Source organism: Setaria viridis, chromosome 8, assembly GCF_005286985.2.
Source record: "Setaria viridis chromosome 8, Setaria_viridis_v4.0, whole genome shotgun sequence".
NCBI classification, from domain to species: domain Eukaryota; kingdom Viridiplantae; phylum Streptophyta; class Magnoliopsida; order Poales; family Poaceae; genus Setaria; species Setaria viridis.
This window is the reverse complement of record NC_048270.2, coordinates 6,465,461-6,609,639: the sequence shown is the minus strand read 5'-3', so window position 1 is coordinate 6,609,639 and position 144,179 is coordinate 6,465,461. Positions and strand designations below refer to the sequence as shown.

Here is a 144,179-nt window from a genome sequence, read left to right as displayed (position 1 = left end):
TGAAATCGGTACTAATGCTAATATTAGTACTGAGAACAAAAACAACCGGTACTAAGGCTAGGGATGAGAGGTCAATTTTCTTGTAGTGATTTTTAAAATCCTATTTAGACCAATTGGAAATTTCTTTTCGAAGAGTACATTTATATGATAGGTCAAAGTTGCCAAGACCTAAGATTAATTGATATTTCACACTTTCACAATTGGTGATTCGAAAATACTCAATTTATTGTTTAAATATTTTCTAACTTGCATTGTTTCATATCTTTTCTTGCCTTTGCTATTTTCTTGCCTTGGCTATCAGTGGAATGTAGCAGGGTTCTCATGGACGAACTTTTGATATGAGGTGTCGCCGGATGGAGTGAAGTAGCGGGTTTGGCCCAAGGGTTCTAATTCTACTAATAAGCTACGCATGGATGCTCTTGGTAAAGTTTCTGCTTCTATCATTTCATTTTTCTTAATGTCACTAGAAAAAAAACTGTTCACATTTTCCTTATGGATAGTTTTGTCGTAGTAGTAGTTGCAACCGAAGGATGTACCTAGGAAAATTGACAGTTTGGTTCTTATTCTTTCACTGCACAAGACTATAAATTCCGGATGGCTTTATTTCTTTTAAACTATTTCGATGTACAACTAAGCATGTGTGACAGTTGATTATTTCTGCTAACTGTGAAATACACATGCTGTTTATTCTTAATTACGCAAAGCTCATTCAAAATATGACATCTTATTATATTATATAATACTTACAGTTTGCATACAAAATGTCTAGAAAAACTTTAAATTTGAGTGGATGTACAAAGCAATAATGATATTGTTAGATATTCACCTTTACATTGTTATTCAGACTACCTTTGCTGAATAATGGGAATCAGTAGTCACTCTAGGTATACCTTCTAAGAATTTGCTTGGTGAATTTACTAATTGTGCAATTGTGTTTCGTTTAGTTTCAGATGAATCAAACCTGAAGCCTGCAGAGGGAACCGGCGATGAAGCGTGCTGCCTATTCATCGACAAAAGAGAAGGAAGGAAACCATGGATACTGTTGGGAGGTGAGTGTTTTTAATCATTTGAACATATATTTTTTTATAGAACAGATTCGGTACTTCCCCTGAATTACTAATTGTTATATAGGAGTAAATGATTTCTTGTAGATATGGTGATCCCAGGAGCACATGACCATGCATAGGAGCTAAAAACACAATTTTGGTATGATTTGTGGCTTTGAAGGCATGCATACAACTTATTCTCACTCAATTTGTAATCTTGTTTCTCGAATTTGCTTACAGGAGCTTGCTGTTTTTTTTCAGGACTATTTTCATGGTTTGGTTACTTGTAATAACTTATTTACATAATAATAAGAATGTACTCTTCTTTGGCAATGTGAGAGTTTCGTCAGTTAAATATCTACCTTTTTATACAAGGGGTTAAAGTGAAGGCAACATGGTTATTCTGGCAATCATTCTGATCAATCAATTCAATCCCCGTATGATTCTCAGTATTTGACTTATTCTCATTCTGTGTGATCTAATTCAGATGCCCATTATATACTCTGAACTGTTTAAACCTGCTTTTTAAAGGTAAGTTTAACTAATGCTTTTTGCCTTTTCTTTCAGTAGCTCTATCTCTGTTCGTATTTGATATTTTCAGGTATTTTCTCTAGCAATTCTCCATTTGGTGACATGCTCTTGCTGCTTGCTTTCTTTTGATTTCTACTATATCTAAGATTTCTTTTGGTTGTTGGTTGGTTTCTTCCACCTGTTTATTTGTTGTACTATAGAAAATTAAAAATGATCCTCTTTTTGTTTCAAGAATGGGGGATCATTAAGGATACATCAATCAGGTGAAGAGCCATTTGTATTTTTTGATTTGCTTTATTGTCACTGATTTATTTCTCTATGTTCAGATAATCTTGTGCGATGGACCAGATGCCAAGGCCATCCTGATTTATTTCTCTCTATAATTGCCGTCCCTATCGCTGTGTTCTGCATCCTTGTGGCCAAACATATCATATACATCTTCCTGCCAGGCATCTCACATTCCTGTCACCACAGGCCTTACCGTTATTGTGAGTACTCATTTTTTGCCTGTTTACTTCTTATTCTTTGTAAGGTGCTTCATAGGGTTTCCAATTATGCACCCAATACTTTCAGTTGGAGACAATTTTATATTGGCCACATTATTGCATCCTAATAATTCAATAATTTATCTGTATAGCTTGACAAGACATATATTTCTATGCCAAGCTGTCTGCCTTCTCCTTTCAAAGTAGCACAAACCTCTAAGAATTACCCTACTACTGAGATGATGATACTTACTGCCAAATAAATTGCTCTTTGCAGGTTTGTGCAAATAATTTTCAGAGGGAAAACATGTTTTTGTGTGTGTAGATTACTGGGAAAGGCATCATCTTGGATGAGGTTATCAATTATGTGCATCCCTTCAGGACCAATCTGAGATAATTAGTAAACATTAAAAAAATAAAAAATAAAATGTTTATACTAGATAACCAAGTTGACATAATTAATGAACATTACAAAAAAATATTTATACTAGATAGTGGTATCTTTTAGGGCTGTAGATTTTAATTTGTTAGTGCAGTTCCTTTTATTGAGGATTGCTTCTCTTAGCCCTATGCCCTGTGTATGGCTTCTCTTAGTTTAAATCTAAGCTTGGTTTAGAACAGCATAACTATTGCTATCAGATGGACCGCAGTACATGTTTTTTTCCTTGTTGTCATATTCTTTGTTACAGTCAATTAGCTTGTGTCAGCTAGAAGATAAGAAGAAGCATTTCCCTGGAACGGAACGGAGGGGAGTCAAATAGTGATCCCTCTTTTTCTGCACGTGAAGAGCAAGGCTACCTTTGGTAACTAGCCACTTAAGGTTTAAACTAATCTTTTGGTTTCACGTCATTGTTCACCATTCAAAGTGGGTTAGCTTAGTTTAGGTCTGTTCATTTGACATCTCTTTTGAAATTTTAAAATATAACGACAGTTGGGCCTTATTCCACGTTTTGGATTTTCTATGGGCGTGAATATGCAAGTGGACGAAAATATTTTGGTATGGTTAACCGGCATTTTTATTGTGGTTAAATGCATGAATATGCAAGTTGAATCATTATGGACGGAAATATTTTGAGTTGACCAGCATTTTTCCCTTTTCTTTCGTATAAAAGGAATTTATATATCTTGCAATTTATCTTGCTCGTAGCAATCCATGAGCACGATCCCAATCTCTTAGTAAAACTAAAACACAAACACAACGATGGCCGCATGCGCGCTGTTTGTTACTGCTCCTGTAATTTTATAAAACAAAAAAAACAGCATCACGTACCTGTCCTGTAATCCACCAATGCAAGTTACTTACCTCGCTGACAGCATGCGGAACCCGCTAGGTGTGTCAGTTGATCTGATGGATGAGCCCGACGCGGAGCAGAGCGTACGCAACCGCCCCGTCGCGCGCGCACGTCGGGTGTGACGTCACTCGCCTCCCCACCCGCGTCGTGAACCGGGACCAGGGGCGCACAAAGGCAGCGTAGCCGCCCACGCGAAACGAGCGCGTGGATGGCCCTAGAAAAATACAGTACCCTGTTTTTAACCGTCTTATTTTTATTTTTCCCGTTGTTTTTTTGTTGCGAGTGGTGATGGCAACACGCCCGAGGGGAAACGGAACCTGACCAGATGCATATGTTGTAAAAAAAACTGACCAGATGTCCCGGTGCATCGCATGGGGTCACTCACCCAAACGTGCTATACACGTGCAGCCATCTCGCGAGAAAAAACAGGTTTCAGTCACTGCGGAAGTCTCTAAAAGAGCTGACTTACCGGTTACTCCATCCGTCGCAAATTACACGTTGTTTTAACTCTTCTAGATCCATAGATATTATTATACACCTAAACATACACTATATCTAGATACTTCGGCACATACTTTGTGGAGTTAAGATCTTATTCTCAGCTCCTAAGAAACGAGTCAGTTTACCACCAGTCACAGTATCTATTTACGTACATACCGTTCGCCTTGTTATGGGCGGGGTTCGGTCCGACACTAGTGGTGGATAGTGCTTAGCCTGTAGACGGATTGAGGGATCATTGTAATGAGATCTAGGCGATGACCTGCTCTGACCAGATTGCACCCCAGCGTGGGTAGATTTCACAGCTTTGAGGTCTTCAACTGGTGACGGCGTGCCCTGCAGTTAAGGACGGTTCCAGACTTGAGGAAACAAGAGAGTGCTATCCACCTACTAGGGCTCCGGCTGTTAGGTGGGGTTTGGACGTCTTGTGTGCGGTTACAGATGTACAACCTCTACAGAGTGTATAAACCTATAACTATAGTCCGTGTTCACTAGTTATGGTACTGTTGACTACCGCTACTTCTAACTAAACTTATACTATTCTTCTACCTCCCTTTTTGAGATAGGCTGGCGTTTGCCGTTGAGAGGTGAGGGGAGGGATCTCTCACATCGCCTAGAGTGTTTGGGTGCTAGATTATTGGGTAAAGGATCCGGTGATTTGTGATGACTTCCATGTTGTAAGGTATTGGCCTTAGAGATGGTATTGCTTTGATGCAACCTTAATTGTTGCTGCTGCATAAACCTCTATAGCCATATATAACTTTATCCATGCATATAGTAATATACCCGACAACCTACGGAGGGGTATCCCGAAATAGTAAATTGGTTGGTGGGGAATCGTCGGACCTAGAACTCAAAGGTAAAAGCGAGGACACAAGACACAGATTTATACAGATTCGGGCAGCTAGAGTAGCTTAATACCCTACATCCTATTTGGGGTGTTGTATATTGCGCCCTACGCTTGGGTGTTGTTTGGTGTTGAGGATTTGATCCTCTGTTGTGGTTCTATGAGGTCTTCGCCTACCGATTTGGGGACCCCTGCCCCCCTTTATATACTCAAGGGTGGGATTACTAGTCGGTTACAAAGTAGGAGTCCTAGTAGGATTACATGGTATGAGTCTTAGTAGGATTATAGAGGAATCCTAGTAGGAGTCCATCTTCTTCCTTCATTGCGAGTATTGGGGATCCCCAATAATTAGGAGTTGACATGGCCTACCCGCTTCTTGGGTAGATGGGGCTTTTCAGGGTCGGAGCCCAACTACGACTTTGATAACGACGAACGGGAAGACTAGGGATGGTCCCTCGCTCAAGTCACCTCTAGAGATGGTGTTTGCCATAGTTCACGTTTCCGCTGCGTAGATGTTTTACCTTTGATAATTTAGTCCTGATGAACTTGTACCGGCTTGTGCTGAAGTGATGTACTCAATATTTATGATATTATTACTGTTGGAATTAGAGGCATTTTGCAGTTCATTTTAATCCAAAATATAGAATAAAACATGACAATAAAGATAGCATAAACAGGAACATGATCTATTGTATTTGCAGTGAACATAAAGCATGCAATAGATACTATGAAACGTAAGAACTGAACCAGAAAGTTCATAAGGAAGTACCCTGTGCTGGAGCCAGTTTCGAAGGAACAAGATGCGCTATTACCCAACATTATTAGTTGAGCTTGTTCGATGTAGTCGATCAGAAGTTGATGCCGTGCAGGTGATCGCAGTGCAGTTGCGCCTTCAGGAAGTGGATGTGCAAAGTAAGCAGTCACGCAAACGCACTTCCCAAAAACTTGATTGCCCTTCTATTCCTCAGGTGCAGAGTCTCTGGCAAAGGGTGCAACTTCGGAGGCCTGCTCTTCCAGCGAAATCCGTGCACACAAATCGCCGGAACGAAGATAGCAAATCAACAGTGGAGAAGAGCTCTGGTGGTGTGTTTTGCGCACGCGAACGAATGAGAGGGAGCACCTCTCTAATAGCACCAAAAGACCCTTGTATGCCTAGGTTAATGCAACAATCAAATGGTCAGTTTCTGGTAACTGTCAGCCATTAGCAGTCGTCAGTTACTGCTCGTTTGTATCGTCAGTTACTAGTCACTAAATGAGTGTTCAGTTATTAGTCATCAACTGTGATAAAAAAACTGCAAAACCTGACCAAGCCCAGCTCACACGTTGCGGCTGGGCGAGACGAGCGAGCGCGCACGCGTGTGGCATCCTGCTATCTCTCTTTCAACTTCTCAACAGGTGCAGCCCAGCTCCACTTTATAAATTGGTTAGAGATGCTCTCAACTTCCAAGTTGGTTTTATTCTATTTGTAACTACCACCACTCATGGGCCTTGGGATTTATTTGATCAATTAAATAATGGGCCAACAACCCAATTATTCTAACAATTACTATGTTGCTATTTTTTATTTTTGTGTTGGTATGGATTTGTACTATCTGAGATAGGGATTCGCATGTGATAGCCTTTATAAGACTACCACGGAGGTGTGTAGGCTTGAATTCTCAGAAATGGGAATTCGGATCGTTTCATCGCCCACAAGCAGAAGAGATTCTGAGCGCACTCCTGTTCGTTAGGTGCAAGGCCTCAGAATTTTAGTGCCACACTACTTGAAATTCAGGCACGATCGGCAAGTATTGCACGCACAGAGAAAAAGAGGCACAGAGTGGACTTTGTGACCTGTCTAGCCATTCATCAAAGAGGGGGAAATAGCTCTTCTTTGCTCTGTGCTAGGGAAATCCATATTCTTGAATTTAAATCATGCTGCCAAAATGGTTGTTGTCTGAGTTCATGATCCTTTTCCTTGAGTGTGATTTTATTCTTATGCGAGATCTGCCAATGTTCTTTTGTGCAGAAGAAGAAATCTTTTTCCTTTGACAATTGAACTAACAGGATAATATATCTGTTGGGAAATGGATTCCAGCAAAGCTGGAGTGTAGCGAAGTTAACTCGACTCTTGCAAATTAATCTTAAGAGAATGAACAACCCTTTACATCGGGGTAGGACTCCCCTTTTATAGTGACTCGAGAGGCACTTTACATTCCACAATTACCCTTATCTACCTACTACATTCCCAGCATATGCTTTACATAGAGGTCATTCCAGGCGGTAACTTGTATGACTTGGTCTCCTTCTAGAGTCACACTTCCCACGCCTCCATTCAGCTCCATGATTTGCACTCTCACATGGCTCCGCAAATCACGCGCCCACATTTCCGACGCCTCCATTCTTTCTAACCTCGCGTCCTAAGCTAGCCTAGCTTCGGGAGTCTGGATCGCCTTAGCTTTGTGTCCAGGAAACGCACAACCTCACGCTTTGCTCCCTGGTCTGAAATTGCGATCCTACACAAGATAGCGGACAACTCGGTACTCGTGATTAGATTCGAGTGCTCGAGGTCAGACTTAGTCAGTTAAAAGATCGGTGAATGTCTCCTGGCTTCGGGCTAGAGTTTAGGATCAGCAAGGCTAAGAGTGCTTCTTCATATCATGTTTTCCGTCCGAGGTTAAGGAGTTCTACCCGAGGTTGAACACTTTAGGTTCTACCCGAGGTTGAACACTTTGCAGAGCTGCGCCAAAAATATCGATTTGAACAGTCACGAGGGAGAATATCTTTTTGGGCGATCCCCATTAGTAGCCCCTCCTGGGTGAGGTTAGACACCAACGACCAAACCCACGACTTAAGGATCTCTTCCCAAAAAGCATCACCCACGAGCATCAGTTCGAAAAGAGCCAATGATTACCTTTTTTGATCTCACCTATCGTCTTCTCATTGGGTGACCTTTCGCATCCGGCTCGTGGTTACAGGCACCATTTCACGCCCTTTTACCGCACCTATAAAAGTGGGGTTGCGGATCACTTTCACTTTCACCCTCACGGTTGAAACTTCTGTGCCCTTACTTCCTGCTCGCTGCTTGCATGCTTTTGAGCACTGTGGGTTGCACATGCTGGTGTCCTTGCTTCGAGGATCTCAAAGGTAGTGAGGTTACCAATGCCTCTTTTTAGTTGCGGATCTTCATTTTCTTCTTTTTTTTAAGATGCTATTTTGATGTTTTGGTAGCTGGCTCGCATTATTCAGACTGCTAGGCCTATGTCGTCAGAAGAATTCGCTGCACAAGCTGGGCTTCGCAACGAAGCTAAGCAGTCCGAGCAAGTTGAGCAGGCTGAGCCTCTTAATGAAGCTCCGCAATCTGAGCAAGCTTCAGAGGATCAGAACATAGAGAAGGCCGTCACCAAAGCCTCGAGGCTAACCTTTGGTAACGAGGGCTCTTCGAGCCGTGGTGATTCTGAAACAAGCTCTAAGGCTTACGAGGGCGTCACGGGCAACGAGGCTGAGGAGGACAGCGGTGAGGACATTACTGAAGAGGTGGAAAGGCATGTTGTCGATATCATTGGTCCGATTACTGAGACCGAGCAGAAGTCACTCAAGAAGATTGTTGCTCATGAACTTCGGGTGAACCGAGTGTTTGATGAACTTGGAATTGAAGTGGTGCCGCGCCCCAAAGCCCGCAGAGCCTCCAAGAGGTCTCAAGAGGCTGGCGGCGGTGGTGGAGGAAAAAGAAGGAAGACTGAGAGCACCATTTCCAGGGAGGTGGCCTCAAAGAAGGAAGCTGCCCAGCCTAGCGTGGTGCTCGAGACTACGAGAGCGAAGCTAAAGACCTCCAGCCTTGAGTCTCAGAAAAAGAAAGAAAAGCTTGGGCAAAGCTCTTCGAGCGAGGTTGCAAAATTGTCTGCTCGATCTATCCCCAAAGTCGCCTCAGGTGCGATTAAGCCTGAACTTGAGGCTGCCGGCGCTTTGGCCGGCATGAAGTTAGAAAAGTCTGTGAAGAAATCTCACTTTGCCAAGGTTGTTGAAGATGAAGAAGATGTTGAAGTAGATGTGGGCTTGCCAGTGATTCCTTACATTGCCCCCGAGGCTAGCGTTCCTCCACCGGAGGCTAAGACCAAGGCTATTGCACCCGTTCAGCGTCCCGAGGTCAAGTCTTCGAAGGAGAAGATCGACGCTATCGCTAAGGAGCTTAAGGCGTCTGCCTCAAAGATGGCACAGCCAAGTAAACATGCCCTTGTGCGTCTGCCTAGGCTAAGATTCTTTGATTGTGGTAATGCATCGCTGAGGTTTTTGACGGAACTGGAAAGAACTATCGATGGTCTTGGAGAGCTATATAGGGAACCTCGCCTAAAACTCAAAGTGAAATATTATGCTGCAGATTCTGAACTGTCGCCATCCCTGACGAGCTACAACAAGGCTTTTGGCACTGATCTTAGAGATGAACTTATTGTTGTTCATGTGCCGGGGTCAGGTGAGGATTATAATCCCTACAACTTACCCTTGTTGTGGGGAGCTAAAGCTCAAGAGGGAATGCGTGCTATAGAGAAAGCGGCGAAAGAGGTTATCAAAGTGCCTGCAGTGGTCGCCAACAAAGCTAGCCAGGCAGACAAAAAAGAGAAAGGTGAGGCTGGCTCTTCTCAACATCTTGAGAAATCTAAGGTGCTAGCCGAGGTTGGCTGTTTTTGTTTGCGCTTGGATTCTATTTTACTATGCTCTAACATGCCTTTTCTTTTGACAGAGTACAAGGAGTCGATCAGCCGCTTCGAGGAAGAGGATCTTGCGAGGATGACCGCTACCCTCGGCTATAAGGTATCTGCTATTTTTGTACTTTACTACTTTGTTATGTTGTTATTATACTTTAGAAGGCTTTTATATTCGCATTGCGATTTCGCAGGCCATCATTCTTGGGAGGGTTGCTAAGGAAAAGGCCAAGGCTAGAGGGAAAAGTATGCTGGCTCGGAGTACAGAGATAGCGCAGCTCGAGGCTAGAGTTGCCGAGTTCGAGGAGGAAAACAAGATTTTGTATGGATTAAAGAGCGAGCTCACCGAGATCAACTCTGGACTTAAGAAGAAAAATACCCTGTTGACGAATACTTGCAGTGAGCTCGTGGAGAAAAATGAGAAACTTAGCAAGGAGAATGAAAAACTGGAGCAATGTTTTGATGACAATCTCGAAGTTATAGAGAAACTCCGGACCACCATAGAAAGGGATACGCAAACCATTGCAGAGAAAGAGAAGGCGATTCAACTTTTTGGTAACAAACTTAAGGAGAAGAAGGATTTTGTTGATGAAGTAGAACGCGCTCTTAAAGGGAAGTTCGCCGAGCTTTATGAGGAATACAAGGCTACTCTTGCACAGTTCGGCACAGAGCCTCTCCCATTCCCAGGTGACGAAAAAGTAATGGAGATATTTGAGTGGATGAGAGATGAGTTTGAAGGTTTGCCCAAAGTTATCATAGGCATCAGTGACTTCGCTGCAGCCTTCTGCCTTGACAGCACGCTCCAACTCCTTGAAAAGCACAGCTGCACCCACTTCTTACTGCTTGCGGATCGGAGTTATGATTTTCCTTCAGCCTTAGAGCTAGGCGCGGAGGAGAAGTCAAAGAATGTGAGGGCCATGAAGTTAAACATCTTTAAGTGACTCTAGATTGCCTTCGGACAAGAGTATACGCGGCAGTTTGCTCAGGAAAAGCTTGCAAAGGTTAGACTTCAGGTTTTTTTTATAGAACACTTCTTGACATTGTTCTATTTGTTTTCACGGACCAGGGAGGAGGAAGCGAAGCGCGAAGCCAAAAGCAAGGGTGATGATGGTGCCGGAGAAGAATAGTGAATTCTAGAGTCACGCGAGAATTATTTTGTGGGAAGAAAGACTTTGTTGTAAATATTGGCTGCCTTTGTTGGCCAGGTTGTAAATATTCAAAGCTCGGTTGGAACTTACCCTCCCAAAGATACCTAGCTTTTGACGTTCGCAACTTGGTTTAATCATTTTGGTGTTTGGCTAATTCCGCTTGAAAGACAACAAAGTTGTAGCATGAAGAAACGATGAATATTTTGTTTCCTTAAAAACTTCACCCCTCCCCCCTTAGTTTCTTTGTGCGATAGCTTTGTTTGTCCTTTGTCCCCATTATCCCAAGCTAGGAGTTGAAACTTCTGAAGAAACATCACCCCTGTCTTCTCTTCGTCTTTGTTACGCGAGCCTCGCCCGAGGCTGGACTCTTGTGGGGGGGGGGGAATGGAGATAGATGTGTTTTGCAAGAAAACGTTACCCCTCCTTTAAATTCCTTCTTTCAAGGGAACATTAGTCCCAGTTTCTTTTGAACAAGGCCAGGTGTGTTTCAACAGTTCACAAGATAAGTGAACTAAAAACTTGTTTTCGAGTTTTGTTGACCTAGAAAAATAACGGGAGTTTAGTTGATATCGACACTCTCAGTTGCTTCAACCTGAAAACGAAGAAAAGAGGCATTGTTGAGAAAAAAAGGGTTGTTTTTTTTGGAAAAAGACACTATTCTTTTCGTGCTGCTAGAACCTCACTCTCCGAGGGTAAAGCCTTCGCGTGAAAGGACAAGGTGAGTTTTTATTTTTGAAAAACATCACCCCTCCCCCCTTTGTCCTTTAGCGCGAAGGTGATTTAGCCCGAGGTTGACTTGCTCCAAGTGCTGACTCCACTTGCTGTAGCCCTTCTACTCTCTAAGCTACAAGCTTGAAGTTAATCGCCGTTTTCCTTTAAGCTAAGAAATGTGTTTCTGCGCATATAGTGCGCTCTTCAACGTTAGACTATGCATCTTGCCACTTCTTTAAAATATCTTGCGTAGAAACGCAAGTTTTCAACATGCAAAAATGCGAGGTTAAGAAACTTGTTGTTCCATTGAGACTTGCGCAGAAACGCAAGCTTTTTCAACACGTAGAAACACGAGGTTAAGCAACTTGTTGTTGCACTAAGACAAAGATCATAGGGGGAACTTCATTTCATTGAATGATGAAAATTTTACATGGGTCTGCCATGTTAAAAACCTTGCCTCCAAAAAGGAGCCCCCCCTAGCAAGGAAAAGAGTACAGTCCAAACTCGATAGTGTAAAGTACCAAGAAATAAGATCATCACCTTCATCATTGTTTATAATCTCACAAGCCGAGGGTAACGTCGATCAACATGCTAAGGATAATACTTGTGTAAGCTGTCTATGTTCCAAGAATGTGGTAGCTTCGTGCCAAGCTAGTTCGCAAGATGGAAAGACCCTAGCCTGCTGCTTCTTGTGATGATGTATGGCCCCTCCCAAGCTTCCTGCATTCTAGGGTTTTCCTAGTTTTTCTTCCTCTTGGTGACAAGGTCTGCCACTTTGATTTCCTTGTGCACCTCCTTTTTGTTTCTCCACTTTCTTGTTTCTTGTTGGTACTTGTCAATGTTTTCTGTGGCTTGCAGTGTTTCAAGCTCTATCATCTCCTTTTCAATTCTTACGTCGTCTTAGTTAACCTCAGAGCGCAACACTCTTAGGCTATTATTCTTGATTTCCTCCAGTGTCACAACCTCGGAGCCGAAAAGCAACCTAAATGGGGTGAAGCCCGTCGCTCGAGACTTGGTAGTGTTGTGACACCAGATTACCCTAGGGAGCTTGTCGACCCACTTCCCCCTTTTCTGATCAAAGAGACATTTCTTGATTGTTGAGGAGATCAAGAAATTTGCTCTTTTCACTGCACCATTTGACTGAGGGTGATACACTAAGGCGAACTTTACTTTTGTGCCGAGGCTGGCACAAAATTCTTTGAAGTCATAACAATCGAATTGCCATTGTCCATAGTTAGTTCCCTAGGTGCCTCGAAACTGTAGACAATGTTCTGCTAGAATTTTTTTTGAACCGAACCTGAGGTTATCATTGCCAGTGGCTTGGCTTCAATCCACTTTGCAAAGTAATCAACTACTACTACAGCAAACTTGCAATTTCCTTGAGCTATTGGGAGTAGGCCTACCAGATCCATTCCCCATCTTTGCAAGGGCCAGGTTGGTGGGATAAGTTGTATTGGCAATGATGGCACATGCGCCTAGTTTGCCATTCTTGGCAGGCTTCGCAGTTTCGCACGAGGCTTTGTGCATCGTGAACAGCTGTGGGCCAGTAGAGCCTTGCTCACCAGTGCCCTGGATCCTATATGCGACCCACAAAGGCCCTTGTGAATTTCAGCTAGGAGTTCTTTTCCACTTTCTGTGTCAATGCAGCGAAGCCAAGGTGTTGATATTCCTGCCTTGTACAGTTCCCCATCAATTATTGAGTAGCCCCTTGCCTTTTTCTTTAGCCTGGCTAGTTCAACTTCGTTGTGAGGCTCGAAGTATCCTCTCATGTAGGCCATGTTTGAGCTCTCCAGTCAAAACTTTCAATTGCATTGACTGTCTTCGAGGCTGGCTCTTTTGTTGATGGATTACGAATGACCTCGAAGAACACATATGGGGGCATAGGCTGATTCTGACCTGCTGCTTTTGCTAGTGCATCTGCCTCATCATTTCTGGGGGCATAGGCTGATTCTGAGCTGCTGCTTTTGCTAGTGCATCTACCTCATCATTTTCTACCCTCGAGATATGCTATACAGTGAAACCACTAAAATGCTTTTCCATCGCTCTCACCGTAGTAAGGTACTTGACTGGCTCCGGCTCTCTGGCCTCGTTGTCCTTCTCTATGTGCTCTTTGATTACCTACTTGACTGGCTCCGGCTCTCTGGCCTCGTTGTCCTTCTCTATGTGCTCTTTGATTACCTTAGAATCCGTCTTTTCTATGAACACTTGTTGACCTAGAGCCTTCATTTTTCTTAGCCCCAGGAGCAGCGTCTTGTACTCTGTGGTGTTATTTGTAGACCTCGCATCGTTTGCGAAGTCTAGGCTCGTGGCATATCTTATGTTTACTCCTGATGGAGAGGTTACAATGGTTGAGATTCCAGCCCCCCTGTCACACCAAGCACCATCACAATGTATGACCCATGGAGTTTCAACCTCGTCTTGGCTTGCACATGGGGAAGTCCAATCAATGATGAAATCCGTTAGGACCTATGATGTTATGGCACTTCTCCTCTCGAAGTCCACAACAAACTCTGACAATTTCGATGCCCATTTGGTGATCCCCCCCCAAAGCTTCCCTATTTGAGAAGAGATCTTGGAGAGGTTGTCTTGTTACTACCATGATTCTGCGGCCTTCAAAATAATGACACGGCTTGCGTGCTGCCATGACCACTACATACGCGATTTTTTCTAGCTCTAAATAAAATAGCTTCGACCCAGTGAGTGCCTCTGATGCAAAATAAACTGGGATCTGTTTCAGCTTGCCATCAATTTATTTTCCTTGAATCAGGGCAGCACTGACAGCCATTCTCGAAGCTGAGACATAAAGCAATAGAGGTGATTTTGGTTCCGGAGGGCACAACTTGGTCATATTCCCCAGGTAATCTTTTAGCTGTTGAAAAGCCTCACTTTGCTTCTCGCCCCATTCAAACTTTTTGAAGCTTCTCAAGACCTGAAAGAACGGTAAGCTTCACTCCATGGCTCATGGGATGAACCTGTTAAGGGCAACCACTCTTCTAGTTAGCCTCTGGACATCCTTCACCGAGGTTGTCTCCCTCATGTAATGAAGTGCTTGGATTTTATTCGGGTTGGCTTGGATGCCCTTTGTGGTGACTAGGCATCCTAACACCTTGCCTTGCTGAACTCCAAATACACATTTCTTAGGTTTGAGCTTCAGGTTAGCTGCTCTTAAGTTAGCAAAATTTTCCGCGAGGTCAAGGATATGGTCTCTCCTCTTGTCACTTTTTACAACTATGTCACCCACATAGGCAAGAATGTTTCTGTGAAGCTGCTTGGAGAGGATGATTGCAATCATTCTTGAGAAGTTTTGGCCTACATTCTTTAGCCCCTCTGGAGATCATTCTTGATGGTAGATTGAGAATAGATCCAACAATGACAACATTTCACTATTGGCGGCGTCATCTACTACCTTGTCCACTCTTTCCAATGGATAATCATCTGTCGGGCAAGCCTTGTTTAAGTCAGTGAACTCTATGCACATTCTCCATCTTCTGTACCTCTTTTTGACTGGAACAGTGTTAGCCAGCCATTCTGGATAAATGATGGGCCATATCACGTTGGCCTCGAGGAGCCTTTCAACCTCAGCCTTCACCACTTGGGCTTTCTCATTGGACATCTTTCTGAGCTTCTACTTCTTTGGCTTCACGCCAGGCTTGATATCGAGACTGTTCTCTATTATCTCTCTATCAACCCCTTGGAGATCGCTTGCGGGCCAGGCAAAAACATCTTTGTTCGTGTTCAAGAAATCGATTAACTCTTTTTTGATCTTCTGGCTCGAGGTTGGCCCCTATGATGACGTGTTTGTCCACAACATAATCATCCAAGAGGACTTTTTTTGGTTTCACCATCCGATGATATGCTTGATGAATTGAGTGGTGCTGTCGTGTTTTTCAAAGTTGATTTGCGTAGTGGGTACCACCAGATTCAAATGAAATTGGGAGAGGAATGGAAAACTGCTTTCAAAACTAAATTTAGTTTATATGAGTGGTTAGTCATGCCTTTTGGGTTAACTAATGCACCTAGTACTTTCATGAGATTAATGAATGAGGTTATGCGTGCTTTCATTGGAAAATTTGTTGTAGTCTACTTTGATGATATATTGATATACAACAAATCTATGGATGAACATCTTGATCACTTACGTGTTGTTTTTAATGCTTTACGAGATGCACGTTTATTTGGTAACCTTGAGAAGTGCACCTTTTGCACCGGTCGAGTGTCTTTTCTTGGCTATTTTGTGACTCCATAGGGAATTGAGGTTGATCAAGCCAAGGTAGAAGCTATACAGGGATGGCCTATACCAAAGACTATTATATAGGTGCGGAGTTTCCTAGGACTTGTTGGTTTCTATCGCCGTTTTGTGAAGGGCTTCAGTACCATTACTGCACCATTGAATGAGCTTACGAAGAAGGGAGTGCCTTTTAGTTGGGGCAAAGTACAAGAGAACTCCTTCAACATGTTGAAAGATAAGTTGACACATGCCCCCCTCCTCCAACTTCCTGATGCTAGGGGAATTGGATTGGGTGGTGTTTTGTTACAAGAGGGCAAACCTGTTGCATACTTTAGTGAAAAGTTGAGCGGGCCAGTTCTAAATTATTCTACTTATGACAAGGAATTGTATGCTCTTGTTCGGACATTAGAAACATGGCAGCATTACTTGTGGCCCAAAGAATTTGTTATTCATTCTGATCATGAATCTTTAAAGCATGTACATAGTCAAGGAAAATTTAACCGTTGGCATGCTAAGTGGGTTGGAATTTATTGAATCTTTTCCTTATGTTAATAAGCACAAGAAAGGAAAAGAGAATATTATTGCTGATGCTTTGTCTAGGAGATATACCTTGCTGAATCAACTTGACTACAAAATCTTTGGATTAGAAACAATTAAAGGCCAATATGTTCACGATGTTGATTTTAAAGATGTGTTGCTGCATTGTAAAGATGGGAAAGGATGGAACAAATTCATCGTTAGTGATGGGTTTGTGTTTAGAGCTAACAAGCTATGCATTCCAGCTAGCTCCGTTCGTTTGTTGTTGCTGCTGGAAGTACATGGAGGTGGCTTGATGGGGCATTTTGGAGCTAAGAAAATGGAGGACATACTTGCTGGTCATTTCTTTTGGCTAAAGATGAGAAGAGATGTGGAGAGGTTTGTTGCTCGTTGCACGACATGTCAAAAGGCTAAGTCATGATTAAATCAACACGGTTTGTATTTGCTTCTACCTATTCCTAGTGCTCCTTGGGAAGATATTTCTATGGATTTTGTGTCGGGATTGCCTAGGACTAGGAAGGGATGTGATAGTGTGTTTGTGGTTGTAGGTAGTTTTTCTAAGATGGTACATTTCATACCATGTCATAAAACTGATGATGCTACTCATATTGCTGATTTGTTCTTTCGAGACATTGTTTGTTTGCATTGTGTGCCCAACACAATTGTTTCTGATCGTGATGCTAAATTTCTTAATCATTTTTGGAAGACTTTGTGGGGAAAATTGGGAACTAAGTTTATGTTTTCTCCTACATGTCATCCCCAAACTGATGGCCAAACTGAAGTTGTAAATAGAACTTTGTCCACTATGTTAAGGGTTGTTTTAAAGAAGAATATTAAGATTTGGGAAGAATGTTTGCCTCATATTGAATTTGCTTATAATCGTTCGCTGCATTCTACTACAAAGATGTGACCATTTCAGATTGTTTGTGATTTCTTGCCTCATGCTCCTATTGATTTGATGCCTTTACCATCTTTTGAAAAACTAAATTTTGATGCTACTAAGCATGCTGAATTGATGTTAAAACTGCATGAGACAACTAAAGAAAACATAGAGTGTATAAATGCTAAATATAAGTTTGCTGGTGATAAAGGTAGAAAGGAACTAATTTTTGAACCTAGAGATTATGTTTGGCTGCACTTGAGAAAGGATAGGGTTCCTGAATTGAGAAAATCTAAATTGATGCCTAGAGTTGATGGACCATTTAAAGTGTTAGAGAAAATCAATGATAATGCATATAAGTTAGATTTGCCTGCAGATCTTTGGGTTAGTCCCACATTTAACATTGCAGATTTGAAGCCATATTTGGGAGAAGAAGAAGAGCTTGAGTCGAGGATGCCTCAAATGCAAGAAGGGGAGGATGATGAGGACATCAATACCAACGATACATCTGCGCCGACACGAGTACCAGTTTCTACGCCGACACAAGTACCAGTTTCCGGTCCTATTACTCGCGCCCATGCTCGTCAACTTAATCATCAAGTAAGTTCACTCTTGAGTTTGTCCATCATATTTAGACTATGGAGACACATGCACTCTTGTTTCGGTTAGGAACTAGGGAGAAGACCGAAAGGGAAAAGGATTCGCGCAGGTTGGATTCGGACTCCAGGATAGCACCAACTTGTGATGGTCACCACAGTCGCATACAGACTCAGATTGGGGTGTTCAAGTACTTCATAGAATCTTACAAAGTCTATTTTCATATGGATCCAGAATCAAGTCCATATCTATTATGAGGCCGACGCAATGACCAAATTAGTACCAAGAGGTTTTCTGCCTAAAGGTGTTGCGTCGCCTTAATTCGGCCCAATGAGTTGTGTATCAAGTCAGGTCCATTAGGGACGCGTCCTAGGGTTGGAGCACGACCCCAACACCCTGGTGGTCATCCTCCCACCTTCATGTACCCCTTAGCCGCCACCAAGAACAGTTGGGTTTTGTTTAGATTAAGTTTAGCTTTTGCTACTTGCTTGTAAGCGCGCGTGCTGGATCAGCCGCTCGTCTTCTTATCTTTAGAACCCCACCATTATTGAGATTGTGTTTGAAACTTTCATCTTTGTCTAGTAAAATCAGTACTTGTTATACTTGTTCTTGCTAGTTCTTCGATTGCTTGCAGAACGAGAGCCCTAGTGGTCGTGTGACGCACTCCATAAGATCGCGGTAGCCATTGGAGGTGGTGTATCGGTTGCTAAGGCGCAGCTTGAAAGGCTGTAGTCGGGCCGTGAACGTCGTCTCCATCCACCAATCGAGTTATCCCATGCCCTCTCATCAAAAGATCGGGATTCAACCCTAGCGGGTTCCTATCAGTTTATTTTTATCTTCTCTTTGTCCCACTTGGGCTCTACATATGGCTTCTTCTTTTCTTGCTCTTTAGCCTCGCTAGGGGTTGCGAGGTGGTGGACATTTTTTTGTCCCAGGGTTACACCCTTTTCTATGTTCCATGCGGTTTGTTGATCACCATAAATTGTGATGACTCCCTTTAAGGCTGGAATTTTCATGCTCAAAAACAGTTGCCTGATGGTTGCATCAAACTTGTTAATGAACCCTCACCTGAGAATGGCCTTTGCTATCTGGTTTGGCTGTTTGGCCTCAGAGGGCCATTGCCTCGGCCTCTTCCTCTTGCTGCATGGCCACCTCATTGGCCGCTGCCGAAGTTGGGTTGATGTTGGTGGTATTGATTTTGGTTTTGGTTTTGGTGTGAGGGTTGATTGCCTTCAATCGCTAGTACTTGCTGGGTTGGGTGCGGGTTATGATGCTGCTGGTGGTTGTAAGGCGGAGGTTGTCGGTTTCTGCCCTTTTTAGATTGCCTTTGGCCATTTCTTTCCGCCACCCTTCTTCTGTGGTCATCATCTGACCTGCGGTACTAATCTAGCTCCGCAAATAAGGCTTCCATCATTTTTGGCTTTTTTCTTGTTAGCTTCGAGATCGTTGGACCTAGATTGAGTCCCAAAATGCAGGCTTATATAGCAACACTGTCCACAACATCTGGTGTTTGCGACTTGAGCTGGACGAATCTTTTCACATAACTTGCTAAGGGCTCCTTGTCCCTTTGCACATAGTTAAAAAGATCTTCGTCGGACACAGCTTGATGAAAGCCTAGGAAGTTTTGAGTTAACATGGTTTTTAAGTCGATCCAACTGTATACCGATTGAGGTGGGAGCAAAGAATACCAATTCAACACTGCACCTTCGCATGCGATGATGAATGATTTTGCCAATACGACATCGTCTCCCCCAGCCGAGGCTATGGCGACTTCGTAGCTCATAAGGAACTAGCGAGGGTCTGTTTGACCATTGAACTTGGGTAATGCGACCGCCTTGTAGGTTGCGGGCCATGGGGCTGTTTCCAAGCCAACAGACAGTGGAGAGTTCCTCTCAACAGTTGCGTACACATTGATTGTTGCTGGAGAGTTGTGCCCACCGAGGCTAGGGTTTGTATATATCAGAGGTGTAGTGTTGATGTTGCAAGTTTGAAGTGGTCGCAATTGCTGCTGCTGCGGTGTGCTGCGTAGGTACTCTAGCTCATTCAGCTCTTGTTGTAACTCTGCTAGTTGCCTCTTAGCTTCGTTTAGTCTTGCGAGTTTGTTGGCTGCCTGCCTCTGAGCTTGTAACTCTTGAGTAAATCTCTCTTTCTCCCTTTTTAGTGCCTCTAGTTGTTTCAGTGCTGAGGCTAGTTCTTCTTCAGTTTCACTGAGTGGCTCATCTTGTGTGCCTGTTTGTTGTGAGACTTGGTTTGAGGTCCCCTCTTCAACTCTCACCTTCTGCGATCTTGTTCTTAAGCTAGCCTCAACTCTTTTGAGCCTTTCTACCTTCTTGGTATTAGTTGGCTCAATTGGGACAAGCTGCCTTTCTTCCCCAGCCTCGTCTTCAGTGGTTTTCTTCTTCTGTGGTGGCATCGTGGGCTACTTAGCGGCTCAGAACATGGTGGGGGCCAATGTTGGGAAATGGATTCCAGCGAAGCTGGAGTGTAGCGAAGTTAACTCGATTCTTGTAAATTAATCTCAAGAGAATGAACAACCCTTTACATTGGGGTAGGGCTCCCCTTTTATAGTGGCTCGAGAGGCACTTTACATTCCATAATTACCCTTATCTACTACTACATTCCCAACATATGCTTTACATAGAGGTCATTCCAGGCAGTAACTTGTATGACTTGGTCTCCTTCCAGGGTCACGCTTCACATGCCTCCATTCAACTCCGTGATTTGCGCTCTTACATGGCTCTGCAAATCACGCACCCACGTTTGCAATGCCTCCATTCTTCCTGACCTCGCGTCCGAAGCCAGTCCAGCTTCGGGAGTCTGGATCCCCTTAGCTTCGCGTCTGGGAAATGCACAACCATGCGCTACTCTCCCTGGTCCAAAACAGCGATCCTGCACAAGATAGCGCACAACTCGGTACTCATGATTAGCTTCGAGTGCTTGAGGTCAGACTTAGTCAGTTAGAATGTCTCCTGGCTTCGGGCCAGAGTTTAGGATCAGCGAGGCTAAGAGTTCTTATCTGTATCATGTTTTCCGTCCGAGGTTCAGGAGTTCTACCCGAGGTTGAACACTTTACAGAGTTGCCCCAAAAATATCGATTCAAACGGCATCGAGGGTGACTATCTTTTTGGGCGATCCCTAACAATATCTACTCCCTCCGTTTCAAATTGTGGGTCGTTTTAACTTTTTAAGGTTCATAGATATTATTATGCATCTAGATATAGTGTATATCTAGGTGCATAATAACATTTATTACCTATAAAAATCAAAATAACCTACAATTTGGAACGGAGGGAGTAAAATGTAATGTCATGCTGCTTTTGTTGCAGGCCATTGTTTAAATATGGGCGTTATATTTTTCTTACGCCTCCTCACTCTATGTACCTTAGGTCCAAGGCACGGTATGGACCGAAAGCAGTCAGCAAATGCTCCTCTTTTTTTTGGGGGGGGGGGGGGTGTTTGAAAATTATGCTACTCATGTCTCTATAGTTAGGACTACGGGACCGTTTGGTTCCCTTTGCTTATTTTTAAGCAAGTGTCACATCAATGTTTAGATACTAATTAGGAGTATTAAACGTAGACTATTTACAAAACTCATTACATAAGTGGAGGCTAAACAGCGAGACGAATCTATTAAGCCTAATTAATCCATCATTAGCAAATGTTTACTGTAGCAACACATTGTCAAATCATGAACTAATTAGGCTTAATAGATTCGTCTCGCCGTTTAGCCTCCACTTATGTAATCGGTTTTGTAAATAGTCCACGTTTAATACTCCTAATTAGTATCTAAACATTCGATGTGACGGGTGCTTAAATTTAAGCAAGTGAACCAAACCAGGCCTACGTATAGGCTATGTTTTTCTTTACAAAAAGTGAAGACCAAAAGGCTAGAGATGGCGATAGTGTGTCGTGTTTCTTCCTGTACAGCATAGGCTATACCCACTATGATTGAAGAGAACAGCAAAACTACACCACAAGTGGAGAGCTGCTGAAATTTCAACGGATTCAAATACTTGCACATGTGGGTCGTCGTTGTCTTCGTTCAAGCGACAATGAAGCCTAGGCCTAGCAGGGCCCACGGCCAGTACCAGCCTCCATGAGCAAAGATGACTCCTGGTTACTTAACCTCAGCTCATTTTCTCCCAAAAAAAAAACTCAGCACTCAGCTCAAACAGCACTAGAAAAACAAACTACTAGCACTCAAGAACACAGCTTTAATTTGTGTTTACTCTTGACTATTCTACACACAGTTAAGTGATGAGACAACTTATCGTTTTGTGCCCTAACCCTAGGACACCATACATGAGCCGGTCTTGGTCCTGGTCCAAGTCCATGTCAAGTTCAAGTCTTCGTGGTTTGAATATTATGTCCACGCATTTATATGCTGTGGACTCATTCTATGAGTTCCCTGCTACTAAGGTAATTCCAGGATTGAGGCAGCTGCTGGGAAGGAAACATCATCAGCAGCTAATAGCATTCCTTTACCTGAGATTAATTAAGAACCGAGTCCATACAATACCTAGATGATGATGTGGCTTGCCTTAAATTTAGGCCTGCCACGGGGTATCCATACCCTCTCCCTAAATCCACACCCACTTCAAATGTGGAGAGTATGGGTAGAAAATTATATACCCATTAGAAATGGGGAGTGTAGGGTATGGGGAGGGTACAATTAATCAATTGGATTTGTATATATATGTAGTACAAAGTTAATTATCCATTGGATATGGGTGGGATTGGGAAGGGTAAGGAGTGGATAATAATTATATGGATTGGGTGTGAACAAGAGTGGATTTTCCCGTACCCTCCCTAATGGCAGGCTTGAAGGAAAGGAGGAAACATGGTTACCTATCTTGACCAGGCACGATTGCGTGTTTATATGTGGTGAAAAACACCAAAAGATTTACAATGGTACAATTGTGATCATTTAGAACTCATTTGCCTTATAGCTTGAATTACAATCACACAAACCTATCTCTAAGCAAACAGTCCGAAGCAACCTAGGACCACAACCGACCGAACCATATTGAAAACAAACAAATCTTCAACATCCTCCCTCAATCTAAACTTCTATTCCTTTTGAGATTTAGATTGTTCTTGAAATCTTCTAGTTTTCCAACCAGCAAGGCTTTAGTGAATCCATCTGTGACTTGATCATGAGTAGATACTAACCTGACTTGAAGTTGCTTCTTGGTTAATCTCTCTCGGAAAAAATGAAAATCAATTTCAATATGTTTTGCCCGAGCATGAAAAACTGGATTTGCTGAAAGATACGTAACTCCCAAATTGTCACACCACAAAATAGGAGGCTGCATCAACCGTACTCCAAGTTCCAACAACAATGATTCTAACCAAATTAATTCTACAGTAGCATTAGCCATAGACTTATATTCTGCTTTTGTACTAGACCTTGAGACTGTAGCCTGCTTTCTAGCATCCAGGACACAAGGTTAGGATCAAAGAATATTGCAAATCCTCCGGTACATTTTCTATCATCAACACTTCTTACCCAATCAGCATTAGAGAAAGCACTCAAAGTTATTGAACTTGACTTCTTAATATTTAATCCAACATTCAATGTATATTGAACATAACGAAAAAATCGTTTAACAGTAGTCCAATGAATAGATGTTGGTGCCTGCAAAAATTGACATACCTTGTTAATTGAAAAGGCTAAATCTGGCCGAGTGAGAGTTAGATATTGCAATGCCCCAACTATACTTCTATACCATGTGCTATCCTGTAGACCAAGCGGCTCACCTTCAAAACTTGAGAGTTTTTCCGAACTAGACAACGGTGTTGGAGATCCTTTACATTTTATCATACCAACCCGTGTCAAAATTTCTTGCGCATATTTTTCTTGAGAGAGTAACAATCCTTCCTTATTTCTTTGAACCTCAATACCCAAGAAGTAATTCAAGTCATTGAGATCCTTCAGAGCAAATTCTTTGCACAGATCTAATAACAAGGATGAAACTGCTTCACTAGAGGAGCTAGTGACAATAATTTCATCAACATATATAACCATATAGATAACAACTCGTGACTTTTGACAAATAAATAGAGAATTATCTGACTTTGAAGCTATAAACCCAATCTCAATTAATTTAGAACTCAACTTTGCATACTAGGCGCATGGAGCTTGCTTTAGACCATAAATTGCTTTATCAAGTTTACACACTAAATGTGGCACATCAATCTTCTCAAAACCTGGAGGTTGCTTCATATATACCTCCTCTTCTAGAACACCATGCAAAAACGCATTCTAAATATCCAACTGTATTAAACACCAACCTTTGGACATTGCTAAAGACAAAACAAGCCTCACAGTAGCAATCGTGACAACCGGACTAAATGTGTCCTCATAATCAATCCCATATCTTTGCCGAAAACCCTTTGCTACCAAGCGTGCCTTGTATCTATCGACTGTCCCATCAGCCTTCTTTTTGACCTTGAATACCCATTTGCAGTCAATTAGGTTGCAGCCCTTCTTAGGTTCAACTAGATGCCAAGTGTTATTTCTAAGCAATGATGTGTACTCGTTTTGCATAGCTTGCTTCCATCTAGAATTATCAAGTGCTTCCTGTAGACTCTCTGGTTCTCTAGTAGCACAAAAAATTGCCATATCAAATAGTCCATCTGTAAACCTTTTAGATTTAACAACACCATGTTGAAGACGTGTGCCTCGTTGATCAAGTGCTGAGGACTGCGGCTGCTGCGTCGGCACAGCTAATCAAGAAGACGGCGCAGACAATCCCGCGGGCAGAACCGCAGGCGTTGACGCGGTCGATGGACCTGTTGGGTGCAGCGCGGTCGGTGGAGCTATCCCAGTGCCACGCGGTGAGAGGCGAGTGGCGGACGTGGGAGATTGCACGGGTGGCGTGGCCGGTGAAATCCCTACCCCTCCCCCCCCCCGCCCCACGTCGCAACCGGAGTCGCCCCACACTCCTAGGCGAGCACCGGCGGATCCACGCGGGGACTCGTGCCCGATCCAGTTTCTGGCACAGCAGGCGGATCGATTTGGGATTCGTGGCCACGATCGTCGACGGCTATAATTTCACCATCTGCTGCAGCATGATCGGATGCTGCATTTTCTTGATGATTTTGCTCCAAACTTGCTGAGACCGGTTCCTGTATAACATCAACATCTTCAATAGGCGCATTAGTAACATTGGTGTCACAACTTACATTCCCATAGTTAAGCAAGTGTGTAGGTAGAAGGATAATTTGTTTACACAATTGAGCACCAGCATTAGGATGGAGATGGGCAAAGGGGAAGAATTAATTCTTCATCAAAGACAACATCTCTAGAGATATATATGCGACCAGTAGAGATGTCAAGGCATTTGAAACCTTTTTGCATAGCACTATATCATTGGAAGGTGCAACAGATAGAGCGAAAAGCAAGCTTGCGGGAATTGTATGATTGCAAGTTGGGCCGACAAGCACAACCAAAGACTCCTAAAGATGCATAATCTGGAGTTTTTGCAGAAGGCGAGTAATAGGGACATCATAATTAATAACTTTGTTGGGAAGAAGATTAATGAGATAGGTAGCTGTAAGAAAGGCATGGTCCCAACATTTCAAAGGCATCGATGCATTTGTCAGGAGAGCAAGACCTACCTCAACTATATGCCTATGCTTCCTTTTGGCTGCACCGTTTTGTTGGTGAGCATGAGGGCAAGAGACATGATGTGTGATTCCTACTCGTTGGAAAAAAGAATTCAATTTCTCATATTCTCCTCCCCATTTCAACTGAATAGACTTGATATTTCAGTTGAATTTTCTTTCTACAAGCTGTTGAAAGTCTTGAAAGACTTGAAAGACATTGGGTTTTTTTTTCTTTAGCAGATAAATCCAAGTGTATTTGCTAAAATGATCAATGAAGCTAACATAGTAGCTGTGGGGCCCAATAGACATGGGGACCGGCCCCCACACATTAGAAAACATTAAATCAAGAGGAGACTCAGATGAACTATTTGATATAGAATATGGAAGCTAATGACTCTTAGCCATCTGACATGAATTACAAATAGATTCTGAATTGTTATCACTAACACACAGAAGTTTATTGGAACTAAATTTTTTTTCTACAATAGGAAAAGCTGGATGACCAAGTCTACTATACCATCATGTAGTTGAAGGCTTATTAACTGCAAAAGCTTGTTTTCTGGAATCCTCTTGAGACAGATGAGATCCTAAGGGATAAAGGCCACCTCGAGATCTACCTTGATGGATGACTTTCTTCGTTCCCTGATCCTTTATACAAAAGAAATTCGGATGAAATTCTATAAAGGCATCATTATTTCAGGCTAGTTTATGAACTAAAACTAGATTCTTGCTAGCACTAGGAACATGAAGAATATTTCTCAGAAGATATCTTTACTAGAGGTATGTAAAGTTGTATGACCAATGTTACTAATTTTCATACCTGTTCCATTGGCTGCGTGTACTTGATCTCGTCCATTATACTTGTCATGAACTGTCATCTTCTCAAGTGCACTAGTAACATGATCAGATGCTCCACTATCTACATACCAATTTGTGTCATAGCCATAGCTGGTAGTAGTTGCGCTTGCAGTCTTTTGATTTTGTTGATCTTCGTCATCTTCATATCTATACCAGCAGCGATCCGCTTCATGTCCAACCTTCTTGCAAATCTGACAAGTTGTCTTGTTGTTGCATCCACCTTGCTACTTGGTTGCGTTGGAGTTGCTGGTACCGAAATTATTTCCACGGTACTATCCACCGCGACCACCACCACCGCGGCCACGTCCACGGTTGTTGCTGCCATGGCCACAACCACTATACCCGCATCCTCTCCCAACCAAGTTAGCTGACGACTAGAATTGATTCCCATCTTGATACATCTCCATGCGTTGATCATATGTGAGTAGCTGAGAGTATAGTTATGTCGGTGCGGAATCTGGCCAACTAGTAAATGTTAGTAGTTTTGTCGTGCATTAGATCGGATGTGGCCTGACACTCAATGACACAGGATGTATACTGGTTAGGGCAATGGGTCCTACATCTAGTTCACGATCGGTCGGTCGACTATATTCCTGAGCCCAGGTGCTCAAAGTTTGCAGTGGGGGTACAAACGAGTGAGGGATGAGAGGGGGTGTCCGAGACCCGATCGTGCTCTGGTCCGAGTGGAAGAGAGTGACAGGGGGCTCAGACGTGCACTATGTGTTTGAGAAGGTGTTCGTGTATGGAATGTGTGGAATGTCTGGAGTGTGTCTGGAGAGTGTGGAGGGTCTGTCCCCTTTTATAGTACAAGGGGACGGCCTTACAAGTCAGAGAAAGAGAGAGAGTATGTGGGCACTGCCTAGTCTTGTTGAAACCCACGTCGTCGGGTACGGTATAGCCGCCGTCTTCCGTCCCTATTCATGCCATCAGGCCATTCCGTTGTAGCGGGTAGGTAGCGGTGGCACTGTGCGGGGCGTGCGAAGGTCGTGTCATGGTACAGTCTTTGTACGGTAGTTGACCTGAGCGTTTTCCCTTATCTACTTTACCTGCTCCCTAGGCCCACACCGAGCGGGTGTCCCCGGTCGGTTGTCCTGGTCGGTCCCGACTGTGTTGGTCGGGAGGAGTAGTGTGTGTTGGTACGGCGCATCCCTGGTCGGGGGAACTCAGTCAAAGTCGGACTGTGGTCCTGGCCCCGACCGGGCCTTCTGGTCAAGGCGCTAACAAGGCCTCCTGGTCGGGGGCACTGGTCGGTGGCCGGATCTTAGTCTCAGCCTGATGTTACGTTGTCGGGCCGGCCCAGTCGTGCGTTATCACTGCGCCTCTTGTTGGGCTGAGCATTGTGGGAAGGTGGTCCCTTTGGGGATCCCAGTTCTATGGACCCATCAAGTTCACTCAAGGAAAGAAAGCCAACACGACCAAGCATTGATGGCATAAAAGGATTGTAGTCAAAATCAAGACCGCTTAGAATGAGTGAACCATCTCATCATCATATATAAATTTTCCAACTGCGGCTAATTCATCCTTGAAGGAACACATCTTGGTAAAATATGGTTAGGAGGACATGTTACCCTTCTTTGTCATGGAGAGTAGGACGCGTAGATTTGCAAGCCGCGCCTTGGAGTGCGCCGAGAACATCCTCTCAAGCGCCTCCCATGCTTCTGCTGCTGTGGTTGCTGTTGCCACCGATGCCAATGCATCCTTGGTGAGAGAATTCAGCACATAGCTCAACACTTGCTGATCTCTCGCAACCCAGGAGTCGTACTCAACATTATGGACAATCTCCTTCTTGCTGTCCGCCTTGACCACCTTCAAAATCTTGGGCGGCTCAGGGATAGATCGATCTAGGATCTCCATGAGTTGAGCTCCTCGTATGGCAGGAAGGAATTGAGCATTGGCTTCCATCGGAGGTAGTTGTCTCGAGTTAATTTCTCGGAGACAACCCCTAGTAGTGGCGGTGCAGGGGTAGATGATGACGCCATGATCTTAATTTAGGAGGTTGTGGATGTTTGTGGAAGAGGATGCTCTGATTACCATGAAAGAAAGTAGATGTTTGTGGAAGAGGATGCTTTGATTACCATGAAAGAAAGTAGGAAACGTGGTTGCCTATCTTGACCAGCCACAGTTGCGTGTTTATATGTGGTGAAAAATACCAAAAGATTTACAACGTACAATTGTGATCATCCAGGATTCGTTTGCTTTATAGCTTGAATTACAATCGCACAAACCTATCTCTAAGCCAACAGTCCGAATCAACCTAGGATCACAACCGACCGAACCATATTGAAAACAAACGTATCTTTAACAAGGCTTACTTAAATTCTCTGCTCGCATTATCATGAGTAGTCATGAATTTCATGATGCTGAAAGGGTGGCCTGGCGTTCCTCAAAGGCTGCAACGAGGAGAACGAAGCCGCCCACGCGAAACAAGCCAGATAATGGATTTCCAAGGCCCAATCGTTTTCCCACGTGTAAGGTGGTTACGTTCCCTCTTGTGGCAGCATGCACAGCATCGATTCCCACATAGTGGTAGCTTTTCTTTACATTGTTAAAATTTTGTGAACCTTAGGATAAAGTACACCAATATACTTTCCTGTTGATACGGAAAGCTTGATCACTGTGGTGCTTGTTTTTCTACTGTTGTCCACGACCTTTTTGCTTGTGCATGTGTGCGCGCGCTAATAGCTAGCTTTCATAGTGGAAATCTAAGTGCCATCACATCTTACAGAGCAATATAAAATATGAGAAAAATTAAGCAACCTTTGCAATTCCGATGCACTTGAGTAATAATGGATTTTTTTATGCACCAATGAAGAGTGAGAGGGGTAGCCTGCAGTATCCACTTTTGGGCATCTTTCGTGAAAACTATCAAGTCGTGAAAGCTCATTTGGGAAAACTATCTATTTCATCTCTTTTATTCCTGCTTGGTCAAATCACCAGTACACTACGTACATATGCTGCATGTGTACGAAATATTCTATCTCCATCGAGAATTATCTTTTACTTTACCATATAATGAAATAAATCGTGACATTTTCAATATGTTATACTCCATCCGTCCAAATTATTATTTGTTTTCACTATGGTAATAAATCCTAAATTACCATGTGTATTAAACTTTGTTTATTAATGTGTCACTGGCCAGTTACTGCGTTGGACCCTACTTCATCTGCGTAGCAACTTGCACTTTTTTATTTACTTTTTTGTCTAATCTTTCCTGCTTTGTTGCGTTTTTCTTTCGGATGGTGAACGAGTAAAGGTGGCCCACTTTACGTCCTGTCATTGTTATTATCATCATTTTTCTGAGCGCTCCGTTCAGCTAGAGACGAAATCGGTTCTACTACCCAACGAGTATATGATCGAGTTTGACACGACAAAAGTATTATTATTATATCTAATCTCGCACCCTGCACGTGGTTAAATTGAGAGTGCCGGCCTACACGGCTCTACTACCCAACTTTATCCCTTTTATTTGTGAAAAGTGGGAAATTTGTTTCATAGTAATGTAGTGCTAGTTATTGTTTATATATGGGCTCTACGTGATTTCAAGATTAAGTTGTTGAGAAAATAAATCTAGCGAATAATGTTCGAGGAGGAGCCGAGATTGGACGGATTGGACCTTGGACAGCTGCAGACGCGGTCGTGGTATCATCTCAGCGGGGGGACGATGACTGACGGCTCCTGTGGCGCGCGACGACTTCGCAGCTGGTCTCCCCAAAGCTTGAAGGCGCGCACTGGAGGAGCCAGATCGAGCGCAAGAGCCATCTGGTCAGGTTCACTACTCACATCGCAGTCGTCGCAGTCGACCACCCACGACTTGGGTCAAGTCTTGGCCGTCTAGGGTGTCTGATGAACGTAAGTACAGCACCACGCATGCATGTGTGGATGCCACGGGTTCCCTGGCAGCAAGGTAATCTGCACCGAGGTAGGAGGGATGCAAATGCCCTGTTGGTGTACGTACTACCGTTGGGTCATGAAGCTGCTGCTGCAGCAGCAGCAGCAGTGTCGTTGGTGGACCGAGAGCTACTGTTGGGTCATGATCTAACCGACGTGTCGGTCCGTCTGGGTCGCCCGACGACGGGAGGTAGCACAACGGAAGAGGCCAAAGCAGAGCGCACGCAACCGCCCCGTCCCGCGCGCACGTCGGGCGTGACGTCACTCGCCTCCCCACCCGCGTCGGGACCGCCGCGACAGCGATCGATCGATGGCTGCCCGCCTGATGACGAAAGCAAAGCGTAGCTAGCGCGGCGCGGTGTGGCCGGTCAGCCGGTGGGTACCTGAACTGAACTGGGACCAGGGACGCAGCACAGAAGCCTAGCCGCCCACGCGACACAAGCGCGTACGTGCTGGCCTAGTAGAAAAATACCCTGCTGCCTGCTACTAGTAGCACCTATTTTAACTGACTGAATCTTTTTTAAACCTTGACTGTGTCCGGTGATCTGGTCTGTGTGCGTTGTGATGGCAACAGGTACCACAAGGCCCCAAGAGGAAACGACAGCCCCGACCTCCGAACCTGACCAGATTGTACGTTCACCAAAAAAAAAAGGAAAAAAAAGAGAGAGAAAACACCCTGTCCGGAAGTTCCGGTGCATCGCATGGGGTCACTCGAGTTTGCTATACACGTGCAGCGTCCCAGTTATTCGCGGGGGTTCGATCCTTTTCGAACGTGCAAATCTTTCTCTCTCATGGCAGCAGCGGCAGTGACCAGTGAGTGGGTGTCACTTGAGCGATCACGCACAAAGGAGCTCAGTATTGCAGCAGTAGCAGGTCAACGCTACCGTGGCACACCACGTTTCAGGCTCTCTGGATCACTAGCATTGGAAAAAAGAAAACAGGGGCAGCGGCACAAAACTATCTACTCTGGCCACAAATTTCACGAAAATATCCGATTCAGAACGCAGCCATTTCAATACTGCCATCCTGCATTTCATCATCACAGAAAAGCAGCAGCGTATCAGATGTCAAAGCATCTGCATCGCCCACTAGCACCTGCACCGGGAGTTCCTCGCCCACAAGCAAAGAGACTGTTCGCCATTCGACACCAGATGACTTGGTGCCACAAGAGCTGAAATTCAGGCACGATCAGCAAGTATTGCACGCGCAGAAAAAGAGAGGTACAGAGTGGACTTTGTGACAGAGCAATCATGATGATAAGCTGAGGACCACGGTACCATGGTGGATGAGATGAACCCAGTTGCAAAGTTGTAGCGTGCAAACAAGCTCCAAGCTTTGCGGTGTTGCAATCTTAATATCGTCATGCTGATTCGGTGGAATGCAGTGGTGTGCGGTTCATTCTCTTGTGTGCGTTAAGATGCAAGGGTTTGGTACATGATGGCGATGTCAGTGCCGGCGTACTAACTAGTGATCTTAAGGGTTCACACTACCCACCCTCTGAGTTCCTATGTATCCTTGTACTCTGGCTAAACATGTTTAGCCAGAGCACAAACATGTTAATGCCTAAACTATCTGGAATCTCCTGTGTTAGGGCACCCATACGTGAGAGCCCAACTCAGGAGCTGGAGGAGCCCACTGCGATGCTGATTCTTCAACAAAGGAGAGGAGGCGAATCGGGGCTCGGGAGTGTACAAATGTGCACTACTAGATCTCTTGCTCTACTGCTCCCTTGAAACTTTACTCTGCATTAGACTGGTGTTCTCAGCTATTGATCCTCTGTGTTGAAGATCTCGTCGGATTCCATGGGAGACGACCAGTAGTGCAGTAGGGCTTCCACAGTCAGTCGCCGTGTGGCACTAAGCATTGAGATGAAGAAGCGGCAGCCGTCAATCTTGTATTCTTCTAGGGGATTTCTATGCCCGAAGCTCCGAACATTGACCTAGCAAAAGTTTGAAATCCATCCAATACGTCAGTATTTACAATTGGAGATTGGCAGATGATTAAATCCAGACAAGGTTCTTGATTTAGTTTTCCTTTCGATTTAATTTGAAGGGCGTGTTCTAGGAAAAGAAAGATAGGTAACTCAAAAAGCAACACATCCGAAGGATGGCTGAACTTACCGCAGAACTAAGCTTGTTCATGTTTACCAAATGGTCCTTCCATAAAGCATCAAGAGTCTTCAAAAGTACTTCACGCTGTAATTAAACAGAGGTAAATATGTTTAAAAAAGAAAATCGAATATTGTACGTAAGTTCAAACAAAAAAGATATTTAACATTGCGAAAACTGACAAAAGTTGACGATGTTTTAAAAAAATAAAATATGTTGTATATAGAAATACAGATATGTTGGGTTGGGTTTTGTGGCTGGACAAATCTGTGTGAGCAAATTCACAAGAGATGCAAACCTCGATTCCACTTATATATGCGTCATCGTAACGGGACTCTTGCACAGCGTTCAGGTACGTAGCTATTAGGAAATCCCCAAAATATTTGCGGAGCAGATTGACAGTGTTTGTATATCTCCCTTTCCTGTATCGTTTAGCGCAAAGAAGCAACAGGTAAACAATCAAATCAATAACTTTTTGTTATGAATGCCATATTATGTCAACAATAAAATTATAGGCATTATATCACAACATACTTTGACGTATCATCAACACAAATGGCAAACCACCGCATTATAGAAGATCTTTTCTTTCGGATTCCTCTGAATGAATCAGGTGGCACCGGCATGTTTGGAAGAGCAAATCTATCAGCCTTCACAGAGCCACTACCATGCATTTGTTCAAGTGCTGATTGTAAGTTTTCCTCTTGGATGTCCTTGAATGATTCTGCAGAGCATCTTAGAAATCAGAAGATCCATTATAGAAGAACATTCACCAAATATAATTTTGTGCATATTACCAATCAGAAGCTTCCCCTGTAGACCGACAAATTCATCCAAAAGCCTTGCCAGATTCCAAGTCTTGGGAGGCTGAAACAAACATGATTTTGAAAACTGATATGGCACCAAAAATACATGTTTTTAAGAGACAAATGTAAGAATCAGGACACAGCAAAGTACCTTTTGGGGATCAACATTTAGCAAAACAATTTCATCAGCTACTGCTTGCATGTACCTAATAGCATTTCAATTAAAGGCATGTCACCAGAAAAAAAAATGGAAGCATTTTGCATTATGAAAGAAGGAAAAGGTGACTATACATAATGAAAATGTGACAACACATAATAATTTATGTAAAAGCCAAACATCATTCTGAAAACAAAAAAAAAAGTAGATTTTGGCATTAGCAAAATTGAAGGGGGTTTGTGTATCTTTTCTAAAATGATAAAAAATAATGAGTCCTTTGCCGAAGCGCCCGCAGCCCACTACGCAACTTGGAATGGGTGGGCCGCAGATTGCGACACCAAACCCAGGACCAAGCGCCACAATTGGCATCCGCACCACCTTAATGCCCCCGCTCAGGTTACAAGCAGTCGCTACCAGACACAGAAAGGGATTCAATTCTCTAGTCATTCTTGGAGCATGGACCCTCTGGAAACACCGAAATGCTTGTGTCTTCGACGGGTCTGCTCCTAGTCTCCAGGGAGCCCTTCAGGCCTTCAAAGATGAGTCCCACCTATGGCAAATGGCTGGGGCCAAGGGGCTTACTGCCCTGGACCTAGGAAGGGTGCTGTTGTAGTGTTGGAAGTGTTTTATCTTGGTCAGGTCTTAGCTGTATTTAATCTATGTAAGAGTCTTGTCTAAAAAACCATCATCCCTCACTCTAGTCCAAGGTGTGGGGATCTTTTTTGTAATTGGACCATCTATTCTCTCTTAATACAAAGATACGCAGCTCTCCTGTGTGTTCGAGAAAAAAAAGATAAAAAATAATGAGCGTAAAGTACGATGGATTCTTAATTCTTTCTACTTCATAACTTTGACCCAAATGATTCAGTGTATTAATATGGTTTATAGCTCTACCATTTCATTAACTACTTTGAAAAGCTACATACAAGAGGCAAAAGTCAACTTACTGGAAAATTTGTTCACTGCAGCTTTCAGAGTCACCAGATAATATCACCTGCCTAAGGTTGTATACATGCTTTCTTTGGACCTATAAAAGTTGTGAATAAAAATACCTTTGTGAGTAATAGCTCATATTTGGTTTGAAGGTTAGAGAGCAAACCAAGATACTACAAAATACCAGAATTGCAATATGGAGCAATTGTGTACCTCCAGAACTTCATCGAACTCAACAAGACTTTTCCTTATTCCAAAATAATATTTCTCTGCGTTGATCTGAAGACCTAGAAGCTGCATTTAAAGACTTAATGAGTGTAAATAAGATTATCACTGTGATGCCCAAAGGATGCTCATATGGCATGCCAACAAATGCAAATCTGACCTGTTTTACAACAACATTGCTTTCAATAGCTATATCTTCACCGTTTGTTATACTTGATATAAGCCTCACAGCCCATTCAGTGTCCAAATTAAATTTCTGGAATATTTCATCTTGTAAGCTGGTTGAACAAAGTTAAACACTGTCAAATTCATTGATTAAAGATATTATCAGATCATACCATAAGTTATAACAGTAGCAGGGTGAAGTTATTCTTGTTGGGGAACAAACATACCTCACCATAAACCGTGTCGACCCAGGATCACCCTGTCTGCCCGCTCTGCCACGCAACTGGGAAAAAACAAAACTTACAGATTTATTTGTACTGTGCCAGCAAAAAAATTATTTGAACGACAAAAATAAGAAAGCCTTTCTGCAACAAGCAGGTTGGCGTAGGTTAGAGATGAAAGCCAAAACGAACACAAAAGGATAATATAATATTAATATATAAAAATGTTGGTGCAGCAAACATTCCTTTAGCTAGAATTAAAAAGCCTGAATTAAAACAGGTTAGAAGCACAAAAAATTGTAAATGGCGATTCCAAAGGACTCAGATTGATTACTTGATTAGTTTGGGTGAACATAAAACAACATACAAAATCATTAATAAATAAACCTATTTTCTAAAAGTATAATTAAAAGGATAAGTAATACTACCTCCGTCCATAAATATATGACGTTTAGGACAAGCTAGTTAGTTCAGCTTCTGAACTAACTAGCTTGTCCTAAACGTCATCTATTTATGGACGGAGGGAGTATATAATAAGAATCTATATGTGAACTCCGTAGGTTCTTTTTTGTGATACAGTGCCAGTTAATGCTATGTGTGCATCCTAAAATGACTAATGAAATCATTCACAGACTGCTAATAGCAAATAATTTTATTTTAGTCAAGAATCAAAGGGTTCTATATATAAGATAGAAAAGGCTAAGCAGCATGCAATACCACATATGCCTCCTGCTACGTGAGCAATATCTTACTTGGTTATCAATTCGGCGTGACTCATGCAAAGAAGTTCCTACTACATGGAGCCCACCTAATCTCTTCACCTCAGTACCTTCAGCAGAACAATGAATTTCACAATCCCTTAAGACACTGAGATAAGCAAGTCCTATTGCATCACAAAGAGGGTACATCTCAGACTCTTCAGCCAAGTGCTCTTGTAGCTTCTCCATCCCAATCGTTTGACCCATTTCTATAGATTCAGCAATAGTGGATTTTGCCTTGCCAAAAGACCATTCATTTCTCTCACTTTTGTGAACATATTTTGCTGGAAGCATATGCGAAAGAGTGAGACAAACAACAAAAAAGATAGCGTGTCACATATTAATATACAACCATTAGCCCTCAATGCTCACCCATGATTGCAGCTTTGGCAAGCAGACCTAGAGATGATGGCCCGATTTCTATTTTTGAGAGACCCTACATATAATAAAAGGAAATATTGATAAGCAGCCTACAAAGTTTTGGGCAAGAGAAAAGGCTCTGAATGAACCACCTTGTGGGATGTCGATTCTCCCTCCATGTCAATATCAGGGGGGTCATGGGTCAGAAATGGAAGTATGCTATCTTCTACTATTTCTTTTGCAAGCATCTGGCAAAAAAAAAAAAGGATCATATTTCTGCTACGTATGAACAACTAAAGTACTCAACAATGCAGCAATTTTGACTTTTCACATATTTTCTAAAATGAAGTCTGGTAGGGAGTACTAAATTAGTATGTATGGACTTACTTTGGGGTTACCACCTAAAATAATGTCTGTTCCTCTGCCAGCCATATTAGTTGAAATTGTAATAGCATGTTTTCGTCCAGCTTGTGCAATTATTTCAGCTTCTCTTGCAGCATACTATCAAGAATAAGGCAATTAGCTCTATCAATTGAAAAGAATATGACAAGAAGTTAAACTAAAGCAACATTTTACAAACCTTTGGTCTCGCATTAAGGACATTGTGAGGAATATTGCGAGCTTTAAGTAGATCTGACAAGTATTCAGAACTCTCAACACTGCAATAGATATAGACAATAGTTGTTTAGGCAGTTGTTTGAAAATCACAGAACTCAAAACTGTATAGGGCATACCCAGTGGAGAGAGCTCCCACAAAAGGTAGGGTTAGGGAAGCATATTTTTAGGCAGCCTTACCCTTATTTTGCAAGGAGGATGATTTGAACCTACACAAGGTGAGATTTAAATAGAACTTCGAACTGTACATGCAAAATATGGAACTACAGCTGGCTCCTCATTATTCTTTACACTTGACTAGTTGGGTCATGATAACAACCAGCCAAAACTGTATCTTATCACAAAATCTTATCTTAGCAGTTTATCTCCTATTTTAAAAAGAAACAAACAACTAGCTTAGATCTGTTGCTACTGTACAACTGCAAATAACATGGGAATGATATTGCCCACACTGCTCCTTTACATTTGGAGCCTTTTCTCCAAAGTAAATGAGGGCGTGTTCCCACAAATCAATTTCTAATTTTGTTTCTTTATTTTATAGTAAATAGGCACCAGGGGACAAAATGTAGTAGTAAAACTAATCAACTAATCTATTTTGTCAGTGTCCATCCCAAAGTACAAAACAACCTTCCAGCAGTATAAATAACAAATGAAGGTCGTGTAAAAGAATCCTAATTGGTAATATTTCTCATGCCCACGTGACAACAAGCATATTTGAACAGAACTAACCTTTCATAGTTTTCAGTTTCATTAGCTCCTCAAATATTATAAATACTAGATGAAACAGTATATGATACTAATAATATCATGCCCGTTATCGAAATTTCGAGATGCATGACCAAATTTTCCTGAAGCAGGCTTGGTGGCATGTGACATGGTGGTGATAAGATTAAATTTGTATCAAAACATAAAATACAATTCACCTTGTAGTTCCAACTAAAACAGGGCGGCCTAATTGGAACATAGACTCTACTTCAGCCCGTACATATAGCCATTTGCCTCGTGCAGTCTACAAAAGCAAAAGAATCAATAAAACTTTTTCTTGTAATTTACATGTGATTTTATATTTACCAATTCCTCGAAAGACTCACCGCAAAAGCTTGGATAGGCAAGTCCACCCGTATATTTGGCAGATTCGTGGGCACTTCAATAACGGGCATCTTAAACATCTTTAAAAATTCCTTTTCCTGTAAAACCAGCAGGGTCCTGTCAGCCAGAAATAACAAATTATACGAATCAATAACTTATCCAGAAAGGAGCCTAATAAACACCATACCTCTGTCTTGGCAGTTCCTGTCATCCCAGAAAGCTTAGGATAAAGCTTAAAAAGTGACTGATATGTGATTTGAGCCACAATTACTGAGTCTGCCTGATTAAATTGCAGTTAGCATTGCACACCAGAAACTATCGTAAACTTCCAGAAAATGACAAAAAACTAATTAAATATAATGTCATACTCCCTCCGTTCTTAAATATATGACGCCGTTGACTTTTTACTCCAACTTTGACCACCAATATCTATTGAACGAGTTAGTTAACTAAAGTAAAATGTGTATCATTATGTCTATTGTCAAATGTACTTTAGATTTAACTTGTAGGTTTATCTATTTGCAAAAATATTTGTAGAAAAGACGAATAGTCAAACGAATGAAAAAAGTAAATGGTGTCATATATTTAAGAACGGAGGTAGTATATAGTTCCATCAATGTAAACTGGTAATGTGTAAGTCAATAACGACCTGGATTTTTAGGCCCTCTTTTGCTTCTACTGCTTGGTGAATACCATCAGACCATCTTCTTTTTGGTTCAACTCGGCCAGTTAGCTGGAGAAGAATTAATATTATTGTCCAAATATAGGATTCCCAAAGCATGCAATTGTAATGAACTAATAGGCAGAGCTATATTATCAAGAGGACATAACACATATACGAGACATTGCTCAAAGCTAACCAATGTGCTCAAAAGAAATGTTCTGATGCTATGTTACAAAAATCCAAATAGTGCAGTGCTTGAGAAAGGATGTGGCAATTCAAAGCATCAGCGCGGACAAACATTGTCTTATTTAAGTAGACAGAAAAGTTTGTCATGATTGATACAAGCATGATGCAAAAATGATTGAATCAGCAAATGGTAGATAGAAAAGATTTGCTTACCAGTGCACATGGATATTGTCACTGGCACATTGCACAAATTTATGTTGTTATCAATCCGTGTGAAACTGGATGTGCTGTCGTAGAAATCTTTTGCTACTAATTGCACAGAGCCTCAAGATTATGAATGAAAGAGCTCCTAAGATGGAATACCAGCCCCAGGATGAACTGGACAACTAGTGGATTTATACGATGAAAAGGACTATGTTATTGTCCTGATGTTTTATTAGATCTTTTTTGTAGGATAATCTCAAGATATTTTCTCTACTGTATCGGCAGTTACATGGGACCGCTGTGATCTGATTGGATAGGGTGATATGAATATGATATAGCTTTGCTAGTTCCTATGTTTTAGTCCCCTTGAAAAAACATGGGGTTTCAAGTTGATCATCTAATCTTGTTTGCAAAATGTATCATTCTTGAGAAGAAATCTGGTATTGCTGTTATACGACTTTTTTATGAAAAAATATGATCCAGCTAAGTCCCTATACCCCTTCTATTCTTAAAATAAAAATAGGCAGATAAACAAGAGAGTATGCATAAGTACATATGCAAAGCACCCCCTGCGCAAGGGACTGAGTACAACCATGCACATATACATCTAACAACAGCTGCTACAAAGCTAAGGGCATTCTTGTCAAAAATACTGAAGGTCAGAAGTCAGATAGTACCTCGTTAATTATGATAGCTTTTCCATCCCTAACAATATACTGGACATCCCTACGGTAGAACACTTTGGCCTTCAAAGCATTCATCACAAACCTGCAGCATTTGAGAAATTACAGTTAGTCATTACTCACTAGACACTGAACGTCCAACTTGCATTTAAGTTGGTTGCACCTGCGATGCCATTAATTAACATTTTATTTAGCATCTACTTGCAACCATGGCAAATGAGGTGCACATGATCAAAATGACTTAGACTGCCATGAAAGACCTGGTACATTTGGTTCACTTCCTTTTTGGCACACATATGTATTTCTTTAGCAAAAGGGCAGAAGGCATATGCACAACTACAATTCAATAGCTGAATTGGCTAATTGATCAAAAGTTGTATATAGGGAAATAATTATAATCAGACAAAAAGGTACATATTACATAAAAACAAACAGTGACAGCACCTTGCCCATGGATCATTCTCATCCCATAAATCATCTGTCCCGAGAATAATCTCAGCATGTGCGACTCCATCCTCGGTCAGATCAACATTATTTCCTTTTAGTTCAACAGTGTAATGCTGCAGGAATAAGTCAGCATGAATAATCATTTTAAGGAACTAATGTTGAGAACTGTGAGATAGCAATAAGAAAATACTCACAACACCCTCCATAAGAAGTTCTGCGACTTTAGCAGCAACTGGATACCTAGCTGCATCTCTATTATCCTAGTAAAAAGATGGAAACCGCTGATGGTCAAGAAACTCAAACAGTATTGGAGGAATCAGGTTCAAGAAAGAAGGAGTGATCAGACCTCTCCACTTATTAACAATGGATTTCTTCCCTCATCTATAAGCACTGAGTCCACTTCATCCACAATAGAAAAATGGAATGGTCTTGGCCTATCAAATCAATAGTATTTGAGAAAACAATAAATATGGGGAAACCATAGTTTTGAGAAGTGAGAGAGAACAGTCTCAAATGTACCATCTCATAACAAGTTGTTCCTTGTTTCGAGATAGGTTGTCACGTAGATAGTCAAATCCAAGTTCCTGCAGGGTATGCACAGATTCTGAGAACCTTGATACATCAAGACATCAACATATGGTAACAAAAAACTAGGATAAGTAAAGTCCTTATTGACTATAGCATTTGTTTGTGTTTGTCCCTAGTTACCATTTCACCATAGCAAGGTCATACCAAATTACCACAAGAAAAATTTGTCCCTCTAAGCTGGATAACCGCAAGATAAGATTAAAAAAGAGCTGATTTTAAACTGAGCATCTCACCGAATTGTTAGTGTATGTAATGTCACATCTGTAGCTGGCTCTTCTCTCATCTGACTTCATACCCGCCTATGCATATGCCAAGAAGAGCAAAATATGGTTATATATTTGCCTGTTATGCTGATTAATGATTCTATAAATTACTGTAAAAATGTCAGGTGTTCCCAAACCAGGAGAAGGGGATCTGGAATGTCAAATACTGTAATTATAGCTTTGTTTACCATAGTGTAAATACCTGAATTAGACCCACAGTAAGACCGAGAAAGCGATGAACACGGCCCATCCATTCAGCATCACGCTGCGCCAAATAATCATTTACAGTCACCACTGAAAAAAGAATCGCAGTGCTTAATTGTGAAGAAATAGGAAAGAAAGACATTGAGAGCTAACTAGAGCAGAGCCTAACACTATAGATGTGAAATGTGGGTGGGTGGGTCAGATCATTGTATTTGCTATCTTCAGATTATTAAGCATGACCAACAAGCACAGATCCCACGGTAACTGCAACTGCCATCGCATCAAATTTACTCATGTTTAAATCATTTATTCAGAATATTGCAAAAAACACTGGCACTGCAATGTTAAAACATAGCTTTAATCAATCTACCTCTTAAAGGTATCAAAAGTAATAGAATAAACATGCACAAGATCACTCTTGTTTTAGAAGATAGAATACCAATATGAATTTCAGCCAAATGGAACCATCCTCACATCATATAGAAACCAAACTATTGATTCCACTGAGCCAGATTGGTCTTGTGATCCCACTAAGCTAGCTCGACTTACGCAGGCAACAAATTACCAAGCACAACATAAAATTTGCTCATTAAGATCACATTGACTTGACACATCACTGGGAGTCTGGGATGCACAATAGTGAACTATCCTCAGTTGTCCAACTGATCCACTACGGAGGACACATGGGAAGTGAAGATTGTGCATCGCATTGATTTGAAATGTGAAATGGAAAGTAAATTCAATGGAGCGGTGAGCCACCTAAAGTAGGCAAGATTTACAGGGGGAATTTGAAAGATCAGATTTCATTCAGTACCATGAACCCCTTCCCCTGTCAGCGCATTGAGATAAGCTGCCAGTGTGGAAACAAGTGTCTTCCCCTCGCCCGTCTTCATCTCTGCAATGCACCCATCGTGGAGCACAGCACCACCAATTATCTGCACCCAAATACACCAACCAGAGAAAACTCAATCACAAGAACCAACTCGTGCCTAACATTTCAACCCCGACGAAGCAAACTGGGCACCTGGACATCGAAATGCCGCATCCCCAGCGTCCTCCTGGCCGCCTCCCTCACCACGGCGAACGCCTCTGGACACGAAAATAACCACGAGCACGTCAGACAATAGCACAAATTGACCCAGCGGAAACTCTCACAGCACCGCAATGCGGACAGATTGGCAGTGGGATCAGCAGGCGCACCAGCCTGGACGTCGGCGAGCGTCTCCCCGCGCGCCAGGCGGGCGCGGAACTCCGCCGTCTTCGCCTTCAGCTGCACGCAAAGCCACACACATAGCCTCCTTCAGCCACACCGAGAAAAGTAACAGCATCATCACCAAAAACCACCTCCCGCAGCACGCTACCTGTTCGTCGGAGAGCGTCCGGAGCGCCGGCTCGAGCGCGCCGACGGAGTCGACGAGGCGGCGGTAGTCGCGCACCACCCAGGCGTTGAGGCTGCACAGGTCTTTCCATGACCCGGCCTTGGCGGCCGCCGCCGCGGGGGCGGGGGTGGGGGTGGCTGCGGCCGCGCAGGAGAGAGGCGGCGGCGGCTTCTTCGGTCTGGGTCTGGGGGTAGCTCGTCGGAAGGGGTTGGTTCTGCGCCTGTGGAGGAGGAGAGGGTCCGGGGCATGGGTCGGGGTGGGGAGGAGGGAGGTGGAGGGGGTGGAGAGAGAGGCGGCGGCGGCCATGGGTGTCGGCCAGTTGGGATGAGCAGAGCAGGGGAAAGGAGGGGAGGAAGGAGGAAGGAGGAAGAGATTTCCTACATGTGGGCCATGCGCCGTGTCGTACAAGCTGGCCCCACATGGAGGGGACGTGGTTCTGTCTTCTGACTCAAGTCTAGGCGTAATACCGTCTTTCCGTCAACCTTGAGCAAAGGCGTAACCTATGGATTTTGATTTGTAAACTCAGTAACAGGGAAACTCTCGGAAAAGAGAAGGCAAATCATGTCAGCCTCCCAAAACACTGCAAATTAATTAGCCATGGTTGGAATACCCGGAGACCCGGTTCACACTTGCCGTGGTAGATCCTAAATCACATTGAATGTTTTTAGTAAAGATGGTAATTATATAGTAAAACAGAAACAATATAGAAACAGAGGCTTTATAATTTGCTAGAATCATAAAATCATGCTCTTTAATCAAGATCACATAGAAATTTACTGAAAACTGAGCGCTTTCCTTGGGTAAAACATATACTTCTTGGTTCCCTTCTTAAGAAATGTTTTTTTTCCGAACAATACCGAGGGGAAGATCCCCACCTACATTTTCATTGATCGAAGTAGCACTTGTACAGTACAAAACCTCGGCATACCAGGGTGAGATTACAGAGAGGTTGGGATGGAGGGAAGGTTACAGCAGGAGAGGAGGTCGCTACGGCACTGCAGTAAATAAGGCAACAATGCTTTGTACCTGCAGCTCCTGGAGTCTATATCACTAACTACCTGACGGATAATTTCTGCGGGCGAGAACAGCTTGCGTTCAAAAATCAGCGCGTTCCTGGCCTTCCAAATACGCCAGAGAATGATAAGTGTAACATCAGTGCAGATTTTTTTCCGACCATAGCAGCATCCACCCAATGACCCGTGGCATACGGTGGTCTCCTGATCGGACCGAGATTCCCAGGCGAGTCCAAGTAGCTATCGCGCGCGGACAACCTGTTCGCTTCAGCTTATAAGCCGGCTGAAAAGCTGAAACGGCTGATTTATTGTGAGAGAAAAACACTGTTTGGTGGCTGATAAGCCAGTTGAATGAGTGAAGATGTGACCGTCTGTCTCAAGAGTGCTTGTATAGAGTTCGCAGTAGGATTCCTCAGGTTCCCGATGTTCTTGGAATGCAGAGCCTCGCGGGAGTTTTTAATCAGCCGTGGTAGAGGAGCTAGCCAAAGAACTTCACTTTTGTTGGCAGTTTTGTTCCCCAGAGGCGAGCTGCGTCCGAATCGATTGGTTCATCCTTGCAGATGGCAAGAAAGGCCTCCCGGCTGGTGAAGGCAGTGTTCCGGGAGCCAAGGATGTGTCGCCGATCAATGTCTTCGCTGAGGGGAAAGTGAGTGATGCAACTGCGCAGAGCGTCCATCTCTCTCTTGGCATGTCCAGTGAGGCGCGGGCGAAATTGATCCGCAAGGGTAGAGTGGAGGACATGCTGAACTGAAGTGTCCGCTCGAGTACAGTGCGAGAAGAGCGCCGGGAACGTTTCCGCCAGTGTTGTGTTGAAGAGCCAGCGGTCCTGCCAAAAGGAGGTGAGTTTGCCATTCCCCACACGGTCGCCGGTCAGAGATCTGTAGCGGTGGAGCTCAAAGCTAACTAAGCGATACAAAAACGACTCATCTCCGCTGCTGGCTGAATAATTAAGAAACCAGTTCTTCCAAGGCAGGGGAGTGGGTTCGTGGAGCTTGCTTGTGGACAAACTTCATGAGAAGGCAGTGGTTTTGGTCAGCCATGTCCCTGATCCCCAAACCACCACAGTCCTTGCTCTTACAGACTTTCTCCCAGGCAATAAGGCACCGTGACCCGTTGCATTTGTCTTCACCAATCCAGAGAAAGGCTCTCCTTTTCGCATCGAGTAGCTCACGAACAGTCCTGGGCAGGAGATGCGAGGACATGAAGTAGACCGTGAGGCCGCCGAGGACTGCATTAACAAGGACCAAACACCCTCCCGAACTCAGAACTCAGAAGCTGAGCGTTCCAGCTAGACAGCTGCAAAGACAACAAGAATGTGATTTAAAACAATATATCCAAGATAGGTTAGTTCAACTTCTGGGAGAAGAAGAAATCAAATGGTACCAAAGAGCAAAGAGCAATAAGATACTGAAAAGGGATAACAACACAAAATACTTTCATATGATAGCTAATGGCAAGTATAGAAAAACTAGAGTTTTCAGGCTTGAACAGGAACAGGGGATTATTGAAGGGGAAGAAAATCTTAAAAAATATATAACAAAGACTACAAAAGTTTATTTGGATCACAAATGAGAAACAATTGTTCCATGAATGAGTCCTTAATAGAGGATATTCCTCAAGTAACAAGGGAGAAAAATAAGATATTGACGGAAAAAGAAGTTAGGGAAGCCGTTTTCCAAATGAAACATAACAAAACCTCATGTCTTGATGGATTCCCAGTTGAGTTCTATCAGGTGTTTTGGTGCCTCATCAAAGATGACCTAATGGCCATGTTTCAGGATTTCCACAGGGTAAGTTACCATTGTACAGTTTAAATTTTGGGATTATAACTTCAATCCAAAATTGAAGGAAGTTAAGATGGTCCAGCAATATAGGCCACTCTGCACATTAAATGTTAGCTTCAAAATCTTTACAAAGGTGATGGCTAATAGATTTTCCATAGTGGCTAATAAAGTGATAAAACCATCTCAGACTGCTTTCTTGCCTGGTAGATACATTATGGAAGGAGTGATTATACTACATGAGACGATATATGTATTGCATAGGAAAAAATAGGATGGGATAATTCTCAAACTAGACTTTGAAAAAGCTTATGATAAGGTTAATTGGCCTTTCCTACAACAGGCTTTAAGGATGAAGGGTTTCTTACCTACATGGTGTAAATGGATTGAAAACATAGTTAGTGGGGGAAATGTAGGGGTTAAAGTAAATGATGACATTGGTCATTTCTTTCAAACAAAAAAAGGTTGAGATAAGGAGGCCCCTGTCTCCGGTTCTGTTTAATGTGGTAGCTGACATGTTGGCCGTGCTTATACCCAGAGCTAAGGAAAAGGAACAGATTAAGGGTCTAGTACCACCTCTGGAAAATGGAGGATTATTTATATACAGATGATACAATTCTCTTTTTGGAAAATGAAGTTAGTACTAAGTACTTTTGAAACTCTTAGGCCTTAAAATCAACTTCCATAAGAGTGAATTATACTATTTTGGGGAGGCAAAAGGCATAGTCAAAGAATACGTGGAGATATTTGGTTGCAAGGAAGGAACCTTGCCTTTTAAATATCTCAGTATTCCTATGTACCACCACCGTAAACTTGCTAATAAGGATTGGAAAATTGTTGAAGAGAGATTTCAAAAAAAACTAGCAACCTGGAAAAGTAAATTAATGTTAGTTGGAGGCAGGTTAGTTTTAATTAATTTTGTCCTATCTAGTCTACCAATGTTCATGATGTCTTTTTTAAATACCTAAAGGTATTCCCAAAAGATTGGACTATTATAGATCTAGATTATTTTGGCAATGTGATGATTACAAAAAGAAATATAGATTGGCCAAATAGAGTATTCTATGCGTACCAAAAAGTGTAGGAGGTTTGGGCACATCCAATTTGGAAGTGCAAAATAGATGCTTGTTAAGCAAGTGGCTATTTAAAATTCTGAATGAGGAAGGGGTATGGCAAAAACTACCTAGACGAAAATACTTAAGAAATAATACTCGCAAGTGAAAAAGCAAAAGGGAGATTCTCAATTCTGGACTGGACTTATGGAAATAAAAGATCAATTTTTGACAATGGTAGATTTGAAGTGTATAATGGAAAGAAAACTAGATTTTGGGAAGATGTGTGGATTGGAAAGGCAGCTCTCAGGGAGAGATTCCCTTCGTTATACATTATAGCTAGGGGAAAAGATAACACTGTGGCCAAGGTATGTGAATCTACCCCTTTCAATGTGTCATTTAGAAGAGCCCTCACAGGGAACGAATTCAATGAATGGTTAAAATTGGTGGCTGAAATAGTAGCCCATGGCTTGGATGATCAAGAAGATAAGTTTTGTTAAAACTTAAACAAAAGCAAGGACTTCATGGTAAAATCTATGTACACTGAGATAATGCAAGCTGAAGGTACTCCTTCCGCGTGTACATCATGGAAGCTAAAGATACCATTAAAAATCAAAGTATTCTTATGGTACTTGAAAAAGGGAGTGATCCTAACAAAGGATAATCTTGCGAAGAGAATATGGCATGGTAGCACCAAGTGTTGTTTTTGCAACGTAGAGGAGACTCTGCAACATCTATTTTTTGATTGCCACTTAGCAAGATTTATTTGGAGTACAATTTTCTTTGCATTTGGAATTCAATCACCCGTTAGTGTTCCTAATATGTTGCGTTCGTGGACTAGAGGTTATCCCAGGAAATATAGAAACCAGATGATAGTAGGAGCTTCTGCCTTGTGTTGGGCCATTTGGCTGGATAGAAACGATGTGCTGTTCAAAGGAACTACCACTAACTCTTTTTTGCAGGTAATTTTTAGAGGGACTTACTAGACAAGGACATGGGCGGTGCTATCTAAGGAGGAAGAGAAAGATGCTTTGAAGAAGAATTGTAGTACACTTGAAACTACTGCTTTAGAATTCTTCAATAAATGTGGTTGGAACTCTAGGAGAAGATTGATGCTATAAGCTGTCTACATCCAGATCTGATCTTGGGAGGCTATTTTGATGGTGGCGAGCTCATCTAGCAGTATTTTTGGGAGTTGAGTTTGATATAGTTTCAGCCTAGGGTGTTCCACAATAACCATGTTTACCTTTGTTTGAACTAAGTTTTTGAAGCTTAAAGCTTCAGGGGCAGTCTGAGAGCTGCGCGTTTGTTAAGGGTATTTGTAAGTGTGTGGGCTGTTGACATCCAGTTAAGGATGTTCGAGGTCGGACAATATTCCTTAGTCTAAGGAGGCAGGTAACGATCAAAGCTGTTAACTAGCGGTTGATAATCTGAAACATGAAGTTTATGGGGAGACAGTGGAAGGCCGAGGTATGTTTGAGGAAAAGTGGAGTGGGACACCCTAAGATGCTTGCCATTGCAGCCGCATAGTCTGGCTGGATGTTCATGGGAACAAATGTCAATTTGTGGAAGTTGATTGTGAGTCCTGTTGCAGACGAGAAGTCGTCCAGGATTGCCTTGAGCCTTGTCATGGATGCAGGATCTCCTCTGGTGAGGATGAGAGTGTCGTCCGCATACTGCAGCACTAGGTAGGAGAAGGCTTGGATCAATCAGGTGTTGAAGCTCCCCAGCTACTGACGCTCGCTGTATGAGGCGCTGAAGCGCATCTGCCACAGTAATGAAAAGGTAGGGCCAGATGGGATCCCCTTGCCGCATCCCTCTTTTGCAAGTGATCCATCAACCGGGGACTCCGTTCAGCATAACCGCAGTCTTCCCACTGGAGAGAATGTTACTCACCCATCCACACCAGCGATCGTCAAAGCCTCGAGTGCGCAGGATAGCAATGAGATTGCTCCATTCCACTGAGTCGAAAACCTAGTTTAAGGATGGCAGTGGGCACACCCTGCTTATGACAACAACTCAGCAGATCTGCTGCATACACCAAATTCTCTGCAATGCTTCTCCCATGGATAAACCCGGTTTGATCCGCATCAATGATAGACGGGATGGCTGAGCGTAACCTGTTGACCAGGACTTTAGTAAAGAGCTTCATAGGGCAATTTTGAAGGGAGATGGGTCGGAAGGTGTCGGCAGTAACAGCCCCTTCAGTTTTAGGCAGGAGGATAAGATGAGCGCGGTTCAGCCCGGTCCACAGTTCCATCGAAAAAACATTCGAAAATGTGAAGCACAACATCTCTGATGCTGGATCAAAAGGTTTTATAAAAGGATGGCCTGAAACCATTTGGGCCGGGACTGGCCCGCATGTCCATCGCGAAGAGGGCTTGCGCAATTTCGTCAACAGTGAAAGGCTTGGAGAGATTCAGCCCAGCAACCACCATTGTTGGGTAAAGCTTTGACAAAGAGAAGTGCCAGTCGACTCGCGGTCGAGTGCTAAGAAGATTCAGATAAAAGCTGTGCAGAATAGAGCTTTTCGCACCATGCGCAGTGACGGGTTGTCCTTCATGTTCCAGGCTATGTATATAATTCTTTCTGCGGCGCCCCGAAGCAACTGTGTGGAAAAACCAGGAGTTCTCATCCCATTCCAGAGCAAGATGGATTTTGAAGCGCTGGCGCCAGTAAGCCAGCCTCTCTGCGTTGATTGCTTGAAGACCCACCGTGGTGAGGTGATGGAGGCAGGTTTCATTGGGATAGAGAGGGCAGGTGTGACGACCGACCCCAAATCCTCCGAGTTAATCCTAATCCGAGCCCCTGATCACCTGTCTTAGCTTTCCAAGCCTAAGTGATCAACCTCCAGACCGGTTCCAACCCCTGAGACCCGACCCCTCTCCGCTGGTCTCCAGTTCCGACCCAGCCGACCCCAACTCACCGCCGGATCTTTCTGAGTCATCCCCAACATCTCCTTTCAGTCTGACCGGTGGACCCCCGAGATTTTTTCTCTCGGATCCCACGTGACAGGCGCACTCGAGTTGCATGCCCGCTTCAGAGTTTTCCAGCCGCGTGGCTCGACTTCTCCGACGCCCGCCGCTCCACCTCGTCTCTGGCCCGCGACCAAATGGATTCTCGCGCCCCCTTCCCCAATTGCAGCGGAAGCCCCTCTGCAACCTTTCTGCAGCACCTCGCCACCCGCGCCCATCATCACATCGCCAGATCCCGGCCGCAGAGCCCGATGTCGCCCGTCTTTTCCGTCACTTCGACACAGTCGCGCCGCCTGGTCTTCGCTACCCGACGATTCCTCCTCCGCCAACCCTGACCACGGCAGCGACAGCTCCTTTCCCCGCCCTGTCAGAAGCCGCACGACAATCTGTTGTTCCGCGCTCGCCCACGGCTGCCTGTCTTCTCACCTGTGCGCCCTCGATTCTAGCGTCGTTAACCCGGTCACTTCCATCAACTCTACCGCACGATGACGCCCGCCTCCGCCAAATCTCAACCACCGGCATACCCGCTCCTGCGCCGCCCTGACGCCAGAGCCCAATGACCGCTGGCGTCATCCCCAAAGTCCTGCTCCACCGCCCTCGTCGCCCAATCGCCGCCCAGGCAGAGCACTCCATTGCTTCTTCCCCGGCCTTCGCGCCGCTCCCCTTCTCACTCCCGCGCCGCTTTCCTTCTCACTCCCTCGCCACTATAAAAGGGAATGCGCGAGCCCCGCTGGAGTTCCCTTCGCCATTGTTGCCTTTCTGCCATTTCTCTTGCTCCCTGTTCGAAGCTTCCACCGCCACCACCCTAAGTCCCTGAGGAACTCTCCTCTCCGCTCCGCACCGTTTTCCCCAATCCATCCAGCCGCTTGCTCCTCCGTGCTGCGTAAGAGCTTACTTGTGATCCACAAGAAGCACCGCCGCCGCCGGAGCACTGCCGGACCTAGCCGCTGCTCAAAGCCTTAGCCCTCCGCCCAAGTCTGCTTCTTCCCGACCCCAAGCGTTCCTTGTAGGAAGAAGGTAAGCTGCCGACCCCTGATCCGCCTCGTACGACCCCTATCCGCTTCGCCCGACCCCGGTTCCGTCTCGCCCGACCCTGTCTGTTCCGCCGACCCTTCTCCGCCTCGCCCGAGGGCTCGGCTGAATCTTTTTCTTCAAACCAAGGGTGCATGTGTAAAACTTGGGGACCCGTCAGCGTTGAGTCTGAGGATCCCTAGCACACCAAACCCGCTAGTTTAAGGGTCAGATCATAAGTTCCCTTCCTCCGACCCCTACTTCTTGATCTCCACCAGCTCCCTTGAACCTTCCCACCCTCCTGCTTTTTGTCGCGAGTTTCTGGGCTCAGACTTGCAAGTGTTGCTGTTGAAAATAACCGTCTATGCTAACTAATGCATTGCATTCGTGTAGAGCTGCGCCTCGCCGACGGTCTCTACGAGCTGTACCCGGCGCCAGAAGACGACGGTGTAGCTGAGCTCCTGCCCTCTGAAGCCGAAGCCGCCCCAGTAGTCGAGCAGTTCTCTTCCTCCTTGCTCGAAGGCAAGCCCCAGTTGCATGAAACCCCTGTGTTCTCCAAACTTGCGCATGCCTTCCTGAAACATGCTTGTGCATTTACGTATAGGAGTTGGTTGGAACCCTAGATGCATGAACTAGCTCCCATGATCTGAACACTAGCTGTTGGACCGAGTAGATGCCTTGCTTAAATAGGAAACGGTAAAAGCCGAGTGATTTCCTATCACTCGCGAGTTGTAGGAGTTGGATGTCTACCTCCTGTTATAACTGTAAGGACGATGGACGGGGCAGGGTTGAGGTAACTCTTTGGTGGACGGATGGTCGCCCCGTCTGTCTATAAAACTTGCTAAGGCCCGACAGCGGTGGTGTTCGTGATCAAGTGTTTGAAGGTACTAATCTCATACCTAGTATGGGATGAGGAAGCCTAGTACCTGATTGAACTAGGGCGTGGCTTATACCCCTGCTGTCCCTGGAACGAGGTTCCCATGGTGCATCATGTGGGTGCAAGTGCGGTCACAGTACGGCAGAGGCCGGGACTGTGGAGCATTGCATGCCAAGGGAAGTTTGGACCTGACACGCGCCTGGGAATTGATGGGGACGGCCGACACAGGAAGCAGCTCTGGTGGTGCGCGGATGTTGTGAGATTAGGTTCGCCATGCATGGTTAAGAAAATCGAATCGATTCGTCTGCCTCTCACAGTTTGAGACTACTTGATCACTATGTCACCCTGAGTAAATGAGGAATCTGTTGATAACATGGTCTTGTATATATATACCTTTTGGTTGGTTCTATGATTGCTTAGAATAGGTTGCAAAACTTAGACCGGATAATGAACTCAGAATCGGAGCTAAAACTTGAAAATAGGGTTTTACTTAGTGCTTTTGGCAAACAAACCCCTCAGCCAAAAAGCCTTGCATGTCTAGTTCTGTGGAGTAGCTTTACTCCCTGTCGGTTAAGTCTTGTTGAGCTTAGTAGCTCAGCCTTGTTGTGGCTCCTGTTTTCAGGTGAAGTTGCTGCTCCCGACCCTTCTTCCGCTGGTACTTGGCCGCCCCAGCTCCCTCCGGGTTGGACGGTCGAGTGGGATCCCTCCTCGGACGGCGAGGAGAGGGATCAGTGATGTCCCGGCTGGCCTCACCAGGGACATCCGACCCCGACGTTTTGCTTCCGCTAGTGGTTTTACCTTCTGTTGTCTTTCTGTAAAACCTTGTAAAACTCTGATGTTTGTTTCATAACCAAACTAAGTGGTAAGTGTTAACTCGGTGGACTTGTTGTATTCGCTGAAACCGCTCACCTTCGTGTGGGTTTGCTAAATCGGTCCTGTTCAAGTGGTTAAATCAGAAGAAATCCGACGGCACTTCGTGTTTACTGTCGGGATACGAGGTAGGCTACACTAGCGCAAATCAAAATTTTCTACCGCGTATAACCAGGAAGAACTGCCGTATAAGGATCACGGGATTACCACTCGACGCACTACTGGTGCGGAAGATGTAGATATGCGTCGGTGCAGTGAAGACGATCACGTAGTCGTACGTAGTCGATCACGTGCAGTAGCTCCTCAGCAGCTCGTCCACGTGCACAGCAAGATCGCCTCCGGTACCGCAGCTCGTCGTCGGCTCGTCGTGGCTCGTCGGCGGCTCGTCGGCGGCTCGTCCAAGTGCTGCAAGCGCAACACCTCCAAGGTATCCACACGTGCAGGGAGGAAGCGTCGCAAGCCGGATTGCTAGATCCGCGAGTTGCAACAGGCGAGGGCGTGGGAGGCGCGGCAAGTGTGTTCAGCCAAAAGGTGTAAACCCTAGGGCGCCCCCACCCCTCTATTTATAGAGGTTCCTGATGGGCCTCTGGATCCGAGGCCCATTAGTACTCCCAAACCTAATCCAACTCGGATCAGATCCGAATTTGGCTTCCAGCCCCTTAAGTGTGTGACCCTATGGGTTCGGATACGTATAGACATGGCTCGAGTACTCCTACTCGGCCCAATAGTCGGTAGCGGCCTCTAGCAAGACGTGCCAACTCCTATACGCATACGAAGATCATATCAGACGAACCATCACAACATAATATACATGCTATTCCCTTTGCCTCACGATATTTGGTCTAGCTTCAAGCCGACCGCTCTTTCTCGATCCTGTGATTTGGAATCCCTTTGTAGGTTAACTCTTAACCGTACGTAGCATGGCCATGCATTTTCGGATCCGATCACTCGAGGGGCCCAGAGATATCACTCTCAATCAGAGAGGGGCAAATCCCATCTTGATTGACCATGTCTCATAGCATGCTTCTTGACAAACCCGAAAGCTACCTTTATAACTACCCTGTTACGGCGTAGCGTTTGATAGCCCCTAAGTAGGTCGATCCACATCTAGAATACATGCGACAATCTCAGGTCTAAGGACAAAGCGTATATGTTGTTTAAAGAGAGAACTACTTCTCGTGTTGGGTCAGTCCTAACACATGTCTCCACATGTGTCCACATTATTAGTTCAACATCTCCATGTTCATGACTTGTGAAACATAGTCATCAACTAATACATGTGCTAGTCTAATATTCATGTGTGTCCTCACATGAACTCCGACTAGGGACAACTTTAGAATAACCATACAAGTAAAGAGTTTCACATACAATTCACATAATTGCAAATCAATTCAAGTAGCCTTTAATGGATATTCAATGAACACAATATACAAATCATGGATACAAATGGAATATCATCATCTCTATGATTGCCTCTAGGGCATACCTCCAACAGTCTCCCACTTGCACTAGAGTCAATCTAGAAGGTACCTAATACCCATAGCTCTTACGTGCGCATCATGCTTAGCCTGCGGGAGTGGTTTTGTCAACGGATCAGAAATGTTCAGATCCGTGTGTATTTTGCATATCTTGATCTCACCCCGGTTAACGAAGTCTCGAATGAGATGAAATCGCCGCATTACGTGTTTGTTCTTCTGATGGTTCCTTGGCTCCTTTGCTTGCGCAATTGCCCCATTGTTATCACAGTAGAGATTCAATGGGCTGGACGCATTCGGGAACACACCAAGCTCAATGAGGAAATTCCTTATCCAAACACCTTCCTTCACGGCTTCCGAAGCCGCGATGTACTCGGCTTCTGTCGTAGAATCGGCCACCGTCTCCTGCTTGGAACTCTTCCAACTAACAGCACCACCATTCAGCGTGAACACAAATCCTGATTGTGACTTTGAATCATCTCTGTCGGTTTGGAAACTAGCATCGGTGTAACCTGTTACAACGAGCTCCTCCTGACCTCCATAGACGAGGAACATATCTTTAGTCCTTCTCAAGTACTTAAGAATGTTTTTCACCGCTGTCCAGTGACTCTCACCTGGATCAGATTGGTGGTTGCTTGTCATACTTAGCGCATATGAAACATCTGGGCGAGTACTTATCATTGCATACATGATAGATCCAATAGCCGAGGCATATGGTACTCTACTCATGCGATCCCGCTCATCAGCAGTCGAAGGACACTGAGTCTTGCTGAGATGTATGCCATGTGACATAGGCAAGAACCCTTTCTTTGCCTCTTCCATGCTGAACCGCTTCAACACTTTGTCAATGTAAGTATCTTGGCTTAAACCTATAAGCCTTCTCGATCTATCTCTATAGATCTTAATACCCAGAATATATGCCGCTTCCCCTAAGTCCTTCATCGAAAAACTATTTTTCAGTGAAGTCTTTACGGACTCAAGCATAGGAATATTATTTCCAATCAGTAATATGTCATCCACATATAAGATTAGAAATACTACAGAGCTCCCACTAACCTTCTTGTAAACACAAGACTCTTCTTCGTTCTTGGTGAAGTCAAACCCTTTGACCACTTCATCAAAACGAATGTTCCAACTCCTAGATGCTTGCTTCAATCCATAGATGGATCTCTGAAGCTTGCATACCTTTCCAGCATTTTTCGGATCGACAAAACCCTCGGGCTGTATCATATACACGTCCTCAGCTAGGTTTCCATTCAGGAAAGCTGTCTTGACATCCATCTGCCATATCTCATAATCGAAATGTGCAGCTATAGCTAGAATAATCCGAATGGACTTAAGCATCACTACGGGCGAGAAGGTCTCGTCGTAGTCAACTCCTTGAACTTGTCGAAAACCTTTTGCGACAAGTCGTGCTTTATAGATGTGAACATTTCCATCCATGTCCTTTTTCTTCTTATAGATCCACTTGCACTCTATGGCTTTAACACCATCAGGCGGGTCAACCAAGTTCCAAACTTGATTGTCTCCCATGGACTCTATTTCGGATTGCATGGCACTCTGCCATTTTTCGGAGTCTGGGTCCATCATTGCTTCTGCATATGTTGCAGGCTCATCATTGTCCAACAATAATATTTCTCGCATTTCGCGGAGCCTTGCTGACCTTCGTGGTTGTGGCGGTGCTTCTCTTGCCATGGGTATCTCAACTTGTTCTGCTACGTTAGCATCACTCATTGATTCTTGCCCGATTGGCTCATCTTGAACTTCTTCAAGATGCACTGTCTTTCCACTCTTTTCTCCTTTGAGAAACTCTTTCTCTAGGAAAACCCCGTTCCGAGCGACAAACACTTTGCCTTCTGATCGGTTGTAGAAATAATATCCCAAAGTTTCCTTTGGATATCCCACGAAAATGCACTTATCCGACTTGGGTGTGATCTTGTCCGACTGAAGTCGCTTGACAAACACTTCACATCCCCAAATCTTTAGAAAAGACAGACTAGGAACCTTTCCAGTCCATATCTCATATGGTGTCTTAACTACGGATTTAGATGGTACCCTATTTAGTGTGAAAGCTGCTGTTTCTAGAGCGTATCCCCAAAATGACAACGGTAGGTCCGACTGGCTCATCATTGATCGAACCATGTCTAACAAAGTTCGATTACGTCGCTCGGACACACCATTTCTCTGAGGTGTTCTAGGCGGCGTAAGTTGTGGAACAATTCCGCAACTCTTTAGATGATTGCTAAACTCGTGGCTCAAATACTCGCCTCCACGATCAGATCGTAAGGCCTTAATTTTCTTGCCACGCTGATTTTCAACTTCATTCTGAAATTCCTTGAACTTTTCAAAGGTTTCAGACTTGTGCCTCATCAAGTAGACATAGCCATATCTACTAAAATCATCAGTGAAAGTTATGAAGTATTGGAATCCTCCTCTAGCCGTCGTGCTCATTGGTCCGCATACATCACTATGTACGAGTTCCAACAAGTCTACTGCTCTCTCAGGAAAATCCTGTGAAAGGCGTCTTGGTCATCTTGCCTAGCAAGCAAGCCTCGCATGTCTCGTATGATTCAAAATCAAACGAAGTTAGAAGTCCATCAGAATGGAGCTTCTTCATGCGCTTTTCACTTATATGACCCAAACGACAATGCCACAAGTAGGTAGGACTCAAATCATTAGGCCGAGGCCTTTTAGCACTTACATTACAGACAGGTGAACCATCAAGATTTAAAACAAACAATCCATTCACAATGGGTGCAAAAGCCATAAACATATTATTCTTAGAGATCACACAACCATTGTTTTCACTCGCAAATGAATAACCATCCTTCATCAAACATGAAGGAGATAAAATGTTTCGACTTAAACTAGGAACAAAATAACAATTATTCAACTCCATAATAAATCCTGACGGGAGGTGGAGTTGCATCGTCCCGACGGTCAAAGCAGCAACTCTTGCATTATTGCCCACGCGGAAATCAACTTCTCCTCTTTCCACGCTTCTACTTCTTATCATTCCCTGCATCGAATTGCAAATATGAGCAACCGATCCGGTATCAAATACCCAAGAATTAATAACTGTATCAGCGAGAAATATGTTGTCTATAACATAAACAACAAGCGTACCTGAGGTAGAAGTACTCTTACTTCCGCCGTTCTTCAACGAAGCTAGGTACTGCTTGCAGTTTCTCTTCCAGTGACCAAGTTCATGACAGTAAAAGCACTCTTTGTCTGGAGCAGGTCCAGGTCCAGCTTTAACCTTGGGCGGTGGGTTTGGCTTGGACGTTCCAGCCTTGCCCTTCTTCTTCCAAGAATTTCCCTTCTTCTTAAAGCTGGGCTTGTTCTGTATCGCCATCACATGGCTGGTACTAGCGCTTTTCTTAATGTCAGCCTCTGCTGTCTTGAGCATACCACACAGCTCATTCAGACCCTTCTCCGTCCCATGCATATGGTAGTTCGAGATGAAGTTCCCATAGCTAGGAGGAAGAGACGAAAGAATGAAATCAGTGGCCAACTCTTGGCCCAGTGGGAAGCCTAGCTTCTCCAACCGTTGAGTGTAACCAACCATCTTGATTACGTGTGGTCCTACTGCTGCGCCTTCTACTAGCTTGCTCTCAACAAAGGCCTTAGACACATTGAACCTTTCAGTCCTGGCCTGTGTTTGGAACATGTCTCTAAGCGCCACGATCATATCGTGCGCCTCATGGTTTGTTTCGAACTGCATCTGCAGCTCGGGTTCCATGCAAGCAAGCATAAGGCAGCTTACTTCGAGGTTAGCATCACATGCTTTCTTGTAAGCATTCTTAGCAGCAGCGGGTGCATCCTCAGCAGGTTCTTCTGGTAGTGGGTTGTCTAGAACATCTTCCTTTTTCTCAGCCCTGAGAACAATTCTCAGGTTACGGATCCAATCTGAGTAGTTTGTTCCATTCAACTTGTCCTTCTCAAGGACCGAACGCAAAGCAAACGATGTGGTGGTGTTGCTAGGTGCCATTTAATCTACAACAAAAGTAATGCAAAATACACTAAGACAAACGTATCCATGATAGAGCAAATTACATTAAACTATTTTAACAGAATCTACTCCCACTAAAATCAATATCCCTCTATTGAAACTTAGTGATTCAGGATCCACAACTAACAAGTCCACTAGTGAGCTTTAGCATCACCGCTAGCAAACGAGGTAGATCGGTAAGCAACTTTTGCTAATCATATCACATATGACTCCTGTTGTTGGGTGACATCTCTATGTCTCGGCGCCCAACCTTTATGCCCCAAGGTCCTTAACCGTTAAGATGACCTCGTTAAGCAAACCAACCCTTATGCGTGTAAGTGTCCGACACAAACCCGTCTAGTCAAGGAAAACTAGTGGCACCCTAATTTCATAGACCCACCACTAATTGTACAAGACATGGGACGGTGCAAGTTTTAGTTGGGAGGGCATACTAACTTAAACTTTGTGAGGGATCGTTCTACTTCTAACATCACAGCATGCAGAAAGTAAAACATAAACAGAATAGCATTCACACAGTTGTGACACAGTATGGCCCGTTTTTTCTTATGGTGATCTCCATCTCCATAGAACCTGTTCACCATGGTGATCTTCATCTCCATGTTCCATGTGCGCCATCCTCCTGGTGATGAGTCCTCCAAGAACTAGAGCATGCTATTACGCCTAATAGCTAGTAAAGAATCTAGTAATGAAGATTACATAGTTGCTTGGATCATCACAGATTGGTACGGAGACCATTAATTACAATAAAGTGACAACACATATGGCTCCTGCCGTGTTGCCGTACGCGCGACACGCAGGTCACGAATTAGTTACACACATGCATCACATACACAAGGGGCCATACTGATCACAAGATACATGCATACATCCTGCAAAATAGAGTTAGGCGTCCTAACGTTCCAAACTTCGGAGGCCTGAAACTCCATCTTCCAAGACGAATTTGGCAAATCTAATTTCGCCGAAAACGGCAAAGCGGTTGAAATTCATGTGTAACTTTTTCTGTAGATCAATTTTCGTATAGAAATCGCCTCGATCCGAGATCGTACCGAAAAGTTACGGCTGATTTACCGAAGCATACGCATATGGCAAAATCCCGACCCCGGCAGTAGATCCTATGTACTATTGCACATCTAATGCGCCTGGCGTATGACCCTGGATCTCGATTTGACCAATCATATTGATCTTCCCTCACTGCAACTGGGTTTACGTGTATCACTTAACTCCGATGGCGGAAACCGACCGGTAGGAGTATGTCGTTACACTACCATTGCAGCAAGGGCACGAAATCAGGACATAAATCAAACAGAGAACCCGCATATCTCCATATGCACACATCCCGAATCTAAAACTAAGCAGCTACGGCTCTGATACCACTGTCGGGATACGAGGTAGGCTACACTAGCGCAAATCAAAATTTTCTACCGCGTATAACCAGGAAGAACTGCCGTATAAGGATCACGGGATTACCACTCGACGCACTACTGGTGCGGAAGATGTAGATATGCGTCGGTGCAGTGAAGACGATCACGTAGTCGTACGTAGTCGATCACGTGCAGCAGCTCCTCAGCAGCTCGTCCACGTGCACAGCAAGATCGCCTCCGGTACCGCGGCTCGTTGTCGGCTCGTCGTGGCTCGTCGGCGGCTCGTCCAAGTGCTGCAGGCGCAACACCTCCAAGGTATCCACACGTGTAGGGAGGAAGCGTCGCAAGCCGGATTGCTAGATCCGCGAGTTGCAACAGGCGAGGGCGTGGGAGGCGCGGCAAGTGTGTTCAGCCAAAAGGTGTAAACCCTAGGGCGCCCCCACCCCTCTATTTATAGAGGTTCCTGATGGGCCTCTGGATCCGAGGCCCATTAGTACTCCCAAACCTAATCCAACTCGGATCAGATCCGAATTTGGCTTCCAGCCCCTTAAGTGTGTGACCCTATGGGTTCGGATACGTATAGACATGGCCCGAGTACTCCTACTCGGCCCAATAGTCGGTAGCGGCCTCTAGCAAGACGTGCCAACTCCTATACGCATACGAAGATCATATCAGACGAACCATCACAACATAATATACATGCTATTCCCTTTGCCTCACGATATTTGGTCTAGCTTCAAGCCGACCGCTCTTTCTCGATCCTGTGATTTGGAATCCCTTTGTAGGTTAACTCTTAACCGTACGTAGCATGGCCATGCATTTTCGGATCCGATCACTCGAGGGGCCCAGAGATATCACTCTCAATCAGAGAGGGGCAAATCCCATCTTGATTGACCATGTCTCATAGCATGCTTCTTGACAAACCCGAAAGCTACCTTTATAACTACCCTGTTACGGCGTAGCGTTTGATAGCCCCTAAGTAGGTCAATCCACATCTAGAATACATGCGACAATCTCAGGTCTAAGGACAAAGCGTATATGTTGTTTAAAGAGAGAACTACTTCTCGTGTTGGGTCAGTCCTAACACATGTCTCCACATGTGTCCACATTATTAGTTCAACATCTCCATGTTCATGACTTGTGAAACATAGTCATCAACTAATACATGTGCTAGTCTAATATTCATGTGTGTCCTCACATGAACTCCGACTAGGGACAACTTTAGAATAACCATACAAGTAAAGAGTTTCACATACAATTCACATAATTGCAAATCAATTCAAGTAGCCTTTAATGGATATTCAATGAACACAATATACAAATCATGGATACAAATGGAATATCATCATCTCTATGATTGCCTCTAGGGCATACCTCCAACATTTACTCGGCTTAGGCATGAGCGTCGCGTATTATGCGGCTAAATCATGTTTAACCAAGTAGATCCGAAGTGGATCCGCCACAGCAGGCTTCTTCTAGTAGGTCTAGGGAGTTGAACAAGATTCTTGTGTCATTCTCTCTCTGGTCCAGGGGAGCAGAGGCGCTTGGATCAAGCCTGGCACTCTCGACGACAGTGTTTGAGTCGGTGGGTGAAAGCTTTGGCCGGCGTTCCAGTGACCGACTGGGCAAGAGCAGAAGTGATCACAGACTTAAAGGAGGGGTGCTAAAGCCACTAGCCACACATTCTCAAAGCGGAAGTAGGGACTACGAGGGATCTGGGTGGATGTCGTGGCAACGAGAGGATTGTGCTCCGAAGCAAAGTGAGAACGAGAAGAGAGTAGTATTGGGGAAGACAGCATCCCCAGGAATGTTGACCAGGCATCGATCTAGCCTGACCAGAGTTGGCTGCTCCCACCGGTTGCTCTAGGTGTATGCCCGGTCGACAAGAGGAATCTCGATAAGCCCAATGTCGTTGATGAGAGAGTTGAACATCTTGGCCTCATTGTAGTTGAAAGCATCAGAGCTCTTATCTTCCGGTGCTCGGGTAAGGTTAAAATCTCCAATAAGCATCCATGCTCCATTGATATCCTCTGCCAGGGAGGCTAGCTCCGCGAGGAAGTTACCCTTCTCTTCTCTAGAAGTCGGAGCATAGACGTTCGTGAGGGTGACGGTGCTTGCATCTGCATTGAGGCAAAAACTAGTGGTGAGGGAGAACGCACGCTCAATGGTGTTCGTCAAGGAGCAGAGCAAGGCATCCAAGCAGTAAGAATCCCCCTAGAGGCGCCGTGGAATTGTGTGCTACACAGGATGAGAGGCGCACAGGTAGGAATGAGCTTTTCTTGGCTGGGGGTAGAGAGGTAAGTTTGGTTTCTTGTAGAGCAGCAAAGTTGGGTCGAGCGAAAATCAGTTCAACAAGAACATCTTCGCACCGGCTCGCCTGACCGAGCCCACGTACATTCCAGGAGAAGAAAGAAAGTGCTTGGTTAACATAAGTAATTGCGAGGCACCAATTCACACAACAAACATAACATTGTTGACGTTACAAATATGAGTGTGTACACATTACACTGGCCACCTCTAAATCGGGACCCCAACCACAAGAACTCACAAATTAACAAGCAAAGAAAAACCAACCACACAGCTCTCCAAGACATGGGAGAAGAAGCATCAACGGGCAGAACACAACGCAATGGCCCAGTGCTAACACATCCTTCAACAGGGAAACTAAACATCACACAACCACAGGCACCTCATCCTCCACCTCGGAGAGGTGGGCAAGGCCGCAGACACGTCAATGGCAGCGCAGCTTCTGGAAGAAATCTTGGCATGAGGCGAGTGCTCCAACATGCCGGACTCGTCCAGCGCCGCCTTCATGCGATTCGAGGCCTTGGAGAGGTCGAGCTGAGCTGCCTTGACGCGTGAAGCCTTGGTTGTCACGTCCTCGTAGAAAGGCAACTCCTTCACAGCAAGCCGCCTGCTACGCCGGACCTTGGACACGCTATCTGCCGCTCGCTTGCGGTGCACACGATGACACCGGATGGTGACCTCATGCTCCTCCTCAGCGAGAAGGTCCCCCAGGGACCAGATGGAGGAGCGAGATTGCCTACACGCGGAAGCCGCGCCCTCCGTGTCACTGATGACCAGGTGGGGGTGGGCGCCGGCGGCAGAGTCGGGCGAGCTGGGGTCGGAAGGTTGCGCACCCAGACCCAATTCTATGAGGGTAGGTAGTGCGACCGCCAAGGACCCATGGGATTGGGCCCTAAGACCATATAAGTAATTAGTATATACAATTTTCTATTTGGCATAGTAAGCATTTAAAGGACTATCACAAAGCCCATACCGTAGGTAACTCTCCTTTCCAGTCCTATTCTACTTAACCTGATCCATCAAGCGGAGGGCAGGCCGCAGGCGATGTTTCATTTGATCGTTTCCTGCTGCCGCGACCCTACTTGCTTGCCCACCGATTCGCTCATCACGGTAAGCAACACACCGATTTATTAGTATTTCTAATTTTTTTCTTATTTATTTTTTTATGCGCTATGCTTGTACCGATTGAGCTAGGGTTAAAATTTCTAATTTAATGTATTTGTTTGAATATGATAGATGTTGCCTAAGAAGCATTTGTCGGGTGCTCAGAGAAGAAAAAAAAAAAGAAAACAAGAAAATCAAGTCATAGAATCGAGAGAGGTGCTCTACATAAGTTTTTTCCAGTTTCAAATAATGCTGAAGTCAGTCATGACAGGGGCGGGAACAAGTTGCAGAAGTTGATGTCAATGAAGGTGCTACAGCAGAGCATAATTTAGATGCTGAAGCTGATGCCAATGATCATACTCAGGATCCAGGAGGTGACATTTTACAGCCTTCAGATGATACTGAAACTATAAATATGATGAACAAGAAGATTCAATTTTGACTATTTTTGATCCTAGAACATGGGAAAATCTTGACAATAGCAAAAAAAGATATCTTAATTGAGATGGGATCTGTGAGAGAAATGGATCTACAATTCCCTTGTGATCCCAGTGGCAGACGTTTTTCTTATACTTACTACTCTAGGAAATTATTTAATGGTGAGTTTGTTGACAGGAAGTGGCTGGTTTGTTCTAAACATGTGAACAAAGTTTGTTGTTTTTGTTGCAAGTTGTCTGACAATGTTGTCAACATTATCAGTCAAAATTTTTCACCTTTTAGTAGAGCATGCAAACAAACAATATATCCTTTGTATAACACCAAAGAATGAAATAACTGTCTTGCAAGATTTTGCCATATCACAAAGAGTAAGATTCAGACTATAACATGCGCATGGCATATATAATGCTCTTGGATTAATTTCAAGCAAACATGTATGCACACCTTGATATTTTCCTTCATATTGGAACCATTGTCATAACCTTGACCTCTCACATCATCAATGTTCAAATCAAGAGATCTAAATGCATCCAACAAAACATTAGAAAGCTCCAATCCGGAGGTGTCATCAACCTATAAGAACTCCAAGAAAAATTTCTCTACTCTTGGAATGGTACTTGACATATTAACACAACACACAATTAATGTCATTTGTTCTTCATAGTTCACATCTGGGGTACAATCCAATATAATAGAAAAATACTTGACATTTTTGAGAATCTTTAAGATATGATTTTTCACAGCATTAGAAAGAATAATAATTAAATCATTCTGAATATTATGGCTAAGATAATGATGATAAATTTCATTACATTGAATGCGCCTAATATGTTCTTGCATTACAGGATCAAATTCAGCAATCATTTCAACTGTGGCTAGAAAATTACTATTGTTATGTTCATAAAGTTTCTCATTTGATCCTCGAAAGGCTAGATTTTGTTTAGCAAGAAACTTCACACCAGAAACTATTCTTACCAGGACCTGTCTCCAATGCTCCTTTTCCTTTTGTAATTTCCCATTGCATTTCATTATCAATTGTTTGATTTTTTCTTAATCTAAGCCGAAGCTCATTTCATGTACTCGTGTTTGTCAAATGCTTCACACTATTCTCATGTGTTTTCAGTTTCTCACTAAGATGCTTCCAATCCCTTACTCCATCAGATGCTAACAATGACTTGTTCTGATTTGATTTGAACAACTTGCAGCAAAAACAATAAACCTTGTCCACATGTTTAGAATATACCAACCACTTCCTGTCAACAAACTCACTATTAGATAATTTCGTGGAGTAGTAAGCATAAGAAAGACATCTGCCACTAGAATCACAAGGGAAACGTAGATCCATTTATCTCACGGGTCCTTTCTCAATTAAGATATCTTTTTTGCTATTGTCAAGATTTTTCCATGTTCTAAGATCAAAAATAGTCAAAACTGAATCTTCTTGTTCATCAATATTTGCAGTTTCAGTATCATCTGAAGGCTGTAAAGTGTCACCTCCCGGAGTCTGAGTATGATCATTGGCATCAGCTTCAACATCTAAATTATGCTCTTCTGTAGCACATTCATTGGCATCGACTTCTACAACTTGTTCCCGTCCCTATCATGACTGACTTCAGCATTATTTGAAACTGGAAAAATCTTATGTAGAGCATCTCTCTGTGATTCTACGAACTGATCTTCTTGTTTTCTTTTTTTTTTCTGAGCACCCGACAAATGCTTCTTAGGTAACATCTATCATATTCGAATAAATACATTGAATTATAAATTTTAACCTAGCACAATCGGTATAAGCATAGCGCATAAAAAAACAAATAAGAAAAAAATTGGAAATATTAATCAATCGGTGTGTTGCTTACTGTGACGAGCGAATTGGATCGGTGTCCTTGCCGTTACCGGTCGCAGCCTCGCCGGGTAAGGAGCCAATTGGATCGGCATGGGCGTCTCCTCTCCTCAGCTAGAGCGCGTCGATGGGTAGGCAGGGTCACGGTGGCAGGAAACGATCAAACAAAATATCGCCTACGGGCCTGCCTCCACTCGATAGATCAGGTTACGTAGAATAGGATTGGAAAGGAGAGTTACCTACAACATGAGCTGCTTTGTGATGAGCCTTCAAATGATTACTATACCAAATAGAAAATTATACGTACTAATTACCTATATGATCTTGGTCCCAGCTTCATGGACCCCGGCGGATCGGGTCTCGGCACTCAGCTACGACGTGGTGTGTGGCTAAGCACCTCAAGCACTGGGTGAGAGGTGGAGGCAATGAGCGAGAAACTCGAAGCCCATTCCCGGCGACCGTTCTTATGGGCGCGGGGCCAGCAGAGAGGAGGGCTTGGAGGTATGGCCGCGCCGCTCCCGGATGAGATGTTTGAGATGAAGCAACGATGGATTGCGCGTTCATGATGTTCTGTGCGAGGAGACGTCCGTTCGGCGCGCGAAGTGCTGGGCCTCTCCTGGGGGTTGAATGCACTTCATCTGCTCCGCCTCGTCAGTTTGTAATCCTCCGGAAAAAGTGAACAATGCAAGAAGCAATTCTTTAGTTCATACGGAAGATCCTCCAAGCTGACCTTCAGAATGGTATCAACATTAGGGATCGTCTTTTTAGTTGACTGCAACTCTAACTTCTTGTACACATTTTTCCATTCAGAGTAATTTGGGTGTTTGCAAGATAGTAGACGGCCTATGCATGCAATAGCAATAGGTAGGCCTTCACACTTCTGTAAGAATTTTGCAGCCAGTCCTGTGACTCTGCAGGGCACCTTTTTTTTATCACTATTCCAAAAAGCTAGCTTGCAGAATAACAAATAAGAGTGATTTTCTTGTAGTGGCTCCAGCTTAATTGCACACTTATTAGTTGCCAGTGATCCAACTTCAGATAATCTTGATGTGAGAACAAATCGGCTAGTACAATTAATCGGCAAGATAGGCATAGTATTATTTATCCACACATCTTGTTCCCAAACATCATCCAAGACCAAGAGAAACCTTTTACCTTCAAGATGGTTACGGATGACTTCAACTGCTCTTCTCATATCCATATTGCTAGAATCAGTTGAGATACCAAACTCAATAGCAATGTTCTTCAGCAAGTCCCCATCATGGTAACTCTTGGACGCGGTTATTCATGCAGCAGCATCAAAATCCAGTTTCACAATCTTGTAGACATGATCGACCAAGGTGGTTTACCTACTCCACCCATCCCCCAAACTGTGGTGATTTTGGTGTTTTTTCCTCTTCCAAATCATCGACTAGCCACCCCTTGAGCTTGGCTGCATTACTTTCAATACCCACTAGATCCTCTTCTCTTGCAAAACATGAAGTTTGATTGCTGGATCTGGCATGACGGTCGCTGCTCCCAGCGTAGTTATCCATTCGTGGACATGCATAGCGATCCCTCCTTTCTGCAGCTCCTTTAAGCTCAGCATTGATATTTTGGAGCTCGAGAGCTAGACGGTGCCAAACCTTGACATGCTGGATCCTCTTCTTCGCCTTGGCTGCAAATCCTCCATGCTTGTTGTCCCCAAGCTTGTACATGAACTCATCAACAACATCCTCGATCCGAAAAGATAGTTCCCGGATCTTGTTGACGAAGATGCCAGTGGTCTCATCGGCATCCCTGAACTTCTCTGACTCACGCAGGTAGGCCTTCATGCTCTTCAGCTCCTCCTCGGCTATACGGATCTCACCGAAGAGACCCTTGAGGGAAGCAGCTTCTTTGAACAGAAGGGATGCACCATAGGTTGCTGCCTCGTTCGCCAAGGCCGCACCTAGCTTGCCAGTCAGCACTCCGACGACAGCCTCCACCATGTGTATGGGTACCGAGTGGTGTGTTTTTTTGTGCTTTTGAGTGTTTTGTTTGCTATGTGAACGTGATCACGGAAGGTAATGCCGATCTGGATCTACACTATAAAGAAATGCCGATGCAGAACGGTTGTTCGACTTCAATAGAGCAAAGTCAGAGGTGAAGGGTGCTGACTTTGCTAGACCCCTGTCAGTAGAATTTGACCATCACATTGGTACCAGCTGGACTACGGCCTTTGTTGCATAGCTTATTACTGTGATCGATCAAATTCGCCCTGGCCATGTTCGCCTCAAGAAAACAAGTGCTCGGCATGTGCAGTTGGGTTGCAATTCTAACTTTTTTCTTTAAAGAGATAATTCTAATCTTTCAGTGATGAGCATAGATAACTGTGTAACTCGCAATAGAAAAGAAACCAAAGATATATACCTAGACATGGAAATGCTGCATCCTGTCGTTCTCATGGCCTCTGGTACGGTGGTACCACGTTAAACGCTAATGAAGTCCGCCGTATTCTCCGTCGACTATCCACCGCAGAGCACCTGAAGCGGCGGCGGCGGCGGCAGCCGCAGAAGCGAGGAGGCCGCTCAGCTTCATGCGGCGGCGACGGAGGAGATCTCTTGATCAAGAAAGACCCGAAGAGGCCTCATCATCATCACCGAGTACCCAACAGCCTGAGCCCAAATTCTCCAAATGCGTCAGGCCCATTCTGTAGTGTCTTCACTCCTCTTCGGGCTAGCGGCCCGTGTAGGACCCGTGTAGGAATCGGCCCTGCCCATCAAATTGCTCCACGGACACACAGACTTCTACGCGCCAAAACTTTGCTCTGTTTCAAGAAAACAGAGCATAGCACGCTGGAACTTGCTCTGTTTCCAGAAAACAGAATAGGGCAGGAGACCTCACCTTCTAAATTTCGATGAATTTTTCCTCACCTTCTTTGCACTTATCCTTATATTTGTGGACCCTGCTTCCAAGAGGCTTGGGCCAGATTTCCATGGAAGCAGGGAGCCGTGCAAATCATGTCCCTGACGTATCTGGGATCAATTAAATCCGGACGGGCAAAATGATGCCAAGCTTATCAAACTGAAGAAACTATATGAAAGGTAGCCAACGACTGCAAAGTATGCCAGGTCCATCGAAACGAAAGCATATGTATCAGGTTGAGCAGACCGAAAACAAAAGACTCTGCAAGTTTATCACAGGTCATCCACGGAGGACATCAGGCAAAAACCATTCCTACCGGTGATGACTTAACAGAAACCTGAACATAAACCAGCAAAAGAACTGCAGCCAGAAAATGACAGGGTGTTTTTCACCTCATGTTGGCTGGTCACGCGCACTGCTTCGAAATCAAACAACTAGAGATACTGCCTCCGTTCCAAATTATAGGTCGTTTTGACTTTTCTAGGTGCATATATATTATTATGCATCTAGATAGAGGGAGTACATAAGAACCAACAACATTTTTTGTTTTTTAGAGTTCATCCTGATTGCAGTCTCATATCTCATAGTCACCTGACTTCACGTTCTGCCAACTGCAAAGACACTTCACTGCCACTTCACCTTTATGTCTTGAAAAATTTGCCTGCATTATTTTCCCCATTGTTAATCCCGTTAGCAATTGAATGATAAGGGCAACTTGATTGGTTGCCGTTTTTGCCTCCAAAACATGCCAAAATACTGTAATGACACTCCGACATGTATAAACAACTTATTTCACCCCTCAACCATTCAGTCTCAGAAACGTTTGTGCTAGTTTGGTTATTGCCCTTGAACTAATTCCCATACCATTGAACTAAACTAAAATAAATAGAAGAAGACGTAATGGTGCTTCTTGCTCATGTGCTCTTTTTTTTAAAAAAAAAAGAATAAATAACATACAAGCTGGAAGAAACATAAAAGTAATTGACACTATTTGGTATTGAGCTTATATGATCTGTAATTATTAGTATACATGCATATGAACGCAGAAGCAAAATGTGAGAAAGAAGCCTCGGCATGCATCAATAAATGAATATGAAGTAATTTAATTATATGCATTAAACGGCAGTATCAGTAATAAAAATAAAATAAATATTTACCTCTGGGAATAGCAAAATTCAGACAATTCATGCTTCAGTCAGCGAACCCTTTCACATATGTTTTCTCAGTTAACACAACAACCTTTCTAATGTGGCCGATCTTCATATGCTCTTAATTGCCTCCATCTGATTCACTTTCCTGCCTAAGCTTGTCTATGAGCTCCTCAGAAGTGTCTTGCAAACGTAATTTCTCAAGGGCTGTAAGGTGCTCAATGCCTTGAGGATGTGCTTCAATTCTGGTCATTCTGAAAACACTAGCTCAAAAAGGCTTTCCAGTGCACCTTCTTTTATTTTGACTTGGCCAAGCTGCGGAGCACTACATGCTCCTAGATGTTGGAGTCTAGGAAAGTACAGTTTGTTTCCATCATAGATCTCCTGAAGCTCAAGAAAGCATAGAGTTGAACCTGCGCGTGTGTATATGCTATCATGAAATCCTGTGTGCTCCTTTAGTTACTGCACTTAAATTATAAACGTGTTACTGAATACCATAAACAAGTTGGAAGAAATATAAAAACATCTAATTGACCCTAATAACTGTGTCTAGCAGCTTATGTACAAGAATTTGTGAGAGGAAGCAACTGAGCATGTACTAACAGATAGATGAAAATAGGAGCTGGGTATGGTACCTATATGCATAGAGCGACGGTACTGATAAAAAATAAAAAACTTACCTTGGGAATATAGCAGTATCCACACCTAGCTTAATTCAACGAATTCTTTCCCGTATGTTTTTCTCTGATAATATAATAACAACCTTTCTAATATGGCTAATCTTCACAAGTTCTTCATTGTCTTGATGTCCTCTACTTTCCTGCCTAAGCTTCTCTATGAGCTCCTCTGCAGTGTCTTCCAAACGTAATTCTTCAAGGTCTTTGAGGAACTCAATGCCATAAGGGAGACAATTCAATTCTGGGCAGTCTGTAAACATTAGCTCTTCAAGGGATTCCAGTGCGCCTTCTTCAATTTCAACTCGGTTCAGCTGCTGAGCACTCCATATTGCTAGTCGGCGGAGCCTAGGAAATGACAATGCAGAAAAGAACAATTTCTTCCCATCATAAGCCTTAACCAGTTCAAGGTAGCATAAACCACCTAATACCTTGAGACTAGAAAATGAGTCTTCATCAAGTTTGGAGAATATAAGAGACAGTTTAGAGAGATTGTTAAGGTGTAACCAGGATGAGAGAATCCTAGGCATCCGTTTCTTTTCCAGCCACCCTTGCAATACAAGTTTAGAAAGTGTTCCGGGCAAACAGAGTGCTTCCAAAGGTAATACTTGATTTTCGTCTAATGCTGCAATGGACAGATGAACCAGATGGCTCATGTTCATTATAGCTCTGCAAAGGTTTAAAGAGTGTTCACTTTTGACATCGCAAACAGAAAATGCTCTTAATTCAGTCAAAGATGCAACATCGCATAGAGTTTCTAATGTTGCTTCAATAGTTTCCATAGCATGCAGTCCGGTTAAGTTCCTTATGGTCCTAGGCACTTTAATTCCACCATAACGTTGAAGAGTTCGTTCCTTGTGCAGTGTACATGCGTAGAGGAACCAGAGCCTCTGTAGTTTCACTACTTCCTCTGGTAAAGAGAGCAGAGGAGTAAACAAGGCATCCAGTACTTCTAAGTTTTTAAGTCTTCCTAATGCCTTTGGTAGAATTTCAATTTCAGTATATCTGAGACCCAAAAATCGCAGATTGAACAAGTTGAAGACCTCATTAGGCAACATTTTGATTTTAGTACCTTGCAGATCTAATGTTGACAACAAATGGGAAGACATAAAGATAGGCCTCAGCAAATCAATATCGACGTCACTTGTGAAAGCATGAATTGCACGGAGATGTGTTACACCAGATTGACATAGAGGTTCAATATTGGTGCTCTGTATAGATAATCGTCGTGTGCTGTCTACTGAAAATGTCTCCGGGCCCTCATAAACTTTACCAAAGCATTCTTCCTTTGCTTTTTCAAGGGCAAGATGGTGGATGATATCATGCATTCGACAACATTTCACTCGTCCAAACTCATTCTTCTTCACGACTTGTAGTAAACTTCGGTTTACAAGCTCATTCAAGCACCCCTCTGCCACTTCTTCGAGTGTCTTACTTTCCTTTTTCTTTATGAATCCAGCAGTAATCCAATGCCTTATTAACCGCTTTCTCTTCAATAAACAATCCTCTGGAAATATTGCACAATGCAAGAAGCAGTTCTTCAATTCATATGGAAGGTCCTCCAAGCTAACTTTAAGAATAGTATCAACTCCAGGAATAACATTATTAGTCGACTGTAATTCTAACTCCTCGTAAACATTGTTCCATTCAGTTAAGGTCGAGGGTTTGCAGGACAATAAACGACCTATGCATGCAATAGCAATAGGCAACCCTTCACACTTCCGTAAGAACTTCATGGCCAAATCATGTAACTCTATAGGGCAACTTTTCTCATCATTATTCCGGAAAGCTAACCTGCAAAACAACTTCCAAGAGTGATTTTCTCCCATAGGATCTAGCTTAACTGCACAGTTACGGGTTGCTAATGATGCAACTTCGTATTTTCTTGATGTGAAAACAAATCGGCTGACCCAGTTTGTCGGAAAGACATCCATGATTTTATTGATCCATAAATCTTTTTCCCAGATATCATCCAGAACTAAAATATACCTTTTACCTTTAAGATGGCTACGAATGACCTCAACTAGGCTTCTCAGTTCCATGTTGCTGACGTCAATTGTAATGCCAAACTCTCTAGCAACCTTCCTCAGCAATTCCTCAACTTTGTAACTTTTTGACACTGTTATCCATGCAGCAGCATCAAACTCCACTTTCACAATCCTATAGACATAATCAACTAGACTAGTTTTACCTACGCCACCCATCCCCCAAACAGTGGCGATTTTGTACCTTTCTTCAAAATCACCTACTAACCACCGCTTAAGCTTTTCTGCATTATCCTGAATACCTACAAGATCCTCGTCCCTTGCAAAACATGAAGTTTGATTGGTAGTTCTAGCATGATGGTCACAGTCTCTAGCACCTCTTTCCATCCCTGGCATGGCATAAAGGTCCTTCCTTTTTGCAGCATCTTCAAGCTTGCAATTGATATCGCGGAGCTCAAGAGCTAAACGGCGCCAAGTCTTGCCGTTCTTAAGCATTTTTTTCATCTTGGCTCTAAACCCTTCTTGCTTGTTGTCCTCAATCTTGTATGCAAACTCATCGACCACATCCTCAATCCGGAAAGCTAGATCTCGAATCTTATTGACAAAGATGCCAGCAATCTCGTTGGTATCCTTGAGCTTCTCTGAGTCATGCAGGTATGCCTTCATGATCTCGAGCTCACCCTCAGCTTTGCGGATCTCCCCAAAGAGAGCCTTGAGCTCAGAAGATTCCTTGCAAATGATGGATGAAGCATAGGTTGCTGCCTCGTTCATCAGGGCCACACTGAGCTTGCCGAGTAGCACTCCAACAACAGCCTCCGCCATGGTGTCCTGGTGGGCTTGCTTGAGAGCTCAGAGTTACAAGTGTATGACAGTAGCCTCGTGAATTCCAGATTTCATAAATTAAACCAACTGAGTTTTCGAAGCTTGCCTTCTGCTCAACTATCTGAACTTCACAAATAACAACAAACAAACAATGAACTGATGAAATTGATGAAGGTTTTACCAGGAATGGTAAAGAAGACAGGCATATGTAGCAGACCGGTTCATGCTGAACTCACAATCGACTTTGAGAGTTGGAGTCGCGTCTGGGGATGATTATCATCATCAACCAAAGAGGTAGACAAAGAGACTGGTAATAAACTAGGGGCAGGACCTTGACATGATGACCTTCACCAAATTTACAAAGCACATATACATGGGTTAGGTGAGCAGCAGAAAACTGATTGATGCATGGGTCATAATCATGCAGCAAAAAGTAAGTCTTTTCTGGCATGTCTAACCTTACAAGTATCATCTTGTGGCGTCACATGAATTGGCCGCCAAACAAAAAAAGCTGGTACTCCATGCAGCAAAAGGGCTGTGCAGAGTACCACTGATGATAACAGCGACAGTATCAATTTTGCTTACCTGTCTATAAAATACAGATAGCAGTGGAGTTTGCAGTTGCAGGGTTCATACATGACCTCTATTGATGAACTAAAGAGTAGTAGCATCTGCAAACATCCAGCGAGGACAGTTGACTTTCAAATGTTCATTGTCACAAAAAAGCATCGGCTTGTTCGCGGAAACTAGGCTAGATTATAGGGCAAATTCGAAAGATCAGATTTTATTCAGTACCATTAACCCCCTCCCCTGTCAGCGCATTGAGATAAGCCGCCAGTGTGGAAACAAGTGTATTCCCCTCGCCCATCTTTATCTCCGCAATGCACCCATCGTGGAGCACAGCACCACCAATTATCTGCACCCAAATATACCAACAAAAAAAAACCTCAATCACAAGAACCAACTCGTGCATAACATTTCAACACTGACGAAGGAAACATTAGTACCTGGACATCGAAATACCGCATCCCCAGCGTCCTCCGAGGTCTTTTACGGTGCACAATACTACTTTATACTACCATTCGAAAAGGACTCGTATGTAAGGATCTGACGGTTCAAATTAATTGTATACTACTAAAATCTTAAGATGTAGTATAGGTAGTATACATGAGTAGTATGGGTGGTACAGGGGTACGTTTGGAAATATGTATAATGGTATTGTTAAAATATATCACGTCTTTCTTAATTATCCAATCTTATATCCTTGTTTCCTTCACTCCTCGCGTCTCCTCATTTGCACCTCTCGACTGGCGGCGATGGCGGCGGCGGCGGGCGGTGGGGGCCGACGGCGGCCTCGTCCACGGAAGCGCAAGATCCATCCGAGCCGCCGGAGACTCCGCGCCACATCCACCTGTCCACGGCGGCCTCTCTCTCTGTCTCTCTCTGTCTCGTCGCCGCCGTCATCGCTTGAAAGGGGAGAAAAGCGGGGATGGGTTCTTGCGCTTCGGTTCAAAACAAGGATCCAGGCTTCCCCAAGAAGCAGTTTCTTACGTCGCCCACCAAAGCGAAGGCCGCCAACGGCAAGGGCGGCGGCGGCGTTGCTCCGCTTGGCGATGGCTTTGGTGATCTCAAGTCCAAGGCCGAGGGGGAGCAGCAGCGGGCAGGTTTTGGCCCAAAGAGCCCGGATTCTGGTACGCGTGATGAATCTTTGCTTTCTTTGGTTGTTTTCTGAAGCGAGGTCCCGATCTTTATCTTTTCAGTCAGTTATTACTATAGTTTTGAGAGGATCTTTGGAAGTAAAGAAGCAGATGGGCAGTCAGTTCTTTATATGAAAAGGGACTTTTTGGGTTCGTTTATTGATTTATTGGGCTGTGGAAGATTTGATAGCCAAGTGTAGTGTTATCGCTGCATTAATCTCTTCTGGAGATCAGTAGCTTCGTAATTTTGCAGGGGCTGACGATCTTGAACGGAAAAGGATATTTGTTGATATACTGACTGATTTTGGTTTCATTTAATGGAGAAGGAGTTAGCTGTTACAATTTGTTCTTGAAAATTTAAAGCTTTCTAAATGACGATGCTCTCTTCTATCCAAAGTAGATTACTCTATTGACTGAAGGCTTTTTACAGCCTGATTATTTCTGTTGTTTCGTTAGGATGGAGGAGTTTTTTTTTTGTGCGTGTAAAATTGCTGACTAAATCCTAAATTGAAATGGCACACGGCTTTGTTGAGCAAATCAAGATCTTGCCAATAACCTCTTGAATAGCTTACTTGCAATGGGCTGTGCTTCAATGTTTCTTTCCCCAAAATCAATTGCTAGCTCTTGATGGTTCTGAATTTCGCTTAGTTGGAATTGTTCTCTTCACTGATACACACTCATATACCAAGCTGATTGAATTTATCTCTCCACTTAGCTGAAAGTACAATAACATGAATACAGTGACTCTTTTAATCAAGAGTGCAACTTATGGAATTTAATTTGCAGGCAGCAAGGATGAAGTGTTCTTCGAGTCTCGAGCTTGGTTAGATTCAGACTGTGAGGATGACTTTTACTGTGTGAATGGAGGTAATCAAACGGTTAACATGTTTAATTGGTAACCGCCTAAAGAAGCTTCAATGTAGTTTTTTTCTTCTATAGTTGTGTTGTGTGCAATTGTCCTGGCCCATCATACTGCGATTACTTTTGCAACAGTGCTTTAGTTTATCTTACCATTCCCTTTTTTAGATTGTCCTATTATTATATCAGTAGCATGTGCATGTGGATTGTTCCACTTGTTGCGCGCAAATTGCATGTGCTGTGATAGGTTCTTGATGATACAACCTTCGCTGCAGACGGGAAGCCGGTGTCTGAATCCACGTTCAGCTCCGCTTGCAGCACGGAACCAACGCCGACCGTGGTCGCCAAGAGCCGGAAGGAGAAGGCATGGTACTCCGGGCGCTGTTGCCTGCCAAGCTTTGTTCATAGCCTGACCTTAGATGAGAGTGAGAGGGGGCAGAAGATGAGCTCTAGGCCATATGCTGTTTGACAGTGGTGCTCCAGTGCCCTCCTGCCCTGAGCTGTATTTAGCACGATATATTGCCCGATCTGGATCCTGAAGCTACTGTAAAGAAGTGGGGGAGTATTAAGAGTACTATATCCTTGTAGGAATCAAGCCTGTTCGGTTGGACTTATAAGCCGGCTGAAAAGCTGAAACGACTGATTTGCTGTGAGAGGAAAATACTGTTTGGTGGCTGATAAGCCGGCTGATAAGCTGAAGCGAACATGCCTTGCAGATAGTTTACTGATGTACGGTACTTCACTTTTAGTTCGTTTTGTATTTGGGTTAAATGTTAATCTTAAGTTCATCAAACCTGCTACCTACAACAGGGCTCATTTTGATGTAAGTAAACTATCAGAATAACTGTTAACCTCCCTGAGTACTCCAACCGATTTGATTATATGAATTTAATATCAATTGTGTCAAAGTAATTTTGGTTGAATCTGTAACTGTAGGTGTTCTAGTTGTAGGACACATGTTTGTGTATGTGTTTTTATCTAATATTTTCTTATAAAACTTTTGCTTAATCTGCAGCCAAGATTTTAAGCATGAAGTCAACTTGCTAATGAAGCTGAGACATCCTAATATTGTCCAGTTCCTTGGAGCAGTTACAGAAACCAAGCCTCTAATGCTAGTTATTGAGTTTCTACGAGTATGTATTTTGTATCGCAGTTCAACTATCATTTTGTGTGTAACATAGATTAACCGTTCACACAAAAAAGTTACACCTGTCCGCTCTAGTGCTGTGTACTATCGTGAATAATTGGGGAACTACAATAGCTTCTTTCTCTCGAAGTAAGTCTTCAGGTGCCACAGCTGCAAGCCCGCCACTGATAAGCAGATGCCGAGCGAGAGGAACCCGAGCCAAGCCATCATCGAGTGTGTTCGCCTGTTCAGGTCCTGCGTTTCCTCCTCCCTGGATACATGACATGGCCACAATGTGATACAGGAAATGCTTTGCCAACGTTAGTTTCAATGTTGCCAGTCATAGTCGATACTACGTACTACTTTCGCGGAGATAAAACATTTCTTCATGTATATTTTTGATGGTTTCCTCTAGCTTCTTCAGCTCTAATTCCATCATCTGCAGCATACAAGCAACAACTCATGCATAAACAGAAGTACTAGCTATAAGAAACAACATGCAAAAAGCGCTGTAGGCACCATTCTCACAAAACAAGACAAATATGTCAATTCGAAGAAATGATTACGAGATCCTATAAGTAGTGTTGGCACAGCTAACAGCGAACCTGAGGAGCAAAGACTAGATGATATAGTAATATAAATGAGGCAAAAGATGCCCTTCTGTATCTATATTCCCTTCTAATATTACATAAACAATTGTGTGAAAAAGGAAATGTACAATATACCTCTTAAGGCCCTCCTCGATCCCTGCTGGGTTAACAGCCTTGTAAAATGCATCCCAGGTGCACCATCCAAACCAGTCCAAATTTGCAGGGATCTGATATTCGTGATATATTTAAGCAATACATAAGAAAAACAGAATGAGCAAAAGCTGCCGAGACTTGACAACATCAACAAATTAGATGATATAGGCATAAAAGAACCTGCATAGAGTTACCTCCTTGTCCTCAATATGCTTGAAGTTTCCTTTGATCTTTGATAGCAACCTGAATAAAGCTACAAGTGAGAACAAAAATCTTTTTTTATTACATTTAAAAGTATGAGCATGACATTACTTGATGGATTCCTTCATTAGCTTGAATGGATTATCCCCTGAGTTGATGAATACCGCATCAGCTGCTTCCATCGTCTGGACCTCAGGATCACCTACCAAGAGTGAACAGTACACCATTTTCCCTCTCAGAAACTCTTGCCAAAATAACAAACTTCGCACAATCTATTCGATCAAGTACTTGAAAATTGAAATTCAGTAGGTCGCAGCAGACAAGGCTCACTGCTCTCCAAGCAGAACTGGAGCTTGTTCTTGGGGCTCCCCTGAAGGCTGACCCTGAAATCGCCGTCAAGAACCGGCAGCATCAGTGCATACACCGCACCCCCCTCCGCGGCAGCGGAACCCTCCTCATCCCTGGACTCTATGAGCAGCATCTGCGTCTCCGCAGGCACGGCCGCGGCGCTGGCGCTGGTGGCCGGGACCATCCACCAGATCTTGAACCTGAACAGGGACAACCACCTCCACCCGCTGCGCAGCCACCGATCCAAGAATGAAACCCCATCGGTCACAATTGAATCGGTGGCACAGGGTCGCGCCCCGGCGCGTGCTAGGCGACGGCAGGCTTACCTTGCCAGGGTGCCGACGGGGAACACGTGGCGGCTGGATGGTGCCGCCGCCTTGGCGTCGAGGAACATGGGCGGTGGTGGCGCGTCGGACGGGGCGGCATGCGGGCGGGTGTGCGCTGCGGGACTGGCGGCGCGCCGTGCGGGTGGCGGCGGGCGGGGTGCGCTGTGAGATCGGGAAAATGGGTGCGGAAAAAAATTCTCGAATAAGATATGTCATGCTAATTACAATTTTACCCATATCAAAAATAGCTTATACTCTATACTACCACTTAGTAGTATTGTGTACCGTAAAAGACCTCCCTCCGAGATCTTTTACGGTGCACAATACTACTTTATACTACCTCACCACCACAAACGCCTCTGGACTCAAAAGCAAGCACCAGCACATCAGTATCAGACAATTGCACAATTGGCAAAGAGGATACTCTTGCAACACTGTAATGCGGGAATTGGCAGTGGGACCAGCAGCCATACCGGCCTGGACGTCGGCGAGCGTCTCCCCGCGCGCCAGGCCGGCGCGGAACTCCGCCGTCTTCGCTTTCAGCTGCACGCAAAGCCACACACATAGCCTCCTTCAGCCACACCGAGAAAAGTAAAAGCGTCATCACCAGAAGCCACATCTAGAAACCATCCGCTGGTGGTGTCCCGCAACACGCTACCTGTTCATCGGAGAGCCTCCGGAGCGCCGGCTCGAGCGCGCGGACGGAGTCGACGAGGCGGCGGTAGTCGCGCACCACTCAGGCGTTGAGGCTGCACAGGTCCTTCCATGACCCGGCCTTTGCGGCCGCCGCCGTGGGGGCGGGGGTGGGGGTGGCTGCGGCCGCGCAGCAGAGTCATTAGCCATGGCTGGAATACGCGGAGACCCGGTTCACGCTTGCCGTGGTAGATCCTAAATCGTATAAAATGTTTTTAGTAAGATCGCGATTATATAGTAAAACAAAAATATAGAAACAGAGGCTTTATAATTAGCTAGAATCATAAAATCATGCTCTTTAATCAAGATCACATAGAATTTACTGAAAACTGAGCGCTTTCCTTGGGTAAAACATACACTTCTTGGTTCCCTTTGGCTTCGTGTTTCATAGCCTAGACCCATTGCATGCATTCTTAAGAAATGTTACCAGCCAAATAGCTAGAAAATGAAGTCATATTGTCTAAATGAAAATGAAAACTGTAAATTTTCTTAGCGTGGCCTAAAGATACGAATTCGACCATTGGTTGCTATTACAATGTATCTTTAAATCAAAATAAAATTATAATGCCATAGCAGTGACCTTCTAGGATAATTTACCCACATTATATCCCATTCATCCGTTCAAAATATTGATAAAAATATTGCTGATTGAAATTCAAAACAAAAGATATCACCATATACAAAGTTTCTTCAGCAAAATGAAAGTAAAGACTCTGCAAGTTTATTACAGATCTGGGAGTGCCTTCCATGAAGGGACATCAAGCCAATCCATTCCGACAGCTGACTATCAAAGCACTCTCTGTTCTCTTCACCAGGCACAACTTTTGAATTTTAGATTAATACCAAGCGCAAATGATCCTTGTGCACTAGTGGAAAAGTGAGCATTAGTCCCGGTTAGAGGGAGTCATATCTCTTGAATATTTAACCGGAACTAATCTTTCGGGACTAACCCAAGCCTAAAGACCCCTTTTAGTTCCGGTTGCGGTTGGTAATACCAACCGGGACTAAAGGGGCCGCCATGCATGTGCATGCAGTGGTACCAACCGGGACTAAAGACATTTTTCTTTTTACCTTGAATTTTTTTCCATATTAATGTTAATTGTTACTTCGCTTTTATATATATATATACACACACGTATACATCCTTAGCGTACACTACTTACACGTATACGCTCGTATTGTATGCATGTCGTATATATATTTCATGATAGTATATCATAATATTAATTATAACTACTATATATACAATTCTTAGTAGTTTATACATATCAAGCTAGTATTTATACAATTACTATATATACAATAACTTGTCCTCTTCATTCTTAGGATCCTCCCGTCGTGGTGTTGCTCGGTTCGGCTATTGAATGTCCATCTAATAAAATTCTTCATTGGGATTTATCACCTCGTCCACTAGAAATCCTATGAGAACTTCTTGGATTGCCAAAAGTCTCTCCTTCTCCAAGAGTTCTTCTCTAATATGCATCATCTGTAATTTGAAAATATGTGAATATTACACCAAAGGAGCTAGAAAACGATTAATTATTAATTGGTTTATTTTACGTACAGTTATATTGTCCGATATCACCTTATCCCTCACGGAATGGTACATGTGCTCACAAACGTAGTATCCACATAAATTATTCCCTTGTTCCTGTCTCAAGCACTTTAGTGGAAAAAAATAAGTTAGAAAATATTCGTGTTATAGAATGTACAAAATGTGGAAACTTCATGCATACTGAGAATGTTGTACTGAATGTAAGTTTTTCTTTGAAATCACCATGGTGATGCTTACGGAATCGTTATCATGCACTGCGAATTAAAATAATGAATGATACAGTGTTAGGTGAAAATTTAGGAATCAAACTTTTGCATAGAGATAAAGGTACAGAATTATTACAAGTTAAGCATGTCTTGAATGTCTTGGTACTTGTCCTTTGGTTTCCTCAATGAATCAAACACAATAACATTGCTTTGATCAATCATAATTATGAGGAAAATCCTGTGGAAACTTCATACATAAATGTTCATATTAGAACTAACTAACATTAATTAGGTAAGAAAAAGGAAAACAAAAATAGATGGTACCCACACTTACTTAAAGTTGTAGGCAGTAGTATGTATTGCTTGAAATTCTATTGCTCCAAGACTTTGTATATTCGGTCCAATGTATTCTTTGGGTGATCCCGAATCTAATCTTGGTTCATAAGCGCTGGGTCCAGGAAGTCAATGTTGAAGTACGATTCTCGGCGGCACCTCTGAATTTGCATCCTACATAAAATGAAAGACAAAGTTAGTAGGGTAACACACACAATATAATAATATGAGCTAAAATTAACATCTAATAAACACACACCTACAAAACCCAGGCGCTGATGAGAGAAACATCAAGGGCATCTTGATGGTACACTTCATAAATATCCTTTAATTCCAACCACAACAGTTTCTCACCTTTATCGAAAAAATCAATCGGTTTAACAAGAAGAGCGAACATGAACATTTCCTTGGCCGACTGCTCTATGTACTACTGATGGAATTCATACATCTTAGTTGAGAGCTTCCGTACCAGTTCAGGCCTGACTAAAGGCTTGCCTAACTCAAAGGGCCATTTAGGTATAGTCTTTTCTAGAGGTGGTGGTTTGGCTCGCCCTAGAACTTTAGCAAGCAAGAGACCTTTGTCATCCATAAACTTAATGAGCTTGATTTGTTGTTCTAAAGGCAAAGTTGCTATAGCTAGAGCGTCTTTATCTGCTTGCTGATCTTGCTGCCCGAGCTGGGGGACCAAATGACGACTCTCCTTGATTTTTTCTTCTGATAAGACTTAACTAACGAATGATCATAGTTCGATAGTAATGTTTTCTTGACTTCTTTTTTCATGCTAATAAAAAACTTTAATTTGGCTGGATCTATAGGCTTAGGCTCCATCTCCTTCGCTTTTCTTTCTGCAACGATTTTTTCAAACCACTCCCTTACATGTGCTTGTGATGCCTCCTCCAATTCCTCAGGAGTCATATCGCCTGCTAGCTTCTTAATAGGTTCAGACTTCTTTGTTTCTTTCTCAGTTCTTTCGCCTTTGGCTTCTTTGGCTTGAAAGGCGGTGGTCGCGACTTCTTGAGAGGTGTTGTAGGCTCCTTGCTCGCACCAGACTTTAGTCTCGGTGCTGTAGACGGTGATCGGGGAGAGGTGTTTTGGTCATTGTCGCTTGCACCTCCAAGATTCGATGGTGCTGGAGACGGTGATCGAGCAAGATGCGACGGTCCTGATGGTGACAACGGTCTTGAAGGTGGATGTGCTTGTCTTGAGTTTTGAGGAGATGGTGGCTATGGGAGATCTATGAGAAGAAATGATGCCTCCTGATCGAAGACGATGATGTTACATTTGTGCCATAGAATGATGCCATGAAGTGCATCTCCTAGTGTCCTTACCCCATCACCTCCCGGGAGGTCGAGCTCTAGGACTTCATATTGACTATCACAAATCTCCTCCACCCCAACTGTGGAGTAGCCAGGTGGAATCGCCATACCATAGCTTGTCTGTCCTAGTAGGATTGGAGGTGCACTGAGGGATGTCATCCACAGGGTACCGTTTGTTGTCCTGCACAACCACGGGTAAGCTTGGCATGTTCTCATTGGAGACCCCTATAGAAGCACAACTGCTTCGGCGTTGAGAAGGGCCGACAACGACGTTGGGATCCGGCAATGCTCCAGATTGGGCCATCTCAATAATTGTTAGGACCACTCACCGATTAATTCTTTCTACATTCTTACGTCTTGTTGTTCATGCACTTTAGCTTCTAACATGCACTGCCACCTCTCCTCTTATTGTTCCTTTCTTCTCTTCTGGCTTCTGTATGTGTTGATGTCCCTATGGAAAGCATACTCCCACGAAACCACACTGAAGCCTCGACAACGTCCTGGGTGTTCGGGATTCCGAGTGCCATCGTTAGCTCATCGTTCTCTCTACTAGGCTTGAACTTTCTTGCTTTAGAATCTTCAATGTTTTTGATAAGCCTGAGGACCTTCTCATGTATTATTTTGTTGAAAACAAGTGTCCCATCCTTAGGTCTAAGGGTGCCTCCGTGAGTGTAATACCAATTCTTCAATCGATCGGGCTAGTCAATAGTTGCTGGTACGATACCTCGATCGAGTAGGTCTTGTTCCATCTTTCTCCATCTAGGAATTGCACTCCTGTAACCATCTTGCCCTAGATGATGATGGTACTCTTTCTGAAGGGCATTGCTTGTGTTGATCTTAACCTTGTTCGCACTATCTTCACTCCTTTTGTATTCCAGAATTGAGTTCTAGTGATCTCTTAACTTTGGCCAGTCATTAAAATCTAGAGTTCGACCCTTCTTGATATAGGTTGTATTCTACCATGCGCGTGTACCTCTTCGTGAGGTGGTGGTGGCCGGGAGGCATGTGGCGACGACGAGGAGGCTAGGGACAGGGATGGCGTGCGCGGTGAGCCGCGGGGCGACGACGAGGAGGACGGGCGCGACGGCCGGGGACGAGGCTGGCGGCGATGGCACCACGCCGTGGGCGGCGGCCAGCCGGCGGCGCTGGAGAGAGGGACGGTGTTGAGGGTGGTAGCACTGACGGTGGAGGGGTTACACCAGTGATGGCGGCGTGGGAGTGGCATGGCTGGGCCGGGGCGGAGGACGATGGAGAGGGCGCGCGCGGGCGCCGGGGCGGAGGACAACGGAGAGGCGTGGGGGAGTGGCGGCGATGGAGGAGGACGGGGCGGCGCGGCACGTCGATAGGGCTAGCGGCGGATGCGGCGGCCTGGGAGGAGGACGCATCTGTCGGGGCGGAGCAGATGATGGGCGGTAGACCAGGAAGTGAAGTGAGGAGGAAGAAGGGGGCAAAAAAAAGAAATTTATACCCCCTTTAGTCCCGGGTGGTATTACCAACCTGGACTAAAGGCCCCTCCTTTTCATTTCCCACAGATGCTACAATTGGTTTGTAGTTTTAATTTATGTATATTTTAAGTTGTTTTATACTGGTGTTGTTAAAGAAAAAATAAAAAAATTACATATTTTGAACATACAAAAATATATTAAATTTGCAAGTATATCTAAAAAAAGTTTGAATCAATCATTAATTCTATACTAGTTTATTAAGTTTCTAGAATAATTATTTTAATGCATCAATTGATCAACAAACTCTTCAATTAAATAATTTCAATACACAAAAATGCAATTGATGTACGTGGTTAAGTTAACATTGTTTATATTGATCGAATAAAGGTTCACCATAGAGCATTACAATATCATTGAAAGGTTCTGATGGTCATAGACATTGGTGCACCATATATAGTGAATTACAATGTAACGTTAAAAAACTTCTTCTTGACGAAAGTTACTTGGTCCTAATCGTGGCGTAAGTACGGAGCCTCTTCTTTGGCTAGCATGATGCTTGGGTTAACTTTGACAGTGAATGGGGGCATGCCATCAAATTGAACATAATCATCTGACTGGTCTGTTTTGTTCTTGACTCCCATGATTTTCTTTTACCTGGAGGAACTATGTGGCACTTTGGCGCCCATGGTTTTTCTTTATCTTCTAAATTTTTCTTGTGTTTACTAGACATGTCCTTCACACAGAAAACTTGATGCACATCATTGACAAGGATGAATGGTTCATCATTGTATCCAGTCTTGGTCAGGTCTACTATTGTTATTCCATATTGATCTTTCATTACGCCACCTCTAGTCAGCTTCACCCATTGGCAACAAAATAGAGGAATGTTCAGCGGTCTGTATTCGAGTTCCAGATCTCCTTTGTGAAACCATAATACGAGTCCTTGCTCCTATTGCTATCTATGACATCTATACGGACACCACTATTTTGGTTGATGCTTTTTTGGTCTTGGGCTCTCGTGTAAAATGTATAACTTTTTATCTCGTAACCTTGGAATTTCACGATTGTTCTAGAAAGTCCCCTAGCTAACCAAGCGAGTTGTTCGTGAATCGCAAAGTTACCCATAAGGTGTTGACGCAACTAAGAGGGAAAAGTATCCATGTGATGACGTATAATCTAGGCATCAGATTTCGTCGGGTATTGAGAAAATAGAATCTGCTTGTGTTCTTCGATATACAGAGCCACAAAGGATGATGGTTGCAGAATCGTGAAGTGTGCTTTATGGAATAAATCACTATCATTGCTTAAACTTGATTTCTTCCAAGGGTGCCCTTTCCCTGTAGCCTCCCCTTATGGTGTGATACTGGAACCCCAATTGAATTAATTTAGTCAATAAAATCAACACAAAACTCAATGACCTCCTCTGTTCCATATGACTTGGCGATGCTTCCTTCTGGATGGTCATGATTAACAACATAGTTTTTTAGATTGACATGAATCTCTCGAAAGGCTACATATTATGCAGGAATACTGGATTGAGAATAGTAATCTCTTTGACTAGGTGAACCAAAAGGTGGGTCATAATATTGAAGAAGGATTGTGGAAATACCAACTCAAAACTGACAAGACATTGCACCACATCATTCTGTAGCTTTAGTAGCTTGGTTGGATCAATTGTCTTTTGCGAAATTGCATTGAGAAACACGCATAGCTTTACGAGCACCAATCATACATTCTCTGGTAGAATACCCTTCACTGCAACCGGAAGCAACTGAGTCATCAACATGTGGCAGTCATGGGCCTTTAGATTTGTGAACTTCTTTTCTTCCATATTTATTATTCTCTTTATATTTGAGGAGTACCCAGATGGAACCTTGATACTATTCATGCAGTCAAACATGCTATCCTTCTCTTTCTTGTTGAGAGTGTAATTGGCAGGACGTAAGTAGGGTTATCCTTTATCTCTCTTTTCTGAATGTAGGTCATCTCATTGCTTCATACGTTTCAGGTCCTGTCGTGCTTCCAATGTATAATTTGAGTTCCCATAACAACTCAGGAAGCCTAGCACGTTCATGCAAAGATTTTTCATCAGGTGCATCACGTCTATTGCATTGCAGACCTCTAGGATTTCCCAATAAGGTAGCTCCCAAAATATAGACTTCTTCTTTCACATAGGTGCACGTCCATTATCATTGTTCGGAACTGGTTCACTACCAAGTCCCTTTCCAAAGACTACCCTTACATCCTTTATCATCTCAAATACACGCTTTCCATTATGGTGTGTAGGTTTTTTATGATGGTCTGACGCCCCTTTGAAATGCATCCCTTTCTTTCTTAACGGGTGGTTAGCAGGAAGAAATCGGCGGTGACCCAGATATACGACCTTCCTATAGTATTTCAAATACATCCTGTCTGTGTCGTCTAAATAGTGGGTGCAAGCCTGATATCCCATGTTTGTCTGTCCTGAAAGGTTACACAACGCAAGCCAATCATTGATGGTTATGAACAACAATGCTCGTAGGTCAAAGTTCTCGTGCTTATCCTCATCCCACACAAGTACACCTTTTTCCTTCCAGAGCAGTAAAAGTTCATCAACAACGGTCTTAGGTATATGTCAATGTTGTTGCCGGGTTATTTTGGGACTTGGATAAGCATCAGCATCATAATGAACTTCCGCTTCATGTACAACCAAGGAGGAATGTTGAATATACATAGGGTCACAGGCCAAGTACTATGACCACTACTAAACTCACTGAATGGATTGAATCCATCAGTACTTAAACCAAACCTTGCATCACTTTCAAAGTCTAGAAATGCTCTATCAATTGATCTCCACTGGACCCCATTCACGGGGTGTCTAAACATCTCATCTTGCTTACGTTCTTCTTTATGCCATCGCATCAACTTAGCAGTCGTCTTGTTTATGAACAAACGCTTCAAATATGGTATTATAGGGAAATACCACATCATCTTCGCGGGAACTCTCTTCTTGGGAGGCTGCCCCTCAACATCACCAGGATCATCTCGCCTAATCTTATACTACATCGCTCCGCACACAGGACAAGCATCCAATTTCTCGTATTCATCACCACGATAGAGGATACAGTCATTAGGGCATGCGTGTATCTTTTGAACCTCCAATCCCAAAGGGCAAACAACCTGTTTAGCTTCATATGTTGTGGACGACAGTTCATTATTCTCGGGAAGCATGTTCTTTACAATTTTTAATATCTCCTGAAATGCCTTATCAGACACACCATTTTTTTCCTCAGCATTTTCAGTATGGTACCCAGTTTTTTATGCCCCTACTTGCAATCTAGGTACAATAATTTTTTGTGATTATCTATCATATGCTACAACTTTTCTCATTCTTACAATTTCTCAATCTTTTTGTGCATCCCGTAGCATCTGACCAAGATCATCAATAGGGCCCTCTTCTGCAAACTCTTCTTCATCAGCCTCGCCCATTATAGTATCTGCAGAATCTTGGCCTGTAGTTCAGTCCGGAATGTTGTTATCATCCTCCTCTTCTTCGCCGTCTTCCATTATAACCCCTCTTTCGCCATGCTTGATCCAAACCAAATAGTTAGGCATGAAACCGTATATAAATAAGTGGATGTGAAGAGTCTCCCAAGAAGAGTAGTCCTTCTTATTACTGCATTGGAAGCATGGACAACATATGAATCCCTTCTCTGACTTGTTGGTTTTGGCCACTTCAAGAAAATAATACAAGCCATCAACAAACTCCTTGGTCCGTCTATCCGCGTTGTACATCCATTGCCAGTCCATCTGCATTGTATTACCTGAAAAATGGAGATAGGTCGCCGGTCCATCTACATTGTATTACCAGATAAATGGAGATATGTATTCGTATTAAATAAAAAACTTGATCAGTATTGATAATTTGCACTAATCAACCTTCATAAAGATAAAAATAATTCATATGAAAATTACACCAATCAACCTTCATAACATTCACTAGGTCGACAAAAAGAAAAATGTTAGAATTCTGGAACAAGACAATAAAGATATATATATACTAAAGATTATAGGCGCTCCATAGTAGACTTCACATAGTCAATAATCCTAAAATAATGGTACACCGTAGCAGAATGTTCGCCCTCCAAGCCATCTCTGCACATGACTCAATCTTCTCTAAAGTCTATGGAGAGTCACCTCCACTCCTCCAGAACCAGAAAATAATGGTACAACAGAAGATCTTCGAGTCCACATACTTGGGCTGAATATCATAAAGAAATCATGAAATAATTATCCAAACATGTTTTGAAGCAAGTGCCACATTTTCATAATAGAAGTATGGTGGCACACAATAGCCTGTCCTTCATTGAGCATGGACCATTTTGGCAAGCCAAAACCAACCAAAACCGATGGGTCAAGGTTAGTGAACAGATCTCTGACTGAATAGGCTATTCGGTCACTATACTTCTATTATGAGAATGTGGCTCCAAAAGGCGTTTGGAAAACTATTTTAAGATTTTTTATGATATTCAGCCTGAGTTTGTGGACTCGAAGTTCTTCTATTCTACCATTATTTTTGGATTCTTGACTTCGTGAAGTCCACCATGGAGCGTCTGTAGCCTTTAGTGTATCATTGTTGTCCTGTTCCATAATTATAGCATTAAGTTGACTGGTGTATTTTTCATGTCACTCTAATTTAACATGCAAACTATCTAAAAAATTGTAGCAATGACCGAATTCTATTTCTTCCACCTACAATTTTGTTTACCTCAATTTTATTGCAATGACTAAATAATAAAACACATTTACTTTATTTTTTACCATACCTAATATTGATCAAGATATTTATCTAATATGAATCATATATAACAAGCAAGCTATCCATCAAATTCTACCTCAGAAACATGTATAAATAAAAAATCCTCTCCATTCTCCCTCACTCTAAAAAACTCATTTTTCTCTATCTCTAAAGCATAAAATAAAGCATAATAACAATAAATGAAGGAAGGATGAAGTAGCTAACCTTTACAACACTTTGGATGAGTGAAATCCCAAAAAATTGAAGAAAAAAATTAGGCAGCACCTCCCTAAGCTTGCTTGGTCGCCATGGAGAAGGAGTCCGAAGCTCTCGGTCTGAGTGGCTCAGACTCGGGGAGGAAGAAGCTGACTTTTATATGCGAGACGTTTAGTCCTAGTTGGTAATATCAACTAGGACTAATGACCATCCATTTAGTCTCAGATGGAATTACCAACCGGGACTAAATGCCCCACCAGAATCCATGGTCTTTACTGCCCATTACAACTGGGACTAAAAGATGTTCTTTAGTCCCGGGACTAAAGCTCTTGTCGTCAGTGGTGGCCGTTTGATATGGGATTAAAGCTCCTTTAGTCCAGCGTCCAAAAAGCGTCGAGACATATTACCCTGGATGGAAGATCTATTCTCCACTAGTGGCACTTAAATCACAACAGTGTTTGCGCTTAATTTGCAAACACATTTGCTGAAGTATATGTGTATTGGCACTCTCTGTTCTGCAATGTGCACCCATGAAGAATTCAGGCCCTTCCCTCGCTGCTGCACTGAACTGAACCATCATGTTCAGGAGCCACTGAACTGAACCACCAACGCAGACTAACAAAGAAGGCAGCAGCAACCTGCAGAAATGAAACTCACGAGACGTTTAGAAATGATAGCGTGTTGCCGCTAGCCCAACAAACAACAAGCCGCATAAAATGCATACCTTTTACGTAAATCCAGGGAATGGCAGCTAGCATCAAAGCCTTCAGAAAGTGAATTCTTTATTTTCTGTGGACACAATTCTTCTCCTGAATTTTTTTTTCCGGTTGATATAATGATAACATCTCTAACGTGGCTAATCTTCATAAGTTCTTCCTTGCATTCATCTGCTTCACTCTCCTGCCTAAGCATCTCTGTAAACTCATCTGCATCATCTATCAAATCTAATTCATCAAGGGCCGTAAGGTACTCAATGCCATGAGGGAGGCGCTTCATCAGTTCTGGGCACTCTGAAAACCGTAGCTTATTAAGGCTTCCCAGTGCATCTTCTTCTATTTCAACTTGGTCGAGCTGCGAAGCACCCCGTATTTCTAGTTCTCTTTGACTAGGAAATGACTGTGCAGAGAAGCATAATGCCTTTCCATCATAAGCATTAAAAAAGGCAAGAAAGCATAAATTACGCAACACCATGAAGTTAGGAAATGAGTTCTCATCAAGTTTGGAGAATACCAGTTGCAGATGACTGAGGTTGTTAAGGTGCAACCAGGATGAGAGAATACGAGGCATCCGTTCCTTTTCCAGCTGCCCCACCAGTGTAAGTTTCGAGAGAGTTTCTGGTAAATAGAGTTCTTCCAATGGAAATACTTCATTTTCATTTGACGTATTAATGACCAATCTGACAAGATTGTTCATGTTAAGGAGAGCGCTACACAAGCTTGATGAGTGCTCACTTGTTACACAGTCAACTCCAAATTTTCGTAATTCCGTCAAAGCTGCAACATCAAGTAGTGTCTCTGAGCTGGCTTTAAAATTTTGCAGAACATGCAGTCCTGTCAAGTTCCTTATGCCCCTAGGCACCTTAACTCCACCCTGATGGCCGAAACGTCCTTCAATGATACTTACGGTTGCATATAGATACCTAAGCATGCTTAGTTTTGCTACGTCCTTTGGTAAAGATAGTAGACAAGTACGTGATGTGTCCAGTACTTCCAAATTTTGTAATCTTCCAATGGCCTCTGGTAGAATCTCAATTCTAGTACTCCGAAGACCCAAGAAACGCAGATTAAACAAGCAGAAGACCTCATTAGGTAGCATCTTATTTATTTTAGTGCCTTGCAGATCCAGTGTGGACAACAATACTGAGGATGCAAGGAGAGGCCTCAACAACTCAATATCAACAGAACTGGTAAAAGCTTGGGTTGCACGGAGATAAGTTGCACTAGATTGATCCATCGATACATTATTGGTGCTCTGTATTGACAGTCTACGTGTTCCATGTATTGAAAACTTCCCGCGACCCTCATAAACTTTACCAAAGCATTCTTTTTCTGATTTCTCAATGGAAAGATGGCGGATAACGTCATGCATTTGGCAATGTTTCACTTGTCCAGACTCCTTCGTCACAACTTGTAGTAGGCTTCGGTTTACAAGATCACTCAATTAGTCCTCAGCCACTTGCTCTAGTATTTTGTTGTCCTTTTCCTTGATGAATCCAGAAGTAATCCACTGCCTAACTATCCTCCGCCTCGTCAATTTGTAATCCTCTGGAAAAAGTGCAAAATGTAAGAAGCAATTCTTTAGTTGATACGGAAGATCCTCCAAGCTGACCTTCAGAATGGTATCAACACCAGGAATTGTCTTTTTAGTTGACTGCAACTCTAGCTTCTCGTACACATTTTTCCATTCTGAGTAAGTTGGGGATTTGCAAGATAGTAGATGGCCTATGCATGCAATAGCAATAGGTAGGCCTTCACACTTCTGTAAGAATTTTGCAGCCAAGTCATGTAACTCTGTAAGGAACCTTTTTTTACCACTATTCCAAAAAGCTAGCTTGCAAAATAACATATAAGAGTGATTTTCTTGTAGAGGATCCAGCTTAATTGCACAGTTACTAGCTGCCAGTGATCCAACTTCAGATAATCTTGATGTGAGAACAAATCGTCCAGTACAATTAGTCAGCAAGATAGGCATGATATTATTTGTCCACACATCTTGTTCCCAAACATCATCCAAGACCAAGAGAAACCTTTTACCTTAATGATGGTTACGGATGACCTCAACTGCTCTTCTCATATCCAGATTGCTAGAATCGGTTGAGATACCAAACTCTAGCAATTTTCATCAGCAAGTCCTCAACTTGGTAACTCTTGGACACGGTTACCCATGCAGCAGCATCGAAATCCAGTTTCACCATCTTGTAGGCATGATCAACTAAAGTAGTTTGACCTACTCCACCCATCCCCCAAACTGTGGTGATTTTGGTGTTCCTTTCCTCCAAATCATCCACTATCCACCCCTTGAGCTTGGCTGCATTACCTTCAATACCCACTAGATCCTCTTACCTAGCAAAACACAAAGCTTGATTGGTGGATCTAGCATGATGGTCACTGTTTCCAGCATGTCTCTCCATTCCCGGGATGACATAACGGTCCCTCCTTTTTGCAGCCTCTTCAAGCTTAGCATTGATATCACGGAGAGCTAGGGGACGCCAAACCTTGACATGCTTGATCCTTTTCTTCATCTTGCCTGCAAATCTTCCATGCTTGTTGTCCTCAAGCTTGTACATGAACTCATCGACGACATCCTCGATCCGGAAAGACAGTTCCCGGATCTTGTTGACGAAGATGCCAGTGGTCTCATCGGCATCCCTGAACTTCTCTGACTCATGCAGGTAGGCCTTCATGCTCTTCAGCTCCTCCTCGGCTATACGGATCTCACCGAAGAGACCCTTGAGGGAAGCAGCTTCCTTGAACAGAAGGGATGTACCATGGGTTGCTGCCTCGTTCGCCAAGGCCGCACCTAGCTTGCCAATCAGCACTCTGACGACGGCCTCCGCCATGGTGGAAAATGCGTGGGCTTGCTTGAGTGCTCACTGCTCAGAGTTGTTACAGGTGGATGTGTGTGGGTACCGAGTGGTGTGTGTTTTTTGTGCTTTTGAGTGTTTTGTTTGCTATGTGAACGTGATCACGGAAGGTAATGCCGATCTGGATCTACACTAAACAGCTCGAGCGCATAAAGAAATGCCCATGCAGAACGGCTGTTCGACTTCAATAGAGCAAAGTCAGAGGTCAAAGAGTGCCGACTTTGCTAGGCCCTTGTCAGTAGAACATGACCATCACATTGGTACCAGCTGGACTCCGGCCTTTGTTGCATAGATTATTAGTGTGATCGATCAATGCAAGTTTGCCCTGCCCATGTTCACCTTAAGAAAACAAGTGCTCGGCATGTGCAGTTGGGTTGGCCAGATGCAATTCTAAGGCTTTTTTTTAAAAAAAAAGATAATTCTAAGCTTTCAGTGATGATCGTAGATAACTAGAACTCGCAATAGAAAAGAAACCAAAGATACCTAGATATGGAAACCAGAACTCCAGATCACGAAACACGGGCCAGAGGCGCCAGCGCGGAAGTCCGCCGTATCCTCCGTCGACTATCCATCGCAGAGCACCTGAAGCGGCGGCGACGGCAGACGCAGAAGCGAGGAGGCCGCTCAGCTCCATGCGGCGGCGACGGAGGAGATGTCTTGATCAAGAAAGACACGAAGAGGTCTAATCATCATCACCACCGAGTACCCAACAGCCTGGGCCCAAAAACTCCAAATGTGTAAGGCCCATTTGGTAGTGTCTTGACTCCTCTTTGGGCTAGCGGCCCGTGTAGGAATCGGCCCTGCCCATCAAATTGCTCCGGGCTGTCCGTGTGCCAGCTCCACGGACAAACAGACATTTACGCGCCAAAACTTTGCTTCTGCTGCAACCAAGAAAATAGAGTAACGCACTGGAGCTTGCTCTGTTTCCAGAAAACAGAGTAGGGCAACAAACCTCGCCTTCTGAATTTGATGCGCTTTTGCTCGTCTTCTTTGCTGTTATCCTTTTATATGTGGACCCTACTTCCACTTGAGCCAGACTTCGGCCTTGGTTAGCTCACCCCCAAATCCCAACTTTGGCACTATGCAAAAAGAAGATTCCCAATCACATCAAATTTGCGGTACATGCATGGAGCTAAATGTAGACGAAATTAAAAACTAATTGCACAGTTTTGTTGTACTTTGCGAGACGAATCTTTTGAGCCTAATTAGTCAATATTTGGACAATAATTCACAAATACAAACGAAACGCTACAGTGTTGCTACAGTAATTTTGGCACCTCAAAGTTGGGCAGCTAAACAAGACCTTCACTCAATCAAAGCAGGGATTTATGTAATAATGTCCCTGACGTATCTGAGATCAATTAAATAAACATGCCAAGCTTATCAAACTGAAGGACCTATATGAAAGGTAACCACCAACTGCAAAGCATGCCAGCCAGGTTCATCGGAACGAAAAGCATACGTATCAGGTTCAGCGGAACGAAAACTAAAGACACTGCAAGTTTATTACAGGCATGGCCGTCTGGGGATGCCTCTACCATGGATGAAATCAAGCAAAAACCATTCTTACAACTGACAAATTAACAGAAACCTGAACATACATGGGCAAAAGAACTGCAGCCAGACGATGGCACAGAGTTTCCTGGTTCCGTGCGCACTGCCCGTAAATCAAACAAGTAGATATATCTAGGAGCCAACGAACACTTTTTTTAGAATTCGTCCTGATTACAATCTCCTTGTCACCGGACTCCACCTGCTGCCTGCAGCAAAGAAACTTCGCTGCTGCTTCTCCTAGTAGCTTGGTTCTCCAGCACAGCCCTTGTGTCTTGAATCCTTTGCCTGCAGTAATTTAGTGAAAAAAAGGAATAATTCATGTGCAACTGAAGTACTGAACTAAAATAAAATACTGTGCTGACACTCTTTAGGTACTTCCTCCTTTCCAAATTATAGGTCATTTTGAATTTTCTAGTAATTATGCATCTAGACATAGGGTATATCTAAGTGCACAGCAAAGTCTATGAATCTAAAAAGGCCAAAACGACCTATAATTTAGAGAGGAGGGAGTTTAGCAACTGTTTCACCCCTTAACCCTCCAATCCCAGCAAGTGTCTGCTATCGCTAGTTTAGTTATTGCACTTGAACTAATTCATGCGCAACCAAACATAAATAAAACAAAACAAAACAAAAGGAAGAAGACGTAATGGTGGTTCTTGCTCATGTGCCCTTGTTTCAAAAGAAGAATAAATAACATAAAAGGTTGAACAAACATAAAAGTAACTTGCACTATTAGGTGCTTCTTGTTTATTATATGCTCTGTTAATTACTAGTATGTATGCATATGAACGCAGAAGTAAAACGTGAGAAGAAAACACCTCAGCATGTATTAATAATTGAGAATGAAGTTATTTACATGTATACATCGAACAACAGTATCAGTGAACAGAATAAAATAAACATTTACCGTGGCAAATAGCTGCATTCAGCAATTCATGCTTCAATCAGCGAATCCTTTCCCATATGTTTTTCTCAGTTAACATAACAACAACCTTTCTAATGTGTTTGATCTTCATATGCTCTTCATTGTGTTCATCTGATTCTCTTTCTTGCCTAAGCTTCTCTATGAGCTCCTCTGCAGTGTCTCCTAAAAATAATTCCTCAAGGGTTGTAATGTATTCAATACCATGAGGGAGGTGCTTTAACTCTCGGCAGTCTGAAAGCGCTAGCTTAACAAGGATTCCCAGTGCACCATCTTCTATTTCGATATGGTTGAGCTGCGGAGCACCAAATATGTATAATGTCTGGAGACAAGGAAATGATTGCGCAGGGAAGCGAAATATCTTCCCATCATAAGCCCGAAAAAGACTAAGCATGCATAAACCGCGTAACGTCACGAGGCTAGAAAAGGAGTCCTCTTTAAGTTTGGAAGACGTCAGCTGCAATATAGTGAGGTTGTTCAGGTTCGACCAGGATGAGAAAATCTGAGGAATCTGTGTCTTCTCCAGCTGCCCTGTCAGTTCAAGTTTATAAAGAGTCTCTGGTAAACGGAGTGCATCCATTGGTAATACTTCATTTTCGTTTAATGCGCTAACAGTTAGATGGGCAAGATGGGTCATATTTGTTATAGCACTACACAAGTTTATGGAGTGCTCACTTGTCACATCGCTAACATCAAATGTTCTTAATTCTGTCAATGCTGCAACATCACGTAGAGTCTCCTTGCTTGCTTTAAGACTTTGCAGAGCATGAAGTCCTGTCAAATTCCTTATGCCCCGAGGCGCACTAATTCCACAAAAACGTGTCGAATTTCCTTCTCTGAGAAATACAGATGCATACAAGTACCTAAGCTTCTTTAGTTTCGCTACATCCTTTGGTAAAGATTGCAGAAGAGTAAATGCTGCATCCAGTACTTCTAAGTTTTGCAACCTTCCAACAGCCTCTGGTAGACTCTCAATTCGAGTATTTCGAAGACCCAAAAAACGCAGATTGAACAAGTTGAACACCTCATTAGGCAGCATCTTGATTTGAGTACCTTGCAGATCCAATGTTGACAACAATGTTGAAGATGCAAGAATAGTACCCAACAAAGCAACATCAATAGAACTCTCAAAAGCATAGACTGCACGGAGATGTGTTGCATCAGATTGATTCTGTGGTACAATATTGATACTCTGTATTGACAGTCTCCGCATTCCGTGTACCGAAAATGTCCCATTGCCCTCATAACTTTACCAAAGCATTCTTCCTCCGCTTTGTCAATAGCAAGATGGCGGATGACATCATGCATTCGGCAACTTTTCACTCGTCCAACCTCATTCTTCCTCACAACTTGTAGTAGACTTCGGTTGACAAGATCATTCAAGTAGCCCTCTGCCACTTGTTCTAGTGTTTCGTTCCCCTTTTTCCTGATGAATCCAGAAGTAATCCAGTGCCTAATTAACCTCCTCCTCTTGATTTCATAGTCCTCCGGAAACATTGCACAATGCAAGAAGCAATTCTTCAATTCAGATGGAAGATCCTCCAAGCTGACTCTCAAAATCGTGTCCACACTCTTGATCGCATTATTAGTTGAGTGCGATTCTAACTCCTTGTAAACAGTTTCCCATTCAGAGTGGGGTTTGATTGACAGTAGACGGCCTATGCATGCAATGGCAATGGGCAAGCCGTTGCACTTTTGCAAGAACTTTCCAGCCAAATCAAATAACTCTGATGGACACCTTTTTTCATCACTGTTCCAAAAAGCTTCGTTGCAGAATAACTTCCAAGAGTGATTTTCTCGTAGTGGCTCTAGATTAATTGCACAGTTAATTGTTGCTACTGATGCAACTTCAGATGATCTTGATGTGAGAACAAATCTACCGCAACAATTAGTAGGAAAGACAGGCATGATATTATTAATCCACATATCTTGATCCCAAACATCATCAAGAACCAAGATGTACCTTTTACCTTCGAGATGGTTACGGATAACGTCAACTACTCTTATCATTTCCATATTGCTAGCAATTGAGATGCCGAACTCTCTAGCAATTTTCTTCAGCAAGTCGTCAACTTGGTAACTCTTGGACACAGTTACCCATGCAGCAGCATCAAAATCCAGTTTCACAATCTTGTAGACATGATCAACTAAAGTAGTTTTACCTACTCCACCCATCCCCCAAACTGTGGTGATTTTGGTGTTCCTTTCATCCAAATCATCCACTAGCCACCCCTTGAGCTTGGCTGCATTACCTTCAATACCCACTAGATCCTCTTCCCTTGCAAAACACAAAGCTTGATTGGTGTATCTAGCATGATGGTCACTGTTTCCACCATGTCTCTCCATTCCCGGGATGACATAACGGTCCCTCCTTTTTGTAGCATCTTCAAGCTCGACATTAATATCACGGAGCTGGAGAGTTAGGCGACGCCAAACCTTGACATGCTTGATCCTCTTCTTCGTCTTGCTAGCAAATCCTCCATGCTTGTTGTCCTCAAGTTTGTACATGAACTCGTCAACGACATCCTCGATCCGAAAAGATAGTTCTTGAATCTTGTTGACAAAGATGCCAGTGGTCTTATCGGTATTCTTGAACTTCTCTGAGTCACGCAGGTAGGCCTTCATGCTCTCCAGCTCCCCCTCCGCTTTACGGATCTCACTGAAGAGACCCTTGAGGGAAGAAGCTTCCTTGAACAGAAGGGATGCACCATAGGTTGCTGCCTCATTCGCCAAGGCCGCACCGAGCTTGCCGATCAGCACTCCTACCACAGCCTCCGCCATGATGGTATTGTGCGCTTTTTTGCGCGTCAGAATCACAACTGCACCCGCGTGGCTGCCAAACCTCAAATTTCACCAATCAGTTCAATTTTCAGAGCTAGCTTTGTACGGGACAATCTGAACTTACTAAAGAAGATTTCAAACTTGAATTTGGACTGATGAAATTAGTCTGAGGATTACCAGAATAGGAGGTGAAAACAAGTAGGCGTTGAAGATTTGTTCTCCTGTAAGCTTCGTCAAGTAGTGGTTAGTGGCGCATCTGGCGAGGAACAATGCTGCAGCTCCAGAGGATGATTGACCAGTGACCGAGAGTAGTTATTGGGCCTGTTCGCTTCAGCTTATAAACCGGCTGAAAAGTTGAAACGGCTAATTTGTTATGAGAGAAAAACACTGTTTGGTGGCTGATAAGCCGGCTGAATAAGCTGAAGCGAACAGGCCGATTCTTTAATCTATTGGACCAATGAGACACAAAAAAAAATCACTTCAACCTTTATGCTCATCTTCTTTGTGCTTATCCTTATCCTGATATATGTGGACCGTGCTAGTCTCTTCATGCCCCACCATCACTGTGAAGTTTACAATTTCAGGACAGCTATGCGCGACATGTATGTCTTTTAGCAAACTTCGCATAGCCTGCTTGAGTTATACTGTTGTTGCCCTCCTGTTTCTATTTGTCATGATTTATTTTGTACAGTTCTGGATTAAAGTGAATCGAAAAATGCCACTAATTCCATAGGAATACTAGCCAGGGCGCGCGGCTGATCTATGTTACGGTAGATTGTGCGGAAATGATAATGTTTTTGCAAACATAAAAATTAATGTCACAGGCAAAATGCACCTTGTTCATCCACAGGGAAACGGTGATAAAAAAAAGACTTCTTTAGCCTTTCACCTTTTTATCGCCGTATTATCTTATCGCTGACTCGATCTTGTGCGTGGTCTTTTGTCGGCATGGATTATTGGTTGGCTGTGTGCTTACAGTGGGCAAGAGGTCGCTGTTGATTTTCACAGCTCAACCAATACTGTCCTTGGGTCTGGCGTGTGCATGTGCTTATCCTTGGCTGTGTGTGCTCCGATCCATGGTCCATGCCCTGTGCAACCTGGCCGCCAGACCGCCTCCAGTTCCTCCAAGCGCCGGCGGACTTCCGCCGGATTTGGATCCTTCAACTTCTGGCATAGGTAAAGGTAATGGACCCCCAATCTCAAGATCAACTCCATGTGTACATGTGAGATGCCGGTGGGCTAGCACCTTGGTGATGAGCGATTGACAACACGGTGTGCGTGTGACGTGTCTCTTGGCAGGTTGTGGTTGCAGGTGACAGGTGGAGACAAGGTACATGCGGCGACGAGTGAAGAACGAAGATAGGATGCCGCGTCGAAAAACCGCGGGGGCGGAGAAGGGCGGATCGAGGCTTGCGTTCGAGGGACAGGCGATCGTGCGGTGTACGTCTACTGTACCTGGCTACACGGCGGGAGGACGTCGAGGGAGGTTTCCGGATTATGCCACAAAATCTGGGATTCGCTGGTTGAGCCACAAAGCCATGCATCGTACCGGGACGCTCGTGCGGCGTGCGTTGGCCGAAGATGGAAATTCTGGCGATCGCGATACGATTTCGGATGGTCATGCGGCGACATTGCGAGGATCACATCGCGGAGATGGAGGGATCGCGGACATCGCGGAATTTGCTATGGATTTATTTAGCGTAGGGGGTTATGTGAAAATAGGTCGTGCCACCCTTTGGAGATATAAATATGTGGCACCTAGGGTTGAGAGATTAGGGGACGTTTTGGACTCCCGGCGAGTTACTATTCACGCGTGAACAGTACCCGTGAACAGTACTCGTGCCCTGGGGTTCCACGGTTCAATTTTCCTCTCTCCGGTCTAGCCTAGGGTTTGAATTCTAGTGAGAGGTTTTTGTTGATCTCTCCGATTAAGAGAGGGAGGATGTTCGGGCGGAGACTAGATGCACTTTTGTAAGTTCAATTACTCAATTTAATCTTTCATCTATAATGATTGATCTTGTGCATCTCGATTGGTTCTTTACAATTCTCGTCAGCATCTGACATAGTCTGCTTGTTTTATTTTTATCTCAAGATCCGTAAGTCCGATTGACGTGATTCCAGTTGGGTTAGTTTCGTAATTTCATCTAGTTTAATCTGACAAATTTTCCGCCGGATTTGGATCCTTCAACTTCTGGCATAGGTAAAGGTAATGGACCCCCAATCTCAAGATCAACTCCATGTGTACATGATTCTGCGACTGCCATGAGCAATTTATTTCGTGAAGCAATCTTTGTGAGGAATAATTGTGAGAGCAGTCACCAAACTTGGAGCTTCTGATGGCGGATCCAGAGGACAGTGAGACGCAAGAGTTCACAGTGATGAATGAAGAAGACTTAGAAGAGTACAAGATAAAGCAGCTGGGCGACCGGAACGACCTCCGCGGCACGCTGAGGATCTTCGGTCTCGAGAACGTTGGAAGCAAGGAGGAAGCTCTGGAAGCCAATCTAGCTGCCAAGGAGCGGCTCACGGTCCTAGAACTGTGCTGGGAGCGTGATAGCCGCAGGCCAAACGCCGAAGCAGAGGCGCAGGTCATCGAGGGCCTCTGTCCTCCGGTTCAGCTTCAACACCTGGAGATCTGGGACTTCCATGGCTCCAGTTACCCAAGTTGGATCGTGGGGGCGCAGAGCGGCGGCCCGACGGAGCTCAGGAGGCTTTTCTTCTGGCGATGCAGCCAGCTTGGACCCGCTCCGAAGCTTGAGAATTTCCTTCATCTCCAGCTCCTCTGGCTTGACGACTGCAGCTGGGACGCCTTGCCGGATAACATGGAACGCCTCTCCTCGCTCAAGAAGCTGTTCATCATTGCCTGCTTGAACATTGGGTGGCTTCCGGCGCTGCCCCCGTCTCTCGAGGAGTTGAATGTCATGTCCTGCGACGCGGCGTTCACCAGGTCTTGCCAGACAACTGGGCATCCGAACTGGCAAAAGATTGAGCACATTCCTAAGAAAATGATTTCATGCTAGCAGTCAAGACGCTCTCAGGATGACACAAAGGTACAGCTCTAGCTCTAGCTCTAGCTCATGTTACTGGTGTGTTGTGCTCACCCTACGTACACAGAGGATGCAGCACATGAGCACTGAACTTATTTGTTTCATATGGTCTGTAATATAGTGGAATCATGAATGTCTTTGCGCTAGCTCTTCTTCTGGAAATGCGTGCACATGGGTGCCCAATGGGATGCACGGGCTGGCTTAGCGGTGCGCGCGTAGGGTTTCTCATCCTTGTAATAAAGGAAGTCTTCATAAGAACTACCTTCGAAACAGTTGTTACTGTCGATCTTTTACCACGGCATTACCATTCATCTTATTAAAAAGTTTATGTATGTATAATTTTTTTATTTAATTTCTCATTAAAAATATTTTAAACATGACTTATATTTTCATTTGTTTACAATAATTTTTTTTAAGAAAACAAATGGTCAAACGTTTGCGAGAAAAGTTAATGATGACAAATGTTTTGAATCGGAGGGAGTAGTTGACAAAAACATTTTACAAAGGAAGACAACCACAAAAAACTCGATGCTACCTCTAAATGGACGTTGAAGCCACAATAATTTTGTTTATTACAAAGCCATTGTAATATCCGACTGTCACATAAGACTTGTTATGTTTGAAAACTATTCGCTACATCATTTTGTTATAATTTCTATCTTGTATGAAAAAAGGAAGACCATATATAAATCCCCAACAACGTGTGGGAATCATCTGTTTTTTTTTATTACAAACCTGGGAGATGGCTCATCAATCAATAACGTTCATATGAATATATGTAATGGTATTTAATACCTGGAGGAAGAAGCTTCATTTCTGGGCACTTTGAAAACACAATCTGTACAAGGCTCTCCAGTGCACCTTCTTCTATTTCGACTTCGTAGAGCTGCGGAGCGTCCAATATCTTCAATATTCGGAGTCTAGGAAATGATTGTTTGGGGAAGCACACTTTCTTCCCATCATAAGCCCACGAAAGTCCAAGAGAACATAAACCACGTAACTCTACGAGGCTAGAAAATGAGTCTTCGTCAAGTCTGGAGTATCTCAGATTCAACACGGTGAGGTTCTTAAGGTGCGACCAGGATGAGAAAACCTGAGCCACCTCTGCCTTGTCTAGCGGCCCTGTCAGTTCAAGTTTGTACAGAGTCTTGGGTAAACAGGCGAGTCCTCCCATTGGTAACACTTCATGTTCTATTGATGCAGCAACTGAGAGATGTGCAAGATGGCTCATATTCATGATAGCACTGCTCAAGTTTAAAGAGTGCTCACTTTTCACATCGCTAACTGCAAATGTTCTTAACTCCGTCAAAGCTGCGATGTCATGGAGAGTCTCTAAGCTTGCTTTAACATTTTGCAGAGCATGCAGCCTGGTCAGGCGCCTAATGCTCCTAGGCACCTTGATTCCGTTGACTTGTCGGAGAGCTTTTATATTGTGCGTTAGTCTTCGTACATCTTCAAGTGAAGATAGTTGAGCAGTACCACATGCATCCAGTACTTCTAGATTTTGTAATCTTCCTGCTGCATCAGGTAGAATCTCAATTCTAGTATATCTAAGACCCAAAAACCGCAAATTGAAAAGGCCGAAGACCTCATTAGGCAACATCTTGATGTGAGTACCTTGCAGATCCAGTGTTGATAGTAACCTTGAAGACGCAAGGATACGTCTGAGCAAATAAACATTAACGTCACTGGTAAATGCAAGGATTGCACGGAGATGTGTAGTACATGACTGACTTAGAGGTTCAATATTTTTGCTCAGTATTGATATTCGACGGGTGCCATCAACAGAAAATGTCCCAGAGCTCCCATAAACTTTGCCAAAGCATTCGTTCTCTGCCTTGTCAAGGGCAACACTGCGGATGACATCATGCATTCGGCAACATTTTTCTAAAGGTGTGTGTACTTAGTAGGCACTTAGCTACTCCTACTGCAGCAAGGCACACACTCCTGATGAGCTGCGACTCTCCGGCTAACTAGCTGCTCCCATTGTGCTACAGTTAGTCAAGTGTGCGATCGAGCACACGAAGGACATGGATATGTATATGGATGGATTCGCTAGGTACCTGCGCATTCCGGGACATTGGCGAACTCGTGTTCCGATGACAGATCTCACCTACTACGCGCATGCCCGCACTTTGGCATGTAATAACTTGAGATTAGTTGATCTGCTGGTCACGAGAAGCGCACTTTGGCTAAACAAATCGCGATCTGCGCATCCCCTACCTTTACATGCCTGCTTGACAGTGTGGTTTATTGGCTGGGCGTGGCGCGTGCAGTGATTCCTTCACCATTCACCGCCTCCTCGGCCATTGTCCGTCTAAGCCCAGATGTCACTAGAGAGTAGGGGCCACCAAAACCTTTCTCCACTAACTTCCCCTCTCTAATCTTGGCATTCACTACTAGGGTAAAATTCCTTGTTGACCTCTCTGTTCAGATATGTCCACAACGCCTGAAATCTCTTCAATTTTAGGCATCTAACCTACAGGAGGCACCAAAAACAATACAATTAGAAATAGGACCGTAGGAGCATGCATGTGAAGGATGTGATCAGAGAAGAGGACATTGACGGATGCTTCGTGGCAACTGCAGCCAACACAATTCACCAAACACGCGCAAAAATTAAGTATGTACATACATGTGCAGGTAAGCAGGTTGGAGCCGTATCCTTAACTTAATGGAAAGATACCGTGTGTGCTTTTTATATGTTTGATGGTTAGATTGATTAGCAAGCATCCTTTGTATATTTTCCTTTATTTAAGGATTAGCATGCTGGCTTTCCAAAAGGTAGGGAGTGCAGTGTAGGCAGAACTGTCGCAGTGAGTGCTTCCCTTTGTTAAGTCAATCAATCAACCATATATATGTAATCAATCAACGGATGACTATTGGAGCTTTGTGTTAATAGGCACGTCCTAAACATGTATAAACAGAGTGGCCGATTAGGGCATGTCTTTTGTTGTCTCCGTTCTCTTTTGATAGGGTTATTTTTAAATCTGAAAAATTCTTTTTTGATGGTCTTATTTCAATCCAACTATCCATCCATTTAATAGGTATCTCAAGCTTGACGCATGACCCTTCATTCTTCCACCCGAGACTGGTTGTGTGGGTATCAAGAAGCCTGAGCCTTTATGAATTGCTTGTTTACGAGGAATAGCTAATGACATAATTAAATGGATGATAATAAGCAGAATTATCTTTCCTTGGTTATTGTGCCAAGATGAAATAGGACTATCAAAAAGAATGGAGGGAGTAGTCAAGAAGTTAATGATCCATATCCCAACCAAAAAGAGCCAGCATATATACATGCTTCACTCCATGGAGCACACCACCGGCATATTATTTGAAAGAAAAGAAAAATGTCAACATCGATATAAGTCACCCACCTAGACTAATTTACCAAAACTATAAGTAGTGCAAGCAGCTTGTTCTGCATAGTTCACTGTTCACAATCACACCCTCGTTTTGTTTGCTCAATTAGTTTACATATGTTACGCAGGCCCTGTTTGGATACACCCTCCTAAAGATTAGCAGTTCACTTTAGGACACTTTTAGAACTTGTGCATCCAAACATCGGTCCTAAAAGTGCACTCCTAAACTTTAGGAGGGCCATTTTCATTAGGAGGGCAAGGGGTCCTAATGGATCCTATTTCTCCTAAAAGTGGTCCCCAAGTCCCCCTTTACCCCTATTGCCCTCGCATGCATTAATGACGTGAACAGTGCAGGGTAGTTTAGAGGAGTAATTGAGGGGTAAAAATGACATTTTCCCTCTAAGGTCCTAAAGATTAGTAGTCCATCCAAACAGCCCTGTACTAAACTTTAGGACTAGCAATTTGAGGGTCCTAAACTTTAGTACACTATTAAACTTTAGGAGTTTGTACCTGTTTGAATCTACCAAACATCATAAGCATGCCGAAAAGTAGCGAAAGCACACTAGGCCCCGTTTGGATACACAATGCTAAACTTTAGCACAGTGCTAAACTTTAGCACCCCTCAAATGGAGTGCTAAAGTTTAGCACTTGGGATTGTTTGGATACAGTGCTAAAGTTTAGCACCTTGGGTGAGAAATGACTACATTGCCTTCATTTATGACTGGCTTAGGGAAAAGTGGAGAGGAGAGAGGGGGGGCAACTAGGGAAAAAGTGGGCTTGGGGACCACTTTTAGCACCACTAAAGAAAACAAGGGTGCTAAACTTTAGCACTCACCTTTTAGCACCCCTGTTTGGAAGTTCAAGTGCTAAAAGTGTGCTAAAAGTGAGGTGCTAAAGTTTAGCACCCCTTTCCAAACACCCCCTAAGAGGAACTAGATTTAAAAAGCTTAACCATGATAAGAATTTACTTTATCTTGTACAAATAATAATCTTGTACTGGCCAAGGACATCAGAATAAAACTGAAGTAAAACAAATCGGGATCTACATTATTCCAACATCACCAAAGCAAATAAGAAAACGAATGAAAACTGATTCGTCAAATTGGCAATTGTGCGAATTTCAGATCGTATCTCTCACTCCATCCGATCCATACTCAGTCCTACTAGTTCACACGCTCTTCCCTGGCGCAAATCGTCGGCCATTGCACTTGCACCTCCGTGGCTCCGTCGCTCCATGCGACCGTGCGCGGTGCACCCGGCCGCTCGCCACCGGTTGTATCGGCGACGGCGCAACGCGCGCCGGCACCCCATGCGCTAGGTGCTAGGGTATTACTTCGCCTTAGCCTCTATCAGCGTGGGCTGTTTAGAATTGATGATGGAGGTAGGAGTAAAAATTAAACATTTGGAAAGTAGGAACAACCCTACTAAAAAATGTAAATAGCTTTGTTTAGAGAGCATTGCTAGAGCTGCTCTACAAGCGTTAACGTGAAGAACGTGACCAAAGAGGAACAAATTGCGGGTACTTCGTGGCTACTGAAACCAACGCAACTCACAAAAAAAACGTGCAAAAAAACTAGTATATATGTGCTGTGGACAACACCTGGAGGTTACACGATCCACGCATGTTGGAGCCGCGCAACATTAACTTTTTGGAAAGATACCGTGTGCGCTTATTATATGTTTGCCCATTAGCCTGCCTTTTTTTTGAAAAATTATTCTATAGTATTTAAGTGCTCAAATGACAGTGAAAATTCAAATTCTATCTCTAGAATTATTCTAAGTTGAATACTGCCATTTGAGCACCATGAATACCATCAATTGGATCATCTATTATTTGGATACTTAAATACTATAGAATAATCCTAGATATCATGGCTTGGTCATATCAATACCATAATTTGGATCTTACTATGGTTTGGTTTGTATTCTTGGGACCTATAAAATCTACAAGGCAAATGCTTGACAAACCAGTCCCAATGACTACATTGCATTGTCACTCAGTCATCAAAATCACAAACTATAGCCTTCTCTCCATGTTTCTCTCACTCTCTCTACCATGGCCCATTCTTTACTCCTGCCATCATAAACTGTGTTAGGAATCGACAGACTTGGCTGCAAAGCCGGAGCTAATACTTGGTTGTACGACCGGCGACGGATCCATCGACGAGTTACACTCACTCTCCTCCTTTCTCCTCATCAACACGAGGCATATCGAGAAGTTATTGGACCTCTGCTCTAACATGTTCTAACAAATTCTACAAATTTTTATATTTGTGGAAGAAGGGAGTGCATACTTGCATTCTACGGTTGACAGATTCTTGCTCCACATTATGACAATTATCACTAGTAGAGAATTGGGCTTTAGTCCCGGTTGGTAGGGTGCAAAGATCCCGAAAATGCATCCGGGATAAACCAACCGGGATAAAAGGGGGGGTCTTTTATCCCGGGTCACTCAACCGGGACAAAAGACCCCCTTTTATCCCGGTTGGTAATACCAACCGGGATAAAAGGGGTCACCCACGGCCGGCGCTGAAAAAAAAAATTCCCGAGCTCCCAGGAGGCCCCCAACATTTCACTTGTTCAAACACATTCTTCCTCGTGACTTGTAGTAGGCTTCGGTTTACAAGCTCACTTAAGTACCCCTCTGCCACTTGTTCTAGTGTTTTGTTCTCTTTTCCAGTGATGAATCCAGCAGTAATCCAGTGCCGTATTAACCTCCTCCTCTTCAGCTCATAATCCTCTGGAAATATTGCACAATGTAAGAAGGAGTTCTTCAACTCATATGGAAGATCCTCGAAGCTGACTTTCAAAATGGTATCAACACCAGGGATCGTATTTTTACACGACTGCAGCTCTAATTCCTCATAAACATTTTCCCAAGCAGAGTAAGTTGGGGGTTTGCAAGATAATAGGCGCCCCATGCATGCAATAGCAATAGACAATCCTTCACACTTTTGTAAGAACTTTGCAGCTAAATCCCGTAACTCCAGAGGGCAAGTTTTTTCACCATTATTCCAAAAGGCTAGCTTGCAAAATAACTTATAAGAGCTTTTGTCTGGTAGTGGTTTCAGCTGAATTGAACATTCATTAGTTGCCAATGATGCTACTTCATATACTCTTGATGTGAGAACAAATCTGCCGGTACAATTAGCGGGGAATACAGGCATGACATTATTAATCCACACATCTTGTTCCCAAACATCATCCAAAACCAAGATATACTTTTTACCTTCAAGATGGTTACGGATGACCTCAACGACTGTTCTCATTATCATATTGCTACCGTCAACTGTTGAGATGCCGAACTCTCTAGCAATCTTTATCAACAAGTCCTCAACTTGGTAACTCTTTGACACAGTTACCCATGCAGCTACATCAAATTTCACTTTCACTGTGTTATAGACATGATCAGCCAATGTAGTTTTACCGACTCCGCCCATCCCCCAAATTGTGGTGATTATGTTGCTCCTTTCCTTCAAATCAGCTAGAAGCCACCGCTGGAGCTCGTCTGCATAATATTCAATGCCCACTATATCCTCTTCTCTCGCAAAACACGAAGTTTGATTGTTGGGTTTAGCACGATGGTCACCACTTCCATCTTGTCTCTGCATTTCTGGGATGACATAACGGTCCCTCCTTTTTGTAGCCTCTTCGAGCTCGGTATTGATATATCGGAGCTCGACGGCTAGATGGTGCCAACTTTTGACATGCTTGATCCTCTTAGTCATCTTGGCTACAAAACCTCCATGCTTGCCATCCTCAAGCTTGTATGAGAACTCATCGACAACATCCTCGATACGGAAAGCTAATTCACGAACCTTCTTTACAAATATGCCAGTGGTCTCATTGGTATCTTTGAACTTCTCTGATTCACGCAAGTATGCCTTCATGCTCTCCAGCTCACCCTTGGCTTTGTGGATCTCACCGAAAAGACCCTTTAGGGCAGAAGCTTCCTTGCAAAGCAGGGATGCACCATAAGTTGCTGCCTCTTTTGCCAAGGCCGCACCGAGCTTGCTGATCAGAACTCCTACAACAGCCTCCGCCATGATGGCTGTGTGCACTTGCTTCAGTACTTGGAATAACGAGTGTACGCTTCCAAACCTAAAATTTCAGACATCAGTTCAATTTTCAGAGCTAGCTTTCTGGTAAAAAATCTGAACTTCCAAAGCAATCAACCTTTAATTTTACTTAAGAGATTAGGCGGAGGGTTACCAGAATAGGAGATGAAAACAAGCATGCCTTGCAGATTGGTTCTTGTTCAAGTGATAAGAACTGAAGCTTCGGCTAGTCACCGAAGGTACATCCTGCGTGCAACAATCCTGCAGCTCTGGATGACGAGCTACCAGCGACTAACAGACTGGTTCTTTAATTTGTTGAACAATGGAGACAAGGGAAAACAACTTCAAGCTGTACAACGAGTGATTTTCAGTTTTTCACAAATCAAATCAATTTTCAAAAAAAAAGCTTCGGCTTAACAATATGGATTTGCAAACCAGTATTGAACAAACTTCAAATTGATGAAATTTGACAGAGGGCTGTTACCTGAATATGATGAGGAAGCTAGAAGACAAGCGTTCTGCAGGACCTTGCTGAATCCGCAGTCAAGCTGGATGGAGTGGGAGGAGTTGAATCAGGAAAAAAACGATTCTGCAGGGCCAGAGATGATGACTGGTCACCAGCAACTACAAGAGAACAAAAAGGAGAGGAAGCTTCGAAGAATGGAGGAGATGAGGAAAATTTCGGGGCAGGTTGAAAGCCAATCAGTGCACTAGACGCGCTTTGGTGGAAAGCGCCAATTAAGTCAAGTGCGGCAATTTTACAAAAAAAAAACAAGAAGAAGAAGAAGAAGCTTCTTTTGGTGCATGGGTCATCATCTTTCACCATCGAATTTAATCATGTAGCCCATCTAACTTAATTGTCCTCATTTGTTAGCTATGGGATCAACAACAGGAACAACTGCGCGCAGCAAGGCATGAGAAAAATCCAAAACTCGACCAAGTGACTTCTAAAACCACTTTTTTTGGAACATAGGCTCATAGAAGAATGGTGAATATATTTCCTCAAAAAGTCTCCTTGATGAAGAAAAAAAGAACTGTCAAGTAACTCAAAAATTCCCTCAAGTCTGGCCTCAATCCTCATGAACTTTAACTATAGCAACCTTGGAACATGGCAAGTTTGTGTGCTAAAGATCTACCATATAAAAGTACAATACTTCACCTTTGATTTCATGAAATTGAAACAAAAAATCCAAACCCAGAAGGCAAATTTGTGAGAACTCAAATCAAGGCTACTCGTGTGGAAGTTGGCTCCTTGCATGCTCATTTAATTTATTGGATTGTGTGCAGTCATCCTCTGCATTTGGCACATTTGGAACAAACGGAATGGCCGGTTGTTCCGATGGATCTCTATGACGCTTACCAGACTGGTCCTTTTTTTTTTAAGGGACAGCAAAAACTTTGCCGAATTTTTATTAGAAGAGGTAAAACCAAACAAGATAAAAAAATAAAACAAAAAATAGCTCTATGTACATGGCTCTCACTGCATCAACTAAATAGCACTCCCAAGGGGGAAAGGAAAAAACAACAACTACTACGAGATCCACTCCAAAACCCCACTTTAAAAGATGAAAATTGCTGCTAGGTTAGCTCAACCGCGAGGCTTCATGCGTTTTATTGGCGAACTGGAAATGTTGGATGTCTTCTTTGATAGAGAACGCGACGTCTTCCACCGGTTTGGTTTCATGATTAAAAACTTGTCTGTTGCGCTCTTACCAAATGTTCCACCAGAAATATATGATGAGGCCGTCAAAGAAAGTTTTGTTCCTTTTGTCGATCATGCTCCTGCATTTCTTCCACCACTTGTGGATCAAACACGATGTATTGCCTGGGGTAAGTGGTTAAGAGAAAACTATCCTTGCAGCTGGTCCCAGATCGTCGTTGTGTAAGGGCAGTCTTTGCACAGGTGTGTGGGTGTCTCCAGATCGGAATTGTATAGCTTGCACTGAGGGTTATTAGACCACCCCCGCTTTTCCAAGTTGTCTACTGTTAAGATTTTCCTATGCAGGAGAAGCCAGGTAAAGATCCAGCATTTTGGTTCAGTTCTAGCTTTCCATATTGGGGTGATACTCAACTTCTTCAGTTGGCCTTGGAATTGTATGCGGTATGCACTCTTTGTGGTACACTCCCTGTCCTTCGTCCACCTCCATGATATTTCATCCTCCGCATTAGTGTCATGCTGTAGCATGTTTATTTCCTCAAACAGCTGCACATACTCTCTGATTTCCTCTCCTGTCACGAGTGGGTAAACCTACGCTATCCAGTAGTTATCTTATAAGTCCCGTTGTACCGAGAAGTTTTTCCTTTTAGATCGTTGGAACAAAAGTGGTGCCAAGTTTCTTGGGGACTTTCCATTCACCCATGCTGAATGCTAGAAGTTTGCTTTCTTTCCATTGCCCACCATTACTACTGTTGACGTATAGAACAGGTCTTTGTCATTCTTATCGCACGGGATATCAAGTCCTACCCAAGGTCTCTCGCTATACTTCCACTGGAACCAGCACCATCTCATTCTTAGAGAACCAGCACCATCTCATTCTTAGAGCCCTCGCAAGTCTCTGGAGGTCAAGAATCCCGAGCCCTCCCATGTCCTTAGGCATGCACACTGTTGATTCAGCAGTGTCCTCCATTAACCTTTTCTGGTTCCTCTCCTTTCCAAAGGAAACTGCGATGCAGGCGATCAATCTGTTTGATCAGTCATTTTTTAGTAGGGAAAACTGTGAGGTGATATATTGGTTGTGATGTTAATACACTCTTTAGTGTTTCTCTCCCGACCGACGATAACATTTTACCTGATTAGCCATTTTTGAGTAGGGAAAACTGTGAGGTGATATATTGGTTGTGATGTTAATACACTCTTCACCAGTGTTTCTCTCCCGACCGACGATAACATTTTACCTTTCCATCCAGGAAGCCTTCCACCGATCTTGTCAATTAATGGTTGGACGTCCACCCTTCGGAGTTTGCGCGTGTGAAGAGGCAAACCCAAATATTTTCCAAGGAAGGATGAAATTTTTCCCGGGAAGTGCTCTAGAGCTTCTGAGATGGTTTCGTTGGTACACCGGATAGGGAATATTTCCATTTTAGTCATATTTATCTTGAGTCCTGAACATTCTCCAAAGATATGTAGCAACTATCCGATACGTTGTAGTTCTTCTCTATCTGGGTTTGTGAAAATGGCTGCGTCATCTGCATAAAGGGAGCACCGTAGCTTTGCCGCTCTGGGGAGGATTGGTCTTATGATGTTGTTGCCGGCTGCCAGTTCCACCATTTTATGGAGTGGGTCAATGGCGAGGATGAACAACATGGGTGATAGTGGGTCTCCTTGACGGAGGCCTCTAGCATGCTTAATTTTTTTCCTAGGTCTCCCGTTAAGTAGCACCTTGGATGATGAGGTGGCTAATAGTGTTGTGATCCAATCTCTCCATTTTTGGCCGAAACCTAGGGTCTGCAATGTTTCGATGAGAAATACCCAACTAAGCGAATCAAATGCTTTTGAGATATCAAGTTTTACAAAGAGTGCCGGTCTCTTTGATTTGTGCAATGCCTTGATCACACTTTGTACGTAGACGAAGTTGTCGTGAATGCATCTTTTTTTTATTAAGGCGTTCTGACATCCGGAAACTAGCTCATTCAATCTCGGAGCCAACCTATCTCCTAGCACCTTTTATTATGATCTTGGCTAGACTATTAATGAGACTGATGGGTCCCAAATCTGCAACCATGGTCGCTCCTTCTTTCTTTGGCAGCAAAATGATATTGGCCTTGTTAATCAGTTCCATGCGTCTGGTCCTAAGGGAGTGGAAGGCATGAAGAGCTTGGATCAGGTCCTCTCCTATCACATCCCAACACTTCTTATAGAATAGACCAATAAATCCGTCCGGGCCAGGTGATTTTTGTGCTGGTAAGTGCATGACGACCTTTTTTATTTCTTCCGCCTCAAATGGTGCTTCCAGGTCGGTCAGGTCATGTGGTTGATATCCAAGATTTGTCCAGTTTAGGCTGAGGGATCTCTCTTGTGTTTTGCCCAACAGGTTTACAAAGTGATCGTATATTATTTCCTCTTTTTGCTGGTGGTTGTTGGTCGTTGTTCCATTTACGGTGGTTAAGGACGGGATGTGTAGCTTTCTTCTTCTGTTGTTAGCATGCAGCATAAACAGGCGTGTGCATGCGTCTCCTTTACTCATCCATGTGAGCCGCGAGTGTTGTCTTGCACGGGCTCTCTGAACCGCTGCTAAGCCCACCGATTTCGCTTTTAGGTATCGTCGAAATTCTAATTCCTCTGTTGTAAGAGCTCTTTGTTCCTGAGCTGCATCCAAGAAGCGCAGCACCTCGTTGGCTATTGCCAGTCGAAGGGCTAGATTGCTAAGGTTGTCTCTTCCACAATTTAAGCACCTTTGCTGTGCGAATGAGTTTGACATGCATATGTAGTATGGCGTCTTGAGTATGCACTGGTTGGCTCCAGACTTCTTGTATAGTCTCTAAGAAACCTGGCATGTTCACCCAATAAATTTCAAAGCGAAAGCCCACATAGTTCCTCACTGCCTAGGAAGTTCAACTATGGGATCACGAGGAGCTGCTTGTACGATCGGGTTTCTTTCATCACATGAGTTGTACACATTTGGTCATAGTGATCTTAGATCATATTCCCCTTAGGGAGAATCTTCCGTTGCGCGGTCGTTTTTCTTTTTCTCATTTTCACCTCTTTGTACACCCCATTTTGTGTCTCCCTGTACCGTCGCTCTGTTCCTTCTTATTTTGCTTTTGATTCTTGTAACATTTTTTTTTCATTTCAGGGCTTGTTGCAAGCCAAAATCAAAGTAAATTAGAGAGCGGGGTGGTTTTCTTGGATGGTGTTGTTCTACATCTTGCTCTGCCTCAAGGATACAGATTACAGAGTAGCATGCTGGTACGTGCTATGTTTTGAGAAAGCAGAGTAGCAGCCAGCAGCAGAGCGTACGAGTTATTCGGACAGGCAAGATCCTTTCAAGCATACCAAACCAAAATGCCAACCTGAAGTCTGAAGACCTATATGAAAGAAAGCCATCAACTGCAAAGTATTCCAGTTTTGTCCAAACCAAATTATATACATCAGGTTCAGCACAACGGAATGAAACTGTTTGTAAGTACAAAGCACTAAGCATAGATCGTTCCTTTCCTCCCTAGGAAGAGTAAATGGAAACCTCAACATAATATCACCAAAAAAACTGCACCCAGACAACGAGACAAGATACATTTTCTCCTTCTACACTGGTGCGTTACACGCTCACCGATCAGAGATCAACCACAACCAAACAGAGACTTCGGCCAACAACATTTTTAAAAGTTCATCCTTATTGCCATCGACTCCAACCTCTTCCTGCTGCAAAAGCACCTCAGCGCCACCTCTTCCAGTAGTTTGGTTCCCTAGCACAACTCCTTTCTTCTCGAATCCTACAGCATTTTGCCAGAGTTGTTAATCCAGTAACAAATTGAAATGATAAGAGGAAGTGGATTGGTAGGCATTTTTCCTCGAACAACATGCAGGATCATGAGCTTTCCATGTGTCCAAATATGCTCCTGACACTCCGAAGGGTCGCTGGCTTAATTTAGCCCCACAACCCTCCAATCCATGCAAATATTCATGCTACTTTTTTTACATGGTTCGGACGTCATTCCTATGAATACAAGCACACATACACTACTCCTATGAATGTCTACAATAGATGGATTGGCTACCACTAACAAAAAAAAAAGGATTCATGAGACAAATATCTACAATAGATGGATTGGCTACCACTAACAAAACAAAAGGATTCATGAGACAAATATACTATCAAACCTAGGGTTAATCTCCGATGGTAGAGGGACCATCTCCACTAACAACTAATATGTAACTAAATAAAATATAATAAAATAATAAGACCTGACAAAGTTGAACTTGTTGGTTGTTTCTTGTTGGTATAGAAGTATAGAAGTTAGAATAAAAAAGCTGGAAAAGTATAGAAGCAACGAACCTGTTGGTTGCTTCTTGTTCATATGCTCTATTATTACAATATATACAGATCAAAGAACAAGAAAAATGTGAGAAAGAAGCACCTGAGTATGTATTGAGTATTGACCAATCCATATAAAGCCATACACCTATTTTACTACTATTAATTAGAGACTACTTTTGAAGGCTGTTTGTTATTTTGCACAAGATGCTTAGCAAAACTAAATCCTAAAAATTCTACAGAAAATTTAAAACATCTAGCCATCAATTATGTAGACTAATTATCATGAAGAATGGTCGCTATTGATCAATTCATTTTCCTAAAAATTATTCACCCCTACGATTGTGAAAAATAGTCTAAAGTAACCTAAAATCTATATCTAAATTACCCACCACAGTGATTATGAAAATAGTCTAAAGTAATACTAAATATTCATCTAAATTACTTGCATATGCCATTATAAAAATAATATAAAGTAACACCTGAATTTGTATTTAGATTATCTACCTCTGACATTGCAAAAAGTATCACAAAGTACTTCTGTATATGCTTCTAAATTTTCCAATTCTTTTTTTTCTCGAACTACGCAGGAGAGCTGCGTGTCATTTCATTAAGGTAGATAAAAATACACGAGTTTGGCAGACCCCACTCGAGTACAGGAACACCGCGCACACACACACTCTAAGAAACTACAACAGACGTGCCACAAAAACACCAAGGTTCCACATGAAACCTTCAGAGCCTAAAAGCCCAAGGTCGGTGACCTGGCCAAGAGCTCCTGGAGCTTTCTTGCTCCAGCACTGCACCAAAGATTGCCTTCAGTGCTGACTGCCCTAAGGACCTCTCCTGAATGCATGGCCTAGCATAAATTTTCAAATTCTGCCATTGTTAATATGAAAAACTAACTCAAGGTATGTGTGCATTATATTTGTCACCATCTAGGTCATGCATACATATATGTATGAAGTAATAAGCATATCTGTTTCCATGTTAGCATATAGCCTCAAGCAAAGTTTTCAACTAAACACATGCAAACACACATGGAGGTGTGATGCAGAGGAGGAAAAAGGGCATAGAAAAACATACAGAATAATTGATAACCAAGTTCCATCACAACCGAATAAATATTGCAAAGCATCTATACGAGTATTGTGTTATGATATGAACAATTGAGAAAGAGAGAAGTTTTGAACAAGTGATGACATCAATTAAAATATCTTACTCTGGGAATAGCAGCTTTGACGTTTCAATCATCTAATCCTTTCCCATATGTTTTCTCCAGTCAATACAACAACCACCTTTCTAATGTGGCTAATCTTCTTTTGCTCTTCATTGCATTCGTTTGCTCCACTTTCCCACCTAAGCTTCTCTATGAGCTCCTCTGCTGTGTCTTCCAAATATAAAATCTCAAGGGCTGTAAGGCGCTCAATGCCATGAGGGATGTTGTTCAATCTTGGGCAGTCTGAAAACCATAGCACAATAAGGCTTTCCGATGCACCTTCTGCTATTTCAACTTGGTTATGCTGTGGAGCACCAGATATTTTTAATTGTCATAGTCTAGGAAACGAGAGTGCAGGGAAGTACATTTTTTTTGCCATTATAAGACAAGTTAAGAAAGCGAAGGTAGCATAACCCACGTAACACAATGAGGTTAGAAAATGAGTCCTCATGAAGTTTGGATAGTCTCAGAGACTGCAAAATGTGTAGAACTTCCTTTAGTATGAAATTCTTTACTTGCATACAGGTACCTAAGCTTCTTTAGTGTCCCTACACCCTTTGGTAAAGACTGCAAAGCAGTTAGCAATGCATCCAGTACTTCTAAGTTTTGTAATCTTCCAACTGACTCAGGTAAAGTTTGAATTTTAGTATATCTAAGACCCAAAAACCGTAGATTAAATAAGCTGAAGACCTCCTTAGGCAACATCTCAATTTGAGCACCTTGCAGATCCAATGCTGACAGCAAATTTGAAGATGCATGGACAGGCCATGGTAAATCAATATTAATATATGTCATAAATACATTGATTGCACGGAGATGTGTTGCACTAGATTGACTTAAAGGTGCAATATTGGTGTTATTTATCGATAGTCGAAGGGTGCCATCTAGCAAAAATGATCTAGAGCCATCATAAACTTTACCAAAGCATTCTTTATCTGCTTTTTCAAGGGCAAGATGGCGAATGACATCATGCATTTGGCACCATTTCACTCGTCCAAACTCATTCTTGCTCAGAACTTGTAATAGGCTTCCGTTTACAAGCACATTTAAGCAGCCCTCTGCTACTTCTTCCAGTGTTTTGTTATCTTTTTCCTTGATGAACCCAGCAGTGATTCACTGCCTAATTAGCATCCATCTCTACATTGCAGAATCCTCTGGAAATAGTGCACAATGTAAGAAGCAACTCTTTAGATAGAATGAAAGATCCTCCAAGCTGACTTTTAGAATGGCATCAACACCAGGAATCACATTTTTAGTTGACTGCATCTCTAACTCATACACATTATTCCATGCAATGTAAGATCGGGGTTTGCAAGAAAGAAGGCGCCCTATGCATGCAGTAGCAATAGGCAATCCTTCACACTTTTGTAGGAACTTTACGGCCAAATCATGCAAATCAGATGGGCATCCTTTGTCGTCACTACTCCGAAAAGCTACCTTGCAAAATAACTCCCAAGTGTGACCTTCTCCTAGCGGTTCCACCTTGATTTCACAATTACTAGTTGCCAATGATGCGACTTCATAGTTTTGTGATGTCAGAACAAACCTGCTGATGCAGTTGGTTGGAAAGACATCCACAATTTTAATCCACACATCATCTTCCCAAACATCATCCAGAACCAAGATAAATATTTTACCTTGAAGATGGTTACGGATGACGCCTACTACGACTCTCATATCCATGTTACTCGTGTCAACTGAGATGCCCAACTCTCTCACAATCTTCTTCAACAAGTCCTTTACTTGGTAACTCTTTGCCACAGTTACCCATGCAGCAGTATCAAAATTCACTTTCACAATCTTATAGACATGATCAACTAAACCTACTCCACCCATCCCCCAAACTGTGGCAATTTTGCACTTCTTTTCCTCCAAATCACTGCCTAGATACTGTGTCAGCTTGTCCACATTGTCCTCGATTCCAACTAGATCTTCTTCCTTTCACAAACACGAAATTTGATTGGTAGATATGTCATGATGGACACTGCCGCCACCATATCTCTTGTTTCCTGGTATGGTGTAACGGTCTCTCCTTGTTGCAGCCTCTTTAAGTTCAGCATTGATACTACAAAGCTCGAGAGCTAAACGGTGCCAGATTTTGACAAGCTTAACTCTCTTCTTCGTCTTGGCTACAAAACCTCCATGCTTGTTGTCCTCAAGGCTATACATGAACTCATCGACAACATCCTCGATCCGAAAAGATAATTCTCGGATATTCTTGACAAAGATGCCAGTGGTCTCGTCAGTATCCTTAAACTTCTCTGATTCACGCAAGTAAGCCTTCATGCTATTTAGCTCCTCCTCAGCTTTGCGGATCTCACCAAAGAGACCCTTGAGGGTGGAAGCTTCCTTGCCAAGCAAGGATGCACCATAGATTGCTGCCTCTTTCACCAAGGCCATGCCAAGCTTGCCAATAATTACCCGCACAACAGCCTCCGCCATGGTTGTTTTATGTGCTATTGATCGAGCTCAGAGCTACAAGAGAATGTGCATGGCTGCAAAATTTCACAAATCAGTTAAATTTCAGAGCAATCTTTCTGTTCAACAGTCTTAACTTCCAAAGCAAGACTCAAATTTTTGAACTGGTTGAATTTGGGGGAGATTACCAGAATAGTAGGAGAACATAAGCACGCGTTGGAGATCAGGCCTTGTTGAGGTGATATTCAGCTTTGATGAGTAGAGGAGGTGCATCCAGAGCAGCAATGCTGCAGCTCCAGAGGATGATTAACCAGCGACCACCGCTTCTTTGAAGAAGGTAGGAGATGGAGAGAAAAGGTCAAAAGTCGTGATTAGCAATCCAGGTTGAACGCATCAATTAAAAAGGTTAAGACAGTCACCATCATTCAGCAAAAATAAATTATATTGTGATGTCTGACCTTACTGTTTTGCAGTGTTTAAATCTGCAAGTGGCAGAGATGGAGTCCCATGAATTTGGTATTTAAACAAGTGTTGTAGGCTATACAATCTCCGATGATAATTAACTGCAACAATATCAATCCTACTCTACCAATCAATAAGGGAGGAATAATAATTTTTTGACAATCTCTGCTTCCAAACTAACCTGCAGTTTCGTGGATGGAAGGAGGCAAAGAAAAATCTTGGTACAAGGGTCATTGTCTGCAGCATCTTATTCCCAAGGCTTAAATCATTGGCATTTAAATAAGTGAGGAAAGTCAGAGCTGAAAGTCATACAGCAATGGGGTGAGCACCAGCCTGGCACCAACTGGGAGTCCTCGATTGCTGCATGGTTTGTTACTCTGATCGATCAAGGTGGCCCTCTATCACGTTCGTTAGAGAAAAAAACTGTGCCCGACCGAAACATATTGCCCAATTGCAATTCTAAGCTTTCAGAGATGAGCGCCAATTTGCTCGTCCAAAAAGAATACCTGAACATTGAAATGGTACATGCCCAACCCAGCATCTTTCTCGCTGCATCCACATTATGTCAAAACGCCTCTGAACAAGAAAACGAGCAACAACAACACATCAGATTTTCTTTTTAGGAAAAGCAAATCAGACAATAGCCAATAGGCTCAAAGAGAACCTCACCAATCAGCATGCTGAAAAACTTCAGCAAATTTCATTTCTTAAAAAAATGTTCAGCAAAAAGCAGTAGCATAGCAGCAGCCATACTGGCCAGGTCGCCAGGACGTGTTCGGTGTTCCCCGCCTCGGTCGAAGTCCGCCGTGTTCGCCGTCATCTGTACACAAAAGCATATTAATCTCATAATCAGGCACATCAAACAATCATCGGAAACTGCTCTTTCGACTTCCGAGCCGGGGATTTCACGGGATCGCGCGCGGCACACCTGTTCGTCGGAGAGCCTGCGAAGCGGTGGCTCGAGCGCGCCGCAAGGGCTATTCGCGCAACCCAATGCGCTGATGCTGCATGTATTACTCGATTTGTATGAACCCGCCTTGTTGGCCGAGGGGACGGTGGTGGTGCAGGCGGCGGCGGCGGCGCAGGAGCGAGAGGAGGAGACGGGTTGAGGATGGGACGAGGTCGGATCGGTCGGAGGTGGGTTCGGAGCTGCGGAAGAGGCGAGGGGCGGGGAGGATGGAGGCAGAACCGCGGAAGTGGAAGAGAGCGCGGCGCGCGCCGCCGCCAGCCATGGGAGGGGAGGCCTGGAAGCGCTTACATGTGGGGCCACCCGCTGTGGTTCGTGTCTCTTACACGATGACCCTACACGCACCACGTGAGGTGAGGCAGTGGCTTTTTCAGTTATTGTGATGTCGCAAGAGTTTTCTCTCTCTTTTTTTCCAATGTAAAACAGGATTGGTTTCTGAAAAGTTTTCGGTTCACTTTGATAGCAGAGAAATACTACTCAATTCCTTTATACAGTTTTTCAATTACGAAACTATTGTTCAATATAACATTATTAAGAAAAAATGTTTTCAAAAAAGTTACATATGCGGTAGCTAATTAATTGCTATAAAAAAATGTAGTAGCTGGACCCATGTTATATGTGTGCACAGTTTTCATTATTGTATGGAAAACAAATATTGTAGAGAAAAAAATAGAATTCAACATGCTAATAATTTTATCCCTACATTAACACGCTATTAGGTTTAGCATCCATGATCCATGGAATTCAACTATAGTTCTACATTCAAGCTGGGCAAGATGATGTTGCGACGTTTGCTCAAAGATGAAATGAAGGGTTACAAGTGATGCACCGATGCGATTAGGTGGTGGCAATGCCCCCGTCTAATGCAACCAAGGCAAAAGGGGTACAAGCAAATTGAAGATTTGGATATATCTTTTAGGATTGGGCCTACATCCTCTAATTTTGTCAGGATACGATTAGTCAAGATTGTTTTTTCCTCTAAATTTGTCGGTGAGTATGAAACTCCTACCCTACCTCGCCCACAAACATATCTAATACCACAGATCATGCATCTCTTATTTGTTAAATACTCAGAGTTTATTTGGACTGTATCTGTAGCTGAGCAGTAAAAGATGTGGCATGCCCAAACGCACCAGAACTGTGGCGGACAAATCGTCCGCCGCACTTTTGACGTGAATTTCTCTGCAGCAAACAACGCAGAAAGTTGCTATAAATTGCGGCATGTCAGATCCCCGGCGGAAACCAAACAACTGCCCAACCAATTGCGGCATGCGAACCTTAGTGGGGTGAGCTGTGGCTGCCATCCAAACAAAACCTCAAAACCGTTCAAATTACAACTCTAATAATAGAGAAATGCTTAAATTAGAATTTAATAAAATATAGGACGGCATGAACTGTACTTCAATCAGAAAATGACAGAAGAAAAGACTAAATAAAATTCCACAGAAACGAGAACAACTTATGCTTATTATTTTGGTACTACCGTATTGTACTCTTGAGTACCAATAATCAGATCGGATACATCCCATACACCGGTGCAAAACATCTAACCATATCACGTCTAATCATGCATCAAACAAAGATATGACGGATCATCAATGACCAAGCGGCCGCGGATGGACATCGTCGGTGGATGTCGAATGCACTGGGCCACAACAGCAGTAGACGTATTGGCCGACGAACTTGCACGACCCGGTGTCATGGACGCTGCAGTACTGCTCCGTGCACAAGCTATCCGAGCAGGCTCCAACTCTTGTGCACTGGCCGTCTGTCATCAGGAGGTCGCCCTTGCCCGCCGACGCAACCGCGGCGAGGAGAGCCACCAGCAGCGCGAAGGCGACGAGGACGTGAGCTTTCTTGGAGAATGCTGCGAGTAGCGCTGCCATGGGGTTTATAGCAAGTAGAGGCTAATGGAGTCTTGATGCGTTTGTTTTGAGGGTGCATCCTTATATAGTCCAGAGTCACAAGGGGAATGATCTGGAGAAAATCTTGAGCAATCAATTCCTGCCAGTCTTTATGGTGCAAATCAATTCATAACATTAATTTTTTGCCTATGTTATTGTTGTCACTAGGGTGTGTCGATCATCACGTTAAAATTTAGGCAAGTATGAATTTATTGGCGTGCTAATATATCACATCTCTCAAATTAGGTGGATTTCATTGGCGTCTATTTCATACTCCCGTTCCCAATCTTTTGCAAGGTATATTTTAATTTTTCAATGTCATGCTTTGGCCAAAATTTGGCTTGACAAATCTGAGTCACATTTTTTTGGAATCACACGGTACGCAGATACCCACATACTCACACGCATACTCGTCCTTACGAACACCATATATACGTGTATATGAGCGTCATCTATGTGTGTTACAAATTGGTAGTAAGCTAAAGATTAGGATTTTGTACCTATTTGTAAAATGCACACCATTGTGTCAAATAACCAAGTCATCAAACCATTGTAAGAGGACACGTGCTTTGCAAGGTGATGTGTCTCAAATTAGGTGTATTATTATTTATTCGCTGCTAAAAAGCATACTTCCTCTGTCCATCTTTCTAAGGTATGTTCTGTTTTTCAAGATCATGCATTGACCGAAATTAGCTGGATAAAATTATGCTCTATTTTTTCAAGATCATGCGTTGATCAAAATTAGCTAGATAAAATCTTAATTATATATGTGTTACTACAAAATCGATACGTGTATCTTACTATTATTAATTGTGTACTTCTTTTCGAGACTTTACACTACTTCTCAGAAGATGTGTTTGAAAAAATACAAACATTAAAAACTCACACAAAAATAAAAAAAACATCCGGAGATCTATCTTATGGACTTTAATCATCATGGATAATAGTAGCCATTGGGTTCTATTACTTTTTTAAAAAACACTAGCCACCTATGTCATTATGCAAATAGTAAAAAAAAAGGTGGAGCTTTGCAAAAGAAGTGGGGCATATGCCCCCAAAGATCCCACTCCTTCGCACCCATAGCTTTACCATCCAAAAACAAAGCCTCAAAACCGTTCAAATTACAACTCTAATAATAGAGAATTGCTTAAATTAGAATTTAATAAAACATAGGGACGACATTAATTGTACTTCAATCAGAAAATGACCGAAGAAAAGACTAAATAAAACTCTAGAGAAAGGAGAACAACTTATGCTTATTATTTTGATACTGCCGTATTGTACTCTTGAGTACTAATAATCAGATCCGATACATCCCATACACCAGTGCAAAACATCTAACCATATCACGTCTAATCATGCATCAAACAAAGATACGACGGATCATCAATGACCAAGCGGCCGCGGATGGACATCATCAGTGGATGTCGAATGCACTGGGCCACAGCAGCAGTAGACGTATTGACCGACGAACTTGCACGACCCGGTGTCATGGACGCTGCAGTACTGCTCCGTGCACAAGCTATCCGAGCAGGCTCCAACTCTAGTGCACTGGCCGTCTGCCATCGGGACGTCGCCCCTGCCCGCCGATGCAACCGTGGCAAGGAGAGCCACCAGCAGCGCGATGGCGATGAGGACGTGAGCCTTCTTGGAGCATGCTGTGACTAGTGCCGCCATGGGGTTTATAGCAAGTAGAGGCTAATGGAGTGTTGATGGGTTTGTTTTGAGGGTGCTTTCTTATATAGTCCAGAGCCAAAGGGGAATGATCTGGAGAAAATCTTGAGCAATCAATTCCTGCCAATCTTTATGGTGCAAATCAATTCATAACATTAATTTTTTTCCTATGTTATTGTTGTCACTAGGGTGTGTCGATCATCATGTTGAAATTTAGGCAAGTATGAATTTATTGGCGTGCTAATATATCACGTCTCTCAAATTAGGTGGATTTCATTGGTGTCTATTTCATACTCCCGTTCCCAATCTTTTGCATGGTATATTTTAATTTTTCAATGTCATGCTTTGGCCAAAATTTGGCTTGAAAAATGTGAGTCACCTTTTTTTTGGAATCACACAGTACAGTTGTAGATACTCACATACTCACACGCGTACCCGTCCCTAGAACACCATATATGCGTGTATATGAGCGTCATCTTTTTAGTTACAAATTGGTAGTAAGCTAAAGATTATGATTTTGTACATATTTGTAAAATACACACCATTGTGTCAAATAACCAAGTCATCAAACCATTGTAAGAGGACACGTGCTTTGCAAGGTGATGTGTCTCAAATTAGGTGTATTTATTATTAATTCGCTGCTAAAAATCATACTTCCTCTGTCCATCTTTCTAAGGTATGTTCTGTTTTTCAAGATCATGCATTGACCGAAATTAGCTGGACAAAATTATGCTCTGTTTTTTCAAGATCATACATTGATCAAAATTAGCTAGACAAAATCTTAATTATATATGTGTTACTACAAAATCGATACATGTATCTTACTATTATTAATTGTGTACTTCTTTTGGAGACTTTACACTAATTCTCAGAAGATGTGTTTGAAAAAATAAAAACATTAAAAACTCACACAAAAATAAAAAAAATATCCGGAGATCTATCTTATGGACTTTAATCATCATGGATAATAGTAGCCATTGGGTCTATTACTTTTTTAAAAAACACTAGCCACCTATGTCACTATGCAAATAGTAAAAAAAAAAGGGGTGGAGCTTTGCAAAAGAAGTGGGGCATATGCCCCCAAAGATCCCACTCCCTCGCACCCATAGCTTTACCATCCAAAAACAAAGCCTCAAAACCGTTCAAATTGTAACTCTAATAATAAAGAAATGCTTAAATGAGAATTTAATAAAACATAGGGATGACATGAACTATACTTCAATCAGAAATGACAGAAGAAAAGACTAGATAATACTCCAGAGAAAGGAGAACAACTTATGCTTATTATTTTGGTATTGTCTTATTGTACTCTTGAGTACTAATAATCAGATTCGATACATCCCATACACCGGTGCAAAACATCTAACAATATGACATCTAATCATGCATCAAACAAAGCTACGATGGATCATCAATGACAAAGCGGCTGAGGATGGACATCGTCGGTGGATGTCGAATGCACTAGGGCACAACAGCAGTATACGTATCGGCCGACGAACTTGCACGACCCAGTGTCATGCACGCTGCAGTACTGCTCCGTGCACAAGCTATCCGAGCAGGCTCCAACTCTGGTGCACTAGACATCTGCCATCGGGAGGTCGCCCCTGCCCGCCGACGCAACCTTGGCGAGGAGAGCCACCAGCAACGTGACGGCGACGAGGACGTGAGCCTTCTTGGAGCACGCTGTGAGTAGCACCACCATGGAAATTGTACTTAAAAGCATATTTTTGGATAAAGCCTTGAACAAGCAATGAACCTGTCAAAGATGAAAGCCAACGAGGTTAGAAAGAGCCTATGCCGATCGGCCTAGTCAAGCTCCGACACTTATTTTTTGCAAGCACTCCTCTAAGATTACTTAAGGGCTAAAATTCTGAAGATATGATAAGTATCATTTCGGGATCAAAGAGGAATCAAAGAAGATCAAATGGAGATTTGGAAAATTATCAAAGATCAATCTCATCCCGAAACTATCAACATGCCAGGCCCATATGCATAAAAAAATAAGCTTCCAGAACATCAGAGGAGACTTGGCGACGAAGTTGGGCGCGAGGGGATAAAAGGAAAGGCCAGGCCGATTGTCCTGGAGCTTTCCTTGCTCCTCTCGCCTTCCAATTTCTGCCATGCGCTCTCTAGACTATAAATACTTCGATATTTCATCGAGCACGTAGATCCATCCACCAGAACTCGATGAACAGAGGGACACACACCAGAGGGATCTGAGGGCCGCTGCAAGTCTTTGAGGTTGTCTAGAAGATAGCTTAGGCTAGACCCTAGCCACCATGGTCGTCCCTGCGCGATGAAGACATGGTGGAGTTCTAGAGTCGAGCCTTGTGATCATCATGGTTTATGTACACACCATGGTGATATCAATCTAATCTTGTGCTTACTTTGATCTACTATGATGCATGCTTATTCTTATTTGTTTAGCTAGCATATGTTCTTAGTAGGAATAAATGTAATCGTGATGATTAGTCTATGTCTTGTGGATACATCTTAGTAGTGCATAGGAAGTCGGTGTGATTACCCTTGTGTGGTGACAGTGTGTGGTAGGGAAAAGGCCGAACGATTGCGTAATGTTGAGTAGGATCGATGGTGAGTATTTTGGGAGTTGTTTGAGGTAAAGCTTTGGGAAACCGGATGCGTCAACATGCACCTCGCAGGGGCGACCACAAGACCGCCTTTATGACAGATGACTCTTTATCAAGGTGCTACATAGATTTGTTACCACTTTAGTTGGATCTACAACAAGAAGACAATAGGCTCATGCTACCTTTGGTTGTGTTACCTCATATATATGGATGCGATCTGTTTACCCTGTCTATAATACTTAACTCACGATTCAGTTTACCTTTATATGCAATTCGTGCTTCATGATAGGATTAGAGCTGTTTAGGTAGATAGAGAATCATAGTCAGTTTGTTGCCCTTGCGTAATGTTGAGGGAGTGGTATGGGAAACTTCCCCCGATATGTTGTTGGGGGGTATATGCAATTCGTGCTTCATGATAGGATTAGAGCTGTTTAGCTAGATAGAGAATCATAGTCTGTTTGTTGCCCTTGCGTAATGTTGAGGGAGTGGTATGGGAAACTTTCCCTCATATGTTGTTGGGGGGGGGATCTACTTAATGGCATAAAGCGCATTTCTCCTCGTAATATTTACCATTTTGTGACATATTATCACACTATTAACGTTTACTAATCAATTCATTTTTTGAATTAATAGGATTGTATCTTTTTTCGTTGCATGAAAAAATTATTGTCTAGATCTCATTATAGAGGCCAAGTTCATTTTTCTTTTGCTCTAAAAAAGTTCTTCCTTTGTGCCATTTATTTACATTTATACGGTCATCTCCGTCCTATCTCAAATTTTCGAGTGGACCCACCGTACCGCTACCTATTAGAGCATAGCAAGGTAATGGTGGCTATGCTTATTTGATGCTGAATATGCTTGCAGCTTAAAGTGAGCCCCAGGCCGACATGTCTCTGTCCCGCGTAGCAACATTCTTACACTCCAAAACACGAAGCAGAGAAATGCAAAGGTAAACTACTACTTTTGCAAGAACAATATTAGCGCTGCTAGTAGGCCCTCGAGACACTGAAAATCAGGACAAAGAGGAGTGAACTGGAGTTCACTGGGCCCTTAATGGCTGTCTGTAACGTGGACTGAGCCCTTAGGGTAAGTACATTAGTGTCGTCTAATAGCCGGTCTCATGCATTGACACGTAATCTTGAGACGATTCAACAGGTAACCTGTACAATGGGTTGTCCTATAAATTGTCTGGTAGTGGTATATAATTCCTTAATTTGTGCATAAGAAAAATAAAATATTATGAGTTGTATGGCAACAATAACTCGTACAATGGTTGTTAAGTTGTCTCGTAGTTCTACAATTTAGCTTATGAGGTGGTTGTTTCGACCTCTTTCTCTATCCTCGCTCTCTCCTCCACATCATCAAAAATCCTACATAACACTGCATGAGACGACCTATGAAACCGCTAACGTGTAGCAATGTACTTGCCCTTAGGAATCAGATCCATATGCTGGCTCAACGGCCTGCTGAGTTGCTAGTGCATTGGCACCGGCAGGGTGCTGCATTTCTGCCTAGCGTGTTGATCGGTCTGCAAATGGTTCTCGTTCATTGCCGGTGAGTGGAGTTGTATCGACGATCCAATAGCAGTGCATGCACCGTCAGTCCTCAGACCAACCTGGGGCAACCCAAGTCAGCTCCGTACGGTGGCTCATGATGTAACACTATATATAATTGTTGAGTATATGTCAGAGAAACCCTGCTGAACGAGTCGGCAGACAAGGGCAGAGATCGCCGGAGACGGATGCCGATGCTGATGGATTGGGGAGAGGGAGGCAAGCAGCAGCGTCCGGGTTGGCCTGCTCCCTGTGCAGGATGATGACAAATGCGCGTCAATGCATGCGAAACACCTTTTTGTTTCTTCGAATTCGGAAACAAAACAATATCCACCAAGAGTAGGACAACTAGGTTGCGTTTGGTTACTGGTTGGACTGGGTTGGAACGGCTTCGACCCTCTTCATCCCACGTTTGGTTGAAAAATAACGTGGAACGGATTCGACCCACATAGGAATATTCCCACTTAATCAGGTCGAGCGGATTCCTCCAAAATGGAGGAACCACGCGGACCCAGGTGGATGCCGTGCGGCTCCGTCTCGCGCTCGCCCGGGCACCTCCCTCGGTCGCTGCCGGTGAGCAGGGAGGAGCCGACGTCGCCAGGCGGGGAGGAGGCAGTGGCGGTGGGCGGGGGAGCAGGGTGGAGGTAGGGGCGGCACGCGGGCGGAGGCAGGAGCGTCGCCGGGCGGAGGCAGGGGCGACGCGCGGAGGCCGACTGGGGGAGGGAGGGAGGGGCAGCGGCCGGTGGCCGGTGCAGAAGGACGGAGGGATGAGCGGTGCGCGGTCGGCGCAGGAGAGGGAGGGATGGCCGGCGCGGCGCGGGGAGCGGGGGTGCTGAAGGGGCAGCGCGGGGGTGGCCGGTCCGAGGAGGAGGCGGCGCGGGGGCGGCCGTGTAACATACGTAAAATTCACTAACTCAAATCATCCGCTAAAATTCGTTTTCAAAATCTTTTAACCGTGGAGCTCCCGGAAATCCTTTCATTACTAGCGATTTCGCCATCCTAGCACCCAACGCCGACAACCATCTTTTTCTTCCTCCACAAATTCCGCCACGTGCCGATCGACAAACCGTCGTACGTGCTCCGACCGTTTTCCGCAATTACCGCCAACTCTCCCTTTCTCTTTCTCTTTTCCCCTATTCCTTTATCTCTTTCTTTTTCTTCCTACTCTTTCTTCCTTTCTTTCCTTTTCCTTCCTTCTTCTTTCTTTCTTCTCCTTCCTTCCTCCTTCTTTCTTCTTGGTGCACCCCGCCCCCAACGCCACTCCCCTAGCGCCGGCCCCTCTGGCCCACCCGACACCCCTGCCGCACGCCATACCAACCCCCAGCCCCGCATGCCGCTCGCCCAGTGCGCCCCGACGCCCGACCCCACACGCCTCGCCCTCCGCGCCGCAGCTCCCCTTCCGCATGCCACGCCGGCCACCGCTCGCCGCCCCTCCCCCAACGCACCTTCCCACGCCGGTCGACGCCCCTATGCTCCTAGCTGCCTGAGCTCGGCCCCGCCACGCAATCCACGCGGAGCTCCACTTCGCCACACCACCGGCCAAGAATCCCGGCCGCCATTAAAGCGCCTCGCCGACCACTGACCCCTACCGCCCCTGTGCGCCACTCGCCCCACTCCCTTCCGCTGCCTATAAAAGGGGCTGAGCCCCTACCGCTCCTTCACACCCACCAGTGCTGCTGTCACTATGCAGACCACCAGCGCCGCCCCCTTCCCCTACGCGCCACCGCCCCTGTCCACCGACGCCCCCCCCCCCCTCGCTTCCCGTCATCGATTCGTCAAGGTGAGGGCCAAAATGGAATCCCCACGGCCTCCTCTACCTTCCCCCGCTACCAATCCTCGCTGCTGGCGAGCCTAGGCCGGCCGGCCTCCACCGGTTTCCCCTCCTCCCCAATTTCGATCTAACCCCCACCTTTTCCATATTCACAAACTAGCCCTCCCACCTCTCTCGAAATTCTCTTGCGAATATGCCCTTCCACCTTCTAGAAATATTTGCAAATAGGTCCCTGGTTCTTACAGTTGGGTCCTAAGCTTTGTTTTAAAGCCCTAACACCCCATTAACTCGTCATTTCATGCGCCAAACTTCCTCCAATTACTCCCAAATTCAAGCACGACATCCTCCAATATATTTCCACCAAGTTCATCTCCAAATTCCATGAAAATACTCATTCCTTCTATTTTCTGTTCACGTTCTCTGTTCGAGCTCGACGGGTAAAGCTTTAATTTTATTTTATTTATTGTGTGCCCGATTCTACTGTAGATCGCGGAGTATCCAAGGAGGAGCCCGAGGAGGAGTTTGATCGCGAGCCCGAGCCTGAAGACCAGCACCACGAGCAAGAACTCCTGAAAGGCTTTGAGGACGGCAAGTCCAATCTCATTCTTTGATGCATATTTATCCTAATTTTTCAAACACAACCTATTGGCCTATTTTACAAAATTGAATATTGTTTTACTGCTGAAACACGGTTGGATAGCCACCCCTTGATTGCTATGAACAATCCTTGATTGTCCTATAATTATCTCTAAATATGATTTGCTCTGTTTGGATGATAATTACTGCTTGAATGCTTAGGACCTTGTTACTCAATTCAATCATGACTACAATGTACTTTGTTAAAGAGTAAATGTGTGAGTGTTTTCAAATAAGAAAAATGGGTTTTTGGGAAATAAAGGAAAGAAATGATTAGATGAGATGGATGGGTGTTTCTTGTGTGAAATACGAATAAGTTGGGCTCGTACCTTTGTCGTTGAGCAAGGTTGGGAGATATCCATCTTTTCACAGTTAAGGACCAAGTCGATGTGCCATCTTGCCTAACCCAACTATCGTACAACCACTCGACCGTTGTATGAGGTGGCGGCTTAGCATAAATCCTACTAGCTAGTCTATTAGCCATCAGGAGAGCTGATGAGCAATAGGAGACCATGGAGAAGGACTAAAAATAGTGTGAACTTAGATCCCGGTTAAGACCTTGTTGGTAGGTCATTAACCTTTTGATTGCTTCTGTGTTGGCTAGTCAGTCTTAGCTAAGGTGGGTAATGGCTTTGATAGGATATGCACCGACACTAAGGTGATCGTGCTGCGGTACCCTACTTGTGGGTAAAGTGTACAACCTCCGCAGAGTTAAAATCTATCCGGGTAGCTGTATCCACGGTATTGGATGAGTTACGGCTTGGACACATAACTAGTGTTTGGGTGATGGATGGTTTTCATGGTGTGAGTTGGATTTTGGAAGGTGTTCGGCAGTTGTGCTATGAGCTACTGCGGACGGGGAGTCCAGTAGCATTAAAACTTGGATCCTTTGTGTAGGATCAACCCCACTTATTGATTCAGTTACTAAATAAAATGTTTTGCGAAAACTCTTTTGAAAATGAACCATTACATGTGTTGAAAATCTATCTTTACTGCAAATAAACCTTAGCCTTATCCTTGATATATCCTATGCATATTCTTGATTGTATCCTCCTCCGTGGATGGGGTTGGACTTGTTGAGTACTTTTGTACTCACCCTTGTTTTGTTGCTTCAGAGGAAGACCCAGACTACGTCGCCGAGGATTTCGAGTATAAGGTCGCTTCCGCACCTAACGCTGCCTATGGTGTTGGCCTTTGCATAATGCTTCTGCTATCGCTAAGTTCCGATTGCAACCCAGAGTCTGACTGGACTGCAACTTGGATCTGTATCGTTGTTGGTTTGTTTCTCCTTTGGGTGTGGCTTGCCCGCCCGCTCCTCCGGGAGTTGTACGGTTTATGAACCATCTGTTGCATAAATGTGTTATCAGCCTCCTAGGACTGATATTTGTATTCACATTTAGTCTCTACTTGTGTGGGGACACTTCAGGCCGGGCTAGCGGCGCAGGGAGCCACCGGCGGGGCCCCGCGCGCCGGCGGCCGTGGAGGAGCCGGGGAGGAGGAGGGGCTTGCGGGGAGGAGAGGAGGAAGAAGATGGAAGGGATGGGGAAAAAGAATAAGAGGATGATAGGTGGGCCCCGTGGCGATAGGTGGAGCCCAAAACTAACGGTGTTAATAGGACATCCATCCCAACCCTCTCAACCTCCTCAACCAAACAAAAGGCTGGATCCAACACATCCCTTTCATCCAAACACGAGCTGGGATCACTCCAACCTACAAAAGTGGGTTGGTTTCGACTCGATCCACGTCGTCCTAAAACCAAACACACCACTAGAGAGCTTGGTGGTGTTCTCAATCCGCTCCTCCGTGTTAAAAAAAGGGGCAGTATACATTCCAACACGACGAATTCAGTCAGTACCACGTGTGAATTTTTGCGCCAAAGTGAATCTCATCCGGCCCGTTAGGGATCAAATCCTGCAAGGTCGTAAGGCCCATTTCCGGAGGCGTTGCAAATGTCTGTGGGCCAGTAGTGATGAAAAATAGATTTTTCTATTTTAATATTTTATAAAAATATATGGTCTAATAAAAAAATTGCAAATCTAGATATATACCGCCGTTTGAGACGACGGAAGGAGTACTATAGGAAGCTACCGTCGGTTCAACCGGTAGTAACTTCCCACCTCTCAGCACTACATTTTCAAAAAAATTATAACTAATTCATATGATCTTGGATGGAGATAAACTTTATATGAAAATTATAGATCTTGACGAGATCCATAACTTTGTAGATCAAACTTTTTTCATTTGGTATTATCTTGGCACTCAAATAATCAATACAAGTTTCAGATTAAAAGTCAAATTTTAGATTTGAAACTTGCCAGCACACATTCAAAAAATCATAACTAGTTCATATGAATTAGGATGAAGATAAATTTTATATGAAAATTGTAGCTCTTGACGAGATTTACATTGTAGTTCAAAACTGTTTTCATTTAGTGGCATCTTGGTGGTCAAATAATCGACACAACTTTCGAATCTTAAACTTGTATCAATTATTTGAGCACCAAGATGACATAAAATGGAAAAAAATTGAACTTCAAGGTTGTAGATTGCATCGAGATCTACAATTTTTATATAAAATTTATCTCCATCTGAGTTCATATAAATTAGTTATAATTTTTTTGAAAGTATACCGTCGAGAGGAGGGAAGCTAACCGGCGGTATCTTGCTAGATTTGCAATTTTTGTTAGACCATATATTTTTGCAAAATGCTAAAATAAAAAATATCTCTACTCTAAAAAAAGCAAAAGGAAGACAATGTTTTCCTCTCAAAATAAATCAGCCGTTTCAGCTTTTCAGCCGGCTTATAAGCTGAAGTGAACATGCCCAATTTTTTCGTATGTCATTCCTTCCGCTCGACTTCGTCCTGCGCTAGAGGCGATTTGCGCCGTCCGATCCAGACTTTTTCGCCGTACGTCGTGCGCCTCCGATCCGTGGCCCTCGCCCCGAGCATCTCCTTCCGTCCAATCCCCCTCCACCCCTCCGAGCCGTCCCTCCGCCTGCCTCCCCAGTTCCACGCCACCATCGCCTCCGCCAATGCCACCATCCCACATGCATCCGCGCCTCCGCCGCCTCGCCTGTGCCACCGACCCTGGCATCCCCCCAAAACGAGCCGCCGTTTGTAGCCTTGAACCCCGCCGACGCCGTCATCTCCAACCCCGTCGTCTGTCGCCTCCAAGCTGCCCTCCTCCGCTCCCTCCTCGATCGATGACCCATCGGCTGTCTACGCCGCCGCCACATCGTGGTCGTGGCGTGGGAGGACTGGGGACCGCTGCGAGTGTCCAAGCGGGCGCACTTCACACCGGCGCACCACCACTCGACATCCGCAGTGGCGACGGCGATGGCGATGGCCACTGCGCGCCTGCACGGGTCCGCGCCATCGGCCGCGGCGGCGGCGCTGTGCCCGCCGCACCTCCTCACGGTGGCGCCCCCGGCATCCTCCTGGTGGAGCAGATTGTGCGCTCCAAGATCTACCCGAGCACCTACTGGAAGGAGCAGTGCTTCGGCCTCACCGCCGAGATGCTGGTCGACTAGACCATGAAGCTCCACAAGGCTAAGCACGAGAAGAGCCTGTAGAAGAGGAGCCCTCAACTAATCGGCTGCCCTCGCTGTCCCCGGCCAGATCGACGGGCTTCCTCATTCATGAATTCATGTTCGGTACTGTGCGTTGCAGAATCTTGGCGTTGACTAGGAGATCTTTGTGGGCGTCCTTAAGAAAGGTGAGGTCACCAAAGGTCTGTCCTTTTGCGTCGTCCTTTGCCGGATCGGTATTCTGAAAGATTTGATTCTGATGTGTAGGTCTGTACTAGGGGAAGCCGGATGCTACCATCTCCTTCACTGACAACGATTTCCTTGTAATCACCAGCAGCATGACGAACCCGCAGATTGCATTTATCCGGTTAGGGGAACAAAAAATATGCCATTGCTTTTTCATTCAGGTTCAGGATATTTGGGAATTGGGAGTTTTTTGCTGATGAGTTCCGTTGCTCTGCAGAGGAGCTATTAAGATCAAGGGGAGCATAAGCGCCGCGCAGAAGTTCACCCCTGACATATTCCCCTAGCCAGCGAAGCTGTAGGAGGTCATATTGTATTATTTGGTCACGGTTGGATAATAAGGTTTGCAGGCTTCAACCGCTGTGTACCTGATAGGATGAGTGGTACTGAACAACACACGATCATCTGATCTTTATCAGTGGAATTTGGATAATGCCTTGGTTAATCTATCACTTAAACAGTACTACACAATTTTAAGCTATTCCGTATATGTGCTGTTTTCTTTTCTCTGCATTATTCTTCTTCAGCTGATTTTTCTTTTTTCTTTCTCCGCTCCTGAACTGCCAACAGCACACGACGACGAAGGGGCCGAAGTCGGCTGCAGTGTGTGAAGCCATGGAGCTCTGCAGCTTGGGTCCAAGGAGGGCGATCTTCTCTGCGTGGATCCATGGAGGTCGGACTCCTCTGCCTGGATCCGCGTCAGAGGTGCCCAGCGAGCGCTGCCTGCCCCGGCCTCCACGGAACAGTAGGGAAATGATGTGGGCTCCATGATTCTGCTCGTTGAGGTAGAGATTAAGGCCCGAAGCTTAGGTACACTATTCATCCTGCTTCTTAATCTGGCCATCATATGTAATTTTGACATGATTACAAATGTAGCATATATATTTGTTTGCAGCATTGATCAACAGCTTAATGTTTGTATGTTAGATTTAAGCCAATGGCTGCTTCAGGATGCACTAATTTATTGGGTAATTTGTTCAGTTCAAGGCATTCTAATTATTAATTAGTTCTGGTACAGTTCATATTCTTGCCCCTCTTTTTTCCCACCATTTCTTTTATTTTTCATTGAAACATGAACTGTACGGTGGTGTGCGACTATCATGCAAGTTGGAAACCTTTTGCCATGGTTGCAACATGTCCATATTGCTTAAAAGAATTTTAGAGCCTTTATTTCAGTTCAATAGGACTGTATATGCACAATTCCAATTTATCAATTATACACAGCTTTTGAATTATTAATCACAATAATTATGTCCAAAAGCCAGTTATATTACAATAATAATGCTGATAATTTGGTTACATATATGAGCTCACATAGGTATCATTTGGTTACAGCAGGGAGGATGTGGGGAAATTCTTTTCATTTATCTGACTTAGGGTATCCTCCACCATGATCATGTAAAATTGTAGCAAATCTCACATCCTGATCAGGTAAAAACGCTTAACATGTTGTCAGGTGGATTAGTGATGTGTTGGGACAAAATTGCTTAACATGTTGTCAGGCTCAAGTAAATTGAAACAAAAAAAAGAAAGTTAACCTCCAATTGTCCTGGCTGTTTGGACTTCAAAGTGTATGTGGTAAAAATGTACTCAGTTTGCTAACTACTTTGAATTTATTTGTATATAAGTTTTGAAAGGAGAAGAATAAAATAGTCAGCCATGTATCAATATCTATGTACGTATTGTTTCCTTTAGGCTTTTACTTTACGGATAAGTGTAGCAGGTTGCTTCCCGGTTAGTGGACATGTTTTTCTTAACAACTGATTGTGAGATGTACGAGTGTCTTGAGATTCATTCTGTTAGCGTTCGCTGCAGAATGTGGGAGAACATTTTGAGACTTGGAATGCAGGAATTCTAGGTTCCGTGACACTGGATGGCCTGAATGGGGCAGAAGAGAATTCACATGGCAGAAATGGACCTATCCGGTTACTTAGGATGTATTAAGCTGAATTTATTTTGTATTGATGAGAATCTTTTTTTCTTTGTAGTGATATTCGAGATTGACAAGACACTCTAAAAATTGCTGTTGGAGATGGTCATCATGGGCCAAGATAATGCTTTGTCGACCAGATATGGGAGGTTTGTTCCTCTGTTTATTTGTTCCAGCATTGCTCTGTTCGCAATATTGTTTAGAAAACTTAGATAGTGTATATTGGAGTTGTTGAAAAAATTCTGGTTGGACATATAGATTCGATTTAGATGTCTATTTTTGTTGAGTTATCATTCTAAAAATTTATAGTACAACTTGTATAGAAAAATTAGTAGATTCATCTTTCAAGTTCCTGTTATATATTTCTCGCAAAAGAAAGGTTCCTGATATATGATCTTCCTATGGAAAACACTGATTTGAAAATTTTTGTCTAGAATGTTTTTTACTCATTAACTCAAATGATTCCTGTCAGTCAGCTTCCAGGTGATGTTTCTTTGTTTTGGTTTTCCACTCTTAGCTTCAATTACTCATAAGTGAATCCCTTGGTTTGTTATGTGTAATGGTTTTTATTTGTTCTGTCAGGCATGGGTGAAGCCATGAAGTGGAAATTGGGAGATAGCAACTTCGACAAAAAAATGTTATCATGTCTGCTTATCCAAATATTTTTTATAATTCTTCCTTTTTTCAGAATCTACAATTTTTAGTATGCACATATCTTCTTTTGCAGCTGCGGTATTCCTTCTTAGAGTACCATGGATCATCATGCAAAATGGTTATTCAGTTTTCAGAAGAAGCAACAGTGATCTATCTACATGGGGAAATGGATCATTGTCCAACTATGTCATTTTTTCTGCTCACTAAGAAATGTATTTGCATCAGAAAAAGCAACATTCTAATGAAACTCTAGGAATCACTAAGAAATCATTAGCTAATTTCTCTCTTATTGGTTCTTACATTCTTTTACCCTCCATGTAAATATGACTAGCCATTTTTCTACCGAACAACCATGCATGATACACATGTTTACTTGATCTTGTGTACTGGTTTTAGAAATGAAACCGTGGTTACATATTCTCCATACATCTTTTTGCAGCTTGTTAAGAAGCAATGTGTCTAGGCAGGCAGGCCCATGATGATGGAGTACTCAACAACAGGTCTTTCATGAGTCATACACATGTATAGGCTTCTTTGCCGACCAATGACCGGTGCTGCCTACCTGACATTCAACTTGGCTATCCCCATCCCATATACTTCATATTTCCTCTTCGATTTGGGCAGGTAGCTTGAACTTTTATTAGCTCATTATCTTTGCTTTTACTTACACTTGTTTCTTTGCAGTATAAAAAATGAATATGCTAATTTTTGCAATGTTTTAGTTGAGTTGCAGTCCTTGACATATTCCCTACCCTCTTTCTGTTTGATGGGACATTTTTACATTATTACTAGACTTTTTAAGGATTGCAAATAAAATATGATTGAAGTCTGTTGTCCTGATCCATATGATTATTTGCAGAACATGTGATTAATGAAATGTTTGGACAAGAGCAAATGACCATTAACCAAATGTGATGTGATGTGCATTCTTTCAAAGGTTTTTTGTTTAAACTTTATTTTCTGGCTGATCCAAACGGTATGTGATGTGCATTCTTTCAAAGTTTTTGTAAAATTACTTTCTGGCTGATCCAATTCGGATGTGGTGTGCATTCTTTCAAAGGTTATTGGATAACACTGCTTGCCCTCCGTGCCGTCTAGCTTTGTTTAGCTTTGTTTAATACAGTGACTACGTTTTTAGATTAAATATGTCTTTAAATTTATTTTCACATTATTATTATCTTATTAAATACTCTATATTTTGTAATATAAATATTTTGCTGCTCGTGGCAACGCACGAGCACGATCCTAGTAAAAATAAAAAACTCTGAAATATACGAGGTCCATCCCGCCGGAGGGCTAGTGGCCCATGTAACTACAATTTGATCACGCTCCAAGGCCTGCTCTGTCTGGTTGCAGAGTAGCAGGTAAGAGCTTGCTCTGTTTCACAAGAAGGAAACAGAGTAGCAGGGGAGCACGGGGGCAGGGGCAAGGCAAACCACGCAGGACATTAATTTCTTGGACTGAACCGTCTTGAGAACATATCCCGTGTTACCACCCATTAAGGTGGTACCGTGTTACCAAATTCAAATTGCATGTTTAGAATGGTCGAAAAATTCCAACAAAAATATGAATAGATAGCTCATGTTATCTTCTACCATCATGCAAAAAATAGATGCAAAAACTTGTAAAAGATATAAAAAAAGAAAAATCTGCACATGAATAGTGCTAGTTGCAACTATTGTTGATAGGTCCGTAACCTGATACTGTTTATGTGCATATTTCACCTCTTTGTTGCATATTGTACAAGTTTCTATTACGTCTCAAATTTTTGTTAGAATTTTTCATTCACTTTATACGTGCATTTTGAATTTGGTAACACGGTAGCACCTAAAAAGAAGCCCATGGCATCTCGTCTACCAAGCGACGGCTAAACCACGGCTCGCATAATCAAGTCCTTACTTGCAAAGCCAGGTCAGACATAGCAACGCCGGCTGCTGCTACTACTGCGTCTGCTAGCACACAACAATTGATTTGATCGCAGACATCCTGGTGACCGCACCAAGCAACTTATTTGCACGCATCCGTTCATGTTCATGTTCATGAATCCTGCCTACAGGGTCAGCTTAAACCATTGCACGTATGAATCGCACGCGTCTCCGGCCGTCAATCCGGCATCCGTAGTTTACTTCACGCATGTCCGGCGGCTGGCTTGTCTCGGCTGTACGCCTGTACCAGTGCGTAAGGTGTCCGTCGTTGCAATCCAGCCTGCTGAAACCAGTGTAGCCATATACAACGCAGAAATGAACCGCTTCCAGGTGAAATAGTTGGCAAACAACACCGAGAGGCATGTTTACGTACCGTTCTGTGTTTTCATGCACATAATTAAATAAAATGTAGCTATAAAACTGATTTTGACTCCAGTTAGCATCCCTGTCCCGGCCCTACATGTTCAGTCCTACGAACCCCTACGTATGTCCTCCAAACCAAGTCTATTTATAAAAAAAAAAACTAAAGAATATATTGCCAAAAGTTTGAGTAACTTCAGTTGTGGGTTAGATAATGGCAACTTGTTCTTTTCTACCTATAGTTTTCTATCCTTTTTGGAGGTTCTTTTGGAGGGAAAAAATAATGACAATTTTGTAATAAAATGGTTTCCCTACTACGCTCCTGTTTGGGGTTATTATGATCTGGGTTTATGAAGTTAGTGGCAGGGATATGTTATATTTGTTTCAGAAATATGCTAATTCTCAAGAACAAATCCATCTTGCTCAATGTCAACATCAAACTACTACGGAGTTCGTGGTTGGAACACGAATCTTCTTACATTATTATCAAATGTACCGTAAAGCCTCCCTTCAATTGGTGCTAGGGGCTTAAATAATTAACTTCCAAACAATTTGTGACAGTGTCTTGGTAATATCAACAAGCAAATGAGCAATGATGAGGGGGCATGTGCTCCCCGCTATACATATGTAGCTTCCACTTCATATATGAGTTAGATAATGGCAATTTGTTCCTTTGATCTGTCGCGAAATAGTAGGGACTCCCGTGCTTTCAAGAGGCTGCTTCGGGGAAAAAACAATTTTGCAATATGATAGGTTTCATCCTGTACTTCGTGTGGGTGTTATTGTGATACTTGAGTTTTTGAAGTTAGTGACAGGAAAACATTATATTTGTCTCAAAAATGTTTATTCCGGAGAACAGAATCATCTCGCTTAAAACTAAGTTTAAACTTCATAGTAGTACGGACTTAGTGGTTGGGAGCTTTATCTTCTTACATCGTTACCAAATGTATTGTAAACCCTCCCATCAATTGATGCTAGGCCCAACTATCTTCTAAACAATTTTTTGAGAGTGTCTTGGTAATATCAAACAGCAAATGAGAGGATGACAGGCCCCAGGCTCGATCCATGTATATTGAAATCATGTTTCTACCCACCCTACGCAAACAAATTGTGGCACATGTTATACATGTGTCTTGTTGATTGTTATTAGACCACTTATCTCTGACGTTCATCTAGCACTCCCTCCGTTTGCATTAAGGAAGCGGTGAGTTGACGTTCTTGACATTTTGTTTTCCGCACCAGCCCCCACGGCTCGCGCTGTCGCTCCTCCGATCCCGAGCCCCATGGTGCCGTCCTGCTCTGCCACCCTGGACTCCTCCTTCGCCTCCCTTTCAATGCCCATCCCCGGCAACCCTCCCTCCACCACACCCTAGTGGTGTTATGGGATCGCTGCTGCCACTAATAGAGAAAACACCTCTACTACCAGTTGGGAAACCCCCTCTAGTACCGGTTGTGCAACTAGTAGTAGCAATTCGGTACTAGAGGGGGTCCTTTAGTACCGGTTGAAATTACGTACTAAGGGGATACCAATAGGTCCTAAAGGGCCTGCCACGCCGCACGCGGGAGCGGCCTAATTAGTACCGGTTGGTCTTCCCAATCGGGTAGTAATTTGTTTTTTCCTTTCTTTTCTTATTTTCTATTTCGTTATTCTATATTCGTATTTTGTATTTGTTTCCTTTACGTATACTGGTTCTAATACGCTAATATATATAAAGTTCTATTTATCTTTAATATTACATTTGGGATATTATTATATATATACACATATTGTGCATTCACATATCGTATCTATTATTCTGAACCTGAGTTCTGACGGTGCTGTAGATTTGATCCGTCATTATGACACTCCCCCGCTGGATTTATGACCTCGTCCAGAAGAAATCCACAGAGTTGTTCTTGTATTGCCCTGAAAACTTCCGTGTCGAAGAGTTTATCCTTCCTGTACATCATCTGTGTCATTGGCAAAGTTTCTTATATATATAGTAGATCAATGGGTTTGCACAAGCATATGAATTGATTTTTGAAGTATATACACATGAACTAATTTATTGCTGAGAATTTTGTATATGTACGGTCAATTTGTGGTTGGTGATATGGTTCGGACGCATAAAGCCGTGGATGAACTCACATACATAGTATTCGTATAAATTAGTACCTGGCTCCTGTCTCGAACACTATATATATGGAAAAAAGTTATGAAATATTTGTTGTGTTAAAGAAAGTGTCATGAGATGTGAAAATTCAACACATACCGGGAATTCAGTCTTCCAATGAAATTCCTCCTTGAATTCACCCACGTGAGTTTGACGGAATCGAGCCCATGCTTTTGTTCATAGTGTCTATGATGTTAGTGTATTCTTCTTCTTTTTTCCTCAAAGAGTCGAAGACATATACAAAGCTCATATTGGGCATAACAACAATGAGTATCCAATGGAATCTGTACAGCCAAATTAAAGCTAGTTAGTCTTATATTTAACTACTAGTTCAAAAATTAAAGAGATGTGAAACACGCTCACTTGAAGTTGTACGATAGTAGTATGAACTTCTTGTAATGTTGTTTGTCAAGGAACTTATATATATTCTTCAAGGTCCGATTTGGTTTATCTCTTAGATTTGCCTCGTGTATAACTTGGGGGTCCATGAAGCCTATGTCATAGTATCTGTTCCTCCAACAAGTTTGAATCTCCATCCTACATGATACAAAATCGAATAGGAGTTAAGACATTGCAAATTGACTAGAGAGGGGATTTTGAAGTTAGAGAAATATATTAAAGACTTACGGAACTCAACAACTGATGAGAGACTTGTCTATTGCGTCTTGATTGAACAGGAAATACAGTTCCTCCAGCAGCACATTTATGATGTCATCCCCATGGAAATAATGTTCATCACCAATCTGAACTTCAATCATAGCAAAACCCTGTGCTGTAGCCTCCATGTACCATTTGTGCAACTTGTACATCTTCGTTGGGAGCCATTTCACCAACTGCAGCAACACGAGCGGTTTACCATACTCATATTTCCATTTAGTAGGCACAGGGTGTGTTGGGATGTGATCCTCCCCTCGAAGTTGAGCTATGGTCAGATTTGTATCTTAAGCGAAGTATCTTTAGCGAATTCCAACAGGTTCTTGTCAAACTCAGAAAGCACCTTGAGTGGGGCAACCGTTTGGGTGGATTGGGCTCCGAGTTGAGGAATAGTTGACCCACTTTTCTTCTTCTTCTTAGCTACCTGCTTTGTTATCAGATAACGGTGGTTTCTCCAGCTGTTTCGTTTGCTCTGCCTCCTTGCTTCTGATGAAAGACCGAAGTTTACGCATATCAAGTGGTGGCTCCTGTTTCTGTTTCTGCCTCCATGCTTCTTTTGAGCCTCCCTCCATGCTTTTTTCTCAGCATCCACTGCTGTCATGAGTTCCTCATTTGTCATATCATATGGTAATTTCTTCTTTGGTTGCTTCTCCTTCTGCTTCTTCTGCTTTTTCTTAGGAGGTGGAGGTGGAACTGAACGCTTCTTCATAGGAGGTGGAGGTGGACTCATGCTTGGATCTCTTTCTGGTACTGGACTCATGCTAGGATCCCTGTTTGGTAGTGGAGAGGGTGCCCTGGCAGATGGCTTACGTGATCTTGCCCTTGAGCCTTGAGGAGATGATCCCAAGGTTGGGGGATTCGGCTGCGTAACCCTTATGTAGTGCTTGGGCCACAGAATCCAACCATCAATAGCTTCTCCTAGATTCTTTTCCCCACCATCTCCAGGGATCTCTAGTTCCAAGTCATCCCAACTGTTAACCACTCGGTCCACCCCAACTTTGGCATAACCGCGAGCTGGAATCTCCACACCATAAGCCACCACGATAAGCCACACCATAAGTGTTTGGCCTTGCATCGGTTGCTCAACCACACCATAAGCCACCACGATGAGCTTGTTTTTCACGGGAGTAACGAGCTCACAAGGGGCTCTCCCAATGATGTCATCCACGGGGTGGCGTTGGTTGTCCTTAAGTATCTTAGAGGATCCTCTAGCTAGGGCTTCCATGGAAGCAACACTGCTTTGACGCTGAGTCGGGCTTACGTCGACATGTGGCCCTAATGCTGCAGCAGCTGCTTGTTCACTAGCTTGTTTTCTCAGAGCTAGCGCCACACGCCGATCGATTATTTCCTCCATTCTTGCCTCTGATGCTGCTACTTGTTCTTGCAGTTCTCGCAGCTATCGTGCGTGGTGGGCCTTACTTCTTTGGCGACTTCTATATGATTCAATGTGCTCACGAAAAGCAAACTTCCACAAAATGACTCCTTTGCCTCGGCATCATCCAGGGTGTTCGGGATTTTCAAGTGCCATAGTCAGCTCGTCCCTCTCTCGATCAGGCACGAAGGATCCATCGGCCATTTTCTTTACTAAGTCATCAAGTCTCGTAGCCGCTTCTCTTAATTCATTGCCGAACACAATTGATCCATCTTCAGGATTGAGCCTTCTACCATGAGCATAAAACCAATTCTTTGCTCGCTCAGGCCATTCGAGAGTCTGTGGTACTATTCCCCTAGCAATTAGGTCATCTTTCATTCTTTGCCATTTCATGATCCCCGACTTGTAACCTCCTATCCCAAGATGATGGAAGTATTGCTTCTTGTGAGCATTATCGATGTTGGTCTGAGTTTGCGACTGGCTCTTTTTTGACTGCTTGAACTGTACAAAGGAATCCCAGCGATCCCTTAACTTCGGGTGCTTATTGAAATCAGGTGTAAGCCCCTACTTTATGTACTCTAACTTCTTGTTTTTGCCTTATTTCTTTGGAGGCCTGCTACTCGATCCAGATGGATGAAAAATGACAATTGAAATGTTGCATGATGATGTTTCTTTTGATAAGAAGAGAATTTAAATAATGTTTACGTATAATAATTGCTATACCTCGCCATGTTTCCCATCATTGCCTCCCTCGGCAGTTGGTTATTCCTCATTGCCTCCCTCGGCAATTGGTTATTCCTCATTGCCTCCCTCGGCAATTGGTTGCTCCTTATTGCCTCTCTTGGTAATTGGTTGCTCCTTGTTGCCATCACCAGCCATGTTGAGGTAGATGTTAGCCTGGCTGTGATCGATCTGTTCATTTGGTTGATCGTTTGTGCCGCTTTCAGCAATCAACTGAAATATGAGCTCCTCTGTTGTTCCGACGTCATGCTCGTCCTGTGATCGTGCCATTGTAACTAGTAGAATATAAAAGGATTTATTCTAAGAAATAGTAGGCAACAACAATAAAAATAATGAATACAAAAAAAATTAAACACTTATAGAATTTGTAACAACAATAAATGACTAAAAAAGGATGATACACTTATACAACTTGTTAAAAAAAGAATGACTATTATAATAAGAATGACTAATACTTATACATTTTGTAACTATAATTGACTACATAATTATATAACATCACATGTCGTACAATTTACAATTAATAAGCTTTTCCAACAATTTTTCTATAATTTCTAGCTAATTCAAGAATTTTTCTATATTCTCTAGCCAATTCAACATTTTTCCTACAATTTCTAGCTATTTCATATATTGCAGAAATAAAAAAAAGAATTGACAACAAAAATAGAATGAAACACTGCTGGAAAATGACAACAAAAATAGAATGAAACACTTATACAATAATTGAGTACAAAAATATTTACAGTGATTCACACATTTCTATAATTGATTGAACTATTTGATGAATTTTGTTACAATAAATGAGAACATCCTAAAATTTCTTGGTAATTTCTAAAGGTATCAAAGTAATTTTCACGTATTTTCTATAATTTCTAGCTACTTCAACAATTTTCTATAATTTCTAGCTATTTTCTAGTACTACAAAAATAAAAAAAATAAATGGCATGATTTCCAACACTTATACAAATTTTTCTACAATTTCTATATAATTTTCTACAATTTTAGATAATTTCCTCCAATTTATAGATAATTTCCTCAATGTCTAATTACTGCATATAAATTAAAAAAATAATTTATGATGTCACGACGGGCCGCGGGCTTACGTCAGCGCGAAGACAAGCCTGCGGCCGGCCACGAGTTAGGGGCAGACGGGGGAGGATGGGGGCACTGGAGGGGCCAGGGCAACGGATTGGAGGGGTCGCGAGTTAGGGGCGGATGGGGGCAACGGCGGCGGTCATGGACTGGGGCGACAGCGGCGATCGCGGACGTGGGCAATGGCAGAGGTCGTGGACAGAGGTGGCGACGGGGGTGGCGTCGGGGGGCGACGTCGGACCGGGCGCGATCGCGGACGGGGCGGCGGCGGCGGTCGCAGACAGAGGTGGCGACAGCGGCGTTGGGGGAGGCGTCGAGCGAGACGGCGTCGGGGGAGGCATCGGGCGAGGCCGCATCGAGGGCCGGGCGAGGGGTGGCGACAAGGGAGCCGACGATGGGGACGAGTGGGCGACAGCGGTGGGGGTGGCGTGGCTGGCGGCGGCGGATCACGGAGGAAGACGAAAATGGCTAAGTGTTGAGGGAGGATTGCTCGGCTTTTAACCCCCTTGCACCGGGCGACAAAGACACCCTGTACTAAACGCCCTTTAGTACCGGCTGTGGGGAACGTCCGATACTAAAGGGAGGCTTTTAGTTCCGGGTGTTCCCACCACTCGGTACTAAAAGGGGTTGCATACCCCTGTTTCAATTTTCCACCCATCTTTTTATTTTTCTTTCTTTTACAATTTCTATTATATTACTTTATTGCATAGTAAATCAAATAACATTCATAAAAATTGGAAAAACAATTTGGTAGCTTCATGTTTATTAGATATACACTATAAAAAGTCAGATGTGGTCAAATATCAAACATGGTAAAGTTATTAATTTTAACTTAGAAATAGGTTATAATGACCATAATTCTTATGTTAACTTTAAAATTCAAAAAAATAGATTTTTTGACCATGCAAAAAATTTAGAAGAATAGTGCCTGTAGTGTTGTTAACATGTTTACCATGACTTAGTCATGTACTTCTTTAATTGTACATAAATTTATTGTTTAATATTTAATGGTGCTACAAAAAATTGAAATATTTAATATTTTAGGCATGGAAAAATCATTTCTTGTTTAATATGGTGAGATTTTTGCAAATAGTATTATTGAACCAACTTATTTTTGCAAGTAGTTTTGTTAAAGACGAATTAGTAATTTTATTTATTTTCTTTCTGTGGTACTAACATTTTCTGTATTGTAGGGATTTGCTTATGTCATTCAAAAAAATCAACTGACCATAAGCCTTGAAGGATAATATTCTATTGCATCACACTGGTGTTATTTTCCTCGTATTTCAGATTCATGGTCCGATGGTATATTATCTAAATGGAAGTTTTGTGTCCATTGAAGAGGGAAACTTATCAAAGGCCATCTACGTCCATAAGAAACGCATGATGTGGTGGGGTTCTGTCTTCTGTGTAGACTGCAGTGTTCTATCAACATTTTCTGTATTACAAGGATTTGCTTATATCATTCAAAAAATCAAGATGATCGCGATGTCATTTCGCTAAACAAGTTGCTATCAGGTATCTATTCAGATATGTTGGACGTATACATGGACATCTATAAGGCTGCAACTTAAGTACGAGTTGCTAAGTACAAGTTGCTAAGTACGAGTTGCTAAGTACCCGTCGCAACAACATTTTTCATGATACCTTCGCAAATAACGAAGCATTGCTTTTTTTAATATGCTCAT

General features: G+C 43.4%; 7 protein-coding genes and 3 pseudogenes across 15 annotated transcripts; 2 read left to right on the top strand and 8 right to left on the bottom strand.

The window, feature by feature from the left end:
* Positions 1-31,208: 31,208 nt before the first annotated feature.
* On the bottom strand, positions 31,209-42,227 carry LOC117833141 (protein translocase subunit SECA2, chloroplastic). Of its 2 annotated transcripts, XM_034712540.2 has the most exons (30): positions 41,877-42,227; positions 41,716-41,785; positions 41,540-41,604; positions 41,330-41,450; positions 40,514-40,605; positions 40,282-40,347; positions 39,980-40,044; positions 39,807-39,894; positions 39,655-39,720; positions 39,458-39,573; positions 39,008-39,098; positions 37,926-38,009; positions 37,464-37,556; positions 37,279-37,374; positions 37,111-37,196; positions 36,153-36,231; positions 35,960-36,073; positions 35,725-35,820; positions 35,585-35,648; positions 35,207-35,496; positions 34,461-34,516; positions 34,229-34,346; positions 34,057-34,137; positions 33,858-33,937; positions 32,905-32,959; positions 32,745-32,814; positions 32,482-32,671; positions 32,246-32,369; positions 31,960-32,034; positions 31,209-31,778 (listed from the first exon to the last, which is right to left on the bottom strand). In XM_034712540.2, exons 1-30 carry the CDS (start codon positions 42,198-42,200, stop codon positions 31,605-31,607), a joined length of 3,189 nt encoding a protein of 1,062 aa, XP_034568431.1. In that variant the 5' UTR covers positions 42,201-42,227; the 3' UTR covers positions 31,209-31,604. The 2 variants fall into 2 exon arrangements, with proteins under 2 accessions (XP_034568431.1, XP_034568432.1); XM_034712541.2 differs by lacking the exons at positions 41,540-41,604; positions 41,716-41,785; positions 41,877-42,227 and having other exon boundaries at positions 40,514-40,576; positions 41,330-41,443.
* A 17,957-nt stretch (positions 42,228-60,184) lies between these two features.
* Positions 60,185-63,619, bottom strand: LOC117834242 (uncharacterized; annotated as a pseudogene).
* A 1,740-nt stretch (positions 63,620-65,359) lies between these two features.
* Positions 65,360-65,980, bottom strand: LOC117834241 (putative disease resistance protein At1g50180). The gene has a single exon (XM_034713862.1). It carries the CDS (start codon positions 65,978-65,980, stop codon positions 65,360-65,362), a length of 621 nt encoding a protein of 206 aa, XP_034569753.1.
* Positions 65,981-67,240: 1,260 nt separating this feature from the next.
* LOC117866771 (disease resistance protein RPM1) lies at positions 67,241-71,871 on the bottom strand. 5 transcript variants are annotated; one of them, XM_072295776.1, is made up of 4 exons: positions 71,743-71,871; positions 68,725-71,646; positions 68,054-68,506; positions 67,241-67,557 (listed from the first exon to the last, which is right to left on the bottom strand). In XM_072295776.1, the coding sequence occupies exon 2, from the start codon at positions 71,523-71,525 to the stop codon at positions 68,760-68,762; it is 2,766 nt and encodes a 921-aa protein (XP_072151877.1). In that variant the 5' UTR covers positions 71,526-71,646; positions 71,743-71,871; the 3' UTR covers positions 67,241-67,557; positions 68,054-68,506; positions 68,725-68,759. The 5 variants fall into 5 exon arrangements, with proteins under 5 accessions (XP_072151877.1, XP_072151878.1, XP_072151876.1 ...); XM_072295777.1 differs by having other exon boundaries at positions 68,725-71,651; positions 71,743-71,797; XM_072295775.1 differs by having other exon boundaries at positions 68,725-71,830.
* A 1,133-nt stretch (positions 71,872-73,004) lies between these two features.
* Positions 73,005-74,549, top strand: LOC117834240 (uncharacterized). The gene is made up of 3 exons (XM_034713861.2): positions 73,005-73,216; positions 74,009-74,100; positions 74,328-74,549. Exons 1-3 carry the CDS (start codon positions 73,015-73,017, stop codon positions 74,547-74,549), a joined length of 516 nt encoding a protein of 171 aa, XP_034569752.1. The 5' UTR covers positions 73,005-73,014.
* A 12,825-nt stretch (positions 74,550-87,374) lies between these two features.
* On the bottom strand, positions 87,375-92,684 carry LOC140223570 (disease resistance protein RPM1-like; annotated as a pseudogene).
* On the bottom strand, positions 92,389-96,697 carry LOC117833392 (disease resistance protein RPM1-like; annotated as a pseudogene).
* Positions 96,698-97,187: 490 nt separating this feature from the next.
* On the top strand, positions 97,188-99,545 carry LOC117866610 (putative disease resistance RPP13-like protein 1). 4 transcript variants are annotated; one of them, XM_034750867.2, is made up of 3 exons: positions 97,188-97,381; positions 97,505-98,176; positions 98,406-99,545. In XM_034750867.2, the coding sequence occupies exon 3, from the start codon at positions 98,542-98,544 to the stop codon at positions 99,223-99,225; it is 684 nt and encodes a 227-aa protein (XP_034606758.1). In that variant the 5' UTR covers positions 97,188-97,381; positions 97,505-98,176; positions 98,406-98,541; the 3' UTR covers positions 99,226-99,545. The 4 variants fall into 4 exon arrangements, with proteins under 4 accessions (XP_034606758.1, XP_072151875.1, XP_034606755.1 ...); XM_072295774.1 differs by having other exon boundaries at positions 97,188-97,387; positions 98,412-99,545; XM_034750865.2 differs by having other exon boundaries at positions 97,189-97,387.
* Positions 99,546-100,006: 461 nt separating this feature from the next.
* Positions 100,007-107,883, bottom strand: LOC117866876 (disease resistance protein RPM1). The gene is given in 4 exon segments (XM_034751167.2): positions 100,007-101,139; positions 105,187-106,718; positions 106,830-107,024; positions 107,160-107,883. Coding segments are annotated over 2 exon segments (2,610 nt in total). The 5' UTR covers positions 106,664-106,718; positions 106,830-107,024; positions 107,160-107,883.
* Positions 107,884-111,693: 3,810 nt separating this feature from the next.
* Positions 111,694-118,070, bottom strand: LOC117834171 (disease resistance protein RPM1). The gene is given in 5 exon segments (XM_034713793.2): positions 111,694-116,361; positions 116,473-116,610; positions 116,743-117,322; positions 117,416-117,566; positions 117,675-118,070. A coding segment is annotated over 1 exon segment (1,995 nt). The 5' UTR covers positions 116,309-116,361; positions 116,473-116,610; positions 116,743-117,322; positions 117,416-117,566; positions 117,675-118,070; the 3' UTR covers positions 111,694-114,313.
* Between the last annotated feature and the right edge of the window lie 26,109 nt (positions 118,071-144,179).

Excerpts from the sequence above, each read along its gene's own strand:
- LOC117833141 (XM_034712540.2), bottom strand. The coding sequence starts at position 42,200 with ATGGCCGCCGCCGCCTCTCTCTCCACCCCCTCCACCTCCCTCCTCCCC. Across the intron at positions 32,960-33,857 it reads TGCAGTGAACAAATTTTCCA|GTACATGCAAGCAGTAGCTG; the intron begins GTAAGTTGACTT and ends AAATGCTATTAG. Across the intron at positions 32,035-32,245 it reads CATATATAAGTGGAATCGAG|CGTGAAGTACTTTTGAAGAC; the intron begins GTTTGCATCTCT and ends GTTTAATTACAG.
- LOC117834241 (XM_034713862.1), bottom strand. The coding sequence starts at position 65,980 with ATGGTGGAGGCTGTCGTCGGAGTGCTGACTGGCAAGCTAGGTGCGGCC.
- LOC117866771 (XM_072295776.1), bottom strand. The coding sequence starts at position 71,525 with ATGGCGGAGGCTGTTGTTGGAGTGCTACTCGGCAAGCTCAGTGTGGCC.
- LOC117834240 (XM_034713861.2), top strand. The coding sequence starts at position 73,015 with ATGGGTTCTTGCGCTTCGGTTCAAAACAAGGATCCAGGCTTCCCCAAG. Across the intron at positions 73,217-74,008 it reads CCCAAAGAGCCCGGATTCTG|GCAGCAAGGATGAAGTGTTC; the intron begins GTACGCGTGATG and ends TTTAATTTGCAG. Across the intron at positions 74,101-74,327 it reads TGAATGGAGGTAATCAAACG|GTTCTTGATGATACAACCTT; the intron begins GTTAACATGTTT and ends GTGCTGTGATAG.
- LOC117866610 (XM_034750867.2), top strand. The coding sequence starts at position 98,542 with ATGGCGGATCCAGAGGACAGTGAGACGCAAGAGTTCACAGTGATGAAT.